At 48.0% G+C, this 114,459-nt stretch overlaps 1 protein-coding gene across 4 annotated transcripts; it reads right to left on the bottom strand.

Moving 5' to 3' along the window:
* Positions 1–3,844: 3,844 nt before the first annotated feature.
* On the bottom strand, positions 3,845–101,086 carry SAMD4A (sterile alpha motif domain containing 4A). Of its 4 annotated transcripts, XM_057426324.1 has the most exons (12): positions 100,584–101,085; positions 39,783–40,301; positions 23,715–23,978; positions 18,071–18,180; positions 17,338–17,424; positions 14,421–14,715; positions 12,897–12,982; positions 10,652–10,770; positions 8,152–8,353; positions 7,750–7,876; positions 6,130–6,213; positions 3,845–4,070 (listed from the first exon to the last, which is right to left on the bottom strand). In XM_057426324.1, exons 1-12 carry the CDS (start codon positions 100,777–100,779, stop codon positions 4,042–4,044), a joined length of 2,118 nt encoding a protein of 705 aa, XP_057282307.1. In that variant the 5' UTR covers positions 100,780–101,085; the 3' UTR covers positions 3,845–4,041. The 4 variants fall into 4 exon arrangements, with proteins under 4 accessions (XP_057282307.1, XP_057282309.1, XP_057282306.1 ...); XM_057426326.1 differs by lacking the exon at positions 23,715–23,978; XM_057426323.1 differs by lacking the exon at positions 3,845–4,070 and having other exon boundaries at positions 5,521–6,213.
* Positions 101,087–114,459: the final 13,373 nt, after the last annotated feature.

Below are 114,459 nucleotides of genomic sequence, written 5' to 3'. Positions count from 1 at the left end.
AGGCTGTGTCCGTGGCCAGCAACAGCGTAAGCTCAGAGCATCCTTCCCTGCTTGCTCTGCCCCAAGGCCAGTCTGAAATCTGTAGTTTTAAGCCCAGGATCAGCCCAGCCTTAAACACCTGACCTGAAGGTCTCCACACACGCTGAGGCTCGCGGCCAAGCCAGCTCCTCCGTGTGCCTTCACTGCAGCCTCCGAGCGGCTCCAGCCCTGATTCCTGCCGATTTCAAGAGAAAATCCCGTATCTAAACAGCTCCCAGGGCACGGGTGTCCCACAGGGACACAGCAGCGGCTATGTGGGGAATGCCAGGGATTTGTAAGCCCTGCCGTGGGCTTTATATAAAGATAATACACCCACCCCCCCCCCCACCCCCCCCCCTCGGGGAACTGTGCAACTCCTCCTCCCCTCTCCCACCCCACGGGGCTGGCCATTTATTTGATTCCTTAAGTATGAGGCCGTCTGCCAACAACAGCATAAATAAGGAGGCACCACACCCCACTGTTACAAAACCTTGTATTAATCATCTCCCTTCACTTTCAATATAACGTTGATATGAAATATAGCCATGATTCCTAGTTACATGGGAGGAAATGAGTAATAAATACATTGGAGCAAGTTGAAATCACAAGGGTGTTTCACTGGGAACAACATTTGAAAACTGTACACTTGCAAAGACCGGCATCTCCAAACATTAGTATTTCTTTATATCGGGAAGCTTTTACATGTAACAAACATGCTAGTTCCATATATGACCAAAAAAAAAAGAGAGAAATTTAAAAAATATGCATTGCTTGGCAACATTAACGAGGCAAAAATAGTTCTTTGTGCACTAACTTTGTACAGAAAAAACAAGACTAAAGGCATGCATGTACAATAAAAGGCTGCCCGGGAACGGCATGCAACAGAAGAGAGGTCAAAGCTTTTTAAAGTAAGCTTACAATATGCATAAATACATAAGGGTTATATATATTAATAAGGGAGGAAGTATTCTGCTGAACATTATTAACATTCCTGTTTTTTTTTGTTTTTGTGGTATTTTTTTCTTCCTATTCCTCCCAGAGGAATACACATTCACCTTTAAGTAAAGATAAAGGAATACAAAAAATAAAACTCACTTTGCAAACTCTGATGACTCGTATAAAAGCAACTTTAGTGTTATCATCGCTGTGTGCAAATTATAGACGTCTGCAGGACCCACTTCCCATCAGGCACATTCAGAAAGCCAAACCTGGGGCACGGCCGCACCCCGACATGGAGAAAGGTGACAACAGAAATAGTTTCCCTAAGTGCTGACCAAACTCGAGCTTCGCTCCGCGCCGCTCGCGGGCTTCAATCACAGTTTTGGATTTTCCTGCTGGATGCTGGCCAGGCTTGATCCCCCCCCCCCCAAGATTCTTTTAATGAGCTGAGCAAGCAAAGGGAAAGCCCAGCTCAAGTCCAGTCGAGCTCAGGGCTTGTCCCTGGGGAGGGGGGAAGGACACCTCGAAACAAAGGGTTGGGATTCATTTAATTTCCCTGGGTGTCGCAGCCACAGGGAGCATCCGCAGGACCCAAGGACACTTGGGCGCTGAGCTGGCCGGCCTCCTGCTGCACCCGGGGACGGCTCGGGGGAACAGCACCAGTAAGAGGTCCCCGGCGGGTGCTGGGGGGCCAGGGGCTGTCTCTGGGAGAGCTGGGGGGGAACAAGGGGGATGCCCCCCGATGCCGAGGGTCCCCGCAGCAGCAGCGTCTCCCTCGCCACGATGCGTACATGGTACAAAACAGTTGCAGGTGGGGTGAATGGGTGAATACAAAAAAGAAAGGCACTGCCGCTTTATTACTAAAGTTTGACTTCACAGCCTCACTCATGCAACTGCTGGGGCTTGTTTTTTTTTTCTTTTTTTGTTTTCTTTTTATAAATAGTTCTTATTTTATGATTCAAGCTACTTTTAATTTGCTTTTTAAATGTCTTTCACTGGCGCTCTGCTGCCTGCACTCAGCACAGGCATCCCAGAGCCAGGCAGGACTTCCCGAACGCAACTGAAGCCACTTCTCTTTATTTTCTTTTTACTTTAAAAAAAGAAAAACAAGGAACAGCAAACACAAGTTATTAACCTATACACTGTCAATGGAAAATAAGCTTTTCCTGGTTTTAAACAAAAGGAAAAACAATTGAATTATTTGGTGGTTGTTAATAACAGACATTATCATGGTTACCAGCCATAGCAAGTTAATAGGTAAAATATCCAAAATAGTATCTCTTAACAATCAGATAACCTCTGCTTCTATAGTCAGCGAAGGAATAAATAGAATCTCAGCTCCGTAAATACATTTGAGCCTTCCCTGAGGAAGGATCCTGCTACGGCAGTTGTGTTCACACCTTGGGGGTGCTCGGGGGGTGACGCAGGTCCCCAGCACCAGCCGGTGCCTGTGTCTCAGCCTCCCCTGGCCCCCACTTTGCCGTCACCTCCTCACACCTCCTCCCAACCTCCCTCGCTTTCAGTTTTCCCTTCTCTACTCCCCCAGCACACACTCTCCCCACCTCCTGCCTGCCGGGACGCAGGACACCAGGGAACAGCAAACATAAAACACTGCATTTGGCACGGTTTGTTCTTTAGAAAAACAACTTAGAACTGCTGCATAGCAAACGGATTCACACATCTCCCATCCCTGCCCGCCCAGGTGAGGCTCCGCCTTCTGCTCAGCCACCGGTCCTAGCACGCACTGCTGCCCACCAGCGCTTACAGCACAGCCCATTTTGGGCTGCACCCGCCATGGCTGTCATTCCCATTCATCACCTCCCTTCATTAATTAACTTTAAACTTATTATTCCATCAGAGGACACGGAGCAGCATCAGGACTGGCAGGAGCGAAGCCGCCACTATGCCCAGCATCACTGTGGGTGCAGTGGTATTTTTCTGGCCCCGAGCATAGGCTTGAGCAGCGCTGTGCTGGATTTACCCATCTAATGCCCTTGTACCAAACTTAGCTCCATTATAAAAAGCAGCACAATGGCAGGTGAGAGGCAGGCAAGCCACTACCACCCACATCTCAGCCCTGGCACATGTTTAACGCCAAGAAAATGGGGCTGCGAAGCCGCATTTTGGTGCCCTTTGGGGCTTGGGTTTTATTTGGCTAAATAAAACTGCATGCTTGCTCTCAAGCCTCCTTCAGCCCTCACTGGCCACCCCCAGGCATGGAAAAACCCATTACTGGTGGATTTCAGCAGGCTGGGGCCTGATGTGTGAAGCCAGGATGCAGCAGCACCTTCCCAGTACCTGTGCAGGCAAGGCAAGAGACATGGAAACTCACCCAGTATCCCCCCAATTCACCGACATCCCCTAGGACCCTCCGCTGGGCGAGATGTCCCCCTCCACATCCCTGACCTACACCAAGGGTGCAGGGATGGGGGGACCGACCCCACACCTGGCAGGCGCCCACAGACCCTCCGCTGCCCCGTGCACAATGCTGCCTTGAAACTGCGGATGCTCTTGGCTAAACTGAAAGGAAACTTTGGGGTTATTATTATTATTAATATTATTTAAATCGGGGCTCGCTGGGTAGTCTGTGCCTGCACACAGCGAAATTCAAGAGGTGGGACCACCGGCCCCAAAGCCCCTGGCAGGACAGGCAAATCCTCCCCAAAGGATTTTGGGTCACGCACACCCGCGTGCTATTCGGTACTCATTCATATCCTCGTCCAGAAACAGGGTTTGCCCATGGTGCTCCGGTGAACCCTCTGTTGTCAGCACTCTCCTGCTGCGTGCCCCCCCCCCCCCATGTTTTTTCATCATCGTTGTTGAATTTTTTTGCCACATTTCACCCCCCCCCCCCCCCCAGCATGGATGTAATAAATGACAACACAAATTCCAAGTCTAATGATATGTTCACAAGGACAATCTACACATTCACAAAATTAAAACAGGAGAGAGAGAGAAAGAGAGAGGAGAGGAGAGAGAGGAGAAAGGATGCAAGCTATCGCTGAGGCTCCCTGCAAGCCCCGACCTCGCCGCTGGACCCGCAGCAGTTGTTCTCCTGGCCAGCGTCCCCGATGCGACGCCTTTCTAGATCGTGGACGTTCGGTCGACACCATCTGCAATGGGAAAGGAGAGTTAGGAGCAGCCCTGATGAACAACCACTCACATTGCACCAGTACCCCTGGAGCTGGGGAAGGGAGAGATGGACCCCAGAGCACCCCCAACACAGCCCCTGTGATAAGATGATGCCTTGGAGCTGCCCCGCCCCCCCCCCCCCCAGGGTGTAGAAAGGTTTTAGGGTGTCAGCACTCCCACCAGTGCCTCCATGCCATTGTCTGTCCCCAGCAGCCGCCCCCACAACTGTCCGTGTCCTAGCACCCATCCAGGTCTTCTGCCACCTCCCATGGCAGCCTTCCCAGGAGCAGAGGGTGTTTCTGGGCAGCCTGGACTCACTGCAAGGTGGAAGTGAGTCTGGGACTTCCTTACAGCAGGACAAGTTCATGACCCACTGTCCAGGAGTGGGGGGACAGGGATGGAGCTGGTCCGGGGGGAATGCCTTGCCCCCCAGCTAACTCAGTCCTGCAATAGCCAAGTCACAGAGAATACAAGATTTTCTTCTGAGGATTCTGGCAGGAAAAATACCCCCAGGAATTATTTCTGTCTCCCCAGAGCCTCCATCCCCAGTGCCCCGTGACAGCAGGGACAAGTGCAGCCACAGCCCTAAGCCTAGGACTGAGGGGTCCACAACCCACCCCAGGTCCACAAAGACCCAGCTGCCAGCAGCTCCCTCTCCTCCACCCCCCAGGTGCCAGCAGCTTTTATAGGGCCAGAAATCCAACCCTCCAGCCCTCCTTCAGTCCCAACCACCCACCGTCCCCTATCCCAAACCCCCATTCCCAGGATGGAGAGCAGTGGGGGCACTGGCTCCTGGGGTAGCCCCTGAACAGAGCACTCCCTGTTACACTACCCAGGGCATCAGTCACGGCCGCCTCCCTCCTGAAGACTGAAAACAAACAGGTTTTTTACGCCTTTTTGTTTTTTTCTCCCCTGAAGGTTTATTTTTTTACGAGCTATTTATAGCATGAGGTTTGGAGAGGCTCGGGGTATGCGACCTGGAAAAAACAACTCGGAGGAACAGTACTCTGCAGAGGAACATGACAGCTAAGCCTCGCCTGGGCACACGCTGCAGAACCGCTTCGGGTGACAGAAGTGTCCTTGTTTTCCCAGCTGGGGATGCTGCCGTGGCGCTGCCAGGGCCCTGCTGCTTCTCACAGTACTTGCTCTTGCGTTGCTCTCCCTGGGATAGGCTGTTGCATCGCTGCAGGGAGCCCGCTGGTACTCATCCTCCCTGAGGGCTCCTGGCATCAACTGTTGGCTGCAGCCTGGGGACTGCCAGTGGTGAGACCCAAGCTGGTTATTCCAGACAGTCTGGGAGATGCTGGTGGCTGTGCTTGTCCCATCACCGGAGGCATCCTTCGTGCTTGGGGTCCAGCACATCAGCGAGGGGCTACGGGAGCTTCTGGTGCTGGTGCTTTTTGCTGCACCAGGCTCTCCATCGCACTGCTGTTCCTTCTTTCCTGCCTGTTTTTCCACCTCATCCTCCTCCCTCCCCTTGCCCATTATCTGTCTGCCTGGGCTGGGACCCGCAGTTAACCCCAGGCATGGGTGAGGAGCTGCCAGTGCTGCTGTCACAGCGCCTGGCACAGCCCCTGGCAGGACTTCAGCCAGATGCCTTGGGGCTTCCGCAACCCCTGGCCAAGGGGACGCTGGTGGCAAAAGGGTAAAACACTCTAAAGCCTGTGAACCATTCGAGCATACCAGTGGCGAGGGCTTTATCAAGAGCTAGTAACAGACTAGCGAGCTAATCCTAATGATTATTAGCAAGCTAACTAGTGGCTAATAAGCATGGACTCCACTAGTGGTGGGTGCGATCCCTGTGTTCAGTTTTTACCCCCTTGCCCCAGCTACCTCACCAAGAGAAGCCAATGTCCATGCCCAACCCTCCCGGGAGCATCCCTGGGAGCATCCCCACATCCATCCCCGCCACCATCCCATCCCCTCACAGCCACAGCCTGTCCCAGCTTTTGGGGGGCATGGGGCAGGGGCAGGTGCTGGGGGGCTCGGCAGAGGCAGTGTGGACGTGCTGGAAGAGCCCAAGGAGGAGGGAGTGCTCACCGCTGAGCGCGTGCTCCGTCATGCTCAGGCACAGGGACTCCAGCCTGTTGTTGATGTCAGGTTCAGTCACCGGCACCTGGAACTCTGCAGGGAGAAAGGGGCAGGAGACATTGGTCAGGGGACCTGTCAGGACCCTGGCAGAGTGCACGTGGGGTAGAAAACCACCTGAAAGATACCCCAGGAAGGGCTGACCACATGGCTGGACTGGCAGCGCTTCACTTCCCAGTGCATCCACCTCTGGCAAGAGATGTTTGCATAAACAGGCATCGTTTCCCTGCTTCTTATCAGTAAGGGGTAAACGTGGGGAAATTCAATGGCACTGGAGCAGAATGTGGATGGAAATGAGGAGTGAAGGCACTGGGAGGTGGCAGCCCCAGGATCAACCCGTGTGCAGGTCCCAGAACCTTTGGTATGAGCTAAGCTTTCACACTGGGGCCAGGAGCTGCCTTTGCAGTCAAGTGTGTGTCAGGGTTAGCGCTCCAACATGGGATGGCAGCACAGACCAGCAGAGCTGCCACCTGGCTTCTTCCTGCTCAGTCATCCACAGCCCCACTGCCACGTCCCCAGGGGAGATGTGCACAAGCAAAGGTAGTGCTGGACAGCATCTGCTTGGCACTGGAACACAGGATGAGATCCAGGAAGGTTGAGGGCTCCTCACAGCCTGATGGTAAGAGGTTTGGGAGACCAGCACCACATTATTCCTTATTTTCCTCACTACTGGGTCCATGTCTTTGGCTCTCTAATTCTCCTATGCCCTCATTCACTGTAGGCTAACATGCAAAGAGAAACCCATTTATTCTCCTTCAGTGCCTGCAGAAATGTACCCTTGTCCCGGTGTTTAATCAATACCCAAGAACAGACACTGCTTTTGCTGTACAGGACATTTGTTGCCTAAATTATGCAGTTAAAACTCTGCAGGCGTATGATGTGAGAAGAGCTGCCAAGCTGAAATCATGGCAGAAGCTTACAGATGAGGTTTACTTTACTAGGGGGTGCAACTCCTTGTCCTGTGGTATGAACTGTTACGGAGTGTTGGTAAGAAAAGGCATGCTTAAAGTCTAATGAAAGGATACACAGATGAAAAGGCATGAATGTCACAATGCTCCAGAGTCCAAGTTCTCCTGAACCAGAGCATGCTCCTATATACAGGAGCATTTTTGTGGTGTTTGGGAAGGAAGCACTGACTCAGCACCACTTCCCTTCACATGCATTGTGAAAACAATTTCCCTTGAGTGCATAAAGGCATTCCCTCTGCACCAAGTCTCCGTGTCCATGCATGAGCAGAAAAGGCGAGGGATGAGCTACTGCCTGACACGAAGCCCCTTGGAAGCAAGCTACATAAGGCACCAGCACTGCTATACACAGGGCTAAGATGTTATCTATAGGGTCAAAACTCCCTCCAGTGATGTCTCTGGTTCAATGAACCCAGTAACCAGAGCAGTGCCAGAGATACCCTGCTTGGCTTGCATCAGCCAGCACTGTGAGTACGGCTACGAGCACGCGGGAGCACACATGGGTGATGTGCCTGTGGTGAAGCTCATGGGCATGGCTCCTGTCACACAACCTCCTCCCGTTCCTCTGGGCTGTGGGTACATGAAAAAGCAAACGTCTGCTTCCTACCTGGCTGCTGAAACATCAGCATGGTCTGCGGGGAGGTGTGCACCGGCAGTGAGCGCGTTCTTTGCACAGAGCTGTGGCTCCGGCTGGGCATGCTGTTGCTGCCCCCGGGGTTGGCAAACCAGAGGTTCTGTGGGAAGCAAACAGAAAGAGAGGTGTGAGATGTAAACCAGAAGCTTCTGTGCCATGTATTTATAACCCCCTTGGGCTCATCTCTCCTCCGCTCCGCCTCTTTGCCCCCATCCCTGTCCCTCTTCTGCATCCCACCACACGGAGAGTACAACCCAAGCACCTGCTTGCAAAGGGGGAAAAAAATGGGGATCAGGACAAGTTGAAGAAGGAAAAGCAAACAAAGCTTGTGGGGAAGGGATGGAAAAGCTGGAGACGCCACAGACTCGTACCAACCTGTCTGCCTTGCTTGAGGATGGCGGGGCTGGCGGCAGGACTGCGTTGCGGGGTGCCCAGCAGTCCAGTGGGGCCCAGCAGCCCCAGCCGGGCCGTGGGGAGGTTGCGGGAGGGGATCTGGAACTGGCGGGGGTTGCGCCGTCCCAGTCCCGCCCCTGCAGAGCCGGCTGTCGGTAAGGAGTTGGACTGGCCAAAGCCTCGGCTGCAGAGAGAGAAAGCACCGTGGGTGAGACATCAGCCCCTGCAAGAGACAGCGCAGGGGGAGCCGCTGGTTTGGTGTGCTTGGACCAACAGCCAGACATCCCCTGGGTGCCCTGATGTTGCTGCAAAGCGCTGTACCAATGCTCATCCCCCCTGTACCCAGCCCATGGTCATGGGTCCACCACGAGCTCTGCTCCTGCCCCAACCCTCACATCCTGCTGGGGATGGTTCTCCATCCTGCCTGCACGTGCAGTGGGAAACAGGAGGTTTGGGCATAGCAAGGCAGCTCCCTTTCTTCTTCCTGCCTGCCAGTCCCCATCCCTCCCTTCTGCAGCTCTCACACTCGCATCATTTTTCCTTTTTAGAATTTATTTTACTCCTGCAAAATGGGCCTGTTCTTAAATGCAAGCTAAAATAACACAGGTAATTCCCTGGGCATTGGAGTGGGTGGCACCTGCTTCCTTGGGTTTTGATTTAAACCCTTCATGCCTTTGAGCTGTACAGAGATCTTTCATGTGTGGATTCTCTAGCATCTGATAAAGGTTCAGCTTATGCTGTTGGGTTTTTTTCACTGGGAACACTTGAAGGGTGGGACCTTATCCCTTTCCAAGAGGTTCACTTTTACAAACATGGCCATCTCTGAAACTTCACTGTCAAATTTTGTTAGAGCCACCTAACAAGTCCAGGATTTCCTAGGGAGGGTCTGAGCGAAAGGCACATTCCTGCACAGGTAAGACACTGCAAGCCCTCATTCAGCTCCCTGCAATCAGAGCAAAACAATTCAGACACAAGACACTGATCTCAGGACATGAAACCATCTTTACACCTTGGACTGGAGGGCCACACACACCAGAATCCCTCTTCATGAGGGTTTCTTGCATTTAAAGCCAGATTAATGACACAGAAATAACAAGGTAACCCTTGGAAATACACAGCACTGGAGCTGGGTCTCCTCCAGCCTGGTGTCCCTGCCGGTTAGCTGGGCAGCAGGATTCCAAAACCATTATGAGGTTAAAGTACAGCCAAGGGTAGGAGCACTCTGCAAACCCACACTGCAGCTGCTTTGATGCTCCCTGCTCCCCCCTGCCTTTCTCCAGCACTTGATCTCCCTTGCAGATGTTTCAGCTCACCTTCCTCCCAGCCCTCATCTCTCCTGCTTGTGTGGGTGGCTGCAAACATGCTTCAGATGACATGAGCCTGCTGGGATCCCAAAGCTGGATAAATTTACAAGGCAGGAGTATGACAGGGTTTCTTTAAACCTCATCCAAAAAACACTCTTGCCATTAAATCCCCATGAGAAAAGCAGGACTGGCCACATGCTCCTTTCTTGCCTGCAGCTTCTCAGGAGCAGAAGAAATGCAAAAAGCAAACACTCAAAAGCAGCAAGGAAACTGGAGAGCATCCTGGACAGCCCCAGGAAAGGTACCGGGATCATTTCAAGCAATCGGCTCTACCTTGTTCTTGCAATCAGCCTGGATGTGCAGCTAAACTGCTGCACTGGTGAAATCCCATAGCAAATGGGTCATCAAAAATCTCTGCTCTTGTCTATTCTGCTTCCAATCCTGCCATAAACACTGAAACTGCCTGTATTGCTCCATTCCAAAATACTCTGTTTCATGGCATTAGGGAACACCCCAGTTCTGTGCCAATTCCTTCTGAATCCCGGCTGTCCCAATGCTCCCAGCTTTCTCCAAAACAGTTTCTCTTTAATAAAAAGAACTTGCACAAGACTGTAATAAAACAGACTTAGCAGAATGAGAGAAAAGGCTGATGATATTGTTAAAACTGATCTAAAAATATCTCTTCTTGTCATAACCCCAATGCTTTCTAGGATCACCCGAAACCCAGCATCACCTTGGAAGTGAGCAAACATAGCGTTCACAACACAGCCCTCCTGGCTCTGCACCCTCTGTAGGCTTCAAGCCTTTTTTTTTGCCAGTTGATGTCTTTTTGGTGAAACTCCAGCACTGATGTAATGAACAAAGGGCAGCAGGCAGGGGCAGAGCCGGCCACCCAATCCTGGGGAGACACTGCTCAGCTGGGAAGCACTGGATTCGGAGCCAGGGAGACACAGTGGGAATCAGTAGGGTAGGCGATGTCCACACACACAAGCAAACTTACTGCTGCTTTCCTTTCCCAGCCAACACCTGGGATTGAAGCTTTTCCAGCCTTCCTCCCACACAGAATATGGCTCTGAACCCAGAAGGATCAGTCCCTCCCTGCTGGGAGATATTGGTCCCACTGGAGATGCTCTTGCCACTGCATCCATCCATCCCTCCCTTCCTGAAATCCTGCATACCTCCTCTGCTGCCGATAGCCTGACAGCTCCAGGAGGGATTTCCGAGGGAACGACCGAAAGAGTTTCTGCACCTGCTGTTTCCATGACAGCAACCGCTTCTTCTGAATCTCTGTAAACGCCTGCCCAAAGGAAAAAAAAAGAGAAAAAAAGGAAATGTATGAATATTTTTCTGGATAAAGCGAGCAGAGATGCATATGTGGGTGTGCAGGTAAAGAAACACAGCTGGAGCAGGCAGTGGTGTGAGTCGAGACCCAGAAGCAAGTCAAGAGGGAAACCCTGGTCTCTCTCTTGGATTTATTTACCTCAGGAGGAAAAAATGCTCCAGCAGCATCCCCTCCGCCCAGCTCTGCCCCCAGAGCTTTCATGCTGTCCATCCTAGCCCCAGACTCACTATTCATGCTGCAGCATGGGCACCTGGCTCCATGCTTGGTGCTGGGGTGTGAGCACAGCTCCCACAGGGTTTGATGGTCCCCGCCGGGTGGTGCCATTTGTCACCTGGCTGTGGCTGTAACACAGCCAGGATCTCCAAATCCCAACTAGGATCTGGAAAGCAGAGCTGCTCCATAGCATCTTGCATTCTAACCTCCTTCTTGGGGCTCAGCTCTGTTCCTGGTGCCCACAGCCTCTGCAGGAGGTCACCCAGGGTAAGCCCCACCACCCACCCAGAGGTCACCCACACAGGAGGAGACTTCCTCCTGAAACACCCCAGACCTCCAGGCAGCCGGCGTGGGTTACAGGGCGATCCACATGCCCACCACAGCTAACTTTAGACACCCAGCATCTCCGTGCCAGTGGTGGAGAGGAGTGCAGGTCTCTGGAGGACAATGTGGAGGCTAATTAGTGCCTTGCTTCATTGCTCAAACTGCCCTTTGGAGGAGATGCTCTCTCCTGGCACTGATTATGCTGGAGCCAACGCAGATGGTGGTCCCGGGATACAGGCTGGCACTGATGGGGTGACGCTGCATCACCACGTCTGTCCCAGGCACTCCTGGAAAACGAGTTCTTCTGGAGCGCCACATCTTCCTGGCTCTGCTCTCCAGCCCCAGGTCTCTGCTCCCACCATTCTTGCCCCTTCCGTGGCACCTCTGCTCCCCCAGCAATGTCCAGAGAGTCCAGGCACCACTTCCAGGCTCTGATGTCAGGGAGCAAGTAGGAGAACATGTTCTCTCCACCAGCTCCTACAGCTATTCTCCACTGCCTGTGTCTCTGTAAAGCACCAAGAGGACCATACCCACAGCTCTAAACCTGTTCTGCAGCAAATCCCAAGAGTGGGCACCACCATCCCACACTGCATAGGGAGTCACTGACACCGCAGGCACTGCCAGCAAAATGCACTGGAACCTCCACTAGGATCAACAGGGACATCTGAGAGCACACTCCAAAAAATATGATGAACTGCTTGTGTTTTGCCCAGTACCCTGCTATTTCACCCCAATTCAAGATGCCCTGTGCTCGGCCCTGCAGGGATGCATAGATCAAATAAACACAGCCTGGGCACCAGCTTCGGCTACAAGGAAAGGGGCTGCAAGCTGCCTCTCTCCTCTTCCATGCGCAGCACCGCATGTTTTGGGGTTTGCAGCCACCAGCTCTCTCCAGAGGAGGTTCTTCTGTTGTTTGTCAGCATACAATTTTATAAACAAGTAACTGAGAAACGTTTAAAGCCTGCAGTTCCTGTCAGAGGGTGTGCAATTTCCCCCGACCTCTGCCATATGGGCAGGCAATGAGAAGCAGCTTGTTCTTCCAGGTGTAGCCGGCATGGGTACAAAAAGCTGCAGGACAGCGGGGACACCAGCCATCCTCCCTGCCACCAGGCACATCCCAAGCCATCAACCAGCAAAGGCAGACCTGCCAGAAGCAGGAACAGATGCCCCTGTTGCAAAATCCCAAGACCACGTGCTGCAAAACAGGAGGCAGCAACGCCAAGGGATCGCTGGGACTCTGACAGAAACCGCCTGCATGCTTGTTGTGAGATTTGTTCTTTCATCCAGCTGCTGACCAGACTGTCACAAGCCAGATGAATTTCCCAGCTCCAAGTCTTGGCAATTAAGCGAGCGTGGAGAGGGGAGCAACATTTCCATGCACCATGCTGGAGCTACCGCCCGCTCTAGCCCTGTTCTGACAGAATGACTATTAATACCCCCAAAAATATTTGTGTTAGAAACCAAGAGGTTTACATAAACAGACACTTTGGAAACAGTTTCTAAGTGATGAGAACAACACTTTGAGATGATCCGTCACGACTCACCTCATGGATTAGACATTTGTCTATGAGCTGTAAATAGGAACTTATATTCTCTTCATCGGGTCGAGAAACTAGAAGTTGTGTGCATACTGGAAGAAAAAGAGAGAAGAAAAATGGGTATGGGGACATCAAGCTGGGGTTCATGGGTGGGCGCAACAAATGCCTTGGATGTCCCATTTCCCTTGTCCCACAGAGAGGTCTTCTCATCAGCAAGAAAAAATGTCCTTCCCCAATTCCTGCCGTGCTGTCCTATATTTAGGGGCAGATTTTGTTCTCTGTTACGATGGTGTAAATCCAGAGTAACACCACTGGAGTCACCAAAATTAGACCTGAGCAGATCAGAGGCACAGGATTATTCCCTATTCCTACACAAGAGCCGGTGCTGGGAGAGCTCTTGCTCCTTTGCCTAAAATCTGCCCCATTGCAAACAGATTCCCACCTTTCCCAATGGATTTTAGTCTCTTTTGGAATTAATGCCATAAATGCAAGTGGAAATGAGTTCACAGAGAGACATGGAGTCTCTCCTGTCATAACCCCAGGGCACGGATGCCTTGGGGTCCAGGAGGGTACCTTGGCCTGGCACAGCCTGTGCCACACATACAGCTTTGTGCATGACAGAGGCATTGTGTTATGGGCTGAATTCAGCAGCAGGTTTAAAATGGGGCCAGAAGCCCACGTTTGTCTGTGCATGCAGTCAATCAGCTGGTGAGAAATTCTGCACCAGGTTTTTATACAAACAACACCTCATCTGTTTTTTTACAAAAGGTGTGAAACAGGGCTGATATTCCTTTGTGGCAACCCAACAAGTTTGTTTCTGCTCCTGGTCTCCTGTGTGAGCTTGTGGGTGAGACTCCCCTCCTGTCTTCAAACACCTCAAGTGCCACTGATGGCGGTTAAGACACATCCAAGCTCACACAAATTTGCTCAAAGAGCCCTTTGCATGGCACAGGAGGTCAGTCCCTATCCTCACATCCCTCTGGTGCACCTCCCAGTGTGTTAATCCTAATTCAAAGCCACACACCCTGCACCTGGCACAGAACAGCACCCGAGTATTTTGAGTGTCCTGCATCTAAATTTGGGCTGAAGAAGGGACTTGGACCCAACTGATCTGCACTCGAGATGGCTCACGGCCAGCCCATACACCACTGCTACCCACCCCACAAGCAGAGCAAGTCTTGAGGGATGCTGCTGGAAACACCTTTGGAGTGGCGTGCTGCCCCCCAGGACTCTGAATGGGAAGGGAGAGAATGCTATGCACCCCTGACCTGGGGCAGGGAGAGGATGCTATCCATCTCTGACCTGGGGCAAACAGCGTGATTCATCACTGCCCCTCTGCAAAATCACTGCCTACCTCTCCCCCCTACTCATACTCCTTACCACAGCACGATGGGGCCCCGGAAATCATCACCCCTAAGACTAGGGCTTGCAGCTTGGGGAAATGCTGCTGCCAGCACCACCACTGCACACACCCTGCCCTGAAGCAGCTCTCCTTAGCAAGGACACCAATAACCAGTGACAGGCACTCACCTTTCCCCATCACTCTGGTGAACTGTCCAGGCAGGTCACCTTCAGGCAAAGGGGCGCCTCCCGACTCGCCCTCACATCCCGGCAAATGGTGCTGCTGCATCCCGCCTGCGGCAGAGTCCTTACAGTCAGAGCCTTGGCTGTCTGAGCCGATCAGGGAGGAGGGGTGATGCGAGTCCGCGTCCCGGCTGTGCTCCTCTGTGCTCGAGTTTTGGGAAGAGTAAGCTTTGATGGGGGTGAGGATCATTTGGTGTAGTTCCTGCAGTGGGACACGCAAGTTGCCACCTTCCAGGATGTCCTGCAGATTCAAGTGGAGAGGAGAGGGTTTGTCTCCACAGAGACAACAGGACACCAGCTATCAACCAAACCCTTATTGGTACCCGCCAGGAGAACCTCAGCAAGGCCCATGGCCTCGCTCCCGCTTCAGGACCCTGCTGCAGGCCATGGTCAACAGCCATGTTTCGTTCACTGAGTCTTGGTTAGACCAGAGGAGCTGTGCAGGCACTGTGTCTGATTATCCAAGGATGTGTTCAGACATGAATCCCCAGAGATAAATGAGCCACATCAGCCACTGGGACTCAAAACCAGTGGCAATCCAGCTTAAGCATTTCCAAATTTCCACCAGGAAGATGAGAGCAACTGAGCCTGTGAGATTTCAATGCCCAGACCAGTGAGTATTTTGGTCCCTCTCCAGTAATCCCACAATCAAGACAATTCAGCTTGTCTTCAGTTTCCAGCACTGCCTTCAAGCCTGGCTCCCCACTAACTGCTCTGCCCCAAAGAGCTTGCCAGAGCATCACTATGCCGTGGGACCATCACAGAGCTCAGGACCGCACTGGGATGCAGAAGCCTATTCTGCAGCATCAAAGTGGGGACGTCCCTGCCCACACTAGGATGGGCTGGGGAAGTGGATGCAGAGGAGAAAGGGAAGGTTTCAGGGGGTGCAGGGTAGGTAGGTCAGACATAGAAGGGGAGACCATGATGCTGCAGATGAACTTATATCCCTATAGTGAAAACATTCATCTTGTAGATCCTGGGGGAGGTCCACCCAGAAGGGAGAGAATTTGGGTACATCCCAGCCTTACTCTCGGTTACAGTGTGGATAAAGATCTCCCTTTCTATGGTCAGATCCTCATTCCACTGATACGAGAGAACTGCATTTTGCTTTTAACATAGCCTGGACCAGAACAGCTTGCTGCATGCCTCAGCATGGCCTTTCTAGTGAGATGCAACTTGGAAAAAGGCAGCTTTTTGGAGTGAGTCCGGGCTGCACCCAGGGAAGAGACATAAAATGGGCACACAGGCTGTGTGTGAGCCAGCTGAAGCCCTTACATCCCTGCTGCACTCCCAGCTTGCTCTCAGGTGTCTCAGCTCCACTTCTCTCAAAGACCTGGTGTTGTTCTGCTGGGCATTATTTTTGGGGAAAAAATCCTGTTCTGCTAACCGGCAGAGAGGGGTGGAGCAGCTCTTCCCAAGAAAGCAGCAATCTTTAGCAGAGAGACACTGCCCAGAAAAGCCAAGTCTCACACATGCTCTTGTTTAGCACAAAGAAATTGCATGGGAAGCCTGGAAAACCAGAGATGTCTCCTCCCTAGTAAAGCAGCTCACAGGCAGCTCTGAGCCTCAACAAAGTGGGACATGGTCACAGCTCCATAGCCCAAACCACCCCACAAGGGCTCAGAATCAGTCCCTGCCACTTATCTCCCATATTTTACAGCGTACGGGGCTGGTTGTGTCACCTGAACTGGGCTCCAGCTCCCACACCGCACCAGTCAATCAATACCAATTTCAAAACCCAGGCAGAGATGCAGGGAGAGAGGCTGTGCAATTGTCTGGAAAACACATTGCCGAAGCAAGCTCAATCCAGTGGGCTGTCTCTTGGATTTAACAGTTATTATTAATATACGGAGGTAAACATTGCTTTATTAGCTCCTGCCATACTCCGAGTACAATCCCTTATTATAAATAAACGGTGAAGCACTGAGCTAACAAAAACACCAATAAATAGCAACATGCCACGTAAGTATTTAAAAGCCCCTAGAGTGGGAGGCTCTGCAAGTTGCTGTTTGAAGATGGTGCAATTAAATATAATATAATATTGCGATAATAAATAGTGAGAGTTTGGGTGAGCTACACCCAGCAAGGCTGTGGTGCTGTTGCTTCTCTGACAGCCATTTCTGCAGAGTTTAAGATTTTGCTGAAGTGACAGAGAAGATCCTGTTTGCTCTTGCTGGAAATTCAACATGTTGTTCAGGCACTGATGAGGGCATCTGTCTTTTTATCTGGGGACAGACTGTCCATAGGATGCTCCAGAAAAGCACAGTGGCCCTCAACCTGACAGACACTGGGCAATCCCGTCTCTATTCGGGGATGGAGAGGCAGGAGCAGGTGTGGGGGTCCTTTTGCTGGCCCCATGCATGGAGGAGGTCTCACAAGAGGGACAGTGGCACTGAGAAGGGAGAGGGAACCAAGTGGCCGAGGGATAACAAGTGGTTAAAGGCTCTGCCCAGCTGGTTCTCCAACAGCAGACAGGACGGCAATGGCTGATGCAGCTACAGCTGGTCCTGCACCACAGTTCAGCAGATAAGCAATTACCTTCCCATCAGTGTCGCTGGGATGATATCTTCCATCACTTGAAGCTCAGGTGTTTCTAAGCACCCTGGAGCTGATTAGGGCTTGTACCAGTGCTGTAGGGTATATTTGTCCCAGCTGTGTGAGTGCCAGAGGTGGATTAAGACCACTCTGCAAAATACAGCCCCAAATAAAACCTGCATCTGGTACAGGAGTGTTTGAGACATCGCTCAGATGCAGCTAGGCCAACAACAGACTTCTCTGCAAAAGATCCCAACAACATGTAGAACAGAATTAACTCCTGCCCCCTTGAAAAAGAAGAAATACAGAAGTGGTTGTGATTACTTACCCTTTCTAAAGATTTGAGCAGGTTTTGTCTTTCTTTTAGCTTCTGGATGCTGATCACTATTTTGTGTCTTGCGCCTTTGGTAACATTCTGAAAAAAAAACAGAACAAAACCTGATGTTAACATTTGCACAGGTTATCCCAAATCCATCCTCCACTAAACAAAAAGGGCTGCTATAAATTAATCCAATTCCTGAGTGCAGAGATTAGCAGGGGACACAGAAAATTACTTAGAGACTTGCTGAAGATAAGAGATTTCCAGCTAGTCTGTCCCTCCCCGGTACGTCTCACACAGTTAAAGCAAAGGTGCTGACCGGCCCCCTTCATCCTGAGCATAACAGAGAGGCAAACCTGAAAGCGGTGGCATTTTCAAAGGTTAACAAGGCAGTCAGCCACCAAAGCCCAGCTGACTTTAAAGGAATTGGGTACTATCGACTGTGCCCCTGAAACTCCTTAATTTAATCCCAACTGGAAAAAAATGCAAATGCAGCCCCCAGTGCTGGAACTTTCATGCTGGGATTCCAGTCAGAAATCTGGGACAAGGTCTTTTTCAAGTACAGCATGGGTTTTTTCACTCCCCAGAACCCAATTTTCTTTTCTCCGTTTGCTTCACAACCATCTGCAGGCAAAAAGCCTTCCATGTGAAGGCACAAAAAGAGGCATTTGGAGGCATCTCCTCTACCAATATCACACGTCAGGACCATCGTGGATTGCTTTATGACTGATGTGGGACGTACTTGTGCCTCAAGCTGGCATTCGGTGAGGGCCATCATCTCCTCGTACGTCATCTGCGAGAAGAGGGCAGCGTACTTGTGCAGCCGGAGGCTCTTCAGCCAGGCTGGGACATCTGCAGCACAAAGGTAAGGAGATGAGAGCTCTCTCTGAGTTCATGATACTGCTTAACCACACACAATAGCATTAACACCAACATGAAGAGTTGATTAGGTGCTACCTGCCATCCCCCTGCTCCTTCACACACCTTACTGAACTTCAGGGACCTTTTGGAAGACATAGTGCTATGGATATGGGTGGTAGGAGGAACCAGCCCCTGGATGAGGACATAGTGCTATGCGTATTGATGGCAGAAAGAACCAGTCCCCAGATGACAACACGTTCTCAGAGGCTGAGTTTCTGCAGCTGAGCCACCAGGAACTAGCCCACAGGGAGCTGGCATCACACCACTGCACTCCTTGCTGCCCTTCTCCCAGGAACATGGGAACAGCCGAAGTTAACGGTGTGGTGGAGCCTAGGATGAGCAAATGGCTGTTTTGCAGATGGCAGACACTGCTTTATGGTGTGAGGGGAGACGGTACGTGCTGAAAATTTAAATGGCTGCTTAAAGAGAAATAAAGAGATGGGTTTTTTTTGAGCATGGAAAAATCATGTGTCATTGAAGATGGTCCCTTGTGTTTCAGAAAGGTGACCTGGGACCTCAAATGCACTGACTGAAATGACTTCTTCCTTCCCATTTGCTATCTGCAAAGTAGCACCTCCGTACCTGGCTGGATGGGTACCCAAATATATTTATCTAAAAATACTTTTACCCTTCTGACATCAATGTGGTTTCACAACGAGGGACCCAGGAGGTGAAGCCTTCCTTTGCAACATGCAAAACCCCACCAGACCCCATGATGGGGCATCCTCCACAGAGAATGCAACAGGACATGAGCCTCCTTTGCTACCACCTGCCCAGCAGTTACTCAGGGTTTCACACGTTTGGGGGGCTCCTGCTGACACTCCACGAAGTGGGGGGACCCTGCAGATATCTGTGCTGCAGCACAACACTGTGCCTGTGATGATGCATCCTACAGGCTTCAAATGCTGTGCCAAACTGGCACAAACTGCTTTATTTAGCACCTACAGCCCAACAATAGCCTGGCCTCAGACTACCGAGCTCATGCACTCTGTTCCCAGCAACCTCTGATCATTAGTCCTTGTCTCCTTCCCCACCAGCGAGACAGTGTTTCAGCCCAAGCTCTCACACCTTGAATGGAGGGAGCAGGTGAGGCCTTGAGAAACCTCTCTTTCGTGGCTAAACACCAGTTAGCAGCAACTCCTCCCCTCTCTTTGACTGTTCCTGATTCAATGCATGGGGTACGTGCTGAGCCAGTACACGACCCCATGTAAGGCAGGGGCTGATAATGCAGGAGAGCCCCAGGGGAAGAAGTGATGCAACGCTGCCCCGATGGGGTTCTTCTGCCCAATGTGCCCATTGAGGGAGGAGATGGAATGGGGCTTGTACCGTTTTCAGAGTGATTTGTACCCATTGTGAGCTTCCCCTGCTGGGTTGGGCCTGGCATGGGTGCTGGTGCTCTGTTCACCACCCCAGAGGCCAGCATGAGGACAACCTTCATGCCATGTCCAATAACCTTCACTAACATAGCCAACCTCAAAGGTTTTCTAGGCTGATCCGATTGCAATGTGTGAGGAAAGACTTGCTTTGGAAAGGGATCAGACGATGCGAGGAGGAAAGTCACACTGCTGGGACATCCCATGGTATGGGTGGTCTCTGTCCAGAAAGCGTCACGCTCCTAAGTGCCAGATGCAAGTCAAGGATCATCACAGACCTATTCCTGAACCAACACCATGTTGCTGGAGGGGACAGGGCAAGACAGACTGTTGGGTTGGTCCCCTAGGTCAATTCTTACATCTGCCAGAAGTCTCCTGCTGCCCACTGCCTGGGCTGACCCCAGATCCCACTCACGTCTAAGCAGAGGATGCAAACAGCCCCAGAATGCTGTGTTTTGCTCACACTTGCCATACTGTGATATACAATAGGATTTGTGTTTCAACGAAATTCCTCAAATGCTGTACAGGAGATTAACCCCACACCACCATGGGGTCAAAGCAGTAACTGAGCATGGATGGGCTGAACTTCTGCTGTCTTCCAAACATCCTGACACGGAACTGTCCTAAAACCTACTACTGGAAGCCTCTTAAACCAGTTTTCTGTTTAAAAAGCCATAAAAGCTATTAGCAGAAAGCCCACTGTTTCCAGCGCAGGACTGGCAGGCTCAAATCTCAACTTCATTTTAACACAAAACCACACCATTTTAATGATGACACATTAAAAGCCTTCCTGATCCCTTGTCCCCAGTGGCAAAGCCCATGGGGACACTTTCAGAAGAGAGATACAACTTCATATGGCTACAAACCCTGCAGAAAACCCATCTCCAACCTTTGCAGAGGGTCAGAGTGCAGAGGCAGCTCTGCTTTCCCCTTGCATCAGCCTCCCTGGACAATCTCCTAATCTGGGGGAGCTAAATCCCAGAGCCCCCTTGCCAGTGGGAACGGCAATCCCAGTAGCAGGCCGAGGAGAAGGAGCCACCACAGCACACAGAGGGATGGTGGTGGGGCTTTTCCCCTTCCCACTGGGAAAAGGCAATCAGGAGGTACAAGGTTTTCTAAGGCAATTTCATGGTCCTCGGAAAGTCAAACTTCCTAACGTTCCCCATGGAACAGCAAGCCGCTCGCCTGTGGAGCTACTCTTTAATCATTGATTAGTGGGAGCTAATTGCAAAGTCATGGCATGGCTGTCAGAAATGCTGCGTCTGATGTGAGCAGCAAAGCGAGGACTTCCATGCTGCTCACATACGTTGTTCTCTAGGAGTATTAAACACTGGAGTTTGGTTGGCACATGTGTATCTGGGTGCTGGCACAGAAATTTAGGAGGAAAACAATTCACACCACCACATACACATACACAGGCCAATATATACACAGGACATCTTCAGAACTGCCCTTAGGGCACACTGTGTTAAGCCATAGACATACTCACAGAAGAAACCTTCAGCTTTACCCAAACCTTCCTCCTAGTGCTCCCTGAGCTATGCAGCGGACAGAGAGACAGGCTCCACAGGGAACAAAGTGCCCATGTCTCCCCTGGAAAAACCAGGGGCCAAGAAAAAATCAAATGGCAATTTTCCTTCAGCATGACGATGAATGGAAATGAGAGAAAATAAGTGACATTAGGGCATGAAGACAGATGGAAAAGAGAGAAACAGGTAACATCATGGGACATGAACTGCTAAGCCACATCGGATGGGGGTCTCTTGTGGGTCTGGTTTCCCCACTGTCCTCCTGGATGTGTTAAAGAACGGAGCTGACCAGAGACACGGGTGACACCAAACCACAAGAGCCTGCAGGCACACAGGGAGACGTGGCTGCAATTCAGAGAAAGGACTTGGCAAACCGAGCAACTGGTCTGGATGAAATAAGATGCAACCCAATAAAAATGCACAGTTGTGCGTTTCTGTAGGAACAAGGAACGGCACGAACTGAGGGCAGGGAACGGGCAGTACTTTTTTTTTGCAGGAAAGCTGTGGGGATACAATGGGTCATATGCAGCCCGTGGCGGTATGCTATTTGAGGACAATGAGCTATATAGCCACAGGAACGCTGTCCGTACGGCAAGCAAGTCTCTGCTCTGCTCTCAAGTCCAGTTTTGGGCAGCACAGCTCCAACAAAATACGGACTTCCTGGGAAAGAAAAAAACATCAGAGAGAAGCAAGAACAATCCAAAGTTTATAGAACTCCATCTGGGAAGAAACTGGATTCGTTCAGTCTGAAGAAAATGCAGTGGAGGGAGGAAGACACAACAGTCATAGACACGAGAGGCTGCAGACATCTGTTTTGCATGTTCCAAGACAGTGGGACAAAAGCATTGGTTAAGTAACAGGGGAAACAGGTTTAGATGTTTGCAACCCTTACTCCAGTGGAGGATGATGCCTGAGAAGGGATGGCCTGAGGAAGGGCAGCATCTCCTCCAGGGGAACTCCATGAAGCAGCAATGGGCTGCCTTAATATGTGGAGTATATTTAATTGGTTATTGCTCGTGGACAACGTGGGCAATTCCATCTTTGGGTTTTGCAGATTTGGCCGTACAGATTGACTGCGTTGCACTAGAAAGTTTCTATCCACACAGGTCCTAGAGCTGCAGCTGTGGATCACAGGGAGCCAAGCTCCCCATGGACTCCTTTCCAGCTCCATCAACAGAAATCTGAAGAAATGCAGGGTTAAACAGACCCCTGTACACCACCTGCTCCCAAAAAGGGTCTCCCAGCCTCACAGACTACAGGATCTGGCCCCAGGCATGGAAAGCCTTGGGGACTTCATACTGATTACAGCTTAGTCTTCAACATGCTCATGGTGACCCCTCTGAGCCTGCCTGTCTGTCTGCTGCTCCAGCCAAAAGGTCATGCAGGCAGCAAGAGCCACAGGTTAGCGAAGAGCCTGAAACAGGACCGGAGATGAAACACTCCCTGGCTGTGCTACCTGATTAGAGGTTTGTTAGCGAGCGGAGCTGCTGAAAAGCAAAGCCTCACTCTGCAAGGATGCCATAATGCTCAGAAAACTCTCCTGTCACACCTACAGCCCACTGCCCCACCCCAGAGCAACGCCACAGGGAAATTCTGGCTAGGGAGAGGGCAGAGCCCTGAGCATCTATCTCACAAGGGAACCATGAGGGCCTTTTCATGCATTCATTCCACACACACGAATCATAAGTGCCAAGTCAAGTTCCACATTGCAGAGATTTATACGTATCTAGATTTGTCTGTAATTAGAACAAAATCAGACCTTGTGACTATTAAAAAGTATGACTATTTCCTTATTCTGATACATCACTGGTCTTTACATAATTGAGTTGCTTTGCATCAATGAAACGGCAATTGTTTAAATCAGCCTGTGATAGCTGGGGGTTCATTTTCAGTCGTTTTGTCTGTTCACAGGAATACAGAGTTTGCGTTTGATCAGTTTTTATCTATTTACTCCTCTACAGCCTGAAGTTTGCTCTTCGACTGCAGCAACAGGGTTTCGTTTCTGCCTCGTTTACCAACAGGATCACACATATTTATTGGCAAGAGTCCGTCTGAAATGCAGGTGTAACGGGAAAAACAACTGAAATACACAGGATAAATACACTGCAAGCAAGCATCCTAAGCCAAAACTTCCCCAAATACTTGGTGGGTACCAAACACTGCAATGGTAAATCACATGTGGCCTGTTAAACTTACACTAAGCTATTTTTCACCATAACAGAAAGGAAAGTGAAAAGAGCACCACTTGCAGCCAAAAGCCAGAGGCTATGGAAAAAATCCAGCTTTTTTGAAAGCTGGCAGCTTGCAGGATTTTGGGGCAAAACCAGCTCATCGGCACCCAACTGTAAGACATCAGCTCAGAACCAACAGCTGCTTATAAGAAAACCTAACTTATACCCCTAAGCCTAAATTCCTAGGCTGGGAAGAAACACTGAAAGGCCCCGTCTGGTTACAAGCACTCTCGCCCAAAACCGCCGAGCCCCATGCTGCTGGGAAAACAGCTTTTCCCCTCCTGCCTCTGGGTGCTGGCACGGCGGGGGGAGGCATCTGTTTTTTCACTCACCTTTCATCCCACTCCCTTCCTCCTGGAATGTGTTACGAGCGGAAGGCTGATCTTCTAAATGTTCACTCCCACCACTTCCCGAAGAGGCTACACTGCTTTGTGGAGACAGGGGGGCATGATCAGAAGGGATGCACTGGGGTCCTCTAGCTCGTAAGTCCTCATGAGACATCCATCCATGTCCTAGAGGTTGGTTTGGCACATTCATGGGTGGGGTAAGGGACACAGAGCGTTTCAAAGGGCTGTGGTGTGTCTGGCCTGAGAGAACTGAAAAATAAAAAAAAAAATAAAAAAAAAAATCAAAATCAAAGAGGTTATTCCCCCCTCGCGGCAACAGAGTCCCCCAAAAAAATCACTGACATCATAAAACACGTGCTGGTTGGCCACGGTGCTTCGATGATGGCTTTGCAGTGCCCATGGCTACCTGAGCCCTACCCTGAGCTCTCCACTTTGCCTCCCGGGAAGCAAAGGGGATGGGAGTACCAGCAAGGAGGTGGGGTTATATGAGCTATGTTGGGCTGCTTAAGGAAAGGTGTTGTGTGGGCTGCATCTCTAGGAAAAAATGAAAAATCAAACATCTCTGGAGGTTTTCCCCATGTGGAGTCATGGACCGACAGCAAACCCAAGCTTGAGACTGTGCTGGGTGTCTGGCTGATGCTGCTCGCCAACCCTGGAGCCTAGGTTGGTGTCACCCTTGCAGGGAAGGCACTGCTGCTATTGCAGGTGTAATGGGAATTTGCAAGTGACTACACTGAGGCCATGAAACTCACCCTGCTAAAATCATCCAGACCTGTATCCTGCTGGGAAAAGCATAAAAATCCCAAGGGTGGGAGTGTCCTCACACAGACCCAGGGGACACTCCTCTGTCTCTCCTTTGGGATAGGACTTGGCTTATGCCCAAAGCACGAGCATTTACACATCTGCCTAACATCACTGTGGAGGTACTTCTCATTCATAGAAATGTCTAAGCCTTGCTGAATCCCACTAAGATCCCGCACTTTGCTGAGATATCATCAGCAATGAGAGCATCCCAGCTGAGCCACCCATCAAGTGTACTTCCCACCACAGGCCTTGTAACCGTCCACAAAAGCAAACACCCAAGGCACTGGTGAAAATACATGCATGACAAAGAGGTCTTCACCTCTTTGAAGGTGAATCCCCCCAAGAATAAATAATCTTTGGAAAGCTTTAGATTTGTTTTTCCTTCCCAGTTTTATAAGGGTTTGTATTTCCTGGCTGAAATTTTGATACTATCAAGTTCAATCTGTTTTAACAAATAACTTTAACACTGCTAGGAAGAAAGTGATGCACCAACTCAACCCCTGTGATTTGGAGTAACTTCTTGAAAAAGGCTTTACAATGAGTAGGCATTTACTTGCCTTCCAGTCAAGTACAGAAATATATCCTAGGCATGCTAAAGTATTAAATACCCCCAAATCATGATTTTCTGACACTTTGCTAGAAGTACTGCAATTTAATTAGATTTTTGAATACAATTGTTAATGTATAGTCTCTGGTTTTCGCTCTTATTCTTCCATACTGTCTTGTTCAGTTTTACTTATCTCCTTAAAGATTTAGGTATCTTTTTTTCAGGCCCCTTGGTTAGTAGGGATAATACATGGTATTTAGAGGAAAAGAGGAATATGAACAAACTATCTTTGTTTCTGTTAATGAAAAATATATTAAAAGATTTGCCTGTTGGCTAACAAAATTCAAATTCCACCACTCACAAAGTCACTAAACTGCTGGTTAAACCATAAATGCAGTTAATGTATTTTAAAGCATGGATTTAGGATGTAAACCACTTGTTTAATGTTTTATTGCAGTTACTTTTAATGAAATCAGTTAAACTTCATGGGGGCTGTTTCCTGGTAACTAAAACCCAGAAGATATCTGGATTAACCATCACTCAGCCGAGCCGTGTCTCATTGCCCATTAAGATAACCAGGACAAGTTCTGGATCTAGTGCTATGGGAAGGTCCTTTCTGGTTTGCAACAAACCCAAGCCAACACTGCTGCTTTTAATGTGCCCCCGAGTACAGATGTGGGGTTCACATTGTGATGGCTAACAAAACTTCTGCACTGCTTAACATGGACTCATTTCTATAGACAAGAGCAAATTCTGCAGAAAGACACTGATTTCTCAAAATGAGAGCTCTTAAGCTTCATTGCAGGGTCGATGAGATGAAAAGCAGATTTTCTGCTCTAGGGAAATCTGAGGGCAGAGGAATTAAAATGACCTTTCAGTCCATATGAAACTGAAGCAAGAACTTTTCCATTTTTCTTCTAAATCAAATTTCCTAACTCTGTACAAAACCTGGGGGAAATTCATTGTCCTCATTGCTTTTCCTCCTAGAGCACCAAAGCACTAACCCCCTTTTTCGTATTGGCAGGAATTCATCCAAACCATGCATGGCTCCTCCACATGTTATTTCCTAATATAAATGAGCCTTGGTGGAAACCCCCCAGCCAGGTGTACTGTGCTCTGTGCTGTAAAAATTAAGTGGGGTTTAATTCCCAGCTAAAGCCTGGGGGAAAACCTGCCATCAAAGCCATCTCTGCTGACCAGAAGTGCAATGAAAATGACCAAGTAGAGGGTTTATAACAGGAGGGGAGAGAAGAACCCCGAGCTCGTTTGCATTTATTAAGCAGCCGGTGCCACACGCAGCTGATGGATGAGGCCAAAAAACTCTGGATTCCTGCAATGTCTAAGTTGTTCCTAGTTCTGAAAGTTTTCTTCTACCAGCACATAACACTAACATCACGCTATAGAGGGAAGCAAGGGAATGGCTTACGGTGAAGAATTTCTTCCCTTCCCATTAAATAACTACAGAAACATCTTCCAAAAGTCTCCTGGCAGGAAAGGATGTCAGTGAGGACCTGGGATTGTTTTTCAGAGCAGTGTTATGTTTCCTAAAGTTGTGATGCATCCTGATGGGGAAACAGATGGATTTCAGGTGATCTTGGCCAAGTTATTTCAGCAATTGCCTTTGCAATTGTACCCCCAAAGAGCACTGAAATGGGGCTCTGTAGATGTCGTAACACCCACCCGGAAGAAAAAAAAAACATATTTAGCATTGAAAAAAAAGGGAAATAAAAAGAAAGTTAAATCAGTTGAAATGCAGCCCCATGGCTGAGCACCACAGCGACACTGTCCAGAGCCTGATCCGTGCCTGCTGCCCTCAGCTGTGTGCTAAGGGGACAGAAGCCACCATGAATTTGTTGGGAAAAACTCTGGTTTAGGAAGTATTTTTGCCCTCTGAATGAATGAGAGATGCAGGGGAGTGTATCCAGCATGCTTTTTGGATGGTCCAAGGTGAACCCAGGGCTGCCAACAGCTGAGCTGTGACAAGTCACTTGAAGTGGTGTTGCCTATTTTGGTAGAAAAGGGCTAATTTCAAGAAGGTTTTTGTTCGCTGAAGATCATGTGGAACAGCATCAGACATTTGTGTTGTGGTTTCTTGGGGTTTCAGGCCAATTTTTCAGCCTAAGAAGGGAAAAGCCACCCGTTGCTAAAATTAAGAGCTGAGGAATTGGGCTCTGCAGGCTGACCTTCCTTCACATGGCATGTGATGGCTGGCGAAGTGCTCACCTTCCCTCTGCCCCAGTGCACCCTTCATTAAATCTGGTTTAAAGTGCAGCAAAAGTCCTTGACAAGACACATGCAGGGCTGGTGTGAGCACTTCCAGCAAGAGCCAGATGCACTGCTGGATACAGAGAAGTGTTCAGACCATTTCCGGACCCAGCGTGCCCTCCACCGCTACATGGTCCCCCACTAGGTCCCTGAGACCCAGAGGACCTTTACAACCACCTCACAACCTTTATACCAGTGCACAGTCCATACAGTAGATTTCAATTCAGAATAACATCCTTCCCATGGCTGGAGAAAGGAAAAATCACTGGAAGGTGCATGCTGAACTCTTTTGGATATGGGTTTTTTTTAAACCTAAAAACAGCACTTCTGCAAATCCGGTTATGGTGCATCATCAGGCATGTACAGTTTATTTTCTGGTCTGTAGATACCTGCATTAGCAGCCTGACCCCAACTTGCTGGAAGTGGGGATGTTTTTAATCTGCCAAAGCCACATGGTCTCTTGCACAGCCCGGAGGCACCCCCATGGTGGGGAAATACTGAGCAATACTCCTGCAATCCCCCTTGCAAAGCAAGCACCAAGTTCAACTCGGTCCTCTCCTCCACCTCCTCCTTACTACCCCAGTCACGAAGCATCCTCTCCTCCAGGAAGACTCCCCCGCGCTGGCAGACCAACACTCTTGGCTTTTCCAACATTTCTGCGCTGAGGACCCTTGGAAACAGCTGCCGGAGGGTCATGCTGCCCGGCTGGCACCCAGCCTCCTTCCTGGGCACCTCATTCACCCGCTCCCCACACTGCTGCAGGCAGCTCCAGCATGGCCAAAGCAGAACCTGATGGAACATTTTTCAGCTCAACATCCCCTAAACCCTTGGAGCCTTTTCTTCTGCCTTTTCTTTTTCCCCTTCCCTAGGTTTTGTGGCTGTGACTTTAACTACGTTGTTTGTATGATGCCGGATAAACCATGTCCTTGCTTCTAAATCAGGGGCTGATATAAGCCATGGGGGGTGAAATGAAGGGTCCTAAATGCAAGCAGCCACTGGGTAGCTATGTGCATTCGGGAAAAAGAAATACGTAAGCAGAATGCTGCCTGGAGCAGACATTAGGAAGAAGCACAGACTGCAGAAAAGCCTGTCAAGCAAACTTTTTTTAAGACATGACGTTTATAAACACAGTTTCCTGTTCAAGAAACTGGAAAGGGAAACAATAACTCAGTTGTTGCTGCTTTCTCCAAGCAGTGCATGTGAGGCCCCATCCAGGCACAGCCAGGGAAGGGGATGTCTCTGCTGACCACCACAGAGGGTTTCACAAGCCCTTGCACAGCACAAGCATGTGTGGATCCAATGTTTGGCCCTGGCAGGAACTGCTGTTATTGTTATTTACTCACTTATGTGCAGCAGGAGTGGGGCTGCATCTAAAGACAGGCAAACACAGCTCTTGGTGGCTTCAGCAATCCAACGGGATGCATTTCTGGAAGGAAGCCCAGCTCGTCTCACCAAGGAGCAGAAGCTAGGGAGCTGCTTCTAGGTCCTTGTGCTGGGCTTCTCACCAGGCCGGAGCCAGACAGACCAGGTGTGAATCCCAACTGTGATTTAACTTGCAGACAACAGGATGCACAACATGGAGGCTGGGGGAGGTGGGAATCTGGTGGAGGGGCTGTGGAGGATTAGAGGCATATTGCAAGAAGGTGCTGCCCTGAACCACACTGCTCTCTGGGTAAATGCAGCGCTCTATCTCCAAGCCAATAAAAGTGGTTTCTCTCATACATTTATACACAAACCACAGAACAAACAGTGCTTGTCCCTGGGGAATCCCGGTCAGTCAGTAACAACACTGCTGTGCTGAACCCAGTCCCTGTCATTACCCCAGAATTCACTGATTTTTTTTCATACGGGCTCCCAGCGGGAATTCCCCCCCTGCTCACGGATCAAGGCAGATAAACAGTGCTGGGATGCAGAAACTCTCCTTCCTTTCTTTTCCAACCAGAAGAAATGTCCAAGGGCATCTGCTCTGCTCAAGCAGTAGCCCATGCTCCCCACTGCCTCCACCAGCTGCTAGTAAGATCCCTGGTCTGAGGAGCATGTGCCTGCTGAGACCACCAACAGCATCAGTTCCTACTACATGTTACACTTCAGATGGGGAATCCCCTCTATCAGTTATAATCATTTCAGGAAGCCAAGCTGGAAGATGTACAGTCTTTTAAGAAGGGTCTTAAGCCAGTCGAGTGGAAGGGGTGAACGTAAAAATGTCTGTAAATGCCCCAAGAAACTGGGATGAAATAATCCCTAAAGAGTCAAAAATCTGAGGAGTGAGTGACGGGAGACAGGGTGCCTTTAGCAGTGGCAAAATACAGGAGGACAACATGCATCTTAAATGATGCACATCTCACAGTCATCACCCGACCATCATCAGGGAAATTTCACGCGGAAGGAAACAGGGCTTTACTACAGCCCTGTAGCCTTTCTTGTTCTCACCAACTTACTTGGGATTTTCTCCTCCCTCGTCTCTTTTTACCCACTTTCTCTCATTCCAAAATGCCATTCAGCCCTCCTTTCCTGTAGGCACACAGCCTGGATTTTGCAAGACAAATTCCTCTGCATTTCAGCCTTACCATCTTCTGGCCTCTAGCTCTTGGGGACTTGCATGCCCCATCCTGAGCACCCTGTATCTGGACTGATGATGTCTTATTCCTTCTCCTCTATCTCCTTCTTCCAAGACCATAAAATCTTACCAGCTCCAGGACAGAAGAGGCGCCTTGTGGGTCTCTGAAGCCACTGAGGAGCAAATGCAGAATCCAGTTCCCCACATAAGATGCAAAAGATACTGCCCAGCAAAGATATGTCAGGACTTCCCAGTACTGCGCCAAATACTGAGCTCTGCAACGCACCCCGACAGTCCCCAGCAGCAACAGGTCAGCAGCAGCTGCTGTCATAAAGCATGTATTACTTCTTTCCCATTATTGCTCCAAATTAACTCAGCTCAGCTTTCCACCTCCTCTACATACCAACAGCATATGCAACCTAAAAATCTGCCCTCATCATCCTCCAAAACATTTCGACTGCTCAGATATTGTGTTGCATTCGAGTTACGGCACAGATCTCTGCACCAGCTAACATGAGACTTTATTGCTCAGCAAATGGGGGGGACGACTATGGCTACAAGAAAACATCGAATGCAGAGGAACCAGCCTCGCATAAAATTGCATAACAAATTTGAGGGGAAAATAAAATAATAATAAAAAAATTATCTTGAGCCTGCCAAAGCCGAGCCATTGATTACACCACGCTTGATCCATTTGCATGCAGAGAGCTTTGCTTTGGAGCCGAGATGGAAACAGAGTCTTAATATAGCTGGAGAGAAAATATCCTTCTTGCACTCTCCTAACTGCACTTTGATAGGAAGCAACTACAGAGCAGATGGTGCCTATATATAATCACCAGACCTATTATCCCAGCCTCTTTTAGTAATTTGAAGGGATGTGATAACCACAAGGAGAGCAGCAAATATTCCCCCTCCCTCCCTCCTTTCCTTCTGCTAAGAAAAATATATAATAAAAAGGAAAAAAAAAAAAAGGGAAGAGGAGGAAGCTATAATTATGGTAACAACTAGAAGAATTCCCAAATGAAGTAAATAACTATTTTGTGCACTGCTCCTTTAAACCAGAAGTCAAAAGTTAATTAAATAGCTGCATGTTACTGAGTCAGGAGAACACAGCAAGTCCACGTGCCATTGGGAAGGAGACTGGAGCTGCTTCGGATGAATCCAAGCCCTAGCACTCCCTTCCCTCCTTGGTGCCCTCCTGCCACTTTTCTGCAGCTGCTGTTTGATGGCTGGAGGAAAGAGAGCTCATCTGTCTTCATTTCTTTACTTGCCATATCCCAGAGTTGCACAGTTTCAAAGGATGAGCAATAGGAATGCAATTCTCTCAGGGGTTTCTCACCCCACAAGGATGCTCAGGAAAACATCACAAATCTGGTTTTCCTGAGGTTGCAAGGGAAGGCTGGGGAAAGGTGGTGTTGGGAAGCTGATGTGGAGGAGCAAAAAGGGTTTTAGGGGGGACTGCATGCCTCTGCCAGCATGGACCCTTTCTTCCCTTCTGCAGCTGCCGGATGGGGGAAAGTGCCTTCCGGCAACTAGGAGCCCAGGGATGAGTTGATGACAGCAATCCCTAGCTCCAGGCAGCTAGAGGCATTACTCAGCAGGCACTTTATGGACACAAGATAATAGTGGAGGGGCTGAGAAGCAGCCCCTGGGTACCTGGCTTCTAGATGGAGCTCCTGGCTCCATACTGATAGTGTCTGGCTGTGATGCAAACTGCAGATGGGGCCTCAGAGGGCAATGGAAAAGGAAAAGCTTCTTTCGGGAGAGCAAAAAGCTCCTATGCAATGAGTAACCACAGCTTACTGTCACCTGTGCCAGTATCAGACAGGCACCAAGGCAGCTGGTAAAATATACCTGGGTCTAGGAGGGTGCATCCATCAACAAAACATCCCAGTCAACTGACACAGGAGACTGTTGAGGAGTCTGAGAGAATTACTGGGGATGTCTGATTTTGCTCTGCAGCCCAGAGAACATCAATCAGCTGTGCTGGTGGCTTCTGCCCTGTTTCCAGGTCATAAGTATGATTCATTGGTGACAGGAATCCCAAGGACCATAGGAGAATGCACAAAACCACTGTGGCTGCTTCTTAATACCCCTCACAAAGATACCCAGGGTGCTGTAAGGAGAACAGAGGCCGTGTTGGAGCTGCAAGCTTCAAGCTCCCCCCACTCTGACTTGCAGGTCGAGGATGGCGTCCTACCCCCCACTGCCAATGGACATGCAACACACTAATGGCTGTGCAAACCCAGGGCACACTGTCCCTGCCCTGAGTGCTTATGGTCAGTGACTGCACTGGTATTTCAAAAGTTGAGGGGATGGGAGCATCCCTGGGTGCTGCTGGAATAGACGTTCCCGAATTATGTGGTCTCAATCCAGCCAGGAAGCTGCAGAGCCATCCGTCTCTGAGTAGGGCGCATGAATTTAGGAGCATCTCCTCCCTGTAAGGAGATGTGTGGGTACATGCAAAGATCAAACCTTGCATATACCAGGTTTGGAGGAAGCAGTGGTGTGACCCCAGAGGATTCATGTGCAGCATGCCTTCCTACGGCAAAGACATGTGCCACCCATTGGTACCCACTGCTCTCCCTCCTCTTCACTGTCTGCACAGACCAACATTCCCCTCTGCCTTCACTGCTTCTCTAACAATGCCAGAGCTGTGGCAGACCATATTATACAGATTATTTCAAGTGCCCAGAGCATCATTTGGTGTTGCAAGGGCTGGTTTAGGAGCACCCATGCCGGTCCGCACCTACCAGCAGGCAAACCCAACTGATGACATCCACGCATGCCACCCATGGTATCACATGGTGCAAATCACATGGTGCAAGGAAGCCTCAAGGTTCCCTCCCCTCTTTCCTTTTGGGACAGCAGCATGACCCATCCACCTTTTGGTGACATCTTTGCTTCTGAGCATCATGGCTGACAAAGGACCACAAGATCCAGCCCGCCGCTCATGTGAAAAGCCACCCACTGCAGCATACTGGTGGGATATGCATTTGCTTCTCTGCCTACTCTTCTGCTTGGCAGCAGGTATCCATCACTCACTCAGCACCCTGCCTACAGCAGGATTGGCACACAGCCCAAAAGTGCTGCCTGCTGTAGGCTGCACATATGCCCCCCATCGTCACTCACTCCCACATGAGAGCAGAGTGGGCATGGCACAGAGGACCCCATCTCTGTCTCTGTGATGTCTGATGCCTCGGGTAACGTCAACTCTGCTTTGCTAACCTCAACCCCCCAGAGTCATCTGCATCCTCTCTGCCCAGCTTGGGGACCAGGTCTGGGCAGTATGGGAGCTGGGCTGGTGGTGGGATGAGCACATGTAGCTGGCCCATCAACTAAAATCATCATGGCCAGCAGATGAGCTCGGAGAGAGTGGGCACAGCTTGCTCTGTTTTGATTTTGGACACCTCCCTTCTAAACAGAGGGCAAGGGACACAGCAAATGGAGCACCTCAACAGCAGGAAGTGCCACTGGCTATAAAACACAGCTCTGCAGTGACCACTCCAGAGTGGCAGCAGATTTTCCCCAGCAATGCTGACACCACAAAAGGCCTCCACCACCAAACCAATGGTTTCCAGGCTGAGGGCAGGTGACCGTTCATCTCCCTGCCTGCAGAGCTGTGCACTGTATCTCCCAGGGACGAAGTGCTTTGAATTGATAGAGGGATGCGAAATCTGCATCTGCTGCTCAGAGCTGGAACAGAAGATTATGGTTGGACTAGATGATCCTGAAGGTCTTTTCTAACCTAAACAATTCTATGGTTCTATATTGCCCTCACTCTCAGTCCCTTTTACTGCTGTATTTGTGCATATTCTCCATTGATTTGAGAAAACCACTGCACTCACGCATTATGTTTGTACAATGACTCTGATTTTGTTTTCAAGCTACAGAATTAGGAAGATACTGTAGCAATGGGACCCTGGCAAAGTGGGTGACTCCTAGAAATGTTCTCCAACGCACAACACTAGAGGGCATGAGTAAGACAACAAATGCCCCCGTGTACCACTGCTGAAAAGCTCAAGTGCAAGGAAGGGCAACAAGCTTTTCTCAGTCTGTAAGTAAAAGAGAAAAAAAGCACTAGAGGTGTCCCCACCTGGCAAGATGAGTGCAGGGTGCCAACTCTTAGTACACAGCATGGTAAACTGAGCAGCAAGTTTCTGAAGGCAATTTCTGAGTACAAAGCTAATTCCCTGCCCCAGCAAGAACAGCGCTTTTGTTTGCTTCACAGTTGTAACCTTATTTAGCCTTTTGCACACCGTGTAAGTCAAACATGGGCTGAGGCCACACAATCCCCTGCAGGTATCACTGCAAATCTACACAGAGGAGAGCACGGTACTTGCAAGCTGCCCATCAACCCAACACAAACCAGGGTGGTCCTGAGGGTTAAAACAGGCAAGTAGCCATTATCAAGCTCAGTTTGGATACCCGGTATGATGACAGGGCTGTCTCCGGTGGTAGGCAGTAAGCTGTTGCACAACAGTGTAGGGGAGGAAGAGTCAGGAAACTCACACTGCATTCATGCCAAGTGGTGTCTTTTCTTGGTGTCATTTCTTCCCCCGCAATTCACTGATGACCTGGGGAAGAGCTTCACCACCTTGTTCATCTACTTTCTCACTAGGGAGTCCATAACTGGGACACATGCAGGCAAAATCCAGCAAGCTACATCATGCATACACATGCCAACATACTGTTTTAATGGCTGCAGACCTGCCTGTAGGGCAGTAGCTGGGATTGAGTTTCTTCTGAGAAAGAGGAACACTTCCCAGGATGGCAGGGTTTCCACAAGCTGACTCTGGGCTTGCCCCACAGCCAGCAGCCTTTAGTGGGAACTACACACAAGAGTCCCTCCTTCTGCAGGGTGCCCTGCTGCCACCAGTATCTCAACATTTCTTGTGGTATGGGGAGTTTGATCACCAGTACAACTTGCTACTGCCACTAGAGCATGACTGAAACAAGCATTTTGTGAGAGCTGGCAGGTGCCTAGGCTGGTGTGCATGGAAGAAAGTATGCTGACTTATTCCCTCTCTTCAGCTCTAGGACAGGGTAAGACATTATTTGTCTTTTTCAGGACAAGGAGATTATATAGGTATTTCTCCTGCATTGCACTGCTCACTCTGCTCTTTCCTCACAGACAAACACTACCAGTCTTCTGGCAAAATTACCATGGGAAGGGTGTAGCAGGCTTGAGCACCCAGCATCTTTCTCATTTGTGCAGAAGCAGAAGGCTGCTGCAGACTGGCAAGTCTAAGGACTCCTCTGTTCACTCACAGGGGAACTCAGGCAGCGCAGCAGCACTGACATACCAAAGACTTTGCAACATCTCTCCTGTGCCAACACAGTTCCAATGCCTGGTCTTCTGCTCTGCAGGACATTCCATAGCAAGGTCTCTGACTGTATCTATGCATCACTGACCTGTGATGCACCTCATGTCCCCTGGTACCACGCACACCACACCTCCAGGCATCGGTGCCACTCCAAGTGACCACGGCACACGCACCAGAGAAACATTAGGTGCTCACCCAAACAGGACTGCAAGGCACTACTGGCCATGCACGCAGATACCACCATTACCAGTCCAGGGACCTCCTCCTCTTTTTGGAAGGACAGATAGGAGCCAGACTCCTAGACACACAAAGCTCCAATAAGACCAAGCACTGCCTGCCTTCTTCAGGGACATCCCCCACTGGGGCACCAAACATGACATTGCTTTATGGCAGCACTACAGCCCATATACTGTCTGGGCAGAGCTCCTGTCTCCCAGGCAGGGTGACAACTGGAGGCACTCACCCTGGCTAAAGTGCTGCCTGTGCTTGGCACTGAGCTGCCTCTTCTGGACATCTACTGGAGTAAGGAGGTCCTCACTCCTCTGCCAGAAAGAGCCTGCAACTTCTGGCTCTTAATTCAAATCTCTGGAACGAGATGCTCCTCCAGTAAAACTAAGACCTCCTGCCCCTGTGCAGAGACTTGCCCATGGGAACCTGCTCTCAATGACAAGTTTAAGCACCCTAGCACTACACCAGAGGTGAGAGGACAGAAAATCTCACCATATATTTGATAAAAAGAAGCAATACTGTTATCCCCAGGTTATATACTGGGAGTACAGGACCAAGACACTCGTCCAGATGTATGTCAGAGCCAAGAACCAAATCTTTACCTCTTTAGCTGCAGTTCAACAGGCTCACTATTGCCAACTGGCATTGCTATCACTATCACCAAACCTTGTGCTTTTCTTTCTCTTTTCTTGCTTGCACACCTTATGGTCCAAATGAGACCACTGTACCTGCACTCCACCTTCTCATCACTGGACAAGTGTATTTAATAGCAGACCTTCCTTCTCTGCACATACAACCTTCTGAGAGGGCAAAAAACCACAGGGTTAAGCTATGCTGCACTTCCACTTGACCACCAAAGCCCAGCATTGCACGCCATCAGATGGTACTCGGGTGGAACCAATTACACAGGGGAAAGGAAGAAGCTAGAGCCCCCACGCACGAAGCTGTTGGTCTGCAGTTTTAAAGGTAGCTGCTTTTCCCTTTTTCAGAATCTGTAGGCCCTGTGTCACTGCAAAGGCATTGTGCAACTGGGCGTTTTGCAACCGCTGCCTGACTTGGCTGCAGAGCTGGGCTCTGGGCTTCACCCTGTCCCACCACGCCTGGAGCAGCACTGGCCAGCTGCCCACCTGCACTCCCAATCCCACACTGAGGCTCCTTTTCTCCCAGCACACTAAAGCTTCATTTAAGGTTGTGGCTCAAGCTGAGAAAGCAGTTATGGTGACGCAATGGATCGGAGGGAGCACACGAATTTCCATCTCTTCGGTGAGTCCATACCCTCAGATCGCTCCAGACCCAAACCCATCACTTATGGCACTGGTCCCACTCCTAGATCACCATTACTGTGGTAAATCCTTCAGAGCACTCCGAACTTGTCCTGCAAAGGCTGGAGGACTCCAGCAAAATCTCCTCAAGCCTGGCTAACACCAGCCAGCACTGCTGAGAGAGAGCTGGAGATGAACAAAGCCTGAACCTGTGTCTAGGTCAAGTCAAAGCCAAGGACAGCACAAAGCAAATTACCATGTGAGCTTCAGCCATCCCTATTTAAACTCCGTGCTGTAATAGTGTTGCACCTAATTATGCCACAATGCCAAAAGAAAGTACCTTGGGCAAGATCACCACATTATTTCTCTGTGAAAGAACTCTGCCCCGTTTCAGCACGAGGAACAGGCAGCGCCTTTGTGGGGACCGGTTCAGGGAAGGCTGTGCCCTGGATTAAGCCACTGCCCAGATAAACACCTCCAAGGAAGAGGGAGAATTCAAAAATAACAGCAAACCCTAAACAAACAATAACGGTTTGAGGGCTTTGCTTTGGAATCAAAGATTAATAGATGTATTGATCGACCCAAGGGGCTGGGACAAAGGCTGACAGCCATGTTTATTTTTTAGCATCTGTGGACTTACTGTGCTTGTGTCCAAGCAAATATTGCATTAAGGGAAGCTTATGAGCTAACACATGAAGTGCAGTTGGATCATCTGTAGCTCAAACCGCAGGCTGTATGAACACGCTGCCACCAAAGTACATTAGCAGCAGTTAAAACAGCTTAACATTTAGGACTAGACTGGACTGAAGATGTGTTCAGATAGCTCTGCAAAGCTATTTAGCCATAGAAATACATGTTGACCCTGCTGCAATGCTCAGAGAAAAGTTTCCCTGAATAAACTCTACAAACCTTGCATCTCACAGACAACGTGAATGAGCTGCCCTGACACCATGAAAAGCATCTACTGCTGGATGCTACGAAGGACCAGACTGTGCAAGGCCTGCCATGCTGGGACTTACGGCAGTGGATGCTGCAGCAAAATGAGCAGCAGAGATGTGGAGAGGTGCAGTATTCCAGCAAAAGACCAGGGTAAAGGGTAGGGCTGCTGCCAGACCCACAGCTGCTCCCATCCCAGCACTGTGCTGCTGTGCACACCTTATTCTGGTGTGGGGAATTTAGGAAAAACCTCAGCAGTGCAGCAGCTCAGGCACTGCTGAGTAATTTGGCTGTTGCCTGGGTTTCAGCGCCTTGTGCTAATGCTTGGGGTCCCCACTGGACAAGAAGCAGGTTTGAGAACAAAAAGGCTGGAAGAGACACAAAGGGGTTTTTGGAAAGTGTTATTCAAGACGTAACACATCTTGCAGAGCTCCAGCCACTGCCAATGATTAACCTGCTGCACCAGTCAGACCTCCCTGCTTCCAGACCTCAGTGTGAGGAACCAGATCCCTACAGAAGCCATGATCTCTTCCACTGCCTCCATGGTGTGCAAAGCCTCTGAACTGCCAGGCATGCAAAAATCACAAGGAAGAACCCCCCCCCCCCCCCCAATAATCGCTAGTGAGGCTTAACAGACCAATTGCAAATACATTCACCGTTCTTCTCACCCTGCCTCCTTGTTAAGCCTTTCCCATACAGCTTGGTCACTCTGAAACAGCTTTCCTCTGCAGTGCAGGGACCCAGCTCTTGGAGAAGCTGAACATCCCCAAGGCAGCAGGAACTGGGGCTTCACAGACAAGGGGCTGGGATGGGTGTGATGTTCAGAGTCAGTGGAGAGGCTGAGACCCTTCTGCTAAATCCCTGTTTGGCAAAGCAGGCAGCACTGCCTGCAAGGATGGGCAGTGGAGAGGCTATAGCAGGGTGCTATAGCAATAGACCCAGAGCTGTGTTTCATATCACTGTCGACTTCAAACATCACCTAAAAGAAAGTGCTTATTACAAGAAAGGGAAAACCCCAGAAGCCTTAAGTGACCATTTTAAAGCTTTTAGCTATTTAATTGTGGCGTTCCACATGCTGATAGAGAAGCCAGTGCCCTCACCGCAAGAAGCCTCACCTCCCTGAAGCACTCTCTGCAACCCTTGAATCTAGGGAGATGTCAAGCATCTTAGAGGGAGACCTTCTGAATGCCCCAAAGTGAAGGAGGACATCCAGCCTTGCAGGTGGAATAGTGACAGTAACCCAAGGCGACAAGAAGGTGGGCATGACAGCCCTCCACAGAGGGAGCAGGTGGGCAGAGGAGCTCCTGAGTGCTGCTGAGATGATGCTCTGTCCTCCTCTCCTAAGGATGGCTTGGAGGCATCAATGGCTGTTTTAAAAGACAGTTATAGCTGCACTAACACCTTCACACAAACCCAGTGATCTCCAGCCACAGTGCTTTTCAGCATCTCTGAGTGCCAAAGCCTTGGGCTGGGCTCTGCACCCTCCACCTCCCACAAAAGCCTGGGTTTCTTCCACAGGGGCAGAGCTATCCATCATCTCCCAGGAAACACTGAGGACTGTGTGTCTAAACCCCCTGATCACCACGAGCTTCACACCTCCATGTGCTGCAGATATGAGGGAACATTTTCAGATGTGCCCTGAAAATCACAGATTCCAGCTCTGCTTCCAAAAATGATGCCTGCATTTCAGGGCATCAACCCCATTTCCTCCCAGTAAATCCTCAGGTAACTTTTGGACTCAAGTCCACCAGCTCACTTTTGGACATGAAGCATCATATCCCTGCTTGCTTTAGGAACTCTTGAAACATGAGCTGCAAATCTTCATGGAGCTAAATGAAATAGAAGGGCCTCCCTTTGATAATACACATTTTTTGCTCTCATAGGTTGGCTGTTTTCCCTCCTCTCCAGCTGCCAGGTGAACCCCACAGGACTAGAGGGGAAAAAAAAAAAGGCAGGCAGGAAATAAAAAGCAGGGGAAAGAAAAATAAAAAGGAGTTTTCTATGGTCCAGATGAACCTAGCCCCTCTGCTAACCATGGCAAAACAGTGTTTTCTAGTGGGATGGGGGGACTGTGCTGTGAAGAATGGCCCTGGGTGACCATCCCCAGAGCTTCCCACAGGTACTTACTGGTGCTTGTGCTAGTGCCGATGGTGTTGATGGTTGTGGGGACGGAGGAGGAGGAGTAGAGGGGCAGATGGCCGTTCTCGCATGCCAGGTTTTTGTCCTGCCAGCTGGAAGCGCTGACGCTTATGCCCGAGTCTCGAGAGTTTTGCCATCCATTGAGTTTGTCGTCGGAGTTTTGTCTTTGGTGATAGTAGTGCGTCTGCCCGTAGTCCACCGAATCTGACCGACCTCTGTTCTGGCTGCCGAAGCCGCCCGATGTGCGGTCCTCCAGGTGGTTGAGCCACATGGCCAGGGCACTCCTGTCCTCTAAGGAGGTGGCAGGGTGTATCAAGGCGTAGGACAGCAGCTGCCGGCTCTCCTCGATGTGTTGGTTGTGTTCAATCGAGTGGGCCAGGATTTTAGGCAAGAGTTTCATGTATTCGACTTTTGCCTCGATGTTGCCGGGCTTCAGTAAAGGCAGGTGGGTTAACAACAGGGAAATCACTTTATCCTTGGATTCCTGTTGCCATTGGTTAATGATTCCTGTTGAACGAATAGAAAGGAAAAAAAAAAAAAAAAAAGAAGGGCACTGAGAAATCGGCAAACAGAGCTAATACAAGAAATAGACCCTGGCAGGGTAAATATGACACACCAAAGGGATGCCTGCATGTGTGATGCCACTGCACAAGCATTTCCCAGGCACGGGGGTCACCACTCTCTGAAACCCAGGGTGTGCTGAACTGGGCACTGAGGATTATCAGATGCTCCTGAAAATCACTAAAAAAGATTAATTACACCCATCTCTACTGTCAGGTAGCTTCACTGCTGTTGTCTTAATGTTAACCAGAGTCATGATTTGGCCTGAATTGTCTGTATTATTGCAGATTACACAAAATACTACACAAAAGCACTTCATGGATAAACCTAACCTTTTAAAAGCACTGGTTGGAAAATAGAAAAGGTTCAAATGAGCTGAGACAGACAAGAGCACAGAGGGCAAAGGGAAGAAGCATCCCAGCAGGAGGGCAATAACCAAACCAGGGTGTTGGTCCATTCCCCAGCCTGGTGTGATAAGCTGCCCTAAAGGTACTGAGAAAGAAGGGCTGATCTGAAGCAGCTACAGAACTATTGTTCCTTTGTTAGCTCACAGCAGATAGGAGAGGTTTTAGAAGACCAGAAAAAAAGCAAACATAGGGTTTAGCTTTACAAAACAGACAAAAGAAAAAGTCAGGTCACTTAACTCGAACTCCTGGAAAACTGATGGAACAAATAATGAAACAACCTATTTGTACGCACTTAGAAGATAACAAGATGATAAGCGACTGTCCACACAGATTTGTCAAGAACAATTTAATTTCCTTCTGCGACAGAGTAACTGGCCTGTGAATAGCTGGAGAAGCAGTCAGTGCCATATATCTTGATATTCATTAGGTGCTGCCTCACATGGCTTCCTCAGCAGCACACCAGAGAAACATGCTCAGGCAAAACTACTCTAATGTGGGCACACAGCTCATCAGAAAACCATATGGAGAGAGTCATTACTGGTGATTCGCTGTCAGACTGGGAGTATGTGCTGAGCAAGGAGACTTGTCCCAGCCATGACACTACCCAGGATGTCACTGGTGATATGGATGATGTGATAAATGTGTTCAACATGCAGGTATCATGCTAGGAGAAATGAAAACACTCCAGGAAACTGGATTAGAAGTCAAACAATCTTGAGACATGGAGAAGTCAGAAAAAACAGCAGAAAAAAAATGCATTAAATAGGTGGAAATATCCGCATGCAGGTGGGAACAAATCGCTGTGCGGTACCATGAGGGGAAGAGGCTGGGGTCAGGAAGCATCACAGGCTCAGCCATAAGGCAAAAAACCATGCTGCAAATAAAAACTGCAGTGGCCAGCCTGTCATCTGTCTGAGAATTGAAGACCAGCATAGGCAAGCTGCTCTCCACATCTCCTGGGGATTGCAGTAATAGGCTTGAATTTCAACAAAGGGGAATAAGGTTGGACATGAACTACCTTCTACAGATAGGACTAGTGATGCACAGGGAGAGACTGCCTTACAGATGCTGTGAAATCTCCATCACTGGCTGTTTTTCTGAACATATTATACAAACACCAACCTAGGACAGCTCAGGATGTACCCAGACCACCCGACTGACGCTTCCCAGCCCCAGGTCAGTCTCTCCTCCAGTGTTTACCAAACCCCTCTATGAAGCCTTCAAGCTTCCTGTCAACATAGCAGGCTGTGCCTAAGACTGCTGCAGCTACACCATCTGGTGAAAAAAGACTTCTTTCTGTTTTAAACCTACTACCCAAAACTTCACCAAGTGAAATGGTCTGATTTCTCATGTGATTTAAAATTCCCTCCCTATCTGCTGTCTCCTACCCATACTGTACATGAAACTGCTCTAAAATATTGACTATCCCTATATTCTTCCTGTGCTATGCTAACCAAACCCACACCAGTAAAATGAAGATCTGGATGTCCATCTGTAGGATCACCCATTAATTTGCTCTTGAGAACACCCATGCTGCTGTCCCGCAGCTAACCCAATGAACCCTTCCATCTCCCCGTGACCCAGAAGAGGGCCGTTACTGTAGGGCCTTTTCCCAATTAGGACTGAGCCATGCATGTCGGTTCCCTGACACAACTGCAGCGGTGAGCAACACCCATCCCCCAGCTTTGCCTTCCCAGTCTCAAGGCATGCAACCATTTAAAGAGGAAGCCACTAGATGGCTTGCTGGAAACACTGACAGCTCTCGCTGGAACTTTCTGCAGTGGTATTTACTTCTACAGACCCACCCCTCCTGCTGAGCCGCTTCCTGATGCGGCTGATGGTGTGCCCAAGCCATCTCGTGCCACTGTGCTGAGAGGTGCAAGGGACACGCTGTGGCACAGCTCTGGTGGAGGAGCGTGAGTTTTGGTCTCTGGGTGTGCTCCTGTGCCCATGGGGATGCTGTGAGGTTGTTTCGGAGCTAGATAAAAAGAGATTTGGAAAAGCAATGCTCAACCTAAGTGAAGCATATGTGAGTGTAGTGGGACTCAAGGTGCACTAGAGCATCTCCATATTTTCCATATGTAGATGTAACTGCTACAGGCAAAACTTCCTGTCGTGCTTAACCTGATTTCTTTGTCCTTCTCTCTTCCCCACTCACAGCCAGCTGCCCAGAGGGTTGAAAACCTGTCTTCTCCTCTCCTCCTTCAGAGGGATGTCACCCATCCCCTTGCTATCCTCACACTGGGGAGATTCAGCAGCACTTGCCAAATCCCAGCCCGGCATGGTCTCCGCGGAGAGGCTGTGGGATTCTGCAGCAGCTTGGATAAACTGAGAAATCAAAAGATCATTAAAAAAAGGCACAAAATGCACTCTAAAAAAAGTTGGTGCCACTTGCACATAGGAACTAGGTAGCAAAATACATGCATTAGAAGTACAGCCTGCTGCAAACTGGGTGCAGGGATGAAGGAGGACGACGGGGGAGGTAGGTGGCCATGGCTGGACTCTTCCTTACATGGGGGAGAGCTGAGCATGAAGGTCAGCACTGGAGAAACACAGGATAGTGCCAGAGCCACTTGGGAAACTTACCTCAGATGTCCAAGAGATCTGGGGGGTTGAAATCACAACCCCAAAAGATGGAACACTGATCTGAAAGCCTGTGTCTCACAAGGGGCAGGGTGCCCTTCCCTGCCCCAGCCTCAGCAGGAGCCTCTCTCCTTCTCAGCCACCAGCAGGATGTGCACAATTAAGCAAAACCAGAAAATAATTAGATCTGAAAGACATTTGGCTCTCTCTGAGATAGGGTAGAAGGTCATGTTTAATCCTATATGCCAGCAAATAGAGAGATCTAGAGAGAGTGGCACAGGAGGAAGAAAGCTGGAGCTGCGTGTAGGCAGGGGGAGAGGGGCTGGTGACCCCCTCAAAGCCCCTCTCCACCCTATCCCAGATCACAGGAACCTCCTTCATCTCCCTACCTGCTGCCATGCACTCCCAGACATTTGGAGTATCTCACCCTTTTTTGCCACAACAAGCTCCCCCGGGGTCAGCTGTGGTTAGGATGTGTCCCAGTTCTGGGCTCCCATGTCCCAGGGCTCTGGCATGCTACCTGCAGTGGTTTACAGGGTCACAGACACTAATCACATTACAGACTCATTAGTTCCCCTGGGTGCTGTTCCAAGGATGCCTGATGTTTCCCATCACAAGGCTTTCGCTGCTCTAAGGGCAGGCAAGACTAATGATACTGACTACTGAAATCTGAGCACAGAGAAAGCCTCAAAGTTAGAAATTCTATCATGCTGGTTTTAAACTCCCTAAAATCCTTGTTCTGCCTGTTGCTGCCACTGCATCGACATCTCCTTTTGGAGATGAACTGAAATAACAACTGACCATGAGCACCCTAAGGATCCAGCTTCCATCCCAGCCCCATGACACCTTGTAATGGGAAAGGATGAGAGCTGCCAGTGCCCCCGAAGCAGAAAATTCCTGTTTTTATCAGGGGACTCTTTCTCTTGGGTAAGAGGATGAATGAAGGTGGGATGTGAAACTACCTTCTAATGTAGGATTACTTAACCAATACAATTTTGCTGCTATACAGCACAGCTGATGCATGTGCAGAGTGCCTGTGTATAAATACAGCACCAAATATATCTGGGTCCTGCTTCCAAGGCTGAAACCTGTTCTGTGCTATGAATAGGTCCAATACTATCCCTAAACATGGGGCTTTCTGGTTTGAGAAAGAGGAGATATTTGTCAGTTTAATGAGTGCTTATCGGATTCCTCTGTCACAAATCTCCTTAATCACTTCTGGATCCCTGCAAACTGTTAACTGCCCCCATGTCCACTAGTGATGGACCCACCTCTAGTGCTGCACTGCATAAAGGAACTTTTTCCTTTTATTTTGAACCCGCCTCCTGATAGATGACTGGATTATTTCAACTGCCAGCAAGGCACATGGAGCTCCCAAAGCTGTTAATGATGTACTGGGAACAGTCATAGTTTTCCAAAGGTAAAGCCAACCTGCATGGAAAAAGGCAGGGATATATGCAGTCCCTGTGGATTCCTGCAAAAACCAATGCAGGCAGCACACCGGTGCCTGCACTCAGAGACCTCAAAGTACCTGACTGCCTAATTTTTCCTTCTATTTTTTATTTTTTGCAAAAAAGACCTTTGGCCCCCACCTCGAAAACACCAACCCTGCCAGGAGGGATGGCTGAGAGGAGCTGTCAGCACAGGCATATGAAAGCCTGTATCTCACCAGATGAGATGTCTCCAAGGAACAATGACAATACGGGATCCCCCTCAAATGCTTAAAAAGATCCTAAAAAAACCCAACCCCAAACAAGATAAACCTTTTTATTTTGAAAGCAGGAATTGGGTTATCCTCCTGTTGTCACGTATGACTTATCTCATTTCAGAAGTGAAGCAGACAAATATGTTGACTGGGGTTTTGATGAAGCGGGTGAGATGAATGATGTGTAGTTTACAAACCAGACAGCAGCTTATCATGCATAACAAGGACAACAATTAAAGACTGGGAGTGTTTTAAAAACCGCCCAAGGATTTTCTGAGAGACAGAGGACGTTCAAATAGCAGGCCTGACATCACTGCTCCACAATTACAAGTCAATGTATTTAAGGACTCCAGTTGTCAGTAAATTGCTCTTAAATTACCATTTTATTATGCCCTTGTTTCAGTTTAACAACATCTTCCACAAAAAGTTATCAAAAGCCATTCAGGTAATTTGTCCAAGCAAGAAATGACTAAGAGTTAGATGTGTACATCTGAGGGACACCCACCAAGAAGAGCACGTTTGCAGCAGGGCTGAATGGACTGGCACTCTCAGATGCACTTGGGGAGAAAAGTTAGGAGTTTGTACCAAAAATTTAGGCTGGGATCCCTGATCTTTAAAGTGACATGCTACAGCATTAGGGACTGGAGGGAGGAACTAGGTACTCCTGGATGGCAACCAAGCCCTCCTAGGGATGGGCAACATTGACTTTTCATGTCTTGGATGGCCAACAGCAAACCAGAAATCCAACATGTGCTTGGGCAGCTTGCAACTGCTTCAAGCAAGCCTGAAATTGGTAGCCCTGGTGCAAGTGATGGCTATTTCTGGGTTTGCAGGAAGGTTTTGCAGGAGGCCTTCCTCAGCAGCTCCCAGAAGAGGTTCCCATTGTTTGCCACTTCCTCAGTTACCCATGCAGCACCAGCTCTGGGCAATGGGCAAAACTATGGGGAGGTACCCACTTTTTAATCAGAGAGAGGAAAATCAGTGCCCAGACTCCTCTTGCTGCACAGAGACCCAGCAACACATCAGTACCCACCAGCTCCTCCATACGTGCACACAAGATGCTACACTTCCATCAGAATCAGCAAAATCTGCAGTAACTGAGGTCATGGCCAGGGTCAGCCCTGGGATCTAACACCTATTACAGCTGCATGAGTGTCTTCAACAGGGCAAAAGGGGTCAGGAAACTTAAGCCTGCATATGAACGCAGCCCAAAAACCTCTGTTTGGCCAACGTGTCAACTCCCAGGGAATGACTAGCAAGAGACAAACCTCAACTGTTCATCTACTGGCTATTTGTTCCAGTGTCTACCAAGCACTTCAGTCTGCCTTCATTTCCAGTTGAATTTATCTGGCTTCAACTTCCAGATAAATTCCAGCCTGAATTAAAATGTTCCTTGATGTCCTGCTTTTTCTCACATCAGGTACTCAAGACTCAGCACTCAAGTCACCTTCCATTCATGTTTCTGGTAAGCTCAGCTAAAGCTAAATATCCTGTCTTTAACAGGTTCTGGCTCTATGCTCATTAATCTTGATCCGATTGCAATGTTTCTGCTGGCTCTATGACTTCCTGTACCCATGTAAATCGGGTCTTTCCTGGCTTGGTGAAAAGCATGAGTGGGGTGGAGAGACCATACCCCATCTCACGCAGGATGGTTTTCAGCAAAGTTAAAGCAGAGGAGCGAAAAACAAAGGGACTTCAACCTGAAGCTGACCTGTTACCAAAAAAGGGCAGGCTGCTGCCAGTCCCAGCCTCCTGCAACAAGATTTACTGGACTGTGAGATGGTCCAGCTCCACACCACCCACCACACGAGTCTTCTCCTTACACTGCTGTGGATACAAACCTCTGTCCCGGCTCCTGCTTGCAGCAGCTTGACTGAACGTGAGTTACAGCCTGTTTGCAGATGAAGGGATTTACATTATTATTTACAGTAATTAGCACCTGCACGCCAACCCATTCAAAATACTCTGGCAAATTTACATCATTCTCTTCTTCAGCCTCACTTGAAAGACCAAAATTAAAGAAAACAAAGTGAGAACCCTGTGGAAACCCTCTCTGTACCTCATCCAGAGCACATCAATACCCTCGCTGTTAAAACCTGGCAGCCTTCTCCCTAAATGAGAGGTCAAATAGTAAGAATTTCAGCATGTGCCTTTTCATTATTGCAACTAACACTAATTAGAAGAAAAAAATCTCAACAACAAAGGTTACTGCCAGTTGTATAAGACAAGAGATGCAAGCTGACACTGAAATGCCGGTGAACCCGAATCCTGCTCCTTGTCTCACCAAGATCAAAGCAAATCTGTGGCTAACACAGGCAAGAAGATACCAGTGATGTTTCTAAGCACATCTGCAGCCGAGAGGCTGCAGCACAACGTGTAAATGCTGCCAACCTCCCCCTGCTACATTCAAACAGGTCTGAATTTATGTCTGCGCTAGAGCTGACCTCAGCGCAGAGCAGGAGAACCTAATCCTATGCATCTGAAGGCAACGGGAGCCGTGCCAGACAGCATTGTGCCTGCAGGATTTGGCACCCATGGCTTCCTGGCACCTCCTGTGTCTCTGTGCTGCAGTGGCCAGGAGAGGAGAGCTCTGCATACCAAGGACCGCTTCTTCCCAGGTCCCCAAAACCACTCGCCCCAGCAGATAACATGGGATTTGACAGAGGAAAAGCCAAGAAAAACTTGAAGCTGGCTTTTTGCTTTTTCTCCTTCCCATACAGGTCTAACAGCCTGATGTGGGGAGAAATTTAGTGACTAGTGGCAAAGCTCTTTTCCTTTAACAAGCCTTGTCTAAGAGCTGAGAACAGCCAGAAGGTCTGTAATCAAGCCCTGGACATGAGGGGGGCTTGAGGACTGCTATTTATGGCAACAGGGGCTCTGCACTTTCCTTCCTGGAACACGCACCCCAACAGCTGTGAACCTCTAGGTCCAAGCTGGCTGCATGGCTCAATGCTACCCCAGCATCTTTGGTCTACCACAAGATATAAAAATGCAAACACTGTATTCCCCCTTTCCCTAGATGGTTGGCTTCTACGCAGATTTAAGTGCAGATGACCTCTTCAAAAGACAGACGGACCTTTTGTTCATCTGCACCCATAAGCAGACACAAACGGCAATCTGTGCCTTGTATCATTCAAAGCACGTGCATGATCTCCCATCTCCAGCACCCATGACCCATCTCGCACCCTGGCCCTGCGACAGTGCCAAGGAGCACCAGCACTCGACGGAAAATTTGCCAGTGTTGCGATGCAACCTGTCAGTTCACATGGTGCTGGCTCTCCTCCGTGCTTCCAGCAGCTACATCACATTCTAAGAGGCTAAAAATAAATTAACTACTTTCCTAATGTTTCTTTTCCACTCCAGAGGCTGCTGCAGAGCTCTGAGCAGGTGGGGAGGTGAGCAGACCACTGTGGACGAAGGAAAGAGATGCCATAAAAATGAAGCAACAGGCCCAGCATTTCCCGCAAAAGGAGGCGCTCAGGGAAGTCCCTGCTGCAGGCAATACCAGTTCCTTGGAAAAGCAAAAGTGAGAGCCGTACAGTTGTCAAAAGCAAAGTGTTTCTGATTATACTGCAGGATTCAGCACTGACAGGAGCACAGAGGACTTCACAAATGAGCATCTTCTTCATCTTTAATGACTAAGAAGCTCCATGTAAATTAACTACACATTATCCCTTTGACTTGTTAAATTTCACAGTGCGAATTTAACCTCTGAAAATAATTCTGGCCCAAAGACGCAACCTTCTTGCAACTGCCCCCAGCATCCCTGCATGCAATGGACAAGTTCTTCAATACCCACTGCCAAGGCAGACAGGACAGGTTTTCTGGCACAGCTGGGTTGATTGAGGCACATTAGCCATCTTAGGCTTTATTTTCTGTGATTCACAGAAGGTGTACTCCTGCTGGGCAGTGCTCTGCAACACAGGTAGCCTGATGCAGAGGTGAGGTGGATGCGGATGAGCACCAAGGAGGTGGCTGCTGCACCCTGAATGCATTTCACTTCTGAAGAACAGTTTCTCACAACTCAGCTTGGGAAGCCAGGCTAAGGAGCAGGTGACCATATGACATGCTGCTCTGGGGAAAAAGAAAGAAAGGAAGAACCTCTCCCCTCGAAAACCTTGTGTGGGATAAGACACAAGCCCTACACAGCTCGTCACCCTTTCAAAGGCAGTTCTCCTTGGGCAGCAAGTTCAGCTGCCTATTACTGGCAGCTCCTCTCTCTATCAAGCTCTCCAAAGCAATGGCAGCCCTGCTGAGTGTACAATTTGGAGAATCAGTCCCTTCCTTGTGTGGAAGAAATGACTGGAAAGGGTATCACCAGGCCAAGCATCCCAAGCTGGGACTGCACTTCTTGATCTCACAGCAGGGACAGTGTGAGCAAGAGCTGGGAATTTCAGCACTGAAGCCAGCCTCAAATACAATCCTCCATCAGATCTTCTCATCCCATCACCCCAGACAGGCTGATGAGACCCTGACAGAACAGCGGCACAGGAAGCTCAGTGTTCTCCATACAAGCTGTAAGCTCAAAAGGGACCAAAATGCCCATTATTTTGTTCAGAAGCAGAACAAACTGGAAGATCCCTCAAAAAAAATTCCTTAATTCATGCTGCGAGCCACAGACAGAAGAGTTCAGCTCCACTGTGCTGCAGAGAGAGTAGAAAGAGGAAGATTTTCACATTTCTGACACTATTTTCCCCTACTACCTCACGTGCTTGCCAGAGCTCCAGTTATTAGGAGGCTGTTTGTACAAACCCAGAAGTAACATATTTTTAGCACTGAAGAATCGCATGGCACGATCATTAAGCATGCTTCTGCAGACAGCAACAAGAGTGGGGATTTTTCCTTCTCTAAATTGGCTGCAGCCACTACAGTTTCCAGCCCAAAGCAGACTTTCAGGAAATTCAGGAGAGGGAGTCTTTTTCCATGACCTATTTAATACCAAGCTGAAGTACACTCAATTTTCCCCACAGATCCTCTGCGTCTGATGGGAGGTTTCACAGATTTGTTTTCTAGGCTTTATCTGTTGCACACTTTTGCTACAGAGCATAATACCATGCATTATCACCACACTCCCTAGCAACGTGACTTTTAATTTAGTGTAGAGCTTCGCAACACTGAGAGTATTTTACTGACTCAGAGCAAAGATGACACGCTGGGAAACCTATCAAAAGCTCCACTGGTGCCAAGGGAACCTACAGCACATGTATGATGGCATTTTAGCTTTTCAACGCAACGTGGCTGGCACTGGCATGAAGAATACCTTGGGGAAGACGAATTTGCTTCACTGATATCACAAGCTACGGTCCAGCCATCATGGTCTTGTGGAGTGATGACTACATCAATAACAGTGGTGCCAGCAGATGCGAAACAAGAGTGGAATTCCCACAAGTTCTGTTTGAGTGCTCAGCACTTGGACACAAAAACATGGGAAATGGTTCACTGTCAGGAGTAAGAGCTCAGAGTCAGATGGGGGATCAGCAAAGATGAGGTACCACCTCCTCACTTCTCACCCAAAGGCCAGGAGGACAGATGCTTGGTAGACAAGCCAACCAACCTTCTATGAAAGCTACCCTGAAGAGTGAGACCAGCCTGACACCTGACAAGGACTCACAGCACCAGTTTCTCTTTACTCGCTGGACCACACAAACTCCAGAGCATCAGAGGCATCATGCTCCCAAGCCTCAGATGAGGAGGATGGTCTTTTGAAAGTGTAGGAAAATTGTGTCTGGGTCCCACCTGACAACAGAGAGCATGCAAAAATGCAAGAGGACCATCAGCAGTTCAGATAGCATCAGGTGAAGTGCCTCTCCACCTCTACCCACTGTTACAGGAGAGCAGCAGAAAGCAAGAGCACCATCCACACAGGGTGGATAGAAGAAGACTATTGCAGCAGAAATGACACTGAAATGCTGTCCCTTTTGGGGACAGTGGAGTGGTGGGGAATTCATCAGCCCTTACGCATGCAAAGAGGAGACAGAAATATCAGAGCAGTCGTGCCAGGTCTGATGGACAAAGATATCCCGACAAGATCCTGGGTCAAATGGCTTTTGTTGGCTGCCATGCAGAGTTAACTGAGCTTAGCTGGCTGCAGAGGCAGCTTGGCCTGTGGCAACGGGATGGGTCAGTAAGGATTAAATGTATAATTAAACTGGGGGCTGCAGATTGCTTCCAGAGCTCCCATCGGTTCTTGGAGCTTGCCAGTTCACCAATGGCAAAACGCTGCTGGTTTTGCTGATTCTGGGACATGGGGTACAGGTGGGAAAAGAGTTCACTCCCTATTTTCACTTACACTGGGGTTATATTGCTCGTATGACTCTGCACGCCCTCAAATCCAGATTTTCAGTGGAATTTCCCAGTATGCAAGAAGCCAAAGAAATAAAACAAGCAATTTCTGTATTTCTTCTTTGAGCTTAATCCATAAAAATGCCTAGATCTTTCTGGCTTTCAGCGAGGAGACTACAGGCACAACCACAGGCATGGAAGACTTCTTAATTTCAATTGCAGAATGCCTTTTAGCAATACCTCAATTGAAATGCAGATAAGTTTCTTCAAAGGCTAAAAAAAAATAAAAAAATTATCCAAATGTCATAACTGTGTTGCCTAACATGGATACAGGATTTAGAAGTGGGAAAAATAATACTAAAAATAAGTTATGAAGGGTATGTAAGGTATCGATACACAGCACATGGTTTAAACTGTTAATCATTGAAGAGATTCCAGTATAAAAATAAAGAGACTGAAGCTGCACATAATGGAGGAGTTGCTCTATTTATAAACTTCTCTGTGCAAAGGGCAAGTGAGGGCCAGGACAAGCAGGCAGCGGAGGCAGAGCCACCTCTATGGAGCCTATATTTTGAGGGGAAATAAACAGATATTTTAATTGTTCTTTGTTTTTTTTTTTTGTTAAAGTGTTGTCCACAAAATCAAACAGAGTTGTCCAACAGCCTGTGCACCCCAGCCATGTGAGCAGCATTTACAGCTCCTGCATGTGACAGCTCTCCTAATTTAGCCAGTAACTGACTCCCTCTGACCTGTAATAACACCGCTCCCAAATTAGAGCCCTCAATTTGACTTGGCTTCAGTCCTTCCCTCCCAGCAACATAAAGCATCCTTTTCTCCCCCCTCCCCAAACATTCATAATCCCATCCTTTCTCACTGCCAACTCAAACTCACATTTAGCCTTTTCCTGTTTTTCTGGCGGGGGGGGGGGCGGGGGGGTGGGGGGGGGGGGGGTGGTGTGTGTGGAGGGATGAGGGGGTGCAGGCAGCAAGGGATAGGGCAAAGCCTGGTGGAAAATCACCAAGAGACAAAACCAGCAACAAAATCAGGCAAAAATTCCAAGTTGGTGACATTCAGCTGGAAAAGCTCAATGACTCACATGCAAATAAAATCTGCCTAAATTCACTGCTGCATGACGCAGGCCATTGGCTTCAGCATAAAAAGGCCAGGATGAAATCATCCACAATTAAGTCGGAGCTTGGAAGGCTGCAAAAGCAGCCGCATTAGCACAGTTCCCTCGGCTTAATAGGAAACACAAAGGAAGGAAGTTCAGTGGAGTGAGAACATCCCCCTTTTCCCCTCCTTTCCACCGACACCTCGCACCATCAGTCACCCCCAAACATCGGCACAGCTCCTCTGGCATCACACGTCGGCGCTGAGCTCCGGCAAGCTGCTTGCTAGCAGGCGGCTGCCAGTTTTTAATGGGCTTTCCTGGAATACTAGCTCAAAAGTGAAATAAAAATAAATGTGGCTACGTAGGAAGGCAAACCCCCACCAGTCAGAGACTTCTTCCAGAGATTTCTGCCCTGTCCTCTGCAGAATGGGATGACATATTGTAGAATTAACTTTTACAAACCCTGGACCAAAGCCAGACCCTCCCCAAATCCCCCAAAGACGTGATGAGCGGGAGAGAGGGATTTAAATCTTGGTTCTGAGATTTTCTCTTTCATTGCAACAGTGCTTTCAAACCTTCTGAGTTTTCAAGTACTGTCTGAAGACACAACAAAGAAATGCACTCACAGCGGCCCACAGCCCAGGGCTAAGGCAGGGAATGGGGTGCAGTGGGTTCCTCTTACACCAGCATGCACATCAGGCTTCATGTCCCTACCCCTCCAACGCAACCATTCATGGGGTTGTGTCATGAACCAGGTCATCGGCCTCCTCCAGGCTAAAAATAACATTGGGAGGGGGGAGAATAAACTAAAAAAGGTCATTTTAACCTAGATCAGCCTGCTGATGGGATTCACAGCACTGCTCTACAAAAGGCTTTTGGAGCTCCAGCTGACAAGGGAAAACAATTTCTTTAAACAAGCACTGGTCACTCTGCAGCACCCCAAAATGCTTCTCTGGGGAACAGCTGGGGAGCATCCATCCAGGATGCAGGAGGACTGTGCCCCAAGCATCTGGAGTGGACTCAACCAGTGGGACGCTGCACCTACTATCAGCTAGGATAATGCAAGGAGTCCACAGAAATTCAGTGACCGGCTGCACACTTATTGAGAAACTGTTTGCTTGAACCATTACGGGCTTCCCCCCGCCAGGGCTGGCGTGCCTATCCCTGGGATAACTGGCGTGCGATGCTGCCGAGAGATCCCAGCCTGAGCCAAACGCTCCTCGGCACTCACTCACGCCGGCTCGCAGTGGCTGCAGCAGCAGGGTGTTAACAGGTCCATAAAAGGTAACTGGGAGATGGGAGCACAGAGCCTCCTGCCAGCCAGACTGCATTTGTTCTGGAGGAATCCGCACCTCCCTAGAAAGAAATACATATAAAGATAATACTGCAAGTGGGGAAAGGCTGGAACTGCTTGCAGGAGGACATCCGACAGAGCCCCAGCCATCTGGTCACCCACCCTGCGCAGTGACATGGCCCTCCCTTCGCCACCAGATGCTAATTCCTTTCATCCTTCCTGGCCCTCCACTGGTGTAATTTTAGGTCCCTGAACAGGACCATCTGCCTTTGAGATGCTCATTTATGTTTGACTAAGCCCTCCCTTTCACTACTCCCTTCTTAAAGGAAGTCCAAATTGGGTGCCATTGGAAATGGTGTTTCTTGTCTGGTCCTCTAACCACAGAGCATTAACAAGCTATCCAGAGCACACTCTGTAACACCGCCACTCATAAAACTGGGGGGTGTCATTATCTTCAAAGCATTTTGCAAACACTCTTTCTTTCCTCCCCACATCACCACCACAAACTAGTAATTATTCACTTCTCTCTGAATATGGTGGGCTTGGTCCAGCACCCTGGAGCTCAGCCAAGGCATGCTCAGCAAAATTTAACATGGCCAAAGTAAAGATAAAACAAACTAGTTCCTATCTCTGGATGCTTCGGACTGCTATTGTTGCTTCCTGTCCCACAGCAGACATGAAAATGTTAAAAATAAATGCTGGGACCACACTGGCCAATAATGTAATTTCCACATATTAAGAGGAAATGCAATGCCTGGAGAAAAAAAAGAGTTTTAAGGAAAGTTTTGCTTTTATACGCATCTTCAGTGCTATGAACGAAAGTCACTGTCACAATCTGCTGCTGCTCTTAACAAAATGCTGCGTAAAATGCTGTGAAACCCCCTCATGCTCCAGTTGCTTCCGGTCCTGCCAGGCACCAAGTCCCTGCAGGAAAAGGAGACCAGAATGCGAGGGAGAAGGCTGCATGCAGTGTCATGTCCACTGCTGCTGTCACTGGTGTTTAAAAAGCCCCACACTGGCTTCTTCAGGTGGGTCTGAGCATGTAACAACATGCTCTTGGTTGGGGTGACACAGACAAGTCCCGACATCACAGCAAGGCCACGAGGGATCTCCACTGTGCCAGGGCTCAACCCACCTCTTGGGATGAATGTTGGATCCTCTGCCATGTCCCAGGCAAAGGTGTCCGGTCAAGGACTGCTCAGGAGGGCTGCAAGCAGTGCACGCTAACAGCCTGAATCTGTGCATCTGCCAGCCATGAAGTAATTATTTCCCCTTCATTTTTAAGGTCCTTCCAAGCATCTGGAGTGATGGGGAGAGCACAGCTGCCCCCCAGGAAACCCTTTCCATGACAAACTGGTTTCTCATACAAATCCAGGTTGCACAAAGCTGTTACAAACCTCGGGAGCTACAAAAACATGTAGTCTACTGCTGCAAACCAGCGTTAGACAACAGAGAACATCCCTATAGGGGAGCCCTGTGCACTGCACGCACCCAACACACTGAAGAGGAAGAGCCTGTTATGATGCCAAATTTCTCACAGGGAAATCATACCCAGGACTTAAAAAAAGAACATTTCTGTGCAATACTTGAGGTGTAAAAACCAAGCCTTGGCTTTGGCTGGCCACAACTCTGCCCTGCAGAAGCTTGGGGAAACACCTGGCTCCTCATTGCTCCACACTCCCTGCAGCAAACAAAGGATCAAACAATTTGATTGATCTGATCAGATCTCAGATTCAACAAGGTCTCCTCCCTGGGTAAAATCTGACATATTTTGCTTTGGTTTTAAAGTAAAGATGAAGAAAAAACTATGATAGCTTGGCTATGAAGTGAGGATGAGCAGATATGCCCTCCATGCTGCATGCTCTGGGTGTAGAAGATGCAGGGGTTAGGAAATACAGACATCCATCCCTTTCCCCTTTCTGCTATTCGTATCACCCAGTGTAAAGCACTTGACCAAAGCCAGCGGATGAGTCACCACCATAAGGAGGAGACTTTCTAATTTCAAACACTTTGATCCTGCCCTGAAGTGCCAACGTCAAAGAAGAGGGAGGAGAAAGCTGTGGACTGACTCAGGGAAGATGGGAAAAATCTGAGCATCTCTAACAGAGGCATTGAAAGCAAAGTGAAACTCCCCTTTTTTTACAAACAACAACAAAAAAATGGACTGGAAAAGCTGACTCTCACCAGCTAACAGCTTGTACCAGAGCAGCAGTACCTGCACTTGGCTGACTCCCTGTATGTTTGCCAGCTGTAACAAGCACTCACAAGACAGAACACCAGCTCAAAACACACCTTTCACTGGGGAATTCACTGTGTCTCAGTGCTGCCCGCGGCTGGCACATAAAGGCAGCCAGCTTGTCTTTCCTTTATAACCAGCTTCACATTGTGCTTCTCATATACCCACAAAATGCTACAGGACCTCAGAACAAAGAGCAACACTGTTTCTTCAGAATAAAACTACTGTTCACCCAATTTTTATTTATATTTCATGAAAACAGACCAGGAACTGCAAGGCTTCATTTGCTGGGGGGGTGGGGGCACACCAAAATGATCTGGCAGCACTGCAATCACAGCTATTCACTGGGAAGATTTCCATGATGCTCTTTCCACCGTGAACACAACATGACATGGGTCAACACGGACATTTAACTTAAAGACAAAGAAGAATGCCGGTCCTCGCAATTACACGTTCCCACTGTTCAGCTGGTTGATTTGCCCATGCACGGTGCTGAAGGCACTGGTTCCTCTCTCATAACTCTGCTGCTCATAGAAGTCCCCAGAATTACACTGCAGAACCCAAAATTCCCATACAGCCCTATGTTATCACTGTTTATATACTAAAACGAGGTGCTGAAAATGTCTGACAGCAGCTGATGTACCTCCAACACCTAATGGTGGTCCAAGTGTTGGTGTTACCAACACTAACCACCAGTGTTAGGGCAGATCACAACGGAGGACAGAAAGTGAGTATTATCCTTAAACACCTAGGGAAATATTGCATGGCTCTGGCAGAACAACAATTTCTGTTTGATTGTAAAGTCTCCTTCTAACACTACACTTTTGAGCCTTAAAACTCATGTAGAAAACCAACTGCTCCCCCAGCTGCAGGCAATGATGCCTTTGATACTGTAACCTCAAAAGCTTTTACTATGTAAATCAAGATTTCTGTCAAACCAAAATCCTTCCTCATTCTCCCCCTGCCTGGCTAAAATGTCCCATTTTCAACTACTAAAAAAAAAAACCCCAAAACACAAGAAGGATTTGAAATTTCATTTTCCATAACATTTGGGAAGGAATTTTGAACAAAAAGAAAACCAGGTCTTTCGTGGAAGTAGAGAGAACAAGATTTTCCTGCAGAGAAAAATCCCCATCCTTACATCTTGATGTTTTACCCTGAAGAGCAGCAACACGCTGCAATAACCCACATGGAAAGATTCAACCTACAGTACTCAGAAGTTATGAACATCAGAAGTGACAGGATTTCTGGAAGCCACTGACCCTTCTCTTACCCTCGAGAGCTACTGACTACAGCAGATCAGCAATTGCACTCTTCAAGCAACACTATAGTAAGCAGGCAGAAATCTAGTAGATTAGCAGAGCTATGCAACACTCTCTGGGATTCTGCAGTGGGTAAATCCTGCTTCACCACTCCTTGCAGCCCCTGGAAGTTGTTCCTATGATGCCTCAAGCCCTAACTGCATCCCTGCAAATAGCATGCAGAAATGAGCCAAGAGAAAAGTGCATGGCTGCATCCTCAGAAATGGTGCTACAAGCTTTTCTTGGCTCGAAGAAAAGTTGGAAAAACACAGTAAGACAATAACCAAAAATCCAGATGCAATTGGTGCAAGTAGCGGCATAATGCTGCAGGGGACCACGGGGAAGGTCAAGATGCCACAATCTGGTTCAAAGCTGCACAGGGGAGGTTTAGATTGGACATCAGGAAACATTCCTTTACTGAGAGGGTGGTCAAATGCTAGAATAGGCTTCCTAGAGAGGTGGTTGATGTCTCAAGCCTGTCAGTGTTGACAAGGTGTTTGGACAATGTGCTAAATAACACGCTTTAAACTTTTGGTCAGCCCCAAAGTGATCATGCAGTTGGACTACACAATTGTTGCAGGTCCTTTCAAACTGAAGTATTCTATTCTATTCTGTTCCATCCTCATACAATTCCATGCAGCTGGGCAAGTCTACCCTGCAGAAGGACCTGACTGCTGAATACCTCCAGCAATTTGGACTCTAGCTGGAGAGGTGCAAACTGCACCCACTCAGCATGGAAGAGCGAGAGAAAGGCTTTACTGTGTCGCAATACGGCAATAGCATTATTCCACTCAGCGAGATGCCTGCAACCCCCATTTCAGGGGTAGATCTGCTCTATATCCTGGTTCCCCATTGGAGGAGTGAAGCTCCAGCACTTCACAGCTCAAAGGGAGTCCTACAACTGCTTAGGTCCTCTAGGTCTTCAACTCTCCTTGTCTGGTGTGAAGGGAAACTTACAGATAGGTTTTACACGACTCCGAGTTATCATCTGCCTCCTTCACCTTTCCTTCCTTTTGGTATTAGGAAGAGGTGGTATTTCTGACCTAAAAAAATAAACCCACTACAGCATTTCACATAGAGGGCTGCTTTTGCAGCCAGTAGCCTTTCACTAAAGCCTGTGGGCAACTCTTTAGTTGCTATGACCACCTACCCCAGGTTCACTCCTTGAGGAGAAATGTCTCTTAAGTAGAGGGAAATTGGGCCTGCAGCTCTCCCGCATGCTGGCAATCTCATAAAGAAAAGCACTCACACAAGTTAAGCTTGCAAAGCCTCCACTCCCTCCACTCCTCGGCTGCTTTACAAACAGCAACACAGCATGAGACTTGTTGAAGGCAGAAAATTGGACACCAGGAACAAATTCCCTGACTTGTCACCTTCCACAGTCCTTTTGCTGCTGCGGAATACGCATATACAGTCACCAGACAACAAACTGGAGATAGCAACATGAAGCAGCATGACAAGAAAAGCTGCAAAATAAACAGTGAGAAGTTTTATATGGAAACGCAGCAGGAGGGAATGCTGTTCCCAGAGATGCTTCTCCATCAGATGCTGACAATCAGTTCAGTGCATGAAATTGCACCAGCCCCAGCACCAGCTCGCGGCAGCACCAGGAGAGATGGGGAAGGTGGTGAGAAGCCCTGATTTCCCAGTCTCACCAAAGTCCACTGGAACAGTTTTTGGGAAGAGATGATAAATGCAGTAAATTTCTACCTTGATAAAGCAACCAATGCAAGGCCATGCTCAGGTTTCAGACCTTGTAACGGCCACCACTCCTTGCAGAAGTAAGTTATTTCGGGGTGAAACATGATCAGCTCTTGCAGCAGCCAGCACAAAGGCCAGAATTGCCTTGCTGCTCCCTCTGGGATGTAGCTGCCAGGGACCTGCCTGAACTGCAGTGTCAGCACTACCTGCCACCCGTCTCCTACGGCACAGGAGACATGGCAGGGCACTTTCTCAGCGAAAGGTAAGTGGCAAAGTCACAGCTCTACAACCCTGGCTGTCCTCCCTGACATCAAGGTTGCCATTTCCCACTGCTATTTATCACTATGATTTTCCATTATACAGAACAAATACAGAGTTGGGTTAAAAAACCATACCCCCATCCTCAACCATCCTATTCAGCAGTGCAAGTAACAGCCCAATAAGGTGGTGGAGAACCATCTTCCTGGGACTCTTGCCTCTGGGTGGGTGATGTCCAGGACACATGCATTGCTGGCCATGGCATCACCCACCGCTGGTGTTTCACAGGGCTCTGCACTGCTGGCTGGGAACCAGCCTCTCTACTGCTCCTGCGGTAACTCACCCCTTCCAGCCAGGGACCTCAAACCATCTGCCTGCCAGAGGAGAAAAAATGCAAGTGTGGCAAAGGGATGTGGGAGGTTTGGGCTTTGACAGAGGAAAATAATATTCAAACGCTAAGAACGAAACAAAACACAACATCTGAGAGCACTTCTACCATCTTCTTTTGCTTGAGGTATTTTCTGGGTAAACTCATTAAATCAGAGGTACTTGACAGACCCATCAGCTGCTGCATCCTGTCCAAAGCTTGCATTAAAGGAGTTTTTCTTCCCCCACCTAGCTCTTGCAAGGAAAAATCGGTTTCTCCAGCCTGGCTAAACAGCTTCACCGCACAGAAATGCAACCCACTTCCAGCTAACCCAGCATCAGGGATTACTGGGTTACAGATACGTGGCCTTACCATACGAAAACCAGTTTCCTGGATACTTGCACCATGGCCCCTAAATTCTGTTGTGGTCTGGACTGCATGGGCTGCTGGGTTTAATATTTTCATATACTGAAAGCAAGGCCCCATGATTTTCTTTAACTCCTTTTTGGTTTTGAAGGAGCATTTTCCATGATGCTGCAGAAAAGACATAAGCAGTGGCGTCGGAGGACATAAAGGTGGCTCTGGGGCAAGGCCAAGTCCTTCCTTCATCTGACCACTCAGCACACTATTTCTAATTGACTGATGGGCTTGCCTGTAAATACAGTTGCTTCTAATCTCTATTCATGTAAAGTCCAAGTGAAGTTCCTTTTCATTATGTAAATACATCTATTATGAATATAATTTATGGCTTGGCCTTACTCAGCGAGACTAATGAAACATCACTGCTTCTAAAGATAAAACATCTTTCCAAATACTTCCTATACGCATATTGCTTGTTCAGAGTTTCTGCATTATTCATTTGTAACATCAGGGCACTCTTGTAATGGCTTTCCCTTAGCAGTGCCCAGATCCACCTTTTTCTCCTGAACAGGACAGTTTAAGTCCTCTGGGATTCTTCAGATGAAAGGGGCTGGAACTTCTTCACACCATTTCTCTCCAGAAGTTTCTTAGCCTTTTACAGTGGGGGTTTATCTTCCAGCCTCTTCTGAAGGATTTTTCTAGGCAAAACCATGAGGGAGGTGAGGCTGATGCTGGTGATGACAAACATGTCTGAAGGATGCCATCCAGGTTCACAACTCGCTGGCCATTGCGCTGCAACACCATAGGTTGGTGCCTGGTCCTTTTCTGCCCATGGGTTAATGCAACCCAGAAAGCCCTGGATGATCTGTACCTTCCAGTGCAAACCACCTCTTTATCTCACATAGGGAATATCAACAACAGCTCTTGAGATCTAAGTGGTATGGCACTGGTGCTGGGCTGCCCTCAGCAGCTTCCAGTCCTGTAGCACCTTCTTTTCTATGGGGCTCTCGAGGTATCTTGCCAGGCAAGTTTTCCCAAACTTCTAAAAGAAACCAAGGCTGCCAGCATAAGAAACAGCATCTGATCAGCCAATGCATGATCTGGAGTAAAGACATGTCTTTTTTTCTGGGCCTACTTCACAAGCTTTGTGGCCCCAGACACATTCATGGCACATGGGATGAGGCCTTAAAGGAAAAAAAAGAAGCCCCCAGCAACATGACTGCAGCCAAATCAGAGACCGAAACTGTGAGCACCACCTCCCTTGAAACTTCAATACCAAGAGCAAGAAGACCTCACCCAAGAGCCAACAACAGGAAAGTCCCCCTTACTGCGTATCTGAGGCAGAGCCCCAGGTGCTGTATGCTCTTGAAAAACATTGCTTTTGTGATAACGCTGTGCCCGATGAGCCAACACGGGGAGACAGGACCCATCTGATAGACAACTGTTGTAAGAACATCTAAGCCAAGCCGACCAGCTACTCAGTGTTACCTTTTCAGTGCACAACACATGGTCCCCAACCTTGGTCATGGCCCTGCAGAGCACTAGAGATTTGGACCTGGGCAACACTGTCTTATATTGCCCCAAAGCAGACTGTGGTGCAGTGCTGGCCACACACGTCACACCAAGAGAAAGCTGCCACCAACCTCGCTCCATCTCAGGGCATCACATCTGCACATTCAGAGCTGAAGAAAACCCCCAGTGTTGGCAGAGGAACAGGAGGGGAAGAAGGCAGCAAATAACTCCATCACTGCATGAAATGACATAAATCCTCAGCAACCAGCATTCAGAAACATGCTTTTGATCCCAGGCTATGACTGTAGTGTCTCTTTGATGAAACCTGTCTTTCAGAAACAAAATCTAGCCCAGGGGACGAAGAGGGTAATCAAACATCTCAGCTTGGTATTGAATTTCCTGACATAAACAGCATGTTCACAGTATCACCCCAACATTTGCTCAGCCTCCCTAGCTACTACGACCTCAGTCATTTGAATGCTCATGTCTTCCACCAAAGTGTGTTATGCCATCTTCACCATCCTCACTGCATTACTGTAGGAAACCAAAACCTTTGTTTCAGCCAAGACCATGTCTTGCTAAGGGTATTATTACACAGGATAGAAAGATAACTCAAGCCCTGAAGACAGGCATTTCATGGAACAGATCTTCATGCCCATGAGGACCAGCACCTACAATAGCAAAATTCACAGATCCCGCAGAATTATTTCCAGTTAAGATGGAGAAGTCTGACTCCCTCAGTCTCCTACTCACAGCTTCAGGTGCTCTGCAGAAACCACATCTCCCAGAGACTTGCTCTCACCTTGCAATGAAAGGTTACCTTCCAGAAAACAAAGATAACACAGTGCAACGCGATGGAAGAAGCATTAGGGAAAATCTGTTTGCAATAAGGGCACCAAAGCACTGGACCAAAGAGCTAGGACAATCTTCTTCACAGAAAGAGTTTAAGAGCAGACAAGTGCATCCAAAATGGCCCAAAACTACTAGTGCAGAAAGACAGGAAAGTCATCTTCATGCTGCCTCCAGTAACCCATATAGGACTTGCCTTCAGAAACTTTATATATTTAACACAAAAACATTCAATCAGAAAACTGTAAGTTAACCAGCTCAAGTGGCATCTGCTCTGCTTGTTTCCCTTGAGAATCCTGCACACATCAACTGCTGTTCCCCCTACAAAGCAACAGAGGACTGTAAACCTTTGCAGAAGGTGCATGGGAAGGTAAAGTTAAGCTCCACTGCACAGAGGGGCAGAGATCCTCCTAGGCTGAGCCAGGCTGTCAGCTCCGTATCATTCAACAGAAACAGGGTAATTTACACCTGTAAGAGAGACAGTTTCTCTCCTCTAGTGGTTGAAACCACAAAAGCCATGGGATGCTTACAATCAACAGGTTTCTCTACCTTTTCAGTTCAGCAAAATTGCCTTAAAGATCCTTGGTCTAGAACAGGTATGTTTCCTTAAAAATACATAGGACAAAAAGTTCGTTTCTTGAACTTCCTGAAGCATGTGGGTTTGATTAAAGGCGTAGGGCTGGTGGGGAGGTGATACAACTGAACATCAGAAAGGCTGGGGAAAAAAGCTTTAAAAAGCATTAGCTCCCACACTTTCAATGCAATCAGATACAATGCTAGCCAACAAAATCCTGGATTTAAAAGCCAATCCAAATTTTACTTGGCTGGCAGACAGAATTTGCTGGTTTTTAACTCCAACATAAGTCACTCTTGAGAAACAGATTTTGCCTGCATCATATTTAAAACAAGTCAATAGAAACATGATTTAGAGAAGTTAGTATCAAAAGGTTGGGGTGAGGTTTTTCCATTTCTTATTTGTGAGCAAATGTTATACTCCCATCTACCTGCCTGGCATGTACAAAGCTTGTCTGGAGCAGCTCCTCTGGAGCATGTGTGATCCCCCAGTGATTTATGAATGATATTCCATCACTCTGAATGGATATATTCTGGTTTATACTTACTGACGTGCTCTTTGAATCATGCTGCCCTTTCCCTTCAGATTTTCATGTCTGCACAGGTAAGACAGTAGCTTGCAGGTTAAGACTCTACATGGAGAAAAAAGGCTGTCCATTTGAGTGTATTTAATGTATTCAACAGGAAAGGAAGTCAGAGCTCAGATCATCAGCATCCTTCAAAAGAAAACACCTGTTTCCAGGGCACGAGGAGAAAAAAACCCAACAGCATGGTAATTTTATTTTAACCACAGTTTTCAGGCAGGCAGCTATCTGTGAATAGCTAGAATAAATATCCAAAACCACCACGATTAAAAGATGTTGGAACAAAAAGCCTTGATATATGCAGTCTCAACTAGTGTATGTATGTATGTTTTCGGACAATTAGGCAAGTTTCCTAAGAAAACATCATTCTAAACATCTATAGACAGAGCACATCTGTATTGCCATGTACTCTTACAACACATTTACATTAGTACAGAATACGTTATTATAGACAGGATGTTTTTGTCTTCACAAGTCAAATTAAAAAACCCAATAGGCTCCTAGGAGCCCTTTAGCATTTTGGGGTTATTTTGTTTTAACTAGCCATCCATTACCAGGCAAAGGACCCCCCAGACTGGCAACCTGTGAGGGAAGCCTGCATCCCTGTGAGCGCTGGGCAGGAGGCAGGGCAGCACATTAGATACAGCAAACACATGACTGCAGACCTAAAAATACGCTCATGGTTATCGCGGCAGGCCAAGAATAGAGCTGGGGGGATGGATGAAGCCGTTGCAACAGGATTTTCTTTGTTTTATCTTTTCACACCTACTGAAGGCTGCGACTTCAAAAGACCAGCCCTGTGAGATAAATCCATGTGCAACACCCGTCATCTGCATGGAGCAATCTCTAGGGAATGACTAGGTGATGCCAGCAGCACTGGGTGAGCTTGCTGCTTCCTCCCAGCTGCACCAGGACAGGCTTCTTGGGCATTGCTTGTTTTGGCAGCTTTTGCAAGAAAAATGGTGGGGAAGAGTGTGGTGGCTGTAGGTGGAATGCCTCCTGCGACACCACACTCCCCACGGGGAAGGAAGCACACCTTCAAGAGCATGAGCAAGCGTCTTCCCCAGCTGAAGTGATCGAAAACCCTACTGAAAGTAGAGAGTTATTGATCTGCTTGTCACAGCATAGGGAGGGGAAGAAATACAGCCTGTCTAGAACACACAGATCTGAGCACAGAGTGTGAAGAAAGGTCCCGCCAGGCACTACACAGATGGAACTTCATAGGGAAGACGTAAAGAGAGATCACAGTCACCACCAGGTAACTTAAGGACCTGGAAGAAGGTTGTAACATCCAGTCTTCTCCCCAAAAAGGCATCAGTACTTTCTAAACGCGCATGTTGAGAAAAGGCTGGAGCCTAGGCAAGACATGCAGCAGGTCTGGTGAGAGATGCCTCCCACGCCAGTTGAAACAGATAAACCCACCAAAAAAAAAAAATCACATTAGAAGGCTATAGACAGATTCATGAGCCACTGGAGATAGGGGCCAGGAAGGACTGCACTGTGGTCATTTACTCTGATTTGCTGAATTAAGAGACCTTTACAGCCAGGGAGTCCTGCATGCTGGTCCACAGCATCTACAGCAGGTACCCTGTGGGAAGCTGACATTCCCAACCTGAACCCCATGCAGAACCCACCAGAACCCCTGGAAAGCTGCTGCAAAGATTAATTACACAAGGAGTTAACAACCCAAACTCCATCTCCAGCATCCACTTCCAACCCTTTGTGTTTTTAGAACGGGCTACCAACTGCTGCTGAAACCACCTGTGTCAGTATTTATACACAGATCAAGTCTTGTGTCCTCCTGGATAAACTAAATGGACTGAATTTCCTTAATCATTCCCTGAACGCAGGCTGCCACGTATACTTCTCCCAGGTGCGCTACCTTGCTGAGACAGGACCAACACAGAGATTTATCCCCAGGCAGCTCATCTTTTATTCATTGCTTTATCCCTGGCCAAAGAGACCCTGACCTCCCCCCATAGTGAGTAAGGAGTGCATGCAACAGCTTCCTTGAAGGAACCACTGCTTAATATGGAAACTGGACAAATCAGTTTTCCATTCATCAGCATTTGAACGAGGGCAGGTCGCTGCTGGCACACAGCAGGGCTCTGACTCGTCAGGTCTAAGGACAAGGGGAAGAATTCCCATATATACACCCATCATACTGATCACAAACCCATCAAGTCCATCACCCTAACACACATCTGACTCCAGATTAGTGTCTCCAGCAGCTGCTCTTCTATCTTGCAGCCAACACACTTCCCCCAAACCTGGTTTTGCTGCAAGGGAACTTATTATGAGACTTTGAGGGAGGAGCACTCCCATTCTTCCCTCCTCAAAGCATGCAACCACGTGCAATCCTGGCGTTCAGTGCCCCAGGAAAAGTGTGACCCACATGGGGTGCAACAGTGAGAAGCCTCACCTTTACTTGAAGAGAACCTCTCAAAGAGAGGTGAAAACCTGGCTCTCACCTCTGCATCCACACAACAAATTCAGTTACGCTCTTCTCCTATGGCAGAGGGTTTCACACTGACGTTCACTGCCCCTGTGAGCACCCCCAGATCTCCTTCGCATCCCAGTCTCTCTGCTTTTTCCTGCACAGTGGGTGATGGGATCTGCACCCTTTTTCTCCCAGCTCCACACGAGCCAAGAGGCCAGTCTGCAGCACAACCGTAACACCGGGTGTCAGCGAGGGATGCATGCAGCACAGCAAATAACAGTTAGGTGGCAAATCCTGCTGGCAGCATCACTGCCCAAGGAAATTAGGGGATTAGGGATAAATCCAAAGCAGCAGCTATGATTGGGCTGTGCAGTGACTTGCTTTGTATTTGTGCCTCTAGGTGACGAACTGAACACTGCCATTGGCAGGCAAGTGAGGAAATGGGTATGAAAGAGGGGTAGGCTCCTTATTTTCTCCCCCCCCCCCCTTCTTCTTCAAGGGCTGTAAAGAGCCTGAAAATAGAACGTTTTGTGACAGAAAAAGATAAAAAAAGAACTAGGTCAATCAGCTAATAGGCATGATTTAAGAGAAAAATGGCAGCGTTCGTAATGCGCTAAAAACAGCACTGATGCGTTGCCGAGAAAGAATATAATTAAGAGGCTTTTTAAAGCGGCGCTTCCCCACCCCAGCCGCAGAAATCACAGCTCACACTACCAGTATTGCTTCCACCTCATGGAGCAGGAATGCGCTGGCGTGCCGCAAGCTGGCCGAAGAATGCGGAGTTTCCGTGGGCTGGGAGAAGATCCCGAACGGCAGCGGTTCCCGGCATTCCTTCGTGGGTACATCACTGCTATCCAGTTATAAAGCATGGCAATGGAAATTGGGCGGGGGGGGGGGGGGGGCTATCTGACAGTTTAATTCTTTTGGCATTTAACAAAGGGGTCTGGGAAAGCAGGTGTAGCCCAGCGGATAAGTGAATGAAGATTTAAATAACTGGATAGGCAACGGGGCATCTCTTTGTTGATGCTCGTCCCATGGATGGCCCAGGAGGATCTACAATGAGTACGTATATAATGAACACGCCTTTCAACAGTGTTCATTCAAGAATGAGCTTCTTGGAAGAAAACTCTACTCTAATTAGGTGCAGATGGCCCAATTCGAACTGGCAGCAGACACAGCTCAGGAACTGCCGAGTGGAGATCTCTGGCCCTGTGCTACGCAAGGGCTCATGCCAGTAAACCCTCTGCCTCCCCTGGACCCCAAACACCAAACCCAAACCTGAAAGAGGAAAGGGGACTTTTCTGGATTCTCCTGGGGTTGTACAACAGAACCATAGAATCACAGAATCATTACGGCTGGAGAAGATCTTTAAGATCATCGTGTCCAACTATAAACATGACCCAGAGCAAATCCTGTGCTCCTCAAAGTTTGCTGGAGCCAACAGGCCATGAGCTTGACTACAAGTCCCATAACTCCAGAGGCAGGCACATAACTTGGGTGCAGCCATCGCCCCGTGTCCAAGGACACCATCAGGCTTGGGAAGCATCTCTGGGGACATCCCCACCCACTCTGCTCTGCCAGAGAGGAGCAAAGCAGATGAGTCAGACCAGAAAGTTCATTCCCTCAACTTCTGCTTCTTGCTGTAATTATCCTTTGGGGTAATTAGATAAGCAGTCCTTCCTTTAATCTTGCCATAGCTAAATAGCATGTGGTAGCATCCACCTTGGGGGCTGTCACCCAGAGATGGTGCACTCCTTTCCCATAGAAATCTCCCTCCCTTAGCCTTTTCATCTTTGCTGGTCTCAAACACAAAACCATTTGGCACCAACTGAAAATACATGTTGGATGGAGGAGACGGGGGAGAGGGGATGTGGAGAACAAAAGGAGAGGCAGAGCGAGCTGCTCCTCTTGAGAAGCTGCTGACTGTACAGCAGTAGGTTAAAGCCCAGTTACCCCAGTTTGAGCTATTCCACCACCCTCTAAATATCTTAGCAAGGAACTGGCGCATCAGGCAGGCCAAAGCCTCAGCAGCTCCCACTGGAAAACTTTCACTGGTGCCTCCCCCTCCCTATGCACAAACCCTCACTCTCACTCTCTCACAGGCATGCACGGGGAAAGGGAGGGAGAGAAAAGAAAAAACCACAAGCAAATATTCTGGTGCAGTATTTCCCCTCGTCAGACTTGAATTCAGATCATGTTTATGGAATTAACAGAAAAAGCCCTTCCCCTGTGCTGGGGGCAGCTCCAGAGGGACAACACTGCTCTTGCTTGGGCAATACCCCACTGGTGCAAACATAAACCCCTCTGCAAGAGCTTAAATGAACTGGAAAATAATTAAAACATAACTGGCAAATTAAATACTTTTTTTTAAATATGGAAAAAATAATCATGGTAGACGATATACATTGGGAAACCTCCAAGACTCTGACCTTCAGCTAGGACAGTCAGGCAAGTATGCCTGAGGACTGTATGTGCATGCAGAGGAGCTCCAGAGGGGTTTTTTCCAAAACTCTCCACAAACAAACCACACACCTCGTTTTTTAAAAAGAAAGAAGAACAAATCTGTTTTCTTCTCAATGTGCACGTTAGGGGAGGCAGATGCTCAAGTCAGCATTATGCATTACATTACTCAACCCTACACCGCACTCTGGGAGATTCCATTTTACATGGACTCTCAGTTGAATAGGAGGAATAAGCCCTCACCCCTAATTTTATAAATAAGAAACAGAAGGAAAACAAAGGGCTATGTTCCTAATTACTCTAAGGAGTCTTTACATTGCTCTGATGATGAAAAAGAGCACAGGGAAGTATGCAGAAGAAATCCATTCATCTTCTGAGGGTCCTTCCCTCAGCCAAAATAAGATGATTCAGATTAAATACGACAACCCTCGTATCTAAGTGACAAACAAATCCACTCGGCTGCAGAACAATGCAACTTGAACCACGATCTCTGGAAAACTGGTATCAGTGATAACAAACCTGATGTGAACATTTCCATCCTGCCTCCCCTGTGATGGCTGTAGCTGCACAGTATTTTCAGTGCTTTGAAATGATAGTTTCAGGTTCTGTAGCCTCTATTTTGGCACCTAAACCTACCTTCCATTAGCTCAAAGCTGAGAGATGATTTCACTTCAGAGCTAAAATGGGGAAACCAGCAAAATGAGCAAGATGCAGCTAAACACAGGTTTGTAAGTTTTCCTTAAGCCTGCACTGAAAAACGGGGTTTTATCAGTTTCTGAGGAGGAACCAGCTTACCCAGTATGCATAGACTGCTACTTTTAAAGAGGATTTCTGAGCTGCATGCCAGCGAACACACCATCATCAGGGACCATCAGGGATAGCGTGGGACAGCTGGGATGGAGGAAACAACCCAGCACAGTGCCCAGGAAGGTGCAGGATGCCCTGGGATGGATAGAGGTATCAGGAGGAAGGGAAGCGGTCCAGGAAAACACCGTGGGATATAACAGGGTCTCCCACGGTAGGAAAGGTGCAGTAATACAGCAGACAGGGAAGCCGTTCTCCAACTCACTGCCAACAAACACCAAGGTTATTCATGTCCAACATATAATTCTTCCATAAATAACACAGGCACTCTGAATTCCTGAGCGAAACCCATCTTTTCTGGTGATCCAAGAGGTGGACGGAAACGGTGGAGACTTGAGGAGCTTATCACAAGCAGCTGAACTCCACAACACCCATGTGAGGGGAACAGAGACCTGCTTTTCCATATGCTGTCCCTGTCCCCACAGCGTGCACACACATGCAAGCTTGTACACATATGACACATGCAAGATGCCATGCAGAGCAGCTCAGGTCCTGCAAATGCAGCACGAAGACAATTCTCCTTCTTGACTTTTCCCTTCCTTTTATGCAATGATAACAAGGTTTGCAGTTCAAGCCATTAAGTTACAGCTTCTCACATATATTAAAGATGCCCCTTTAGACACTGCTTCTCTGAGCAAGCACAACAAAGGCATCTTTGAGTCAGTAAGCAGTCAAGATAAATCCTCGTAAAGGAAGCAGAACATACTGCCAGCTTCCCGGAACAGTGGTGACCAAACAGGGACCTAGGCCAGCATGCGATGGAGGTGGGAAAGGTGCAGGTATTCCCCCCAAAATAGTTCCCTCCCCATGCACCCACAAACCCCACAGGCTTGCAGGCTGCAGACTTTCTTTCTCCAAGGCCACCCTGGGCATGCCACAGCAGGATATGTCATAGCCAAAGCATGGGGGAGCACTCGAGGGTCCACTCATCCTTGGAACATCTTGCTGCTGGGCTGCCTGAATGAGCCACAAGGCTCCCTTCTCTCCATGGGTACAAAAATAGCAGTGGTTCAGTGCACCTGAGCCCTGCCCTGAGGAGTTGGTGCAGCTGTTCCCAAAACCACACACTCCCTGAGTCAGACCCATCTGTCTAGACAGAGGACATTCCTTGCCGCACCACCAGCCCAGTGGCTGGTACAAGCTATGTCCTCACTTGTTAAGGGCAGGATCTGTGGTGAAATCCCCTGGGGCAGCCAGAAGCAGCATCCTGATCTCCCGATCTCCCCGGGAAAGTCAATAATGGTCTGAGAAGATGCTCTGGCACCCACATACCCTGGACCACAGAGGGTGCAGCAAGGGAACTCTCCGGCATCTCCTCCAGCCCCTGGAGCTCTTTATGGAGAGGCAACACCTGGCAAGACACCATGGACACCGGGGTTAACCAAACACCTGACTAGACGTGCAAGAGGACTCTTGCTAAATGGAAATCAAGCCCACGAGGGCAAAGGATGGATCCCGCCGAGTCTGAAGGTGCTACCACTCCTGGAGGTATCAGGAAAAGCAAGCCATCGCATCTCCAGACACCTAGTGCTTCAGGCAAAAACATGCAAGATCTGCTCTAAGAGGTCTGAACCATAGAATCATAGAATAATTAGGGTTGGAAAGGACCTCAAGATCATCTAGTTGCACCCCCCCCCGCCATGGGCAGGGACACCTTACACTAAGTCATATCACCCAAGGCCTCGTCCAACCTGGTCTTGAACACTACCAGGGATGGAGCATTCACAACCCCCCTGGGCAACCCATTCCAGTGCCTCACCACCCTTACAGGAAAGAACTTCCTCCTTATATCCAATCTAAACTGCCCCTGTTTAAGTTTTAACCCGTTACCCATTGTCCTATCACTACAATCCCTAATGAAGAGTCCCTCCCCAGCATCCCTATAGGCCCCCTTCAGACAACGGAAGGCTGCTATGAGGTCTCCATGCAGCCTTCTCTTCTCCACGCTGAACAGCCCCAACTCTCTCAAACTGTCTTCATACAGGAGGTGCTCCAGTCCCCTGATCATCCTTGTGGCCCTTCTCTGGACTTGTTCCAACAGTTCCATGTCCTTTTTATGTTGAGGACACCAGAACTGCACACAATGCTCCAGGTGAGGTCTCACAAGAGCAGAGTAGAGGGGCAGGATCACCTCCTTCGACCTGCTGGTCACGCTCCTTTTGATGCAGCCCAGGATACGGTTGGCTTTCTGGGCTGCAAGCGCACACTGAAGCCGGCTCATGTTCATTTTCTCATCAACCAACACCCCCAAGTCCTTCTCCACAGGGCTGCTCTGAATCTCTTCTCTGCCCAACCTGTAGCTGTGCCTGGGATTGCTCCCACCCAGGTGCAGGACCTTGCACTTGGCATGGTTAAACTTCATGAGGTTGGCATCAGCCCACCTCACAAGCGTGTCAAGGTCCCTCTGGATGGCATTCCTTCCCTCCAGCGTATCAACCATACCCCCTTTTCTCCAGCTAGGACAAGAAAACCAGTACAGGTGATATCTCAAAGTAGAACAGCAAAATTGTTTTCTCCTTCTGTTTTTTGGGAAAATTGAGTATCTAAGGCACAGAAAGATCTGAATGCTTCTTCACCTTTATAACTACAACTGCATGCAAGTTCCTAAACCGCTGAACATGAGTCCCACTGACTTGCAAAAGGTTGCAGACATGAAGTTATTTAAAACACTTTTCAAATATTAATTGGCATTTGCCTTACAGAGGGGACACAAAAAAAAGGAAAGAGACAGAAACAGGAACCCCAGGGATGCAGATGATCCAATTTCAGGCACCTAATTAAAATTAAATTTCAATTAATTTCCAATTACTTTATTTTAAACTTATTTTGTATTTACAGTGGTTTTTTTTTGTTAGCTGCCTAAAAATACATACGTCCCTTTGGTTGTTTTTCAATTAAATATCATCTTGACACTAAAATTAGTGCTTTTATTTGCCAACTCGGAGGTTATTCAAAACCCTACACATTTAATTCAAGGACTTATGAGAACTTGACAGACATTCCCCACCTCCCTTTTTCACTATGGTAGGAATGATGAATCATTATATTTACTACATGCTCATTCTTCGTAGCAATGTGTTAAACTTCACTCAAGTGGAAACCAAAAGAGTAGAATGACAAGGTAGCTCTGGCACTGCAAAATACATACGGAGAAAGGATGGAAGCTTATTTTGCCTGTATTTCAGATTATCTGCTTTTTTTATGTTTTCTTAATTTTTATTCTTACTTTTTACATGTTTTCTGGTTGGTCTCAAGAGTTCAGAAGTAACAGATCTCACCTTAATTTGGAGCTGAAGAGGAAAACATCCCCAGCCTCATCTCAGCCCTGATGATTTTCTTTGCTTTGAAGGGACCAGCCACTGAACAGAATGGGTCAATTCAACAGAGCAGAAGAAAACTAAGCTCTTCAGTAACCTCCTTGCAGGTACTTTGCTACAGACCCCTCACACCCAACAGTTTAAATCTCTGGCAGTGAACAAGCAGCACTTGAATATTTAATATGAAGCACAACAACACATCATGGTATGCTTTTATCTTAATGCACATTGTCATTACTGAAGTTAAATTTTTACTCTTCTCATACAAAATAATATGCTTTAACCAAACAGGGCTTTCTTATTTATTAGTTGTTTTATCTGCCCTGTTCTGTATTTACGCCCTGTAGCTTGTCTGGATTTCCCAGCACCATAACAACGGCAAGGAGCTGCTGCAGAGAAGCCAGACATCTAATGCTGTGATAAATACCTGTAGGCTCCCTGCCATCGCTAATGAGCTAAAATATGTAGAGAATCAGAAAAAAAAACAAAAGCTTCTCAAAAGCTGAAGTTGCAGTGCTCACCTCTGGAAGGATTCCTGCCTGTGTTTGGAAGCATGCATGCCAGGAAGGGAAAAAAAGAATCCAACAAAACCTGTGGGCATCTGAAGCCACCTCATCTTTGAGAGATTGTAGATCTGTTTTTAAATTGGCAATAACATCCTTCTGAAAAAGGACCAACTGAAGACAGATGCAATCTAGTGTTGCTCAGGAGTCAACCTGCACCACAGATGTTCTGCCACTTGCAGAAATACTAAAACAAAAGATGTGACAGCAGAGAAGCAGCAACTCACAGCGTGCATCAGAAGCGCCACAAAAAAGCTCTGCACCAAATTCCTTGCACTTGTGATCTGGAATAATTTGTCTCCTGAAGGCATTACGTTCCTAAATGGCCATCATTCGAGGCCAGGCTGGTTGGGCCTTTGACGTGGTCTAGTGGAAGGTGTCTCTGTCCATGGCAAGGGGCTTGCAACGAGGGGTTGCTCCCTTCCAATCCATTCCATGAGACATGTATATCTTCTTTGCCACTTTCTCACCCCAAAAACCCTACACAGCTCTAGTTTACATCAGGGCTGCTTTTATGACAAATAGAGACTTCCTGGGTCACTTCTTCAAGATCTTTCCTCCTGTAGGATCTGATGTTCACCATGGCACTTACTGCTTGAACACAGCCACTGACAGATGCAGTTGTAGAAAAAAATGAATATCCACTAAACAACACAGTAAAGTGGCTCTTCTGTGCCATTCCATTATATATTCTTCCCAAGCTAAACTCTGTGCTGCTGCACCAGGTCAGAGCATCAGGCAACGTGACTGGCTCCCAATGGAGCTGAGCCAGGATTGCAGGAGCAGGAGTTGTGGCTGTGCCAGATCATCAGTGACTTATCCAGGAGCATGCAGAAATACGTGTGGCTGATGACAGAAAATAAGACGTCCATGCTGAGACCAAGAGGGGCACATGAGGAGCACCAACCTTGGCAGGCAGTGCTGCAGATGGGGAGCAGGCATCACCACAGTCAGACATCCTCAATGCCACATGATGGTGTTGTGCCTGGCAGCTCTGTTCATGCTGGCAGACATGCCAGGCTCAAGACAAGCACCCTCAGCCCTTCACACTGCCTCCCCCAGAACCACTGCATGGACTGCCCCTCTGCAAAGCCACAACAGGGACCAGTGCTACCAGCTAACAAGGTCTTCTTTAAAAGATAAAGATGCAAAGCTGCATCGTTCTGCTTGGGGGTTTTGGTTTGTTTTTATCTTCTCTGTGTTCACAGTTGAGTGACACTATCAGGTCTAAAATCACTTACACATACTTTCAAATTGCATGTATCTTCTGTACACGAAGCAGAGAGATTCCTGGCACCAGCATATGCCAAAAAGGACTGAAACTGTTCATGCAGTGCAGGAAGTTTATGCTTTTCCTATATGTCTTGCTCCAAAGGCTTTTCAATGCCCAAGACACCTTGGCATTGCATGACAGTCTGTAGCAGCCAAAACTGAGCTCCTAGTCCCCCTATGTTAGGGGATTGCCACAGCAATTCAGCACAGAGCCACGGTGACCGCTCTGATGTAAATGGGCACAGAAGGGAAGACAAAACAACCACCCTGTCCAGCAGAAACAGGCTTAAAAACTAATGGACCAGCCAAGAAGTTACCACTACCTTCAAATCATTTATGCACAGCCTGAAAAATAATGTCAGCAAAACTGCAAAGCAAATGCAATGTTTTGGGTTTTAATCCATGCAAGCAGGAGTTCTTAAAAATCCAGCTTTCTCCCAGTCGTGTACTCATTTTGAAATTTGTCAGCTTGAACCATTTCTCTGGTCCAGGAAAGTGCTTTATGATCCTCCACCCCCCCCGAAATGACGGCTTTGCTCGTAACACCTTTAGAAAGACAGAAAGAAAAATCTCTACATTCTCTGACTCCATCCTCAAAGAGGCTGGTTTGTTTCCTGATGCTCCAGCATATTTCTGTCTTTTGCTGTACTTCAAGGCTATTTTCTCCCTGCCAAAATATGCAAGGAAAAGCAAAACAAGCCCTGCAGCTCTTGTTATCTTTGGATGGGAAGAGGGAGAGAGACAGAGGCACTGTTAATGCCTTGGATATTTCTAGATCCTACCACTGTCCTACCAAGGAAGTCAGAAACATAAAATGTTATTGGTAACATCACATGGGGCATTAAATAAGCCAAGAAACCCCAATGTAACACCGTAAGAGTCTAATTGGCGCTATTATCAGCATCTAGCGTCTATTGCATGTAGCCTGCTTGAAGATTGTGCTGGTTACACAGCTCACATGTTGTTGTTCTTCATGAATTCAAACTAGCACCAAACATGTGCTTGGGTGGTCAGATCTTCCTAAACACATCCCTGGTGTCAAATACTTTATGGTCTTCAAGGTTTCCTTGCACTTGGGATGTGACATGATAGCCAGCTGCACATCAACCTAGAGAAAAAGCCAGGCAAGGCAAGACTCAAGGTCTGCATTTGGTCACATAAAGTTCACAATCTGGTCCACAGTTTTGTAACAGGGCAGATAAAAGTTTAGCATTAACTCGGCCACAGCTACAAGATGTGTTGAAGATACAAAGTGCAAAGTCTGTGCACATCTTTATTTGGTAGGATTAGCCCCATCTCCTCCCTGCTGCAGCCCTGACCAGCAAACACAGAAGTTGCCAAGTGCAGTCTGCATCATCCCTACATCTGTGGTCCAACAGCGTGGATGCTCTTCTCTGAGGATACATTTAAAATGGATGTTTATATTAATTGTTATGGTGAAAAGTCAGGCAGAGAGGGAGCAAAGCTTCAAAGACTTATTTACTTCCCCCAGAACAAGAAACAAAGTCCCTTTAGAAAAGTAGCCTGAACAGCTTCCCATTGTTCTTCTGCTTATGGGGTCAGTTTCCCAAACACACATCTCAGCCCAGGATGGAACCCAAGGAAGTTCCCAGAAAAGCTGGCTTTCTGAAAAATGAGAGTCTGTACTGGGAAAGCATCATTTTACAAACCTTGCTACTGGGAGGATTTCCCATGCATCTGCTCATCGCATCCCATCCCATCAGCATGTCCCCAGCCGAAAGCCCCTATCAGGCTGATGATGTGGCACCATGCAGGTTTCAGGCTAAGGGATATAGCTAACCCTACAGGTACGGAGTTTGATGATGCACACACAGGCTACCCTTTAACCTCCCCAATTTCAGTACTGAGAGTCCTAGTGGCACGGACTACAGAGCAGGTAACTAACCCCAGCACAGCACTTCTCACATACCTGCGGCATCCTCAGCTGCTAACCCTGTATGCTACAACTGAAGGAAAACCCTCAGGCTTTCATCCACAGCTCCATAAAACAACAGGCATCTGTTCACTGGCTCCAAAGGGACAGGAATCCAGACTTTACAGAGTTTATCCAACGCAATTCTTTTCAACTTAGGAAAACCGAAGCTTGCCTGGCTGAAGAACAGGCCATGCTACTGCTGCGCACACTGGTTGCCCTGCAAGCCACCCGAGCAGTAGGACATACAGCAAAACCACTGATTTGTACGATTTTTTTCTTCCTTTTGAAGGAGGCAGCAGCAGCACCTCAGTGAGACAGTCTCAACAGCAGTCTGGTTCAGCTCTGGAGACCAAGCAATGGTCCAACAAGAACAGGACTTGCTATGCTGGTGGTAGGCGAAATCTCTCTTACTCCTTCACAGATGTTCCTCCTAACACTTCTGCTAATTGAATTGATAACTCCCTGTTTAGACGAACATATGGCTGCATTTGTATTAGCGCTGCTTCTACTTTAATAATTCTTACAAGGTGCTTTAAGGACAGGCTGGACCACTAACTATAATTAGAAACCTGGTGTTCTGCCTGCCCCCCCAGAGCCTAACCATCACTGCAGGGTCTGGGCATGAGCCTTTCCCCTTGTTTTATGACCAGGAAGATGAACAGAACAGTTCAGAAAAGGTAGTGGGGAACACAAAAGCTTACAGAAACAAGAGCAGATCCATCATCCAAATTACACCAGGAAGGGTTTTGGCAGGAGATGCATTAGGACCATCTCCTACCTTCTTCAAAGGCACCCAGGTCTCATTACACATCATCCTGGATCCTCCTGAAATAAGGTTTTACCATACAAAAAAAGAAATCACTAGCAAGATTAAACCAGAAAAAGAACCCTCCAGGTGAGCAGGGAACCTATATAAAAAACTCTCCTCCAGAGGGGCACGAGCTGGCTGCAGAGACATGAGCAGTTAAAGGCAGCAGGACCTGATGCTAAAAAGCAGCTCTGTTCTGTTCCTCCTGCCAGCAGTGAGGTCTGCTCAGCCATGCCACAAAGCCAGTGGGGCTCAAAGCACATGGGGCAAAAAGTCAGAAGGGCTGCAAAGGGGGCAGAAATCTATGGCAACATGGATGGCTTGCAGAGTTTCTCTAAGTTTTGGGAGAGAACATGGATAATGGGGCACACACGGGCCAGAGGGAAGGGGGCTATGGTAAAAAATAAGAAAATATACAAAAATAAAATAAAAATGACAAAATGAGACCAAAAAAAAAGAAACCCTATCAGGAGTGATGCAGAGCTGGCTTTCTGTGCTCTGGACCTTGCATTTTCTGGCCTTATTTATGAAACACAAATAATCCAGCCTTCTCTGTAAGCAGCCAGATCCGGTGGAATTACATGTCTGAATACTCTCAGTAAACAGACAGAAAGCTGTGGAAACACAGCTTAAGGCAATGTGCATTAACAAGGGGGCCTTTATCACTCAACCTGGCTCTTCCTGGCAGAAGAAAACCTGTTGGCTCTGGCTGAAGTCTGTGCAACTGGTGTGTTTGATCGGCTCCAAGCCAGCCAGTGGCTCCAAGCAGGGATACCCCCAGCTGCATTTATTTATTTATTTGCCCCTCATGATGCAGGTGGGACCCACTGTAAAGAGGCAACCAAGGGAGGAGGGATGCTGCTACCCACCACTGTCCCTTCCTGCAGTGGGAGAAAGGATGGCAGAAGCCAAACATGCAGGAATCCTCTTCCCCCAGTGCTGAGCATCTGCTTTCATCTCCTGATAAAAGCCCTATGTGCTGCTGACATGTACCATTAGCAAGGTTAGGCACTGGAAAGAGGATTTCCTGCCAGAGGAGCACATCATCCACTGGAGAGAGCATCGGGAAAGAGCTGACCCCATTTCACTGAGCTGATGGAAAGTGCCGAAATAAAACCCAGCTCACCCAAAACCAGGAGCTCGGCTGCACGAATGACAGAGCGCAATTGTCTGGCCAGACCGGAGGATCAGCATGCTCCCTTCTGGCTGGAGGATCTGAGGATCTGAAAGTATTTTCCAGACCAAAAACATTTCTTTTCAAAGATCCTCTGTTAAGGAGAGTTCTATTCCTGCAGAGGTAAGCTTCCATCCCTGCCGAGAAGCTGCACCAAGCCTTATGCAAGGAAATCTCAGTGCAAAGGCAGCAGAGGGGGTCTGCAGTGCAATTTCCCCTTTATCCATCATCTGCACAGTGATGAGGCAAAGCAATGCTGCTTGAGTGCTGGATGAATTGGGAGGGGTGATGGTGGGGACTGTCTCACATTTTTTGACCAAGATATGCATGGCCACATCCAGGCACACCCGAACAGAGAAACCCCTATCTCCATCTCCCCCCCACTTCACCTGCATGAAGGATCACAAAGCTACTGCAGCCTCCACAGTGTGCTTAAAATAAATTACTATAATTACTTCAAATAAATTATTATACTCAGCTCAGACACCTCAGGTCTCACTTGTTTCTAGCAAGGAGTATTCCAGGCTATTTCTCACAAAAAAAAAAAAAAAAAACAACTCCATAAATTCAGGTGGAGCCTTATTTTTTCCTACTCAAAGAAACTTCTATTTAAACCTCGCTACCTGATGACAGGAGGGAAGTCAAGCCTCCTGATGAAGAGCTGCAATCCTCAGTGACTGTCAGATAAGGAAAAATGAAAGAGCTTTGCAAGTGCACGTCCTGAGTAGGGACCTGTAATGAGCGACAAGGATGTGGGTACAGAAGGAAGGGAAAGAGAAGGCTTTGCTTTGGAAGCTGGGGTCACTGCCAGGCTGATTATTCTGCCAATACTTACACTTTCAAAGGTGCAGGCAATTTTTAAAGCCATGCTGAAAGATACCAGCACACTTCTATGTGTACGTTAACAGGCATCATCCAAGTGCTATACAGCACTGTGCCTACACCCACACTTTGTGCTTACTGCAGCATTTTCTACCTGAAGACCTCAGCGTGAATTAATTTAGCTTCCCGGTGCCCTTGCCAGGTAGATTATCTTCTTCTTACAGAAAGAGGAGAGGCTCAAGAAAGAAACAGGGGCTAAAGTCTGCAGACCTTTATGTATTCTTCATACAAAAAAGTATGTTTGCAACAGAGAGCACACAAAAGCTCAAGCATCAAGACAGATGCTGACGCTCTGCTTTCAACCCATGCCTGCAGATGCAGGAGCTGCATGCTTGTGGGCTCTGCAAGTCCCCGCCAACATGACTTTTCAAGCATTTTATAGCCCAAACACAATTACATGATGAGGTCATACACTGGGGATGCAGGGATGTGGGTGCACAGATCTCAAGACCCCACAAGAGCCAGTCTCGCTGCTGCTTCTCTTCCCCCAACATCAAAAGCTCCCCCAAAGCCCCTAACTTCCAATGACTTGACTCAGAAGCAGGAGCAGGGATGTCACAGGTGAGATGGAAATACAGAATTGAGGTGAGGAGGTCAGTGAATCCAGTGGGAGGAGAAGGAGCAGAAGCAGTTCTGGTCACCAGAGAGCAGCTTTGAAACAGCCGCCAAGCCTTTGCGTTATGTGCACAGGGAATACATCCTCACACTTCCCTTTCCCTGTGGCTTATCTTGCGGTCTTGGATGGGGGAAGCAGCTTGGACACCCACCACGCAGTGCCTTCATCCAAACCTTTCCCATTTACCTACCAAGAGCAGCACAGCAGCAGCTTTAAGAGGTCTAGATTAGGGAAGTGACTCTCACAGTCATCCCTTGGTACATAGGATACAATGAAAGATCCTTCCTGGAGCCGTAGGGTCCCTTTGCTCCCATCCATGCAGCAAGCCTGGGTGGGTAGGCACCTCCTCATTCTAACACACATGAAATTCCCATCCATCTCCCTCCCAGAGTGGAATCATTGAATTGTTTAAGTTGGAAAAGACCATTAAGATAACTGAGTCCAACTGTAAGCCTAACACTGCCAAGTCCACCACTAAACCATGTCCCTAGGCACTACATCTACATGTCTTTTAAATACCCCCAGGGATGGAAGCTGGAATCCAGCCATCCCCACTGGCTGCAGGAGGTCTCCCCAAGCTGATGCTCTCCTGGAGGATCTCCAAAGGACACCAAAGCCAGAGAGGAGCCCACTGTGGAGCAAGAGGAGGGAAGAGTGAAGTCTGCACATGGATCCCTTAGCTCAGGGTGCTGCATGCCCCCTCTGCAACCTGCTGCATTGGCATGCCTTCATCTTGCCTCCCCTGGGATGCCAACAGGGAGCCTTCCGCAGGAATTGGCTCCTGGCCTGCACACAAACCAACACACTCTATGTATGAAATGAGTGGTGCATGTAAACCCCCTGGAAAAAGAAAAGTGAAGCATGTTTTGAGCAAGGTTCAGATATACCATAGCACACCATCATCACCTTCAGTTACTGAGAGCCCCTGCAGCTTCTGCTTGGGTCAAAAGGCCAGCTTATCCCTCCAAACTACCTGAGAAACTACAGCTCTTCTTTCAGACAGAAATTTTTTCCTGTATCATGGCAATAATAAAACCCAAGATATTTGTGTAGCTTCTACTTTGACAGGAAAACTGCCGAAGCTGAAAAATATGCAGCCGCAATGAATCCTGTGCGAGCCCTTTTCATGCTTCACTGCCTGACTCCAGCACTAGACACAAACCACTTTTCTTTATCCTGAGTAGGATTTCCTCTTCTTCTTGCTCCTCTTTACCATACATCACTAGCCAACGGGACATCTGAGAAGAAGGATGAACAGTAACTGTAAGAAACCTGATTGTTAAAAACAGCTGAAATACTGCACAGCCCAATTCACCCTCTATTTGATATATGAGGAAACTGAAATCCTTTGGAGAGAGAGACAAGTACTGCAGCAGCTCCAGACCCAACTATCTAGTCCCATCCCACAGCCCTGATGTTGTTTTTTTTTCCTGTAATCACATCCCCATTTGCCACCAAGGCCCCTTTTCCCCTAAACACATCTCTACTGTGATTTTAGTGCTTTGACCCTGCCAAAAGCACCTAATGCTAGAAAAGAGAGGGGCTGCAGCATCCCTGCTCCCCTCCCCAGCAGCCATGGACTCTCCCTGGGATGCAGGATATGATGAGCCACTTGCCCTCAAGTCCCTGTGTAAGCTGATAGAGAGGGAAAGGAAAACTCTACTTACAAAATCTCTGCCTTAAACAAGCAGGAAGATGTAGGACAGAAGCTTGTGCCCAGGTTTGGTGCACAAGGACTACCGCAGACACCAAGGAGATGATTTAGGACCCCCCAGATGGGCTATGCTGGCAAACTGGCTGGCTTAAGGAGAACGTGGTGAGAAATAGCAGGGGTGAGAAAATAGGGAAAAACACTCCATGCATCCATATATCCCCCAGTTTTACAAGGTTTTTCCAACTGTTAAAAAAAAAAAAAAAGGAAAAAAAAAAACCAAAACCTGAAAATCCCTCAGCAAATTTAGCAAAACATGTCAACAATTTCTGTGTCACAGCCAAGGCACACTTGCTCTCCTCACTGAAAGACTAGGCATTTTTAGAAACCTTCTTTTGCAAAACCTGTTGGTGGGCCTTTTGTTCTCCTTTCTAGCACTAAGTACTCACAAGCATCCTGGAAACTTAAAAAACAAAGGGGGAGGGGAGCCCATTTTTAGACTTACACAGGCAGGGAGGACTAAGAGTGTGTCACCATGTCTCTGAGCTAGATGTTACATTCTCCAAAAACCATATGCTGAAGATTGCCATAACAAAAGAGACAGCAATGATAAAGGGAAGCCTTATGTTCAAGTACTGGTTAGTTGCACAAGATTAGAAATTAGCTCACTATACAATTTTTAGGTAAAGGCTTTAAAAGGATAGGATTTCTTCACATGAAAGCAACGAACTGATAGCTATTCATTACTGAATTACTCATTCAAGATTTAAAAACAGCAGAAGTACAAATCTTGCCGTCTTCTGTGTCAACATGACAAACTGCAGGGGTAAGGGTTACAGCATCGCATCCAGGATTGAAAAATATATCCCATGGGTTTCAGATTAACCCCTACTCCTGTGGGGACCCGAGCTGCCCTGCTGAATTTGAGCCAAAGATTTACTGTCCAATCAATTCAGCATATCCCCAGGGCATTAGAAGCTTAGTTACAGAAAAGATGGGCCACTCACTAAAAGAAATCAGACGAAGGAAAACAAGGTGTATGTTTGCCAGCAGGATTACACTCCCGTTTGGACAAGAGGCTGCCTGTGATCTGAACCTCTCAGACGACAGGACAACATAAAAAAACCCTTACGGAAGCAGCAGGCACACAACAAAACACATGCGATGTTTAACATCCGCACTGCAGGCAAGATGTACCTGCACACAAGCATAATCCTGAAGGATGCCACAAAACCTACCAGACACCCCCAACCACCAAGGACCTGAGCAAGGCACCTACACTAGCCATGGCATGCTACATTTCTGTCTCCCCATGCAAGCGTGTCAAGAAACAGTCACGTATTAAACTGCTCATGTCAAAACCAGTGTTGATCATCAGACACAAAGGAGGTGGACAGACATCTCTGTGCCCAAGACTAACGTAGCCAGGCAAGCTGTCTCCTGAAATAGCTCCAATTCCAGCCTCCTCCCAAACCTGGCTTCAGTTTCAGCTGCAGTTGCTCCCTCCCAAACTGTTCCTCCTTAAATAGTCTCCCTTCCTCTTTCTTGGGGGAGGATTTGCCCCGCGGGATGACAGCAGGCTGTACTACCAAGAGAAAGCTAAAATAGACCTTTGCTAAGATTATCATCCCACTAGCAGCTGTATTACAGTGAAATGTAACCACCTGGAGGATTAATATATAGACATATTAACATATAGACTAACATTTATAAATAGATTGAATACTTAATTTCTGCAATGTATTCCCTGGAAAGGAAGAAGGTGGGAGCATCCACAAAATAAAGAATACACCACCCAGGCAGAACAGCCATGCATGCCATAAAGCATTTCCCTTCATCTGCAGCATCAACACAGGCTCCAGTCAGTGAGAATATAGAAATAGGAAGGAGCTAACAATATTCTTGACGCCACCCAACTCACAAAACCACAGCTAATAAAGCAAAGCAAATAAATACGAGATGCATTTTGAGGCCAGAAAGCACTTGAAGCAACAGAAAAGCAACTCCCTCAATATCCTGAATGAACAACATTGCATGAATCCAAAGTCTTTCCAAGTCGTTTTCAGAGAGGTGGTCATCACAGTCTGGCTGCTAACAGGCTTTCTGCAAGCCTTACAGATAAAGCACTAAGTGACATGGCAAAACTAGCTGTAAATGCTCCTGCCATCTGAACCTGGTAAGTGGGGAAAATAACCAGCCTGAATTATAAGGGTTACCTTTGGAAACACCAACCCTCCCTTCCCATCCACCAGAGGTAACAGCCTTCCTGCAGATGGGGAGTTAATGTATTAAGCACAGCTACGAGAATCAAACAGTTTGTGCTCAAGTTGCGGTTCACCACTGAAAAAATCCATCTTAGGAAAACCAGAGAACTTAATGCAGAATCAGACAGAGTTATCTTCAAAAGTCACACTGTTATCTGCTTTCACCTTACAGCTGCAGTACGCTGTGGCAGGACATGATAAATCATAAAGCCATCCTTAGCAACGCGAAGGCATCACATCTATAAACTAGCCATTTTGTGTAAGAAAGCAAACATGCAGAGGAAAAACAGTTGGTGATATGGAAAAAAAAAAGAAGAGAAAAAAAAACAAGAAAAGGGGGGGAACACTTCCTTGACAGGATTTATTTTTAAATGATGGCTGCTCAAACCTGCTTGGGAAATTGCTATGGCAGGAGTATCTCCTGTGCAAGAGGATGAATGGTGACTCAGCAGGTAAAAGCTGTCAAAAACACATCCAAAATTAGAAGTCAGAAGGAAGAACTGTAAATTCCTCAAGCAGTGCTGCTTTGTGCACTGGTTGCATGCTGCAGAGATGCTCAGCAAAACAAGCGGGGAACCCAATCCCCACTCTGAGTACCCACAGGGGGCTCATCCTCCAGGAGCCACCGGAGGCAAGGGGAACTTTGCCACCAATGCTGGCAGGACCCCCAGAACCCTTGTGCTGTGAGGAACCACTCTGGATCCTATGTTTGCCCCAAACGCAATGTGTGAGGAGATCCCATCACTGCTGGATTTCAGTTATGATGCTAAAGAGCCTTGCACCCCCAAGGCAAAACCCTCTCCAGCCTCCACCCCACTTTGCACATCACTCTGGAGAAGACAGGAGCAAGACTTTTTAACGCACACTCAGACAAAAATACCTCTTTTTTGCACTGCCTTTTTTTTTTCCCCCTAAATAAAAGTCAAGCAGCCCAGCCAACATGGAAGGCTGGATAAACACTCCTCCTTCCCCCAACAGAAATTACAAAAATGCCTTTGAATTTGTTTTGGCAAGAAACAATGTTTTTTATGAAAGAGCTTCATTGAAAAGTCACAATTTGGAATGTACTCATCTATTCTACATATTTTTAGAAGTTCTAATTACCACCTTAACAGTATTTTGACACAGTTTATGGTTTGTTAGATGGTATTGTGTGCTACAACTGCCAAACACACCTTTTGGAAGCACCTTATTGTATTAATGCTAACTGTGGGGTTTGTGCTGCCGAGTCACGTGTTGGCAAATGAAAAATAATAAATTAACTCCATTTGGAGAAAACTCTGCCATTTATAACCCAGCAATTAAGAACAGATTTAATTTTAGATACTGCTGCATTCTTCAGCTTATCAAGTTATTCAGTACCAACACTGGTACTATCAGTACATGCCCAGTTCTTTAAAAACAGACCCAGGCCACTTTCTCACCCCTTAAATTAGCAGCGACAGAGATGAGAAGTTAACCCTGCTTTCCTGCCCCCCAGGAGCTGCAACATATGCTCTTTGCTGAAAAATAATAAATAAATAAAAAGCACACAAACACAGAGCACACACTGGTATCCCTACAACTGGCCAAATTATAGCAGCCAGGGGCACATAAGGAGTTAACAAGAAAAAAACCAAGTTGTCGATGGCTTGTGGCAGAGCTGACTGCATTTGCAAACCATGGTGTGCAGACATTTTACGGGTGATAAAAGCAGACTGAAGCATGGCTGGAGAGATGCCCACAGCCCCATCTCCCTTCCCAAGGCCGGGCAGTTGGGTGGCAGGCAGGACATGGAGAAAGAAAAATGCTTTTTATTTGGCCATGGCTCTGCCAGTGGCAAGGTGATGCCCAGGGAGGTCTGGTGCTGTCGGCAGGTCTCCAGCTGGCACCAAGGGGATGGGAGGTTGCTGGCTGCATCCCACAAGGGAGAGTCAGAGCAATCTAAGGATCAGCACCTGCATCCCAGTGGCAATGGGGCAGCCCTTCCTGTGAAATGAGACGTGCCTTCATCATCTCCTGTGGACATGTGGCAGCAAACACTGTGACCACCAGCAACCTCTACATCTTGAAAACAGTATCTCTAGACCAGGGAAGAAAAGATAAATAGGAGCCAAGGCATGGGAGCTCCCCTTTCCCTGCCTGTGCTTACGGCGTCACCAGGCTCCCTGCCATCTCCAGCAGCAAGAGACCATGATGTACAGCAGAAAGGGATACACATGGTTGTGGCAGCAGTCCAGACTTTGAAAGCAAAATTAACACATGCAGCAAGGGACAAGTTGTGAAACTGTTTTCTAATGATGGCAGTGGAGGACCCCGGGAATCACCTGAAACAATAAGATGACAGGGCAAAAGTCATTTGCTATTTCCACCATTAATCAGAGCAGCATCACAGCCAGGACAGGCTGCAGGATCCCCAGAGATGACCTGACTAAAGCGTGATACGTTTTGGCCACACACACGCTGTGGGGCTTGCTGCAGGAAAAGCTGGATGATACTTTGGCTTCTTGTCACACAGGAGGCCAGAATGGGTAACACATCAAGAGCTATGTGAAAACAGACACGGGGTTTTGTTGACATGAAGATGATGAAGCTAGTATTCACAACAGGAAGCCTTAATGGTGCAATAAATAGAGTTACCAAATAGCTAGGTGATGGTCCCTGAAAACCCAGTGCCCAGCTGGGACAGAACAGCAGGGCTCATGAAGCAGCATCAGATCAACTCAGACCCTGGCAGAAAAGCTCTTGGCATCCTTAGGACCATACCAAAAACACGATGAGGACTCAAAAGACAGACCCTCAGAGGGGTTTGCCCATCCCAAAGGATGCAATGGCACCTTTGCCACATCCTGTCCTCTTGCCATGCATCCCTCTCAGGCAAAAAGCACACACAAAAGCAAACAAAATTAAATTAAACCTTGGCTTTTATAGGGTTCCCTCTTTTCATACAAAAAAAAGACACAACCATCCCCAAGCACATTTTTATTTACTGAGATTCCAGCAGCCTCATTTCCTGCTACATCCCTCTTGAAGGCAGGAGTACTGCTGCACTAATTGCAAGCCTATTGAGAAACAGGCTACCCTCTGCTTTCAAACTGGAATTAGTTATGCTCAGTTTGACCTTGCATTATTTTGAAGCGCTGCAACACTAAAAGGATATTAGAGCGACTTGTTAAATCCTTTGAAAGGTAAAGCAACCTTACTGCTCCAGGTTCACATGCAAAAAACCAACCAAAACAAAAGCCAGCAAAACAAACCAAAATCAAGCTCTTAAATCATGACTACTGCTTTGATGTGGTAGGATTTAGCCTTGCATTTTAAATTAATTAATTTCTCATTTACTTGAGCAATCATACTAGATTTAACAAGCTCTCCCTACGAAAACTTCAGCCACAAAGAATTGCATTTGCTTATGTTACACCTAGGAAGGAAATCCTAAAACATCGCATGCTTCTTAACAGCCAGATTACTAGTTTTCAGGCCTCTCTGCCAGACGCAGTTTTAATCTCTGTGTATAATAAAGCAAGGTGTAATTGTACAGGTAAAGTGAACCAAAATATGCACACCAGATGGGAAAAAAAAACCCCAAACCCCAACTTGATTATGTTTTGTAGAGCTGGCAACTAATGGAGCTGGAAGCTGAATTCAGCTCTGCAGGCACTGGCAGAGGAAGAAGGTGCTGCATGGTATAAATGAAGAGCTTCATCACCCCACAGCCACAGCTCACAGGCTCCTGTTTCTCCTCCAGGTTCCCTGCATGGGAGCACGCCAGGTTGTGTATGGGCAATACGTCCTTGCACTTGCTCATGCTTGCAGAGCATGAACAGGCAAGATCCCAGGCTGCCATGCAACTTCTTGTCCATAGTTACTTTACACTGTCCTTTGGTGCATGGGATTTACTCAGCCCTCTGGACTTACACTGGTCTGGCTCTCAAGCCACCTCCTAACCCATTATGCAGGTTCTTCGCTATCCACCATCAGCAGATTTCATCACCCTGGTAAACCAGACACTGCCACCCTCATATGAAAGCTCACACCCACTCACAGAGTAAAATTCATTGTGAACCATCGATCACCTCTGGAAAGCCCCAGATAAGGTAAGCACTGCTCAGAGTCACAATCCTGGGCTTTCACCAGCAGCAACAGGACCATGAGAAGCAAATCCCAGCCAGTGGGACCACAGGATGAGATACAGCTGCAGCTCTGCATCCAGGGCTCAACATCTGCACATCATCCCTATTTCTACCAACCCTGGACCATCCAAGAGCCATGCGCCCAGGGAAGAAAGGTGCATGTGCCAAGCTTTTGCAGCCAGGCAGGTCTGCAGCAAAGAGCTCTGCCTCTCTGCAGCCACGCCATCCTACACTGCCTCCCCTACTCCCCAATAGCTTTTGCCAACACCATCTATTTGTTAACTCAAGACTACCTTGATTTGCCTTCACAGAAAACAGAGATTCAGTATCACAAAGGGTTTTCTCCAGATCGAGGAGACTGCTCCCAGATTTAACGGTCCTAGCAGGATCAGAGAGGTTGCTCCCATTTTCCACCAGTGCTAAGAGGCCAAATTCAGCAGGATAAAGTCAGAATAATTACATTCAAACCCTCAAGAAGTTGGGTTATTTTCATCTGTTCCACCAGTGAGCCAGACTCATCCACTGGAATTAAACCCAGCTAAAAGCATCATTAGCTTCAGCAAGGTGTTTCATCAAGCTGCAGACTACATCCCTCTTTGATTCATCCTCAAGGTGGGACTCTTACATTCAAATTCTGGCACAGGGTTCCAAGCCTGAACGATGCTGAGGGAGACTGAAAAGGATCCTGCATGTGAGCATCAGCTGTGCACAGGGACAGCGCTGCTTTCCCAGGCAGGATAGGGACAAGAGCCCAGGAATGCAAGAAGTCACTCAGAAGTGCTGTCTCATGGGAAAAGCTTTAGCAACCTTCCTTTTTTTTCTTTTTTTTTAAATAAAAGAAAATAAGCAAACAAAAGTCACCCCAGAGAAGGCACATCTGCCGAGATGTTTTCTGCAGGGGGTGCAAGCAGTGAAAGGGCTGGAGAACACCTCACGTGGATATACAGCAATGTAAACAGCTCTGCCAAGACTCAAGCTGCAGGATAGGAATAAATAAATGCAGGGATAAATAAATATTGAAAGGGCCCTGCACACAGGTAGCCCAGGCACATTTCAGAGCTAGAGGAGGGTTTCCTTCCCCACCTGCCATATCTCAGTCAGGGCACGGTAAGCCGAAAGCCTCAGCAGGGCTGGGCTGCAACACAGACTGGGTTCTGTCCCTCTTGTGTGGCAGGACCCCCAGGTATTACACACTGAGAGTATCGAGCGCTCAGGGTAGGGGAAAAAACATGAACTACTTCTATGTTAAAAACAGAAAACAACTGAACATCAATGCTCACATCCAGTCTGTCTTTAGGAGGGATTTAAAGCACTTGGGCTGCTTCATTGCTTAATCCCACACCACACTTCCCCACTACCAACCAGTATCAACTTATAACAATGCAAAAGCATCTGCCCACATTTTTGCAATTATTTCAGAGCCAGCAAAGAGCACCCTTCCCTTTCTGTAAGGTTAATCAAAAGTTGCCAAAATCCTGAGAACAGTCAAACAATAGCTCTTCTGATGAAATTCCTCCACTCCATAGAGAAAGCAGGACCCTCCAGCTGCTGTCGCTTGTTCAGAGAGATCTCAGAGTGTCTACCTGCTCCCATAAAAAAAAGCAGGGAGAAAACCAAAAAAATATGACAAAGTGAAAGATTCAAGTGCAGCTTGCAGAAAATTAATGCAGAGTCCTGCCAATATAACTGCAACACAGAAGTTTGATTAATGCACCATTTGCTTTGTGTGAAATATAAACCCGGGACATCAGTGGAAGGAAGGCAACACCAGTCACCTGTCCCAGGGATAGAGACTTGCTGTACTTATCAGTACAGAGACCACTTCTGGCAGCTCCATCCCTCTAAATAACTCATTCTCAGTGGAATCTCTCATCAGTCATGTATAAAAGCCAGGTAGCCAAGCTGGACAGCTGAATTACAGCAGCTATTATCCACATATGCCTGAATACAAGCAGACACCTTTATTTATAAACGCTCTCTGCCTGAGATTTGACATCAGCTACAAAAAGCATTCAGCGTCCAACTGACTGCTTCAGAATAATGTTATGAAAGGTTAGCACGCACAGTCCAAGAAGACACCTTTACACAGTGCTAAGAGCTATTGTTAAAAGAATTCATGCTGCCTCAATGACTCTTTTATCCGAGCAAGTTTAAGTAATTGATTTCCTGAACACACTCTGCTGCACACCCTTGCCTCTTTCTACTTGTATGTATTCAAATAAACATTTTTTTTCCCCCTAGACCCAATTCTAAGACATTTAGAGTATTTTTTGGTTTATCAAGTCTATCCCTCTCCTTTCAGACCTTCTGGGTCTCTGTGCTTTCCAAGCTGCTGCTTCTTGCTTGATTTCCTTTAGGCTCACCCCAACCTGCAAGCCATGAGCACGGGCACACACGTTCCATGAAAGGGGGGAACATGCAGGTCATACAAGTGCAAAGCGATGGGGGAGGAAGAGTGTAGCAATTAAAAAAACCACACTGATTGCTCACATTTAATTTTCTTCAGCTCTAAGTAGCAACCTCTGGTAACAGAAGGTAACCAAGTCCATGGCAAAAGCGTGAATTTTGCTTTACTTTGACAGCATCCCAGGAACAGCATGTGCAAACACACCAAGGAGGGCCCAGCTGGGCAAAGGAAGACTTTAAGCATACATATATTCACAGCAGACTCCTGACTCTGTTATAACCTGAAACAGAAGCTGGCACTTCTGCCAGGGCACAGAGATGGGACCCAGCTCCCCACAGAGCTGCAAGGGCTGTGCTGTGCCATCACAGAAATGGTGAGGAAGGGCCTTCTTTGTCCTGTTCCTCATTTCTTAAATAAGGTTGATCAAAAGCATCCTTGTTTCACTCCCAAAAGCACCCTTCCTGTGCCCAGCACCTCCACCCCTTGAACCCATCCCTCCCACCACACCCAAACCCAAAGCACCAGACTCACCAGCACAGCACTGAGCCCCAGCACAACTGTCTGGCTAAAAATCCCTACAGATGATAAAAATCAGAGGGCTGACAGCAAGAGGAACAGCCAAATAACCTCAGGCATCGCTCCTCACAGCGCCAACCGGCAGCTCCAGAGAGGCTTCCCAGGAACCCCCTGAGGAGCTGGCTGGTGGATGGGATCCCCATGGGGCCATCCTTGAGACCCCAGCACCAGCATCAGGAAGGAGCTGTGTGCTGCCTCTGCGTTCCTGAGTAAGTTGTTAGGGTTACTGAAGGGTTTGGTTTTTAACCCTCTCCTCTTTTTAAAAGAATTCTTATCAGCTTAACATAATTCCATGAGTCGGTAACAATTCTCATCTCAAAAGGTCACTCAGGTAGTTTTAACTCTACGTTTCATCTACGTTCGCATTATCTGGAGGGAAACAGCCTGAGGACTTTGTTGGTTGTGTTTTGTTTTTTTTTAGTAATCCACTTTGGAACTGTAAGATTTAAAAGAAATACAAGCTACCAGAACCAAGCTGAGCCGCTGAGCAATTTGAACACACCGGGGAACAGACAGGGGAAAAAGGCAGAAAAATCACACTGAGGTATGCTGCATGAGAAACAAAGGGACTATCCCAACAGGAAAACTATGAAAACCAGGGAAATGTGCGAGTATAGACCACAGCTACTGCAGAAACACTATGTTCTGCTTGCAAATGTCAGATCAGCCAAGTTTCTCCACAACAAAAGTTGAGGGCTTTTTCCTCTACATTTGTCTCCTGATTTTCTTCCTTCTTCACTTCCCACTACAGACAGAGGGCAGAAGGAAGGGGACAATGGGAAAAACCTGAGCACTTGAGAAATAAGAACTGAACTGTGAGGTTCGAGGGTGGGGTTTTTTTTGAAAACACAGATAACAAGAAAAATACAGTGGAATGGAAAGAGTTTTAAAGCATTTCAAGCTAAACCTGGTCAAACGCTGTTTTATTCACCCACTGAATTATAACAACAATTAAAGCTCATGCCCATACCCTCACCAGGCAAAAGTGTCGGAAAAGAGCAGGAGAAATAAGTAGTTAAAAGTAAGGCAGGTTTGTGGCTTGTCTGAAGTAAGTTCTAGCAAAAGAAAGAAAAGAGAGCAAGAAAAGGAAAAGAGAAATCTGGAACTAATTACTTGCAAGGATCAGTAACAGAGAAAAAGCTTTTTAAAGTGCCCTGTGCTTCCACTGCAGGGTTGCCTTGCTCAAAAGCAAAGAGCAGAGCAAAGCTGCTGAATCCTGCAGATGACACTCACAATATTAACGTTACCTTAGGTAAAATAGTATCTTCAGTCATGATAGCTCAATGCACTGGGCCATGTCCAGCTCCTGCAAGCATAAGGGAAGACTTGCTGGGACTGTGGCACAAGCTGGCTCAGTCCTTGATGCAACAGAAACACCAGCACCATCCATCTGTATCTCCCATAACAGAAAGTCCCACACTCGCAACACAAAACCAACCATGAGTTTCTTGAAGCATGGTACTGCGAACAGGAGAAAGTCTTTCTGCCCCATGGCTTATTTTTATATATTAGAAGAAAGTTTTCTGCATTAGAGCTCTGAAAAGGGCAACAGCTACTATTAACAGTAGAAAAAAAACCATGGTTATCACCCTGTTTTCCACTCGAAGATAAGAAGTCTACAGACTTCAGCAGCAAGCAGAGCCTTTGGTTATGCCAAACAAGAGCTCTGAAGAAGGTGCTACACAGCTCTGCAAGCATACAGCCAGATCATAAAAAACATGCTATAACTCTGACACCTTCACCAAAATCTTTGATACAACCATACCATGCCATGGAGCCACTGCATGCAAACACACAAAGTGCAAGCTGTGAATCACGCATCAATGCTGATAAATCCTTCGCTTGCATCTCCTCCTGCTTAGACAGACGGGCTTGTCTCCTGCACAGAAAGGCTAGCAAAAGCCCAAGCCCTGTCCACACACAGGTTACACCTACTGTATACAAAGCAAATGGAGTTACTGCCTCCAGAACTGGTCCTCCCACACCGATCAAGCTCATTTTCTGCTCTTTACTCAGAATCAGAGCAGACTGAATTGCACAGCCATCACATAGTGGGTGAAACCAACCTCAGCTCTCTGCTCTGAGAAAAGAAACCCAGCTTGGAATCCCCATGTGCCAAAAATGCAACTCCCTCTGCCCATAAAATCCCTTCCAAAGAAAAGCCAGCATCACCTTCTCCAACAGGGAAACAATCCCAACCTTGTTTTGATGAGATCCTGACCTTCCATTTAACACATCTGCTGCAGAAGAGGAAGCAGTGCACAGGTGGAAAGTCAGGAATGGATCTGCTCGCTCCACTTTATTTGTGACTACAGGGGCCAAGATGGAAAGCCACCGGTTTCGCTGTTTGCCATTGCCAAACTCACACTCAGCAGTGACCTCGGAAAATCTCTGAGTCTCCTTCTTAGGACCAGAGGACTGCAAAGATAGGCACACCATTTTTTAAGAGAAAAAGGGCTAGCATGCAAACCCATGCTTCCTCTGTATGAGGGCTTGCAGCCTCTTTTAGAGGCTTAACAGCTCCTGCATAACCAAGAGTTAGTAAAATAGCAATGGCCTTGTTTGTTCAGTGAAAATAGAAAGAAAACACAAAGGGCACATGCACACAATTCATATAATGGCTCATCCCAGCTGAAATCCTTGGTGTCAAGGCCCACTCCTGCATTTCTGCAGACAGAAAGGGCTGATGACTTATGACATGATGACTTATGCTTTGCCATGGTCTCCGACACTCACTTGGCACCATGCAAGAAGTGGTGAGAAGACTGGAGCGATCAGGTGGTAAGCCCAAAACACAGCCCAGCAGCCACTGTAATACATCAGCTCTTCCGTCTGATCAACCCAATCTTGAGGAGCTGTCAGCAATGACCCCTGGGGTTTGGATGCAGCAGTAGTGCAAGGGGTGCCCTTTCTCCAAACAGTTATCTGCAGTAACATTAGACACAAGCACGAAGCTGGAGATCTAAAGCACTGACGAATACATCTTAAAATAAAGCAAGTGTTCACACTAATTACTATTTCAGTTACACTGACCACAAACATAACTCCCAGCTTGGTAAAAAGTTATTTAATTTGTGGCCCATGAAAGCAAAGGTGTTTTTTAATGGAAAGAAAAAGAAAGGCCAAAGCTCAAGAAACTGTAGAAGATGGGTGGCTGATCTAGTCCACAGAAACCTTCAGCAACTGCTTCAAGGAAATTTTGGCTGACCATAGCATCAACTGTTTTAAAAGCAAGCGACCCAAATGCAAACACGTAAAATCTAAGTGGCAAGTCAGGCATGCAGCTTCGTTCAGACGCTGAGGTCCAGCACACCAAAGGAAATAACTGTGCAGATGATCATGCACTGGCAATAGCCAAAGCTGCGAGCAGAGCACTTTCCCCCTTCATCCAATTAATTCCATTTGAAGCAAATGTAGCTACAAACTAGATTATTTTACCTGATGCTCTACAGTTGGTTCTTATTCAGCTCCTGATCTAAAACTAATGTTGACCTCTAACATCAATCTGTACCTTGGCAGGTTGATGACTGCCACACATTGGCAACAATGCCCCATGTGGTTCCCCCCCTTCACATACAACCTCCCTACACTCACTGCTGTGGGGACAAGCTGATCCAGGCAGAGAACTTCTGCTCAGGTCTGATGATGCATCAAGTGATCTCTGCATCTTTTATATGGACACCAGTGGGATTTTTCCCAACTGTAGTCAGTGGGGAAATTAACCCTGGCATCGGGCCCCTTGCTGAGCCCTGCATTGTATGACAAAATGGTTAAAAGGACACTACAAAGCATGCAAAACTCTCTAGGAGAAAGCAGCCCACCCATGGGCAGACCTGTTTCCACCATACGATGCTCCAGGCAGCAAACCACACTGCTCTCATTAGTTAACCTTTTCCTCCCTCCATCCCATTTTAAGCCCTGCTACCTAAAAACAGCAAGCTCTGCCCTTTGGGAAGAGGCACACCAGCCACCTCATGACCCAGCCCTTTTAGCTCTGCCCCATGGGAGAGACCTCACTGTTTGTACTGCTGGTGCTTTGGGAGCGAGCCACGGAGAGCTTCTCCCTCCTCCTCCGACTGCGAGGGACGCATGCCAGGAACCGTGAGGGAAGGCATTTCTAAGCAAACAGGAGAAGATACAGAAGAGTTAAACACAAGCCCAGAGGCGTCTCATCTAGGTTTCCAGCAGCAGGGCGAGAGTGAAGGGGAGCCTTCTTCACGCTGCGCCATAGGCCTGCCTCCAGCCAGGGCAAGTGAGAGCCAAACACTGGCCTGCAGTGCTTCCCACAGCTACTCTGAAAAGCATCTTTAAAAACAAAACTATCTTTGGATTGCAAGGTAATACTGAGTGTGTAGCCTTGCTCAAAGCCCCTGGCTAACACTGCTCTGTACCGCTACATCCATCCCCTTGCTGCCCTCCAAAGAGCACAGCACAGATAGCTTTTGGCCCTCAAGTTTGCAAACAAAACCTGGGCAAGATGCATGGCAGCAGCTCAAGCAAACACATGCAAATTAGAAGAAACCAGTGTCCAACAGTTCAGCCTATCTCTTCATTTAAGAGTCCCAGCTCATGATTTTTAATGTGCAGAGCTGGGAGGGCTGCTCACACCCCTGTTCAGGCAGGGACAAGTGTGGAAAGGGACCACATGATACCAACATCCAACTTTGCACTCAGAACTTCCTATTGCTCTCACTGAGCAGATGGATTAGCTCCTAATCCCACCATCCTCCTCCTAGTATGCCTACTCATTCCTCCGGTCCCTGCCACGGGATAGCCCAGCTCTTGCACAGCCCAGGGGCACTTATGCTACAGCTCAGCACTGCAATGCACCAGCAAGCCAAGGAAAACAAAGAAAAAAATGGGAACCACTTTCAAACTGGGCACTGGGATGACTTTTCCATCAGTGGGGGGCACTGCACGGTGAAGGGGTAGCAGCCTCCCAATGAGCTGAGAGACTATCTGCAACCAGGGTGGCATCCACAGTTGTAAGGCTTGGAGCCACAACGACCCAAGGATACAAGAAGTGAGAAACATGTAATACCTTTTAACAGACCAGCTGGTACAGTTGGGAAAAAAAAAAAAAGAAGAAACCACAACTACACAAGCCCTCCTTTGAGCTGGCGCACCTTTGTGCTTGGCCATTTTTCCAGCTGTATCACTTGGTCTAATTAAAAACATTACAGCTCTCTATAACCCTTGTCTCTTCCAATGGCCAGTCCTTCCCAGGACAGGAAACCTAGGTCATTTTGATGTTCTCATTGTGAAACTTGACAGCCTGCTGAAACAAAATAAAGATTTTAGCCTTAACATGTGAAGTGGTTAATGTCCTGTGCACAGGGCAAAGAAAGCTTCAAGACCAGGAGCTTAAAGCTGTCACTCTGCTATTATCAGTGCAGGTGGGTATCTGGATGCCCAGAGGACCCACAGGAGACTTCAGGCATCTCTGTCAGCCAGCAGAGACCACAGGAGTGAGGAAGCCATGGCAGCTCCCACGCCAGGACTGGTGGGTCAGGATGTGGGACTACTCCAGAAAAACATCTCCAGTCATACCTCTGGCCATCAGAGAGGGGATGCCCAAGCAGGTGAAATCAGAAGCACATCCTGCACTCAACACCAAGAGCCTATGGACCACAGCTTATGGACCCCACATCTCCTCATAGGGTCTGTACCCTGCGAGGTGGCCATGCCTGGTGCCTCTTGGTGCCTCAGCCTCAGCCCCAGCCAGCAGCACAGGAGCAGCACAGGTTCTGCTCCCACCCCGGGGCGCTCCTGCCTGACCTTTAGTGGTGGCTTGGAGAAGGTCGCCACGTCCTGACGGCTCCAAGCAGCTGGGACCGAAGCTGCCCAGCAAGGCCAGGCTGGAAGGAAGGAAGGAAGTTATAGCAGGCTTTTAAATAGCACTATGTAATACCTGAAACTTCTATTTCTGTGCAGGGATAATATGGTTTCAATATTCTTCTCCATCCATGGCAGGCCAAGCCATTTGTGCTCAAACTGAATTAGCAGCAACCCACATTCTTCACCAGCTAAACCACTAAAGCTCTGCGAGGCTACTCATAGCCGCCCCACAGAATAACTACAAGCTGTACACCTCAGCTGATGAAACAACATATACAGATTTCCTCCCATGGTTGCTTCTCACTTCTATTTTACCTTTATAATCAAGCAACACCTTTAAGTGCACTACAGACTGCAGGTGGTCTCGCAGTCATCTGCACAGCCCCACACCCTATGTGTAGTCACCAAATCTCCAGTGTGCTCTGAGACACCAATGTAGATTTCTGCAAGATGCCTCTCACCTGTGGAGGGCAATGTGGTTATATCCACCCCTCCATGCTTGAGCAGGTACCCAAAGTACCACAGAAGCAGGAGGGTCCTCAGGGCTTTCTGAGGGTTCACAGCAGAACCACACTGGGTTTTCAATGCTAACTAGGAGGGCTATCATTATCAAAAATAACATCCCAGTTGGAAAAAAATTAGATGGAACTCTTTCAAAATAAATATACTTGCTTCTCCATGTCAATTAACTGCTAAAAAGAGTTATTTTTTTTTCCTTGATGTATTCCCCACCTCATCTGCCATACAGCAGACCTTTCATGTGGAGTCTACCAGGCAAGAACTAGCTGGGCACCTTTGTTCAGAGTTTTTCCTCCATGCCTGGTCCACACACACCTAACAGCTCATGAGCCCAGCTCCACTAGCTAGTGGGGATTTCATGCTCCTTTTGAGGCCCCTCTTGACCCCATTTGTTGGTAATGATACTGCCAAGGATGGTGCCCATCCACCAAGGAACACAGTAGGGCTGCTCCCTCCTTCTAATGGCTGCGAACTTGTGATACATTCAAGTCTTCCCAAAGGCCCAACCTTGTTGGGGCAAGCACCAGGTGCTTCACATATAAAACAACTCGCCTAACCCACTGTTAAGTCAATCTGGACACTTCCTCCAGCAAATCAGACCAGCACGTTGCATTCAGACTGGTGGTAATTAAATCACAGTGACACCCCTTGCCGGACAGAACATTTCACCCATTCCTCCACTGAAGGTGAAGACCCTCATGTCTTACAGCCAGCTCCTACATCCCATTTAGGCTGCACAACGCTGTCACCCCACAGTCCTTCACACACCATCACTGCTGCATCCCCAGCATCTACAAGGACGCTGGTGGGGTACCTTCAAGCAGGGAGCCACCATTTCCAAGCCAGCAAACTGCAGGAAAATGTAACACAAGCCACCTCAGCCCCCAGCCTGGGAGGGAATCAAGCCCAAATCAGTTACGCAAACAACAGGATAAAAACAGTGAAGAGTAACACAAGGTTAGATTATGCCTCTGCTTTTCAGAACAACCTGGTGCGATTCCACTGCCAGGCAAGCAAAAAATGCCAGGCTGCAAAATGAGTGCCAAACAGGAGCGATTTGAGAAATACAGGTGGTTTTAACAAGAAGGAAGTGTTAACACTGGAGACAAAGCAGTTTTTCTAAGAGTTCTTGGTTGCAAATCTCAGCTATGTTTCCCTCCACTGCAAGGAGAACTGCCCAGCTCAGAAAAGTACGTCCTTCTCTGCAGGATGCATAGGTATGTCCATCTCATGGGAAAGCCATACAGAGGGGTGTCTGGTGAAAAAGAACAACCCAACAGACCCAGGTTTTGCTATCAGAGTTACAAACGCCCTGAAGGAACAGCTCGGTTTTGGAAGAAACATCAGGTGAAGTGCAGGCAGCTCTGCAAATGCATTAAGGGAAAGGCGGGAGGCTGGGTGCCGAACTTTGCTTGCAGGAGAAATCTTTGTGCCAAGTAAGGTCAGTGGGATTACAGGGGCAAGCAGGGATTGCTCGGATGAGTGGAGATGGAAAGAGCCCAACCCTTGGTTTCCACCCTGGCTTATACGGACTGAATGCCACCGCGCAGGCAGCCATACATGACTTTGTATTTGGGAAGGCTTCAAGACACTGTTTCCCTTCGTAATTCATCTTTTCTGCAGTCAGCAGGTAAATCACCCCTCTAATGACCAGGGGACACGACTACTGCCAAAACCACAACGTGAATGAGAAATCACAATACTGATAAAAAAATACCAAATTTGAAATGGGCTGCTCACACTGACTTGCAGCAGTAATCGCAGCAACCCTGTGCTAAAGCCAGCAATGGGAAGCTGCAAATCTATCCCAGAGCAGCTGAGTTTAGAGAGCATGCTCCCTCCCTGCCCCCCCCCCGGGGCCTCCCCACCCAAATGGATGAGGTTTGGCCCTTCAGCTGTTTATAAAACCAGCAGTATTGCGCCCAGACACACTCGGCAGCATTCCTCCTTCTCATTCCTGTGAGCTATATAAGGGAACGGCCAATTCCAGCCTCGCTCCCCCGTAGCCAGCCCCGATCCCTTCGCACCGGAGCAGCCCCCAGCTTGGTTTCCTGCAGAAGGACTTAAATCTGTCCTCAGTGGAACACGGCACTGCGCTGGACCTTGTCATCAAATGGCAGCACAAGGCAGCTGCCAAATCCTGCCGGCTCAGAGCTCTAATAGGGAACAGCTGGAGAAGGACCCTGCATTCCTCCCGCCCCATCCACACCAGGGGCTCTGTTCAGGATCCAGGACTCCGCTCAGGATCCGGCCGCCACCAGCCCGCGAGATTTCCAAACCCACAAGATTTCCCCCCTGTCGCAAAATGCTCCCTGCACTGCTTCCACACACACAGCCCCAGAAGTGAGAACTCCCAGCATATCTCCCCCACCCCCTGGGGTTTTAAACAAAAGGGATGCTTTTCAACGGAGATGGGGAATTGCTGTGCCTTCTTTTGCTGCTGTTTTGTTTGGAGGGGTTGGGGAAACAGAACTATGCACTTCAAGGCAGATTCTGCCTTCCCTACTTTCATTTCAGCATTTCAGAAACTCTGCCTAAAGCAACTCGCATCCCCACGTACATCTGCGCACACACACTTGGGAACATACATGTTTGCAGTGCACACACACCCATAAACAAACGCGTTAGCACGCAGCGCCATTCGCACACCCCTCGTGCCATTTTCATCCTGTTCCAACTCCAATTACTTCTGCGGAGTTGAGTCACTTGTAATGGGGTATAAATAAACCCGAAATACACTTTCGTAGCCACGCACGTCCTCTGTAATGCACCCTGCATGTTCAGTAATACACAGCAGGCTACTCGCATTTTCTTAGCGCTCCACTGAAACACAAGGGGGGTATTCAGAGCCGCAGGGAAAAAAATGCGTCCAAACAGGATCTGAATTATGAAATAGGAATTCCTACACTTAAAAAAAATAAAATTAAATAAAAATGGTATAACCCAGCTGCCCAAGCCTTTAGAAAATAACAGTTCGCTTAAGGTAGCGATGGACTGCTTCTGCATGCTGCAGAACGCAAAGCAAGCCACGTTGTCCAAAAGAAGCCTAGAAAATCCAGACTCTACGTGACCTGACTTACTTATTTCACAGGAAACTGCATGGAAGGAGGAAGGGGGGGGGGAGGGGAAGAGAGGGAGAGGGGAGATAAAAAACCCCTCCAATCATTCATGCTCCCGTAGTTACACCACGCCATAGACCAGAGTAGTTTGCTGTGAAAAACCAAACTGAAATCAGCCATCAGCCGTTTGCAAAACAAAAATGTAATGAGAGAAGCTGCAAACGCGATCAGGCTGGGGAGCCCTGGCTCCCGACCTTTTCCCTCGGGTGGGTTTTCTGTGGTTTTGTATTTAATTTTGCCTGCGTGAGAGCACCGTCTGAGAAGGAGCTGCAGCAAATAACACTCACCAGGGTTGTTGGCCTCCCCTTCGAGAATGTGGAGCTCGGTGCAGTCTGCCAGGGAGTGCTCCAGGCAGAGCTGGAGGAAGCGAGCTTGGGTCCGACTAACGCGTTTAAGCAGCGAGAGCAGCGCAACAGTCTGCTCGCACTCGTTCCAGCCCTTGAACCAGCCGGCCAACACGCCGACCTGGTCTCGAAACATCATGGTGAGCCGGCGGCCGGAGGAGACACCTCTGCGGGGGCACAGAATAAATAACCGGGAGAGCCTCCCCGCCCCGACGCCGCTTCCTCCCCTCCGCGCCGGGTCAGGGTTGAAAAATAACAATAATCGAAATTAAGAGAAAAAATACACCAAAACCAACGGATCTCCTCGGCAATCAAAAGGGTGGGTTTTGTTTTGGACGCAGCTTTCGGCCTGGGTTGGGTTTTACTCCCTCTCTTCTGGCTTCGGTGCGGTGCTGGATTCCCTGATGGCGACACGGGAGGGAAGGAGGGAGAGGGCGGCCAAAAAAAAAAAAAGGAAAAAAAAAAAAAGGGCAAAAAAAATTAGGAAAACCCCAGCGGCAGGGTCAGGGCTGCCCTGGAGAGGCGGCGGGGGCCTCACACCTGAAACAGAGAGCGGGGCGTCAGGGGGGCACAGCAGGAGAAGGAGAGGGAGGAGGAAGGCTGGCCCTCGGCCCTGGCACCGCAGCCCCCCCCCCCCCCCCGCCTCCTTCCCCCTCCTCCTCAACGGAACAGACCTCTGACACTCCCAGCCGAGTTTGGGGGGGGACACCCCACAGGGCATAAGCAACCCCCTATGCATCCAGTTCCCGCTGGAGGAAGCCACCATCTAGTGGAGCGCGGGGTAACGGCAGCGCTGCCTTCGCTGTTGGGGGGCACATACACACACACACACCCCCCCACACACACACACACACACACCCCCCCACACGCACGCACACACATATACACACACACGAGTACACACACGCGCGCACACGCGCACACACACACATACACACGTGCACACATGCGCACACACACACATACACACACGCACACACATACACATACGCACGCACACACACACACACACACACACACACACACACACGCGCGCACACACACACACACACACATACGCGCGCACACACACACACACACACACGTGCACACACACACACACACACGCACACACACACACACATACACACACGCACACACACATACACACACATACACACGCGCACACACACGCACACACACATACACACAAGCACACACACACACATACACGCACACGCAGGCACACGCGCGCACACACACACATGCGGTACTTTCAGCGTGCCGCAGCAGCGAAAAGGGACATTTTAAACGTGATTGGATTTGGTTGAAGCGTTCTGCATGTCGGCATGCTCGGTGGTAAATGCTGCCCCAGGAATCTGGGGAGCAGGCAGTGGGGATGGATGGGCTTAAGGCTGAGAGCACCAACAGTGCCCAAGAGGGGCAGGATTTGTGCTTCGGGTTACTGATTTCCCCAGCAGTCATATTTCAGTTTAGTTTAGTTTAATTTTATTTTTCTATCCTATGATACTATATTCTGCTGTATTCTGTTCTGTTCTATCCTGTCGTACTCTATTTCAATATCCCTGCTATTCAAGGAATGAGTGATACAGGTATATCCAAGGGAAATAGAGGGGAGATGCGACCAAAACCAAGAATAAGCATTTGCAAGAAGGCAGAAAATATTGAGCAGATTCTAACACGTTATAAAGCCCAAATAAAGGCGTAAAGTGGGTTTATTTGTGAATGTGGCAAATGTTGGGTGTGTGTATGGCTTGTGCTTCTGGGAACTATTGCAGCATTTCCTGGTACCTGTTGTGTTGTGGACAGGGAAGCTCGGAGGTAAGAGGAGTCAGGAGGTGGTGAAGGAGGTACGTGGGATGTGACTGTGGGAAACCAGGGGCTGAACCTCCCCAGTGGTGATGCCATTCCCCAAAAACAGCCATGTGTGGGTGCTGGAGAGAGGAAAACTCTGAATTTGGGCCTCCTTTGGCTCAAAAAATCAACACACATGGCTGAACCTATTACTTTTTTTGGGGAAAAGATAAAGGCTGCCTGAAGCACCAGGAATACCCAGTCCCGTGCGCAGGAGCGTCCCCCCCACAGCAGGACCGCAGGACGAGGATCACCAAGTTGCTTCCCGTACATCAAGCGCAAGTGGTCCATCTCGCCCTGCTTAAGAGTTTGCACATTACACGCTTTAGCTTTCAGTATGTCTGGTGACTAATTAAACAAACAGGAGCGGAGTTCCCTGCCAACAAACCCAACCATCTGCCTCATCCTCCAGCTCCATCCAAATAAATGGTCCATCAAAGAGCCCCTTTCCCCTCACCTCGGTGCTGACAGTCCTCCCGCTGTCCGGGTGTCTGAGGGACAGCCCGCCGAGCTGCGAGGATACACCATCTGTGTGTGCGCGTCTGGCATGGGAATGTGGAGCGAGGCTTGTTAAACTATCGGTGTAAACAGCACAAGGAGCTCTGGGCAGAACTCCGTGCACTTGCACGTTGCTAATTTAAGAGTTGCCAAGCTTGCTTTGCCGATAACGCCTCTCAGGTTTTGCATTTTGCACATCCAAAGTGGTAACAGCAGAGTATTTAGGGATCAAACATTAAATGCAGCCCTCTGCAAGGCCACGTGGATTGGTGAGATGTGGTGTCCCTCCACATGCAGAAGTCATGAATGAGCGAGAGTAAAAGGACTGAAGGCACAGAGTCTGTCCTGTGCCCTTGGAGACATTGACAGCTGCCTGATAACAGACCCCAAAGTAATCATCCACCACTCAGGACCCCACAGTACCTCTTTCCCCTTTAACGTCCCCAGGAAGCAGATGTGGAGGAGTGAGATACTGATGTAACAGCATACGCTGTGATGTTTGGAGGTTTCTATGGTAATTACAAATAATGTATCTGCGACCCATGGAAGAAACACCCTTCCGCATCCCCAGCTGCATCCGTAGGTGCATTGTGGGGTGGGCGCACATGCAGATCAATGTGACCCAAGGGTTCCAAGCTGGCTGGAAGCAAATCTTCTTTCCCAGGGCTCATATGCTGGGGCAGAGGTGCCCATCACCACCTCCACGGTCAATTCCCTTCCCCAAGGATGGAGGACCCCATGTGCAGATGTTGTGTCCTAGGGGCAGAGATGCCCTAGCTCCGCACAAACACGAGGCAGTGGAAAAGCAGGATAATTCTATTTGATATGGCAACTCCTGGGGAACCTTGGGATCTTCATAGATCCAGCTAGAGCATTTCTGCAGGGCTGGAAGTCCCAGGGTAAAAAGCAGAGGCTGTTAGTGGGGTTTGCAGTGTCCGGGCTGTCATTATTTGGCCAAGGCAGAACTGATGGCATGATCTGGCCTGCCTCCACTGCCAGCATGCCAGGGCAGCTTGTACAGCAACATTTAGGCATGCTCTACGTTTCTGTTTACCACTTGAGAGAGAAAACAAGAGGCCTGTGGTGATATCAGCCAAGCAGGTGGTCTAAGCAAATTAGAGAATCTTGATGGTTCATGAGTTCAAAGGAAGCAGTTGCTCATCTCTGTGGAAGCTATCCGATAGCACATTTAGCTGAAGAAAGGATGAGTACATCCACCGGCATACAATGGCCCAGATTTCCTAGCTCATGAAACCCAAATATTAGTGAAAATATCACAGTAGGCAGGCTGAGGTAAGTAAACATCCTTCCATTTGTTCCTAAACAAGGTGAGGGAGTTGGGCACTACTATGCTAGCATTTTCCTCACCTTGGGCAGTGAAGGGGAGCTGTATTATTCATGCAAATAAGCCCTACCAAAAGCAAACACAAATAAAAAAATCACAAAAAAGTTAAACAAGAAAACCTACATATTTCCAAATTAAATGCAGCAGCATTAAAAATATGTATTTATTATACTCACAGTCGTGTGCCCAGTCTCGGGTTCAGGGAGGACCTTGGGTCTGAACTCACCATGAGAGGTCACAGATCTATCCTGCCTGGGAGAAATTAAAAGAAAAGACAATCCCAGGCCTGGAATACCTCATCTACATGCACCACACTCTGCTGGCATCGTTCTGGGGTAGGGAGTGAAATGCACATCTTCCAGCCTTTAATGCATGACGCTGGCATGGGGATCAGCTCTCAGCCTGGATGTACAACCATTCCTTCTCGAGTCAGCGGTAGGTTAGGTGTTGCACCCCAAGTCCTTCCAAGAGAAGTATGCACTGACCTGCCTGCCGCAGGAGGCAGTGATGGAAGATGAGGGCTGGGAAGAAGAGCGCATTTAACCCTCCAGCTTGAGCTACAGCAGGGGATTGGTCTGCATCTGAAGGGGAAAGAGAAGAAGTGCCAGCATCTGGGTGCTAGTGAAAGCATTGGGAAATACTGGTTAGCATGGGAAGCGCGGCTCACATTATATTTGTTTAGCCACTGTCAAGGGGTTGCTTTGAGGAGACCCTGCTTCAGTTCTGAAAACACTGTTGTGCTGTGAGCACACTGGCACCTGCCTCTCCAGCTCTCTGTGCTCTTGGTGAGCTGTTTTGCAGGTACCCTGGGGACACAGAGGCAACAGAATAAATCAGCTTAACTAATGGTTCTCAAAAAGCCACCCCTGGCTAAAGTACCATAGGCTGCTCTCGTGCCTAGTGATGTGCAGAGAATTGGTGACAAAGAGGAGCTGAGGAAGAAGGGGATGCGAATGATGTGTGTGTGTTGAGGGCAAAGCCTGACCCAAGTCCTGCTGGCCCGTTGGGGCAGCCTGGTTATGAGGTTTGTGCAGCACACATGTCCCATCCCAGCCCCTCTGGCCAGTCATCCCACAGCTACGGCTCACACCTCGGGTGGATCTGCAGCAAGATGCCTCAGTGGCTGTGGGCCCCTCTTCATCCGTGCTAACACCCTGTAAATGCCTGCTGGTGAGATAACTCCCTGGATGGCTATATCCCATAGCCTCACGTCATGTTTACCTACAACACCCAGATTTTTCAAACCATTTCCAGCCAGCAATGAAAGCAGCTCGTTGTAGGTCTTGGAGCTGATTGAGTCTGTGTAGCAAGCAGATGGCCCTGATGAAACAAGACACTGATCCCCAAGGAGACACCATTCAACAGAGCTGCTTGACTCCCTGGCTCCAGCAGCTCCAAGGCAGGCTTGGAGATGTGCATTAGCACGCACCATTGAGGAAATTGCTTCCCTAACTACCCCTTCTCAAGCAATTCTCTTTGGAAGCCTGGTTACAACTCAAAACACATGTCAGCGGCACTGATACTAGGGCAGTTTTTCTGCTTAATAATGAAGCATGCCCAGTGCTGACAAAATGATAGTAATTGAAGAAGAATTTCCCTAAAGGAGAGTGGAAGAGTTGCCAGGCTGGGTGAGGGTTTAGATGTAGCCAAGGTTTTGGGTGGAGGAAAACCTTCACACTCTCACCTGACCAAATGGCAGGGGATCCAAGCATGAAAGGCAAACACAGGGGGAAAGAGCTCTCGTTGATCCTCCTGCTCCTGGCTCCAAACATGCAGCTTTCGGCCGGACTTGCAGAAATAACATCTAGGGCTGCACAGACATAGCAAGCCTGTGTGCATACAGCTAGAATAGATGTAAATAGAGACCACAGTATCATAGAATGGTTTGGTTTGGAAGGGACTTTAAAGCTCATCCAGTTCCAACCCCCTGCCATGGGCAGGGATGCCTTCCGCTAGACCAGGTTGCTCCAAGCCCCATCCAACCTGGCCTTGAACACTGCCAGGGATGGGGCAGTCACAGATGATTCACTGAGACACACCTATGGGGTATTCTACATTTTGCCTGTGTCCTCTGAAGACATTGCAAGAAGCAACAAGACAGAGATAAGCCATGGAAACTGAGTAAGCTGATGAGAAAGGCACAACATGCTGAGGAGGTAGGGTGGGTTTGGCAGAGGGCATTCAGTCTCAGCCATGCCCTGCACACCGCCTTCATGTCTCTCTCCATCCCACCACATCTCAGACCACTTGCTTGCCCAGGATGCTGCCTGCTTGCCTGGTTATGGAGGTTGCTTCTCAGAGTCCTCAGGAGAGCTCCATCAATGAAGGCTAGCTCATCTATGAAAGGCTAGAAGTAAACTGGATACCAGCCCCAATACCCTGATGAACCAGGCCAGTTGTACAACACTTTGCCAGGTGCTTAAATTGCTTCTTTTATATGTTTCCTTGAGATCAGGGAATAAATAAACATGTAATGTTGCTCCATATATACCAAACTCAGCTCTCCCAGCTAAGCTCCAGCCACCACCCAGCAGAGCACAGTGGTGATCATGGCTTCCCTGAGGAACATGGCATGGGAAGTGGGGAACTGTGGCATCTCTGCCCAAGTGCTCCAAAACCACCACTCCTGTCTTCATGGATATCAACAAGTTTCTCTGCAAAAGGTGAGAAAAGAAGAAAAGAAGATTCTCATGGAAATGAGAAGATGCAAAAAGGGAATCAAACCACCTTCTGAGATCAGATTTTTGCAGGTGGGGTCAGACCAGGGCCCATCTCCAAATCCTGTTACAAAGGATTGTGTCGCTCCAAATAAGAGATGTGCAAAAACCTGAAAATCATTCCTACTCTTGTGCTTTAAGGAGCTCATTCAGAGAAACAAGACATCATTGATCAAAAGTCAGCAGATACATCTTTGTGTTTGCCTTTCCCTTGTATGGATTGGTCCTGCTCCCTGCAGCAGAGATGACCACATAGTTAACACATGAGATCATGTTCCAGTGTAGATGGCTGTGGTTAGAACTGGTTGCTGGCTCCAGGGAAAAGCTTTACAAGCTGCCACACCTCCTGTGATTGTCCCCAACTTCACCAGTATCCAGCCACCATTCTGTTGCCACTACCTCTTACAGCAGCCTTCAGGCTACATGGGACAAGGGAAATATGGGCTGTGCTGGAGGACATTGATTTTATGGGAATCTTCGAAGAATGAACACTTAATATGCAGCAACCAGGAACATTTAAGTTCATTATTGAAAATGTGGCCTACTGGAGATCTACTTCTTCCAGTTAGCTACAGCAGATGTATCCAGAGGGGGGCTAGTGGGGCCCTGCATTGCAGAGGTCTCACCTGGCTGCAGTCATTGGAAGCAGAAGCAGGATGAATTGCAGAGCAATCTGCACATTGCTAAGCTGCCTGTCACACCCAGCAAAATGAAGCCCAGCAAAGTAAAGCTGAGGGTATAGCTTGGCAAAGCCTGCAAATTTCTGAGTTCATGTGGTTCTGTGAAATAAGTGTCTAGTGGGTTGCTGCAAGTAGACCCAGCAGTTAGACTGAGAGAACATCAAGGCAGATGTTGCTAAAATGAAGGATATAAATGACCTCATCAAACCATGTCATAGGGCCAAGAGTCCTTTATATTATCAAATACCTTTTTTAGGACAGGAGAAAAGCAAATGGTTTCTTAATCCTAGAATGGTTTGGGACCATGGAATGGAAAGGACCTTAAAGCTCATCCAGTTCCAACCCCACTGTCATGGGCAGGGACACCTTCTACTAGACCAGGTTGCTCCAAGCCCCATCCAACCTGGCCTTGAACACTGCCAGGGATGGGGCGGCCACAGCTTCTCTGGGCAACCTGTGCCAGAGCCTCACCACTCTCACAGGGACGAACTTCTAATACCTAGTCTAGATTTCCCCTCCATCAGTTTAAAGCCATTGCCTCTTGTCCTATTACTACAAGCCCTTGTCAAAAGTCCCTCTTCAGCTTTCCTGTTGGCCCCTTTAGGTACTGGAAACTGCCCTAAGGTCTCCCCGAAGCCTTCTCTTCTCCAGGCTGAACAAACCCAGCTCTCTTGACCTGTCTCCATAGCAGAGATGCTCCAGCCCTCTGAGCATCTTCATGCCCTCCTCTGGACTCACTCCAACAGTTCCATGTACTTCTTATGCTGAGGGCCTTAGAGCTGGATGCAGTACTCCAGTATGAATGGTAGAGTGTTAAATGCTGTTGGACTCGATGAACACTTTTGTTAAGAAGTTGGCACTGAAAGGGAAAACTGGAGTTGGAAGACTTACTTACACATTTTTTTATGTCTCTGGGAAGATACTTAAAGATTGAAAGACTGGAAAAGCTATAGCCATTCTTAAATGTGAATCCACCACCTCCTGCAAACATCTTTCTTTTGGTGCTATAGCAAAACTTCTTGTGTTATTCAGGAGAGGAGTCCAGCCAGGGTCTGGTACTGACCACCTAGGAAGAAGCTGACTTTTAAAAGCAAGGCAGCAGCTGGGTTGTCAATCTTGTCTCCCTGTATGGCAGCATCTGGTGAAAAGCATTGCTTTTCAACTGTCATATGCCATAAATCCTGCCGTCTTCTCACTTTGATCAATGAAATGTGCCCCCATAGAAAGGGGTCTGCTAGCCTTGGCAAGCGGAGCAGCGCATGAGCAAACACGGTGCCTGACTCCCTCGGAGCTCCCCACTTCCTTTAATTATCCTCAGCCTTGTTGCCAGCAGTATCCCACCCCAGGCTTCCAGCAAGCTGGTGCATTTTGGGCTTGCAGTCTATTCCCTATAAGGAAATCCTTGAAATTAAGGACCCTCAGGAACTGGAGACCAAATAGAATAGCTTCGAGCATGGTGTCTGTGTTGCATTTGACCAGTTAAGATGCAACAGAACTTCTGTATCTCACAATCAATTCTGGTGACAGAATATTGATGCATGGTGACCCCCGTAGATCTCTGGGGTCTCACTGCCTCCAAACTCAATAGAATTTGCAGAGTTAAAAGACAAAAAAGAAGAAAAGGAACAACTATCAAAGTAATTCACAAGTCAGCAATCCTCCCTCTAGCCTGTTTGTTAAAATATTGCTCACAAGGAGCTGATAGACACTGAAATAAATAGTACTATGAAGGAGATAAGTGGTGCATTAGACTTCTCACCAGTCCCCTGACTACAGCTACTGTTTCAAAATCTGCCAAGTGTGAAGTGGCTATGCAATGGGGGAGTAAAAAATATTAGGAACTGCCAAAACCTCTCATCTGATGAAGACAAAAAGCTGGAGGAGGCATCTAAGACCTAGAAAAGCTTTCTAGGTACAAATCTGCTGATATGAGGATGCCACAGGCTGAGGCTGTAAAACACAGGTAGCAACTAATTGTTCATATAATTGATTGATGGTTCTTGGGTTCACTCAACCCTCAGGAGCACCGGGCACAGCACAGGTAGTACAGAAGTCTTCTGAAGAATGGAAATGCAGTGATGCCTCCTGTCATGACTATGGCACCCATGACTATGGCAAACATCACAGCATCGCCCTTTGTATGGCTGAGGAGCACATGTGAAGGGAGGAGGATTAAAAGGAATATTTTGGGTTCCTCTGAACCCTGATGAAGGCTCAGTAATCTCAGCATTTATTTATAAAGTCACTGCTTTTCAAAATACTGTCAGAGAAACAGAGAGGCTGCTTACTTTTGACATCAGACTGAAGACTTCATCTAGTCTTATGACTAAGTTTACATATGGCATTTTTACCATTTTAAATCATTCCCATTATGAGTAGGCATAATGAAAGAAGGAACTCTCCCAGCTGAGAAGCAGTAGCATCCAGACAAAAGACCCTTTATGTAGGTGTTGCACATTCCTACAAATTTATGGAACCAAATCAGCAGAAGCCCCTTTTTAAAGTATAACCATTGCTGCACCGCAAGCTCATGTCTCTCCACCCTGGACTGGAGCACCTCCTGTATGAAGACAGGCTGAGGAAGTTGGAGCTGTTCAGCCTGGAGAAGAGAAGCTGTGTGGAGACCTCATAGCAGCCTTCCAGTATCTGAAGGGGGCCTATAGGGATGCTGGGGAGGGACTCTTCATTAGGGACTGTAGTGACAGGACAAGGGGTACCGGGTTAAAACTTAAACAGGGGAAGTTTAGATTGGATGTAAGGAGGAAATTCTTTCCTGTTAGGGTGGTGAGGCACTGGAATAGGTTGCCCAGGGAGGTTGTGAATGCTCCATCCCTGGCAGTGTTCAAGGCCAGGCTGGACGAGGCCTTGGGTGATACGGTTTAGCGTAAGGTGTCCCTGCCCACAGCAGGGGGTTAGAACTAGATGATCTAAAGGTCCTTTCCAACCCTAATGATTCTATGATTCTATGATTCTATGATCCATATTGCTGACAGACACGAGGGAATAAAAGCAACACAGAAACAATGCACAGAGCTGCCTGAGCGACTGCACACTGCTCAGCTTCTGAGCCCCTCTCTGTGCTCACTGGCTGGGCAAACATCCATAAGGATCATGGTTAGCACTGCTTCAGAGAGCAGTTCGCAAGGCAGGGAGCAGGGTCTGGCTGGTTCTGGGGGAACCTGCAAAGCACAGCACTCCCCAGTGCTTGGCTGTGGCCTGATCGCTGTGCTCAGGTGTATTACAAGATCACTGTATGCTATCAAAGCAACATTAAAATGGTAGTAATACTGAATTTATCCAGAAATATAACCCTAATCCTGATTTTCTCTTTGTCCTTCCTGCCCAGCGTACTCCAGCAAGACAATACCAAGTCTAATGCCTTAGTTTGGAGGAGCACTTTTGCTGTATCAGATAAAATTCAGCTACTGCTGGCATTAATTACATGAGCTATAAATATACAGGATGCCAGGGACAGCCTTTGCAGGGCCTGCACGTCCACTGCAGTGACAGAGGCCAGTGCTTGTTTATTCTGGAGATCAGGACAACTGAGTAAATGGCGACTTACTGCAGAGACTTCCCAGCTGCAGATGTCACCCCCCAGCCTCCTTCACCTGGCCCAGCTCACAGAGCTTCATCGGGGCATGGGGAGACTGAGCAATGCACAAACTAGTAGGAGAAACTCAGACCCCAATTCCTGGCTCCTTTCACCATACTTAAGGTTTAAAGTTTGATGTTAGCAAGTAAATGAATTATTTTAATCAGATTCACACAGAAGCTTGTCTTAAAGTTGAACAAAACGTGAACATGGGCTCTCATCTGCTCAGACCCACCAAAATGTGAGATGCTGAACTCCCCCTTCCATTATTCCCTGATGAGGAATGGCATTGTGTCAGGATGGCAGTGTTGGCTGCTGGTAGCTCAGCAGCCCGCCTCGGCACTCTAATGGTCAGTGATCATCCTCAGTGGCAATGGCACCATTTCAGCCTATAAGGAGTAAGGGGCAGGGTATTAGCTAGTTTTCTAAGCTCCTTATGGGAATTCAGAATCCCTTGTGGGAATGGAAAGACAATCTTAAAACGAATTGACCTGAATTGTCTCCCTCCTACCATTTGCCTTCTTCTAGGAGAAGGCAGGCAGGGATGAAGGAAGATCCTCACAGAGGAACTTTCTCTGCAAAAGGAAGATGTCCACACCATAGTTCACTGGCACTTGGAAAGGAACCTAATTTGGAAAGGAACACCTCTAGTACCACTTAGTTTGATCAGCTCGTTTCAAAGCTACAGCTCTGATTACAGCTGATGAACCAAACCAGTAAGGTACCTCCGACCTCTCTCCTGCAGTAAAACTCATTACAAATTTGTAATGCTCCGATGCTGCCGAAAAGAAGCAAGTCTTGTTGCCTGCAGCTGCATATGTTCCTTGATGTTACCAAATCCATAACCATCACCTATAATGAGTGGAGAGTAATGTTATATTACCTCTATTACAACAGGGCGACAGAGCAGAACAGCCTCTGTCAATATACTGTGTTTTTGTGGGTCAGGGGAAGGTTTTATTTCTCTCTTAGAGCCTTGAATCCCTGTTTTAAAACAACCATTGGACACACAAGGCAGCTTTAGAGCCGGTCCTTTTACTTCTCCCTGATCTGTATTTTGAGATGGCTTCCTAGAAGAAGGGCTACCGTACCTTTTATAACTCTCCGTCAGGCCTTTGATTTGGGCCAGCAAAGAAACTTGTTAGATTTGATAAAGTAACTAAGCATCTCTGGAAAATGCTATTAAAAGAACATGAAACAAATGAAAAGCCAGGATACACTTAATGGTAAATACATGGCCTCGCAGGTCAGCAGAGCTACATCCTGTTTGCCATTGTTTTTATTTAATACTGGCATCGATTTGTTGAAGGATGAGGCAGACCAGGCAACTCTCTGTAGGCTTTACTTGAATACCATTTCACTTTGAGATTAAACAAGCCCACAAGCTTGGATCACACCGTTTTGTTGGGAAATTTTAATGAATTGATTGAACATTGGGCACTGCTGTGGTCAAGCAGTAAACACCACCTCTTTGATTATCTGTGTGGACAAACCCAGTCCCTGCTGACTAGAAAGCAGTGCCCAGCTCAAAGTTAGGACCAGCGCAGCATTAACCTGCTCCTCTGGAATAACAAGCTGTCCAGACACTATTCCACATGCTGGTAGCACAAGCCGTTTGTATGGAAACAGTTATTATCATGGCACAGGCTCTTTATATGCTTTATATTATTTTTTCTGAGAGCCCACAGAGGCGTGGAACAATTTACAGCTGCTCTCCATTCACAGCAGTGACACATGGCTATGAAGGGAAGTCTGAAGAGTAATTATTTCCACCATCATCATGTTAACTGCTCCCCTTTAATGGCAGAGCAAGGCTCATAACACGGGTAAGGAAGCTAAACTCGGCAACTACCTCCAGCAGGTAGGCTGCAACCAAGCCAACAAAACTTTATGCAAGACCACAGAGAAAGGGAAGGTGACGGTTTTTATAGCTGCCCCATCCCTGGAAGCGTTCAAGGCCAGGTTGGACAGGGCTTGGAGCAACCTGGTCTAGTGAAAGGTGTCCCTGCCAATGGCAGGGGGTTGTAATTGGATGATTTTTAAGGTCCCTTCCTACCCAAACTATTCTATGATTTTTAAGGCTGATTTTACCCACTCATTCTTTCATGCTTATTCTTGCACGCTCACATTCTCACTAGCATCAAGGGATCCAGTGAGGCTTGCCTAGAGTGACACAGAAGACAAGTTCTCATGTGATTCACCCTGAGTGGTGAAGCCACCATATGATATATACAGTCAATATACTCTCTTTTGATACAGGCAGCTCTGGGTCTGCTTGAGTTACATCACCCTGTTGTTGCTCCGTATCTGTGCTGTGATCTTATCTGAGGTACGGCCTTGCTGCCACCAGCACTCATTCCTTCTGCAATGACTTTCTCCTCTGCTCTCCTCTCACTGTTCTCAGCTTCCTGAATTGCAGCATACACACCATTCATTCTTTGCCATGATTTCCTCACAGAACCATGTGTTCTCTGCAAGCACTAAGCAGTTCTCACAGACACCTGGGTATTTAATCCCTGTTTGATCCACAGTGCAAACACAAGGCCCATTTGGCCAGCAGTTTGTTCCCATGTTGTCCCTGACAAGGGAGGTCACTTTATGTAGACCAGATAAAGTGTCTTACAAACAGCCTGCTGAATGCTGGAGATCAATTCCCAACCTCAACGTGTCTTTACAACATTACTCTCCACCACCACCTAAATCTTTTCCTCAGAGGCAATTACCAAGAGTTTGGAAGCAGGGTCATGGCAAATGAAAAAAAAAAATAAAAAAAAAAAAATGGAGAGATGCAATACCTTTGCTTAGGGGAAGCTTCCTGCCCTGGTTTTGAGGTGTGCAGCACATAAAACTTGTATGTACCTTGTACAGCAGCACTGTTAGAGGAGTTGCAGGCTGAATCACTTGTAGCATAGCTTGGAGCATGGCTTTCTTTCCCCAGTACTGAGCAGCTGTGCTGGAATTTGATGTGGGGAAAAGCTGCAAAGGAACAAGAGGGAGGACAGAAAGCAGCTACTCCCCATTTTCCACAGGTTCTAATGAGGATTTGCATTTTTGTCTTCCAGAAGCAGATGTGAAACCCAGCCTGTCTGTTTTTAGGAAAATTCAGCACTCTCTTAAGAAGCAAAACAAC

Source organism: Pezoporus wallicus, unplaced genomic scaffold (assembly GCF_028554395.1).
Source record: "Pezoporus wallicus isolate ANWC-B61680 ecotype Strahan unplaced genomic scaffold, APGP_CSIRO_Pwel_v1 contig_8403, whole genome shotgun sequence".
Taxonomy (NCBI): domain Eukaryota; kingdom Metazoa; phylum Chordata; class Aves; order Psittaciformes; family Psittacidae; genus Pezoporus; species Pezoporus wallicus.
The sequence above is the reverse complement of the archived record's forward strand: the minus strand, read 5'-3'. Positions and strand labels throughout refer to the sequence as shown.

Coding starts and splice junctions, on each gene's coding strand:
- SAMD4A (XM_057426323.1), bottom strand. CDS start 100,779: ATGATGTTTCGAGACCAGGTCGGCGTGTTGGCCGGCTGGTTCAAGGGC. Junction 40,302..100,583: donor AGGGGAGGCCAACAACCCTG/GTGAGTGTTATT, acceptor TTCGTTCAACAG/GAATCATTAACCAATGGCAA. Junction 10,771..12,896: donor ACAAATGTCTAATCCATGAG/GTGAGTCGTGAC, acceptor TCCTTTGGGCAG/GCGTTTACAGAGATTCAGAA.